This window comes from Mytilus californianus, unplaced genomic scaffold, assembly GCF_021869535.1.
Source record: "Mytilus californianus isolate M0D057914Y unplaced genomic scaffold, xbMytCali1.0.p SCAF_5, whole genome shotgun sequence".
NCBI classification, from domain to species: Eukaryota; Metazoa; Mollusca; class Bivalvia; order Mytilida; family Mytilidae; genus Mytilus; species Mytilus californianus.
This window is the reverse complement of record NW_026262701.1, coordinates 10961001-11105179: the sequence shown is the minus strand read 5'-3', so window position 1 is coordinate 11105179 and position 144179 is coordinate 10961001. Positions and strand designations below refer to the sequence as shown.

Genomic DNA, 144179 nt, shown 5'->3' with positions numbered 1-144179 from the left:
AAGTTTAATAAATATAAATACAAATGACTAGTATCACACTCTTATCTTTCGTCTGAGTTTACAAATATATTAAAGGTGTTGTTGAAAAGTAAATGAAACAATAATTTAAATGTTCCAACATTTTTAGACAATGTTTGTTGTGTGTTTAGTTACGTCAATGGTGGTGGGTCAAATATTGGAAGGAAAAAAGTTTCGGGAGCGCGAAATATTTTTTTTAAACGAACAGAAAAATGGGACTGGATCCTGTAATGAACAACTAGAGGATTAGGAACTGGTTATTCTTCAGGAGAACCTGATTTTACCCTGCTTTTGATGGGGCTCGTGTTGATCGTTCTTAAGTATTCAATGAAGTGTTTTGTAAACTGTAAGCTATTTGTCGTTTATTCTTTTCTTTTGGCCATAGTGTTGCCAGATTTCTACGACTTCAAATTTTTTTATTTCCCCCTGGTCTCATCTTTCTTATTTTTTTTGTTTTATACTTGACCTGGTTTAAAAATGAGAGGCGAAAGATACCACATGGACATTCAATAGTTAAAGTTAAATCAAATTCAATTGAATTATAGTCATGACTTGTATCACTTACCATGCCATGCGTCTGCCTTCGAATTATTTTTTCCTAATCAAATGTATGATTTTATAATGTCTTAGTTTATACAGGAATTCAAGGAATCAACATTCAGCATCTGACTTAAGACGAAAAATCGATTCACTTGAGAGTGTGAGAATACACGGAGGAAGTAACATCTAGTTCTACGAAAATGCAGAATTTATTAAATTGAATTTAAATTTTTTGAATCGACTTTTTATGTTAAAAAAATTATGGGTACACATTTATTGTCATCGGATAGAACCATATGAATTTCATCTGTTTGAAGTTCGGCTATCAAAGTTTTTTCCCCAAACATGCATTGGAAAATGCGTCCTCTATAGTTTTGCTTTTGACTTTTAAAAGGTAATCTGTTGTGATCATTGAAACGTCCGTTGTATTCTTTGATTCAATTTTTAAATTTCTAGATCCTAAATTATTTATAATTTTTGAAATGTTCTACAAAATGAGAATTACTATATGCTTTTTACACATTTTTACATATTCAATATTTAATCTAGGAAGCAATGTATATATAATACAGTTGTAGGTGGTTTTGTATTTCTCATTTAACGTCCATGTGTGATAGCGATAATTTGTGTAAATTGTGCATCTTTATTTGAAATTATTTAAAAGGATTAGTTTTCTTAAATCTGATATCTTTGGACTTTCACAGACAAACTGATCGGTCATGAAATGTCATTATATTGTTATACTTATTATCGTTTTATCTAAATCATTTTATTTGCAATATTTGTCCGTCAAAGTGATTTTATTAACATATTACGATTTTTCTTTATAAAGCTTTTTGTGTTATAAGTAACAATTAAGTGTCAGTATATTTTCACAAAGTCGGAAATTTGTTTCAAGATAATTCTATTTGTAAATAATAGATAAAGTCACAGCTTTGTATAGTTCTTAAGTTTTCTTATGTAAAGAATAAATAATCCTTTAGTCATTTCAATTCGCGCTATTAAGCCTTAAACTAAAACGACAGATTTTTGTAATATTCTTTTGTTAATCTTTCAAGTGCTAATTGTATTATTTCATTGTCATTCGGTAATCTCGTTTCTATTATTGTAACCATGTAAACTCTTGATTTAAATATGTTTTCCGAAGTTCTTACTTCAGTGAGAGTCGGGCATTCGTACTGACAACATCAGCTCATTTGTAAAAGTACATGTATTCCATCCTGAATCAATAAATTGTTAACTACTGCATAGGACTTGTGTCTAATTCTACAAGTGGAGTTCAAGCGAGTATTCACAGTCAAGTGACTAGGTCCTAGTCATTGTCTATCGTTGGCATCGCCAACGTCTGCAACCGGTCGTGGGTTGCAGCTCGTTATCATCATCAATCTAGTAGCCAGTCTCCCGGTTACATTTATGGTGGAGGAAACCCAGAGGCGTGTCGACTTTTTAGTTCGACACACGGTACCAGTATCTCAAGCAGCAAGTGACAGTTAGATCGCTAGTTCCCATCATCTCAGTTTATTCAGCGATGGAATATAGTTTTCGACCTCAATGGAGAACGTGGACATTTTATTCCTGTCAAAATCTAATGTGTGTCAGATGTGGATTACAACATCATCGTTTTGGGACATGTTCAGCAATAGATAAGCAATGCTTCAAATGCAACAAATTCGGACATTATTCAAGGCAATGTTGGAGTAAATCAAGTAAATCTTCAAACTGTTTACAGCTCGTCCAGGAAAAGACAAATCGTAAAAAGCAACGTGATAGTAAAAGACTGAACGAATATTTTGAAAGAAAAAATGTAATGCGTGTGTTGCCATTCTCTGGCATAAGATCTACAGCTTTTCAAAATTGCTAAGACGTTTCTGTCATACTTCGTTCCGAACTTAAGTCTGTAAAAAGTCAACTGCGTGAATGTAAAGTCGCACACAGAAAGGATATCACAAAATTACAAGATCAACTAACAGAGTCCGAGCGTGAAAACACAAGCTTAAAGAAGCAAAAAGAAGACTCAGCAATTCAAGATTCAAAATCTATCCAAGAATATTCAGACAAAATTTCTCAACTTGAATCCAAACTCAGTGATAGTGAAAATTTTGTTAACGTAAATTAATAACTAATCTTAACAAGCAAACTCAGTCGTGGATAATAGAACAGGAAGAAAAACACAAAACCGAGAACGACAGACTCATTTGGCGTAGTGATGAACTTTATAAAACTATTCAAATATTGTCGGATGAAAATAATCGATTAAAATTAATGCAGCAACAGACAAACGATCAATCAGCAAATAGCAACAAACATTTTCGAGAAAACAGACATTACCGTAGAAGATAGTTTTTTTAACCTCAAAGCGGGGACGCTTTGGATTTCAAAGGGGAGGGAATCTGTGATAGCGATAATTTGTGTAAATTGTGCATCTTTATTTGAAATTATTTAAAAGGATTAGTTTTCTTAAATCTGATATCTTTGGACTTTCACAGACAAACTGATCGGTCATGAAATGTCATTATATTGTTATACTTATTATCGTTTTATCTAAATCATTTTATTTGCAATATTTGTCCGTCAAAGTGATTTTATTAACATATTACGATTTTTCTTTATAAAGCTTTTTGTGTTATAAGTAACAATTAAGTGTCAGTATATTTTCACAAAGTCGGAAATTTGTTTCAAGATAATTCTATTTGTAAATAATAGATAAAGTCACAGCTTTGTATAGTTCTTAAGTTTTCTTATGTAAAGAATAAATAATCCTTTAGTCATTTCAATTAGCGCTATTAAGCCTTAAACTAAAACGACAGATTTTTGTAATATTCTTTTGTTAATCTTTCAAGTGCTAATTGTATTATTTCATTGTCATTCGGTAATCTCGTTTCTATTATTGTAACCATGTAAACTCTTGATTTAAATATGTTTTCCGAAGTTCTTACTTCAGTGAGAGTCGGGCATTCGTACTGACAACATCAGCTCATTTGTAAAAGTACATGTATTCCATCCTGAATCAATAAATTGTTAACTACTGCATAGGACTTGTGTCTAATTCTACAAGTGGAGTTCAAGCGAGTATTCACAGTCAAGTGACTAGGTCCTAGTCATTGTCTATCGTTGGCATCGCCAACGTCTGCAACCGGTCGTGGGTTGCAGCTCGTTATCATCATCAATCTAGTAGCCAGTCTCCCGGTTACACATGCTGCGTCATGTTTTGTCATGTTTTGTTTGAAAAAGATGACTGAGACCATTCAGATAGTGATTGATTGCTTTTCTCACTGTTAATTTATTTTTGTATATTTTATTATTGAAAACACTTGTTTGTCATTTCTTTTTTTTTTCTTTTGGTCATGGCGTTGTGTCTTCTTTGAATTTCAGTTTTTGATCGTCATCTTAGTTTCTTCCCTTTTTTTGCGAATTTCCTAATAATTAAATAAAGCTGACCTGTTACTGAATATAACTGTATTTGCAAAATTTCGCTATAAATCGATTTATCAAAAAACATGTGCCTTATCAAACCAGAAACTAAATGGACAACTCTTGGAGATGTATGGACACTTCTGTATGCATAGTGTTACATGTATCGGAGAGCTTGTAATATACACAAATAGAAATAATGATAATTTACCTACAAAATGTAGTTATCGTGTGTTCAATTACAAAAAAAAAACATTTTTCAAAATTGCCTTCATTTAAATTATATTTCCCCATCGTTTCAAAACAGAAGAAGTTTTTAATTTTTTTTAACTAAAACAGAAAAAAAAATTAAAAAATGATAAATCTTTCATTAGTATCACAGGAGTTGTCTTTCTTGGCTGCTTCAATCCATGTGCAACGCACGATTAAGCTACTCAAAGTAATCTGGTTTTAGTTCTGAAATGACACAATGATGACGTTCTCACACAACAGTGTGTTCTATGCTGGTTCTTGTTCTCGTTGGTCGCTTGAGCTCCCAAGAATTGACCAACGAACGAAAAGCAAAGAACGGTAACAGATTGAAGTTGGTTCCGACAAAAATGATAAAGGAAACTTTTTAAATGAAGATATTTAATTTAAATATCATTGTAAATACGTCGACGGAAAAAAGATGAATTTCGAAAACAAACACTCGATAGTGACATTGGGCTTAATGTTATTTGACCTTTAACGGAACTGTATTTCACTCTGGTTTAATGCAGATGAGACATACATGTGATTTGTTTCTATGTTAGTCTTTCAAAGAAGAAGTTAACCATTGACATATTTCCAAAACGATATCATTTGGGTTTAGGCTCAAATTAAATAACATATTTTAAAGTACTTAGTGTTTAAATGGGAGATTACTGTTTCTTATTGTTTGTATTTTCCGAATCCAGCTGAGCTAAAAGTTATTAGTTATTTCTAAAAATAAAAAAATCTACCTTAATCAAATGGCTGAAATTTCAAGCAGACTTAAGCCCTAACATACTGATTTCATCTTATGAAGAAAAATAATTTGCTTAATGTCTGAAAAATATTCCTTTTCAACAAAATTTTGAAAAATGAATAATAAAGGGACCAATGACTTGGAAAGCGATAATTCATTTTAATCAAACACAGACTGGCATTTCAATTTAGTAAGAAACAAATTCACGAGTTTCCGATAGTTGAAGTTACATTAGACACGATTAGAGCTTTTAGTTCAGCAGTAAATAAACCGGTATAGGACATACAATACCGCTTAACGTATCATTTACATAAATGTCCGTTCAACAAATCCGATTGGTTAAAATTTCATGCTATTGTAACATCAACGAATGAAGTAAAATTTCGTGATCAATATAGTGGAGATTCTAGTTTCCAGTTATACACAAAATTGGTTTGACAGTGATCAAAACTGCATTTATTTTACACAGAAATATCTAATTAAATCACGATATAATAGTCTCGGATTGTGAATTATTGGTAAAAAGTTTCTCAAATTCAAAACAATTTAAGGAATTAACTATTGCATGCCGTCTTTTTTTAATAAAAGGTAAGTTAACTTTTAATTTTGAACAAAATATCACATTCAATTTGAACTAGGTTAGTACTGAATGACTGCTCTATGTTATTCAGCCCAATATGGATTATTTCAATAAAAGCGAAATTAATCATAACCAGCACATTAAACTATCATAAATTGTACATTGCTTAATGCAGTATATAGACGTGTAAAAATGATATCTACTACCATTGTATGCTTATATAACGGTCTTTAACTATATTTGATCATACAATGTAGATATAACGTATGTAGCTATGCCGGTCTTGTATACTGTTACATCATACAGATATAAAAGTTATGGTGTGTTGTACAAATATATCGGTCTTACCATATATGATGACATGATAACAGTACATAAATATATAACGGTCTTGATATATCTTGATGAATAATAACTTCAAACGGTCTTATTGTACTTTGTAAAACTTTTATACAAAAATTATTACATTACTGAAGGTTGGTTTGAAGGATTTTATTAATATGTAAACTCGGCCGACTCACTCACAAACTGAATAAGTCCGAAGGATGTGATTGAAAAACCAAGTTAACACATTTAAAACTAAATAAAGATAACCTTTAAAAATATTATTATTTATCATTTCAGTAAAATGCAATGAACTTTACGTCTTAAATCACAAAAGTATAACAGACTCCAAGGTTAATTAAAAAAGTTCTATAACTCAAATTTAAAAGATGTGGTATGATTGCCAATGAGACAACTATCCACCAAAGTTCATATGAAGTGGATGTAAGTAATTACAACTGTATAGGCAACCGTACCGCCTTCAACAATGAGAAAACCCATACCGTATAGTCAACTGTAAAAGGCCCCGACATGAAAAATATGAAACAATTCAATTGAAAAAACTAACGGCCTAATTTATAACAAAACAATTTACGAGAAAGAAATATGAAAGACATGAACCAACGGCAACCCCTGAACTACATGCTCCTGACTTGAAACAGGCAAGAAAATACTAAAAAAAAACTATTTCGACAGTGTACGAATTGATATTCATGACGTCACGAACCGGGTTTATACATGTATACACTCTTTGGTTGCCATGGTGTTTGGCAATGAAATAAGACTTATTTCTACCATATGTTGGAATTATACAAATATTGTTATCGTGGCATGCAGAAATAAGCATCATGGCTTATTTTGTAAAAACCGGTATAAGTCATTAATATGCATACAAAACGTGTTCTTGGACTAACCTTCGTTCACTCAATGCTCATTTGGTTTGATTGATATTTGGTTACTTAACGTCCAGTGTCAAATATTTCATGCATGTTCATGATCAGGGCAAGAACAAATTAACAATAAATACAATAAGTAGTGCAGAAAGCGTAGTACTATCTTTACACGAGACATCGGATTTATCGTCCCCATTCTGACCGGATGCGACTGCGTACTTGTACATTCCTCATAGCCAAACGGACGCCCCACTTTGGCAAGGGTTTTACCTCCGGTCGGTAGAAGACCGAAGCAACCATATTTCTATTACCCAGTCACCCTTGGGGCTTCGATCATATGAAACCCCAATTTCGTTTCTTTGACGATCCTTTTGAAAGCCAAAATCTAAAACGTTAAAAACCAAAAGGACCACATTAAAAGAGCCCAAACTGTTTCAGATCAAATGACTTTGGGGATTTCAACCGAAGCGCTTTAGCGCACGAACATTATTTTATGAACTGGAAACTATATCATTTCAACCATGCCCATCCGGAAGCACTAAATAAGACATCACATGATAATTGCCTGCCAATCGTATTTATTTATGGAATCCTTAACAGTTAACAGTTTGTTAGAATAGTTTGCTCTTACTCAGACAGAAAGTTGCAAGCAACGATTACCGTCATAACTTAAAAGCAGAACAAATCTGGAAAGGACAAGAAAAGAACGAATAACAAAGACAGAAAATCACTGAAATGCTTCGTTATATCTTAAAAGATTGTATCTTATCTATTGCTTAACCTTTTTCTAAATTGAAAAATATCTACATTCGGATATATGTAAGCTAAATGAAATACAAATATATAACATAACAATCTGATTAAATACAGATCCTGTGTTCACGATACCCTCTTTTTGCTGTAAAGACCTTTCGGGATCCTCGAATTGTGTCGTAATGATACACACCTTCACAAGTTTGAAGGCAGAAATTTCATCGGCTGATGTCATAATAGAAAGTACTGTAGAACAGAGTGTTGTCAGATCCTTATAAGCGTAGCGTGGACACAGGATCTGTTTTTCGATCAGCTTGCGAAAATTAGAAATTGACACCAAAAGATACCAATCTCATTACTTATTTCCTAAACCATAAATGCTGGGGTTATGAGTATAAATGGACGAAAAAGATCTGAACATAGAAGTTCTAGTTATTTATCTCCGTCTCAACATGCATAGAAATAGAAATATAACTTACCCCTTTTTTAACTTGAAAAGAGCGCAAAGTTTAAATTGAATTAAAATCATATCATATGAATGTTAATTTTTCTCAAAAAGTTATTTAAGTTAAAATATTGTATCGAATTGAGGTGAATTACCTGAAAGTTATCAAATTTACCTAAACGTGTATACATATCTCCATGGCTTGCTCATTTCAATAAAGGTTTAGCATATCAAACAACCCCTGAAACGCAAGCTGAAAAGATTTCTGTCAATTTCCTGTAGAGCTTTGTGTGTTGTATTGATGATTATGTAGAATCACACTGCTTCTAAAAGTCAACATTAGTTTAGTTGATTGTTTTAGTTAAGAGAAATCCAATGGAGTTCAGTACTTTCGCCAGCTTACTTAATAATATTCAGATGTTTCACTGTGAATCTTCGTGTAAATCTTGTTTCTATAAAATAGTGTGTCCTCGACAATATTGTTTTTGTAATGCATGCTCGAATATGAAATAAGAATTAGCATCCATTAAAAAACCTCTAAATGTCATCTAGAACTATGACCGACAGTTTTATTTAAAGCTGAAACAAATCAATCTATATATTCTTATTTTTCGTGTGAACAAACTCCGTTTACATTTGAAATACACAAGTGTGAATCATATATGATAATTTGGGATTTCCACAAAGATGTATGCGTCATACACAAGAAATTACCAGGTATAATGTTATCTAATTTGATTGTTACATATTTTAATTCAAAATTAAGTCAGTTTTTATCTTGGCAATTGTACCAGGTCTATTATAGAAAACTTACGGTCATACATCTTGTCGATACTAGTATTTTACCATTGCTCAATGTCATGTTTTTTTCTCAAATTGTTTTTTACGTCTTTACACTTAATCCAATGTATGTGTACTGATTGATATTTGTGTCTTGGACACATGATTTATGTATTAGCTGTAAGGAGCACTGCTAGTACTCTTAGATTGGTACTTTTGTGTGTATTTAGTTCTTTTGTTGGTTTGTGGTTTGTGTCGATCTGATGATTCTTGCCTTTTCAACTGATTTTTTCTGTTTGTTCTTACGTTGATCATTGTATATGTGCCTGTCCAAAGTCAGGAACCTATAATTCAGTGGTTATTATTGGTTGCTGTCTAACAAATGTTTCGATTATTGTGTTGTATATTAATCAGGCCGTGAGTTTGTTCGTTTCTGTTTGAGTTGTCTCATTGAGTCATGTCGGGAAATTCTATAGCTTACTAAACGGTATAGATTTACTCATGTTGAAATCGTACGGTGACCTTTAGTTGCCTACATCTGCGTCAATTGGTCTCTGGAAGATAGTGTTCTCGGTGGCAATCAAACCACATCTTTTTTTATATTTATGTTGTAAAATCATAAGTCTTACGTTCAAGTTATCAACTTTTAGTAGAATGCAAGAAAATAAAAGCAAGAATTTACCAACATATGTCTTTATCATTTGTCCACGTGTAAAAGATCATTTACATTTTCTGAACATACTGATTTTGACGTCTTTTGGTTTTTATTACTTTATTTATGTTCATGAACGACGAATCAACCTTTATTTTAATTCGTCAACGCTATTGTTTTCTTGTAGTTCTCATTATGGTACAAATGTTATTTTGGAGATGACATTATGATGTTGCATCTTTTGTTTACGTAAGACATAAAACCGACAGACCACTAATGATATTTGATGCCGAGTCATAAAACCGCCAGACCACTAATGATATTTGATGCCGAGTCATAAAAACGCCGGCCCACTAATGATATTTGATGCCGAGTCTAATCCAAGCAATGATTATTATTTGCGTTACGTTTTCTCAAGGATAGTCCCGTTTCCTGATTCACTGAGATCAAAGCGGCTATCTTATCATTAAAACAGTAATGTTATCTTCAAATCATCACATATAATTATTTAAAACACGTTTTATTTTTGAAATGTGTTACGATCACGAATGTGGAATTCCTTTATGAATTATATTGGTGTTAACCATGAAAAAGTTGTATATTGTCTTCTGTTTCTGCTTTAATAATCATAACAAATTTTTATAATAAAAAAAATGCTTACTGAAATCTATTTGATCACGAAGAGCATGCCAAAGATACCACCACCGGGCTTAAATTGTGTGTCTTTAAAAGAAAACACGCGTTATTATGCTTAGAAACATCACGAAACTATTAAAACAAAGTCGTACGAAATATGTTTTTTTGAAAATCCGTTATTTTCCAATAAGGTATATAACAACACGTTTTCAAGTATAAATTATAAATTCTACTAAATTCTCATAAATCATAATATTTTTACGATGAAAAGTTTTGCAATGTGTATATACTTTTAAAATTTAACATACAATTTTTGAATAATTACTTAGGACGAGCGAATCTTGCATTTGGCGGTAATGCAAATGGTACTGAATTGCCAGAACACTTTTATAATTGATTCACGTTTGTAATGTATTGTAAAATGTATATTGCTAGCAGCAAATTACCCAATTTAAGAAATTAGTCAGTAAACAAAAAATAAGACGAATTTATGTGATGACAACACCTTTGCTTATTCGTCCTTTTTCAAATCAAATACGATATCGTGTTAAGATACATTTCGAGTTTGTGTGTTGTCTTTATTTATCAGTTTAAGTAATTTATTAATGGAACTTACAGTTCAGTTTGATTATTTTTATTCCTAAAAAGTATTGACAAACAATAAATTGGCCAGGATTGGTCAAAGAATAGCAAACCAAGCTTCAGTGTTTATGCAATATTTGCCACTGGACATAAAGTGAGAGTAAGAATAGCTATATACATAAATTTTAATATGATGTAAACATATAGATTTTTTGTGCAACTAGTAGCCTGCAAATTATTTTAAACTTCTAGAAAACCGTAAGAAAATATTTTCTCTTGTTGAAAAGTTATGATATATATCTTGAACATTGCAACTATTCCAATTGTCTGATTTTTGTCTTCGAATATACTCAAATGAAAGTGATATATCTTTAAAAAAATAAAGAAATGATTAAACCTTTCATGAAATAATTGATTAGTTGTCCTGCAATAATTTATCGGTATACAACACATGCAAACGTGTAGGATGTTTATAATACTGGAGACGATATTCCAAGTCGTTCACAGGATATTCTAGAATGAAAATTAAGGTGACCAAATAGGAATTACGAAAAATAGTAGCTTTTTATGATACAAAACAGAATTTCCAAGAAGACATTCGACTAACCCGAATAACTCAGTCCCTCCCATAATCGATCTGTAATACTTGCGATGTGATGAATCGTGTCTTTATAGGTTAAAACTAGAGGAGTACCGAAGCGTCTGTGGTATTATGGAAATCAAAATATCACAAATTTATAACACTATAAAGACCGAGACTATTCAAAATCTTTCAATACGTTCCAACATTCTTCTGCAGAAGAGATAAGTCAGGGACCAAGTCCATCATGTAAACATCAATAATGCTCGATACATTTTGTATCTTATACGAAAGTGTGCATTTCTATAACTGAGTTGAAATAAATGTTATTAATTTCCTGTAAAGCTAATGTTTTATCGGCAATCAGTTGAACGCATGAAACTTCACAAGTCTCAAGAACAATTTGATCGGAAATAATTAAAGCAATAAATAATTGATAGACTTCATATTAAAGAAATCAGCCTACAAACGGATCCTTTAAACGAGTTGTAGTATCTTGAAGTTATTTTAATGTTATTTTTCTTTCACTTTCCTGCATTAGTATATATTGTGTATTTCTAAGAATTTATTCATTTGCATATTACAATAGTGAAAAGCGATCGACTATTTGATTAATTAAAAAAATTGAAAAAAACCAAATTGTTACACAAATGTATGAAACATTAAATAGTAATATAATTGTTTAATATTCAAATATTGGATTTTTATCCCTCGTAGGTTATATTGACGGAATTAAAATTAAACGTAAAGATTTATTTCTTTCGCTTACGGACAACTGTTCTTCAACTTTCTAATTGTATCCATCTGATTCATTAGTACGTAGCTGTCGTATCAGCTCATTTGTCACCGATTCAATTTTTAAATAAGTTTTGGATTATCAAATATTTTGTCCTCAAGCATCAACGAGAAGACATTTATTGTCAAAACTCGGCGGACCAACAACACTTGATAACTCACACTTATTTTTGCCGTATGTTCTGTTAACCATACGTTGTGAGTGGAATGTTAGTCGAGTTGTAAGTAAAGGTATGATTATCTTTAAGATTTCATGGCCTGCGGTAAGCCATAAAGGCTGGGGATGGAATAAACTCTGGATGTCTTATTTGCACTTAAAGATCAGTGCTAAAGGACAATTATCCGCAATTTTGTTTGAGCGATATTGAAGATGACAACAAGGGAAATTTTTTGGGATGTATAATATTTAATGGAGCATACTAAAACAGATGTTATACAATTAAACTTAAATTGACCAGCTCCAGAAACATAATTAAGTTCACTTCAAAATAGGTTAGTGTTAAAGGAACCTTCCCTTCTCGTATTATCTCGCGAGATTTTGTTTTCTATGATCTTTCACATAGAACAAATCTTCACGGTTCCTCTATTTTGTTTTATTGAAGTTAAGTGCACGTCTCTTCTGCATAATAATTAAAAAAAAACAGTTTTTAGTACGTGAAAACCTATAATAACGAGGTCAAAATGTTATAAAAGAAACGAAAAGAAAAATTTGAGTCTTAGACTAGATTATGTCTTAAATTTGAAAACCCCTTATTTAAAAAAACATTGCATCAATAGTTTATTGATATAACTGCATGCTTGGTGTGTGATGCTAAACGTTTAATTCGGAATATTATCTTGTAAACTGTAAGAAAAGTATTATTTTGTATTTTGAGAATTTACCATACCAGTTGATTAAGAAAGTCTTACTATACTGAATTGCTATCTCATTCGTGAAACGATTTCTTCCATTTGGTGTTTGATTATGTCTATAAAGTGTTATGAATTAGTTGTCTATCACAAAATATGATATTTTGGTAGAGTTCTGAATTATTTTTCGGTGTGTTTGATTATTGCCTACCATTAATCAGATCTACACAATTTATTGGACATTTTGTTCTATAATATCTAAGATTGAAGACAGTATGTATAAATCAATGCTTATAAGAATTTATGAAATATTGAAAGGAAATGTTACCATAATGGAATTCGGATTTTACAACGGGTCCGTCTTTCTCGTTTGAATCCCATATGATTAAATGTAATTCACAATAAAACTTTCATCTTTTAAATCTGCTGTTAAAGATATAAATGTTTTGTTTTCCAAAACAAACAAAAATACAGATATGATATAGAATAAATTGAAAATATGGATTGTATACTGAACAAACTTAGTATGTTAAACGGAAGCAAAAACTGAAAAGACTATGAAAGATCAGAAAGAATAATGGGAGTTTACAGGCCTTCCCTAAATACATGTTGTAAAGTGAAGACTATGTCAGATTATAACATGAATTGGAAACTAAAACCAAAGAACAGTTATAGATTTGTGTTTCTTTGCGACTTGCTTTTCTTGACAAATGAAATTTTCGATTATATAAAAACTTTCATGTATGAATATTACGTTATGCCTGGTTATGGTAAAAATAAATAACAGCAACAGCATTTCCATTTACATATAAAATTTGAGGAGAAAAAAATACCAATCTGATGTAGATTGTGGAAAACTGAATAACTGAATTAAAATCTCGCTTAGATCAGTAGCTGACAAATTGGTTTATCAATATTAAAACAATTCACACAACAAAAAAAAAAAAAAGGAAAAACCACCAAAAACGTGTATCCACATAAATGTTCCTCTCTAATTATAAAATAGTTATCAACAAAATATTTGTTTTTTTTGTTGTTTTTATGTCTTTTGTGACAAATTGTTGAATTTTTTTTCAACTTGAAGAAAGCATAGGCGTCAAATCCGACAATAACACATTGTGTAACAATCTATTCATGCAAAATATGATTATTAAATAAGATTAATATATCATTTTAAAATTACAAGAATAAAAATCACCCCCAAAATCAGTTTTTTAATATTTTGTTGTCAGCCTTGAATCTAAAATTGAAAGAAATTGTAAATACATATGTAGCTCTCTAGAATGTTTATAAACATTTAAATTGTGCTTTATTTGGTAAAATGCTCATTTCTCGAGTGTTTATTGGTCAATTCTATCCGAAATTAAGTTATCATTGCATGTTTAAGTTTAGGCATTATATCTTCTTTGGGAGATCGTCAAGCGCTTTGATTAGTTCCATGAATCAATATCCTAGATTTTTCCCAAGTGGCCCTTTAACTTGACAAAGTAGTTCTTCGTTACAGTTCTTTTTTTCTGTGATTGTTAAGCTGGACAATTTGGTGATCATTAGAATGGTGGAATCTGTTTCAATGCTTTTCCTATAATCTTTCAGCAAAATAACCACAAAGTCATCAATTTCTAACGTTCCAGGTCGATATTCAATTAAATGTTGCACTCTTTATACAAAACAATTAAGATCTATATTTCTGATATACTCGTTAGGTCGGTAAAGGCTCCGTGTGGGTTAAGTTCAAATAGTTTTGCAATAAAATACAACTTAAAATAAGCATTCACAACATGACACAAATTCCAATGATAATGCGCGATTCTCGAAAGGGAGAAAAATATAATTTCATGTTTACGGCAATGGTATATATTAATACATGTGATGATCTTCAAATATTGAAATTTAATTTCGAATGCATGCACAACTTATACAATTCTTCATTTTGCTGAAACAGAAACTTCTTAAACCTTCACTCGATCAACATCAACAAAATTGCTTTGTATCGAATTGTTCAAATATTGATATATATAATAATGCATTACTATTATATATCCTTTTGAATTTTTGAACCAACTATTACATGTATGGTATCGAAAGAATATGTGAGTTACGCTTATTTCGATGTTTAAAGTTGTTTTCATAAAACATGAAGAAAAAAAAAACAAAAAACAAAAAAAACGTCGATGCTCCTCTGATTATCTTCCATTGTGACAACATTTCGAATTGGAAAATTTAGCATTAAATATATTATTGAAAAAGTTTTCCGCCGATTTTTTTTTCTTCATTATATTCTAATTTGTACCTGTCTTAAGAAATTTTCAACCATAGTTCAGCAACTATAAAGTTGATGCATTATAAGCTTAATTTTTAGTTGGACCTCATCATTTCCGATTTTGATTCAATTTGAAATCTTGGGAAAATCTGTGACATTTATTGTTATAATTCACAACAGGTTTATTTTATAAAAAAAATTAAAATAAAAGCACTACACATATTGTTCATACGATATTGAATTACATTATCCATTTAATTGCCGGCTTGTGGCTTCACATTGCGCCAAGGCACACGTTGTTGAAAATGTACAAGTGTTGTCTTTGTTAACCCAAAAACACTGTCTATTTTCAGTTTCGAGTAAGGTAGAAAATTACCTAAGGATAATATTATTTTTGTCTATTTTGACTTTAATGCTAAAAAATGATTGGTTCCGTAAGGTTCGCGACTATATTTAGACATCTGACAAATTAAAAAAGTTAGATATCAACTTAAAACATAATTCATATTGATCCTGCTATTGTCCCGATTAATATATTCAATCAAAGCTGTTAGACATTGTTTTACCAAGATTACGGCAATTATTGGCTACGATAAAAACTTAATCATTGATTTCAAAGAGAAGAATCAATTGTGCTTTAGCTCTTGGGTGTATAAATATGACAATTTTCCTTTATCTGTCTAAGCGACGATAGCCGTGATAGCATAGGCGTCGGTCATGGATAATAAAACGATAAGTGTTAAAGAAACCGAGTTGGAATCTAACACCCGTCATGTTTTTTTATATTCTGTTCTAATGCTGTGTTGTTGCACCACTGTCACAGGTTAAGGGAGGGTTGGCGCGCCTGCAAACGTGTTTTACCCAGCCACATTCTGTATGTGTCTGTCCCAAGTCAAAAGCCTGTAATTCAGTGGTGGTTGTGTGTTGCTGTATATCATGTATGTTTATCGTTTATCATTTTATACATAAATCAGGCCGTTAGATATCTCGTTTGAATATTTTTACATTTGTAATTTCGGGGCCTTTTACATCTTGCTATGCGGTATAGGTTTTGCTCATTGTTGAAGGCTGTATGGTGACCTGTAGTTGCTAACCTTCTACGCCAATTGGTATCTGGTGGAGAGTTGTCTTGTTGGCAATCATTTCACATCTTCTTATTTCTATAATTACACTTTTAGTATCAACGTCGGTGGTTGATTATCCTTTCCGAATGCACTTCTTTTCAGAATTTCTCTTCTGCGTAATATATACACTTAGAATTAATCTCAATTCTACATAAAAATGTCGTAACGTGTCAAAGGGGTCAGAAACATTTGTTTGACAACTTTATTTCAACATTCAGTATCATTAAGTGCAATGCAGGTGTCTCTCTTTGTATTCTGTCTATTAAAACTATGAAAATAGTATCAAATTAATTGATCTACATTGAAGTTCTGTTTCCAATGAAATTTTATCACGCATCCAATCAATTTCTTTTGATTAAACTTTATAGAAAAAAACTTATAATTTGAGCATGATATTTCACATGGGAAATCCAATACTTTGGACAAACTTAATGTGCATTCATAGATTATATCATATTTCAGTGTTCATTAAAGTGTCTTTTAAGTGTTGAGGAACTCGTTTCTTGCTAGAGTAGCTAATATAAACTTGCTATTTGAAACGTAGTTATCCACAAACTGGTTACTTGGTGTGTGCTGGTATAAAATTACACTACAGCGCCAATGAACGTAGTTATCCCCAAACTGGTTACTTGGTGTGTGTGCTGGTATAAAATTACACTACAGCGCCAATGAACGTAGTTATCCACAAACTGGTTACTTGGTGTGTGCTGGTATAAAATTACACTACAGCGCCAATGAATATAGTAAGGTTTTCATAATTGTTATGATTGACTCGTTTTGAAGCACCAGTCTAGTTTTCCTACAAAAGCACCTTCCACAAAATGAAAGTTTATAAACAGTGATGTTACATGCAATGCATATATCCCTACTTTCGAGACTATTCTAACACAGAAGCAGACGATAACAAAACGACCAAAACAGATGTGTTCGTTACGTTTCCTTTATCTTTGGCGTTGTTATAGTTTCTGATTGCATCCTTCGTATCTTCGCCCCTTTTTATATTTTTACTGGAAAAATGGAATTTGTTGATTTTTTTAATGTGCTACTACAGGTTGCTTTCTCTTCAATAAAGTCGACTATTATCGCCATGGAAACTTATGTATCAGCCGTATCAAACAGTTCATTTGTACACACCATTGATATATATATATAGTCGGCAGGGTTTAAGAACATTTGTTGTTCGACCTGTTAGTCAAATGCGTTTTGTTAAAATATACTTTTTCACTTTTTTGCTCTTTTGGAAAATGTTGTTTGTGCTGTATTTATACCCCTCTAACAAGAAAGTTGTTTTGCATGCACACGTATAAAAATTGCGGTTTTTATCCAACGCAATCATAGGTTTGAACGTTGTTTTCAATTTAGACTTGTATATATTTTTTCGTTTGGACTTGTATTATATTTGCCTTCGGGTTTATATGATCCGTTCATCCTATTTTGACTCCTCAAAATTCAAGAGTCTATCCTACATTGAGGTAAACTATATGGCCTTCCAAATACCGTTTCGATTTCTAACATCACTGAAGAGACATTAGTTGTCGAAATCCGGATATGGTGTACACAAACCTTTGCACCTTTTGTTTGCGGTATACCATCTATTCCGCAAGTTTATTGTTTTCTCTTTAGTATTAAATTTATAATTAAGATCCATTTATTACATCGGTGATCCGTTTATTTGGCAATCGCCAATGGCAGTCAGCAGGGTTTACTGAGAACATTTGTTGTTCGACCTGTTAGTCAAATGCGTTTTGTTAAAATATACTTTTTCACTTTTTTGCTCTTTTGGAAAATGTTGTTTGTGCTGTATTTATACCCCTCTAACAAGAAAGTTGTTTTGCATGCACACGTATAAAAATTGCGGTTTTTATCCAACGCAATCATAGGTTTGAACGTTGTTTTCAATTTAGACTTGTATATATTTTTTCGTTTGGACTTGTATTATATTTGCCTTCGGGTTTATATGATCCGTTCATCCTATTTTGACTCCTCAAAATTCAAGAGTCTTTCCTACATTGAGGTAAATTATATGGCCTTCCAAATACCGTTTCGATTTCTAACATCACTGAAGAGACATTAATTGTCGAAATCCGGATATGGTGTACCTTTGCACCTTTTGTTTGCGGTATACCATCTTTTCCGCAAGTTTATATATATATTATATTGAGAGAATATATATCGTTTTCCAGAAGAAACTATCAATCATACTTTTAAGAATAAACACAGTTTGACATTCAAGGAAATGGATATATTTTTTATAATGTCACACTGAACAGAAGCTGTAAAAGTGCAAATGTTAACTGTAATGCAATATTTATCGCTCGCTTCATAGTAATTTGTTAGTAGTGACACTTTCAAGACTGAAAGCTTCTATTCAGTTTATTCAAAACGTATTTATATTGTACATTAAAAGCGACATTTTAATTGAAGGAGTTGATATGAATGATTCGGACAGATTTAAACACGTTCCAGGAAATACCTTTTCCTATTAGAATTATGAAACAAAATCGGTAGAAGGAGACATTAATCCGAAATCAATCTTCCTCACTGTGCTGATTATAACTAACAAATTAAGGAACCGTTGTTAGCGTGTCTCTAGGAGAAGACATCAATTTGCATTTTCTCAAATTTGCGTTTCATTAGTTCGAATCTATATTGTCAAAGCTAATCTGGAGCCACTACATTGGAAGGTCAGAGACCAACTTCATAAATAACTGGACGAGTTATTATATTGTCATATTTCTTTATACGAATACTTGTATTTCCACTATTTGTGATAATAACTTGCAGGCAGGCTTCTTATTGAAATATACATTTAACGAGAGAGAGAGAGAGAGAGAGAGAGAGAGAGAGAGATGTTTTTTAAAATGTACTTTCATTCTTAACTTCGGAAAATTGACTGAAAGTGCTTTATGGAGATTTTTGCCTACTTAACATCATAGATTACTTGTCGCAAGCAACTGACGCCATGATAAATATGCAAATTTCTATATTCTGGCTAAGACAGCTAAATAAAAAAACAAAAGATGACATTTACGAAAAGTGAGTACTAAAAGGTAAGGCTTTGAGCAATATAAATCCTGCAGATTTATAGCAAGTGTTCCGGAAGGATAAGCCTATCCTGCCGATTTAGGTAAACTTGTGTTGCTCCTTCAGGTTGCTGTCTAATTTACATTTTCCACTTTCCCCCTTTAATACAAGAATCTAATCATTATAAACTTCAATGTACAAGCTACCTACATGACATACAGCCATATTGGTTATTTTAAAGCTGAAAGCCAGAAAAGCGCACTTGGAATCAGGTTTTCATTAACTTATTTTAGATAACAAATATAATGTAAATTTTAAAGATCAAATTACATTAAACTTTTATTGTCGGGCAATTTATAGAATTTCAAGCTGAAATGTGATCACACATATCAGTTTCAGTGTGATACTGTGGTAATTGATTATGATAGGTACTATGTCGTTGTTTTATTAGTTGCCATTGAAATATGATTACACATTGCATTAAAGGTCTCGTAGACCGGAAGTTTGTTTGACTTGCTAATTGAACACGTGTTTATGTTTTGTTTAAATAGTCTATCAATGTATTGCATTGGTTACTCATTGGAATGCAGCTCAGGATAAAAATACTCTGCTTCCAGCGACATAAACTAATATTTTTTCTGTAATACGAATAGAAAATTCATTGGTTGTGATTGTTATTCAGAAAAGACGCGTTTCTAAATAGATGCTAGTATATTGTTTCAAGTGTTTATGTCAGTTTAGTCTGAACAGACTATGAATTGGTTGAAATTTCATTATATTTCAGTGTTTAATGCAGCTCAAAATATATTAATCATTTTCAATTACCTCACCCATGTTATATAATTCTAAAGCGTACATCTAGTAGCTGTTTATCTCGGAACGTGAAAACAAAATTTATTTTCGTTTGGTTCTTGTCATTAGCTTGCATATGAAAGTGTCATACCAACCATTCGATTAAAATCATGGTGACCCTTGTTATACTTTTCTGACTACCTTCTTAACAGGTGCAAGGTTGCTATATGGATTTATTAAATAGGACTCATTTTGATAGGCTTTCAACTCTTTTAAGTCTTTATTGAAAATGTATGCATGCAAGTAGAAAATTATCTGAAGATTTTATTACATGGATGCATTTATAATCTGAGAATACTAGATTTAATGCATATTTCAAATGCACTTAAAATCAATATATGTTAAGTTAACTTACAAAAATGTACAGAAAATGAGGATGAGTAATAACATTAATTTACTTGACATTCAAATACCAATATCTTCAAAAGAATTAAAGGGATTTTAAATTAGACTTGCACTTCAATTCGAGGTCTTCGTTTTGTTTTATAAATGGATTAAAAAAATATATTAAAGAAGGTCAAATACTTGTGAGGAGATATAAGTTTCCTTATAAAAAAATTAAATTTGAACTGATTTCATTTTGTAATGTGTACAATATTTTTATGTTTTGAATTAAGGGCTCCATGTAAGAATCATAATACGGTCTGAAGATAAATATACATTTTTGTATCTAATAGATATAAGAAGATGTGGTACAATGTATGAGTGCCAATGAGACAACTCTCCATCCAAGTCAAAATTTATAAAAGTAAACCATTATAGGTCAAAGTACGGTCTTCAACACGGAGACTTGGCTCACACCGAACAGCAAGCTATAAAGGGCCCCAAAAATTTCTAGTGTAAAACCATTCAAATGGGAAAACCAACGGTCTAATCTATATAAGAAACGAGAAACACATAAACAAACGACAACTACTGAACATCAGATTCCTGACAGAACAGGTGCAACATGTTTCAAGTTAACTTTTACTAAATAAAGGCAACAGTAGCATACCAATGTTTAAAAGTCATAAATCGTTTAAGCGAAAACAAATCCGGGTTACAGACTAAAACCGAGGGAAACACATCAACTATAAGAGAAAAACAACGGAACAACAGAAACACTGAACTGCAAAAAAAAAAAAACAAAAACAAAAACAAAAACAAAAAGCAAAGGCCAACATATATAGAAACGGGCTATTTGATAACAACTGCCATATTCCTAAACTAAACAATATATTTTTTTTTGCTCGGGCTTACTGGCATTAATGGTAACAATAAAAAATATATCCTGACTTTGCATGTACATTAGGGCGAAAAAGTGTTAAACATTGGCATCTGAAACTGGGATGCATGAAAAAATCATCAAAAAGAAACAAATTGTAGGACATATAGTAAACTATTTGCATATGTCTGTTAATTCAATTCCAATAAACAAAGTCAATTTCAAACTCTAATCATCATTATTTATATACTTAAAAGGTATACATCTTAATTTTTTCCATTTTGTAATATTCGTGTTTTTCAAACGACATCCAAGACATTGCAATCACATTGCAATCAGATGATACTTCAAATTTACCCCCCCTCCTTTTTCCCCAAATGAAAAGGGAAAACCTGTTATGGAAGAAAAGGTAAACCAACGTGGAAGGAAAATAGCTTTAACCTTGGACTAGTATTAACCGATTCTGAAAGATAAAAAAATATAATCCAAATCAACTGTTATGACAAAGTTTTATTAAAAATTGATACGCATTGATACTAATATAAAAAAAAAACCAACAAATAAAGGTCATTTTATTATCACATATATTATACATGTGAACCATGATTCTGTGTTGATTGTTTATCAAGGTCACAATTGGTAAACTTTGCCACAAAATCCAAAAATTAATAAGTCGCCAAAGTTTACCGAATGGGATGATTTTTTTTCTCTCGATTATACGTTAGATTCGTAATTTATGTAAACAACTTGCACAGAGGACTTAGTTTGTATAATATGCATGCATTGATTCAATAATTTCAATAACTTTATATTCACCTGAAACTTGAATATCGTTTTGTATATCTTAAATCTTACAAAACCTCCATTAGAAGACCAGAATCAATGTAAACATACGAAAGAAATTTAATAAAACCTTTCTAATCAAGAAAACACATTGTTGTGCAACTTATTTTGAAAAAGAAAATTATTGTATTAACAAAGAAGATAATTCATTTTGCAGTTTTCTCACATTCTACAAATGTATCCAATTATTTTGATGGAGATTTATATGTAAACCAATATTCAAATAAGGGAAAAAGAATAAAGAAAGAAAACACTAAATAATGAATTTACACCCGACAGCAAATTAATATGAGTTGGGTAAACTCATGAGCAGATAATCATTTTTGTTCATTGATCTATATTATTCAATTTTCATAACACAGAATGAAATTCCGCACCAAGATAAAATAAAAAAAAAAAAAAAAAAAAAAACACCTACCGTCTGTTGGGGTGTATAGTGCGCAACCCCTTTATGGTCCAAGAAACGTGAGAAAAAAAGTAGGTATGTTGAATTGAAAAGATAATAATAAATTACATTTCATAACGTAAAGATTTGTGTTTTTGACAAAGTTGATTAACGTTTGAAATATTTGACAAAAGCATATCAGCACTGTTTGCAAGTCTAAATGTATCAGTCTTTTCTAAATAATTGGCAGCGTAGCGTGATTATGTTTCTTGCATAAGGTTTCATTACAATAAGTTTCCATTCATTTCCGGTAAAAAAAAGAAGATAAAAACGGTTTATATGTGTAATATATTTGAAAATAATCCTCCTATATTTACCGGTAAGAATATCACGTGACACAGGCTTAGATGAAAAATCATCAAAGGACATTAGACGAATCTATGGACACTGAAATATTAATGCAATACTATAACAATATATGAATGAATGCAATTTATTTCTTATTAACTACAAATTACATGGTTACATAGAATATATATTTGTATATAAATGTACAATTACATTTAATTTTAAATCACAACTGAACAATACATATATGAGACAGACTAACTAGAAAGCATTATATTTGCACGCATTTGGTATTTAAAATTTATTACGTTTGCGCACAGCTTTTTATTTGCGCGCATTCAGTTTACAGGTAACACAGGTAAAGATAATTCATAATAAATCTGACTATAGCTAATATTAATTTTGAACATATTCTATTTGTAAATTTAAATTATATATTTTTCTTATTGAATTCTAAGAAATATACAGTGATCATGAGAAATCCCTTAATAGCTTAAGACATACATGTAACTTAATTGCGAATATTTCAGAGTGAATAGCATTCTGTTTCATAATTTTACAGAATAACGATTTAATAAATAATTTAAGTCAGTTTGTAAAGTTGCGTCACGGCACATACATGGAGTTTAAGTTGTCAGAAACAAATAAAACGGACTTATCCTGATCGAAAGACGAAAATTATAGTTAAATAAGTAAATAAATATAATCTACCTGTATTTACCTGTAAAAGAATGCGCGCAAATATAATCAAAAGCTGCGCACAAACGTAATGATTTTTGCGCGAAAATGTAATGCACCGCTCTTCACATTTATAATTTTGATGAATTAGTTACCCCAAATAATTCAGTCGTTATATTCCACTGATCTACGATTACTTCATTTACGCCTGAATGCATAGATAGGATCGCAAGTAGGAGAGATCGATTACGGGGAGGGACTGAATTATTCGGGTTAACAATTAGGTAGAATTCGTCTTTAGAATCACTGTAGAATATTTCCGCCTTACATGTTGATAATTTAGCTTTAAATGAACTTTTATACAGATATGCAAAAAAAAAAATATATAAAACTTAATAACAAAAGTAATCTTCGTATGAAAAAACTGTGTTAGGAGATAACTTATCTTACTTTGATTCCAAAAATATATAGTCTGTAGTTATTTTCGTCGAAATAAGGCAGATGATCAGCCACTTCCGGTTTAAAAAAGGTCATTTCTTGTGTCAACTGACAGCTAACCTTTCACTGATTGCATAAGTAGATGGTTTCCACAGGTTTACACAAAGTCGCTTCCGGTTGATCTTTTTAAGTCATGTGTCGTCCAGCTTAACGCAAAAGACCTTATGGCTTAATTATGTACCAGTTTAAAGTTAAATCAAAGGTCAAAATCAAGAACCCCACATTAACATTTGACCTTGACCTCAATTGCAAGGTCAAACGTCATGGATCTCAAATAAAAAGACCCAAGGCCTATGATATGTACGGCTCAGAAGTTATCTTAGCAAACAGCTTATTTTGAATATTTAAGGGGAGAAAACTCACTAAAAAATTCACTAGAGTATTTGACCCAAATGAATTGGGGTTTCAATCATGTCGCAACTAACAATTTGACAAAAACCTTTTCGATAACTTTTACGGTTTTTGAGGAAATGTGATAGCAAGCAAAGTTCAAAATTTAGAACACAACCTTGAGTCTTGACATTATCATCAATTTCCTGCTGAAGGACCACGGAATTCATATAAAATACTCTAGGTATCTATGACTTATGGTTTATGAGTTACACTAACATACCTTTTATGAAAAAAACGGACCGCTTCAGTTAGAATTTAACAGATCACCGTGAGGAAGTAACGAAAATTTTGAATACATTTTTAGCGATATCTTTTATGGTTTATGAGGGAAAGCGAGAAAAAACGATAAACAGTATACGAGGAGATAACTTCCATATGGAAAAGTGTTTGGTTGAACATGGCGAGTTTCGAAGCGCAATAACTGTTTTCATATATCAAAAATCTTATTTGCATGTTCAAAACAAAAGCGACATTTCAGAAACGAAATGGCGGAAAAAAAGAAATTAATCAAAACCAAATCAAACAGTCTTTTAAGAAAGTTGGATGACCTAATAATGAAAAAAAAAATGATTTAAAAAATATGACACGACTAGGACCAAAATCTTCAGCGAAGAGTCGACATGTAGTTGCCTTTTCTTATTCTATTGTGTTGTTTGGTTTCTGTTTTATTAATGTATATCTAAACGGAAATAGCTTTTAATGCGTCCGAAGATGTTTTCTTGATTTAAAGGCCTTCATCTGGGACGCTCAAATCTAAACTTTGAAAGACAGGGATGTATAAATACGTTAAAACGTTAGGAAATACATGACCAAAAGGAACATAAAAAGGAATAGCCAAATTCATCTAAGGCCAACTTGTATGCGAGAGTTGGAACCTTAGTTTTTTTATAAACACCTACTTTGTTCTAAACATTAGCAATAATTCTATAGAAAAGTCATGAGACAGTGAAAAGATGATATCAAATATCTACTATTGCAATTACACAGGAATACTTCATTCACATGAATTCCACGTGAATTTAAATTCATGATAATCTCACGTGAAATTCACTTGAATTTCACCTCAAACGAGCTTATACGTACAACTCATGTGAAATCAGTTTATGTGAGTTTCACGCGAATCTCATGTGAAACTCATGTGAATTTTGAACAGATATATCATGTTTTGGAGGGGTATTTGCGAAAAATACCAGTCAAGGAACGGTGAAATTTCCCAAGCCGCTAGGCGAGGGAAATTTGGTCCCAAGACTGGTATTTTTCGAAAATACCCCTCCATAACATGATATATCTGTTTAATTACACCTTATGTAAGAATCCTGGGTTTTGATTGGTTGATAGCCAGTGTATTTTTCACCAATTTACTGTTATCAAATGAATATCGTTCATTTTTTAACGCCGCCGGGGTATATGCAAAAAGGATATGCCTGTTTTACCGTCTCTGCCATGGTATTTGCCAAATAATTACACCGAATAGATTTTGATTGAAACTGTCTGTACATGTGAAGGGAAATCGTAGTACCGCGGAAATTATACATGTACTTATATGCGTTAGTGCTTTCTTTTTGTAACGTCATGGTATCTATATGTGTAAACGGCATTGTTATTCCATCATTAAATCGTTCATTTGTATAGACATTTTTCCCCTCTTTATATGTATATTTCTGGCAGTTTTCGGTTTAACTTAATCAATAGTGCTTAACCATGTTGTTGGGACAAAGTGAGAAAGGTTCCGAATAATTTTGGCGGGAACAGGCTCGCGAGGGTAAAAAAGGAATATCCAAAATTGCAAATACCACGGCAGAGAGGGGAATTTGAGGCAAATTCACCGGCAGTGGTGAAAAAACAGGCAAATTCGTTTGAAATGAGGAAAAAATGTTAGAATATGCGTAAAATACACTGGCTAACAACCAATCAAAATCCGGCATTCTTATATAAGGTGTAATTACACGTGAAATTCACGCAAATTTTAAAAATAAAGTTATTCAAATAACATCTAAATTTTCAAATTTAATTAAAATCATGAAAAATACCATTTTTTTTTTGTAAATTCATGTGAAAAATTTGACGTGAGATTTATGTGAATCTCAGTTCACGTGAAATTCATATGAAAATTATCACGTGAGTTTCGTGTATAAGCTCGTTTGAGGTGAAATTTTTGACGTGAATTTCACGTGAGCAAAATTTGCATGTGTATTGTATATAAACCGATAACTTTATAAACTAACGGATGATTAAGGTGTGTTTCAAGTATTACCTGTTGAGAGAAGAAACCAGAAAGTTAAAACTAATCACTTATTACACATTTTCTGAATCGTCGAGTGTTAATAATATTGTTTTCTTTCGAATGCTTTCTCCATTTATAGGTTGTCCCCGTTTAACCTCAACTAAATATCCCTAGGTACTTGTTTATAAGTATTTGTTTGTACTAAGTTCACTTTGTGGCTGGTTATCAAACTTTAACCTGAATTGCCCTTATGTATCATCTAATTGGTAACATTGTTCAAAGTTCTTTCATCTTCTGGGAATTTGTTGTTAATAATTTCCACCTACAATGTAATTAGCATTTGCTATTTGAAATAAACCGACTTAATTAACAGTTTCCATTGACCGGAAGCTCTTAGTCGCCATTGATTTGAATATCTGTCTTTTTATAGCTATTGACGACACACAGAAACTAAAGTATGAATGGCATATTCCGTTCAGTACAAAATAGATTTGGATGTAAGAATACAATTTTTTGTTACGATAATACACCAATCAAATCTCTTACTTCTGTATTGCAAAATATATCTTTAAATTAAAATTAGATATTGAGAAAGTTTTTTTCTTCAACTTTTAATGGGATTCAATAGGTTTATGCTAGACTAGCTTCCCTCTACAAATTGGTTAATATGTCTTTGACAATACAGGTATTAAGATATCTTTGACAATGCGGGTATTAAGATGTCTTTGATAATACAGGTATTAAGATGTCTTTTACAATACAGATATTAAGATGTCTTTGACAATACAGGTATTAAGATGTCTTTGACAATACAGGTATTAAGATGTCTTTGGCAATACAGGTATGAAGATGTCTTTAACAATACAGGTATCAAGAAGTCTTTAACAATACAGGTATTAAGATATCTTTGACAATACAGTACAGGTATTAAGATGTCTTTGACAATACATGTATTTAGATATCTTTGACAATACAGGTATTAAGATATCTTTGACAATACAGGTATTAATTAAGATATCTTTGACAATACAGGTATTAAGATGTCTTTGATAATACAGGTATTAAGATGTCTTTGACAATACATGTATTAAGATGTCTTTGGCAATACAGGTATGAAGATGTCTTTAACAATACAGGTATTAAGATATCTTTGACAATACAGGTATCAAGATGTCTTTGACAATACAGATATTAAGATGTCTTTGACAATACAGGTATTAAGATGATATCTTTAACAATACAGGTATTAAGATATCGTTGACAATACAGGTACTAAGATGTCTTTGACAATACAGGTATTAAGATGTCTTTATCAATACAGGTATTAAGATGTCTTTGACAATACAGGTATTAAGATGTCTTTATCAATACAGGTATTAAGATGTCTTTGACAGTACAGTATTAAGATGTCTTTGACAATACAGGTATTAAGAAAAAGGCATAAACCGATTATAAGGAGAATGATTTATTGAGTTATAGGTTGTAAAAGTATACTGCATCATGTAAGGAAGAAAATACATAACAGAAAACTTGGACTAATATATATAATAAATCAATGAAACAGCACCAAGCCAATGACACAGAAAACCTCTATTTATCAACAAACTGTCTCGGAAAACATGTCTGTACCAAGTCAGGAATATGACAGTTGTTTTTTACTCGTTCCGTTGGTTGATAACGTTTCGGTTGCTGTTTCGTTGTCATATATTTCACATTTAATTTTAGATGAAAACCATAAAAGGAAATGAAATGAATTTTTGGACACTGAAATATTAATGAAATACTATATATATGTGTGCAATGACCTTCCATTTTAAAGCGTATGTGAACAATATATATGACCACAGACTTATCAGGAGAGGTGGCCCGCACATTTATAATTCTGATGAATCTGCACAATGTCGCTACATGTTAATAGTTACTCGGGCTCATTAATTGTTGGAATGTATATATATATATATAATTGGACTAGAAGTACACTCGTGTGGATAAATTGAATATTATAAACTGGTCAAACCTTTAACTCAATAAAACACAAAAAAGCTGTTTTTTATTGTGGAAGTATGTAATAGATTTTGACAAAGAGTTGTTTTTCACGAGCAGATTTTATAAAACTATTATTTATGTAGCAGATAAGTTTGGGAATTGACCTTCAGATCTTTCTCTCTAGTTATATAGACTTATTTATAAAGATATAACTATACTGTTGTTATCTAATCATTCTGTATAAAGTAATATTTAGGAAGAATATCAATTAATTTTTTCTATAAATTTTATGTATGGAAATTATGTACAAACTTACTTTGGGAATAGCACACTATATTGTCTTTCCGCGCCGTTCATGAAGTTGCTTTTAAAAATCTATACTGAAATACAATCGCGGGTACTAGGATGTATGACTACATGCTTTCTGTATTATTAAGTTTGGAACTTTGAGCTGAAAAACAACCAGCATACAAAACAATTGTTTCTTTGCTAATCTCATCTTAACTGGAAGGTCTTGAACAATGAAATGAAGAGCTCTTGTTCTTTGATTTATTGTTTTTGGTGGTCCCTTTGATATCTCCTCCCACTATTTGTCTAACCCATTATTAACCCTTCTGTCACCTTTACACAACTCTGTATGACATTGTTGCCCTTCTGTCACCTTTACACAACTCTATATGACATTGTTGCCCTTCTGTCACTTTAACATAACTCTATATGCCATTGTTGCCCTTCTGTCACTTTTACACAACTCTATATGACATTGTTGCCCTTCTGTCACCTTTACACAACTCTTTATGACATTGTTGCCCTTCTGTCACCTTTACACAACTCTATATGACATTGTTGCCCTTCTGTCACCTTTACACAACTCTATATGACATTGTTGCCCTTCTGTCACCTTTACACAACTCTTTATGACATTGTTGCTCTTCTGTCACCTTTACACAACTCTATATGACATTGTTGCCCTTCTGTCACCTTTACACAACTCTATATGACATTGTTGCCCTTCTGTCACCTTTACACAACTCTATATGACATTGTTGCCCTTCTGTCACCTTTACACAACTCTATATGACATTGTTGCCCTTCTGTCACCTTTACACAACTCTATATGACATTGTTGCCCTTCTGTCACCTTTACACAACTCTATATGACATTGTTGAATCCAATACAGATGATAAAAGCTCCTTTAACTTTAACTTAATTCTATGATCTTTCTAGAGTGCAATATAAGAGTATTTCCAATGGTATATTTACACGCGATATATTATATAACCATCATATGCTTCGTCTCTTCGCTACATTATAATTACAGTAACCACCACAGCCCATTTATAAATTGCAATACTTCCTCTGAATCTTCGGAGCATTACAAATCTGGGCAGGTATTTAATTTCAACTGACGTTTTACTAATCATACGCAACCTTTCAACACTTTTTGACAATAGTCATTGAAATAGAAATGCTGAATGATATAACAGAGAACTATTGCTATCAATTCAAATTATTTGAGATTAGAAGATGAAAATAGATCGAAGCTTTTATACACGATTTAATTGCCACGAATAATGGAAGAGACAGCAATCGAAAAATGTTATCAAATTGAAATATCATATGAGTATATGCATACGTTACTTTTTGAATGACGATTTGATCTCTTAAAATCTTATAACTCTTTGCGATAACGAAATTTCAGAATGCCTGATTTTTTCGTATAGTAATGTTTTGTGGAGGTCGTGACTTGAAGTAGTATATATATATATTGTTTAAAGGAAATGTGTGACAATAACATCATTGATATAGATACTCTCAAATATTTAAAACCTGAAGATTCTAAACCTGGGCGATTCTACCTGCTCCCTAAAATTCATAAACCTGGTAACCCAGGAAGACCAATCGTCTCAGCTAATGGTCATCCCACCGAAAAAATATCCGAATTCGTTGATTACTATCTTCGACCACATGTAGAAAACTTGCCATCTTTTATAAAAGATTCTACAGATTACCTACTAAAAATGCAGGATTTAAACCCTCTACCTGCCAATACTACTCTTGTCACAATGGATGTCACCTCCCTCTATACGAATATTCCCCATGCGGATGGCATTGAAGCATGTAGAGAAGTTTGGGACTCTCGATCTCTTAAAATTCCACCTACTGAATGCTTAGTAGAAATGCTTACTATGGTCTTGAAAAAGAACAACTTCACATTCCAAGGAGAACACTATTTACAGACAAATGGCACTGCTATGGGTACAAAAATGGCTCCATCTTATGCCAATATATTCATGGGTAAAGTTGAAAAGCAACTGCTGGAGTGCTCCATCGAAAAACCGCTTTCCTGGTATCGATTCATTGATGATGTTGACATGAAATGGGACAAGGGAGACCAAGAATTACAAAATTTTATAACAAATGCTAACAATCAACACCCTACCATCAAATTCACCCATGAAACATCTAATTCCACCATAAACTTCCTTGATACATCTAGCACCCTCTCTGTAGGTATAATAAACACAGATATATACTCTAAACCTACAGATACTCATCAATACTTGTCGCCTGAAAGTTGCCATCCTCCACACTGCACGAAGAGCATTCCATACAGCCAAGCTCTCAGAATAAGGCGAATCTGCTCCTCTGAAGACACTGCAAAACAACGTCTGGGGCAGCTCAAAGGACATTCGAAAAGAAGGGGATATAAACACAAAAACATCCAAAATAGTTTTCGAAAAGCGGAATCCATCCCCAGAAGCAGTCTGCTAACTTACAAAGAAAAACAGAAAAGTAAAAGAATCCCATGTGTGCTCACCTACCATCCATGCCTGAGAAATAGTTTCAACACCATTCGTGATCATTGGACAACAATCGAGAAACATTCTAAGTTATCCAAAATCTTTCCTGAGCCTCCCATGATTGCCTTCAAACAACCTAACAGCCTGAGAAATATACTTGTCCGTGCTGACCTTTCCAAACCTAACCATACTGTAGGTAATTGCCAGCCTTGTGGGGATAAGCGCTGCAAATGCTGCAACCAATTGCAGCATTCATCAACATTTCACAGTAAGACCACAGAAAAGACATACAAGATCTTCTGCAATGTCAACTGCAAAAGCTCAAACGTGATTTACGTTCTTGAGTGTCCTATATGTGGTCTCCAATATGTTGGTGAATCTATGCAGCCATTTCACAAACGCCTTAATGGCCACAGGAGTGACCTCACAAAAAAACCGTATATTCCTGTCAGCCAACACTTCAGGTTACCAGATCACAATCTGAAAGATTTTGATCACATGAAGATCCTTGTGATCGAACAGGATTGTACATGGCAAAATAGGCAAAGAGAGAATCGGGAGAAGTTTTGGATAAAAACACTGGGTGTCCTCCATCCAGATGGAATCAATAGAAAGAAATAATTAAATTTACAGTCTGATGTTTATATTATGATATTCAGGATTTTGGATTAAAATCAATCGACCAAAACTTACCTGTATTATTACTGATCTATGTTTACACCTTATACATTATATATCAGTATTGTTAAAACTTTTAACACTGAGGAAGGCCATTTGTTGAGCCGAAATATTTGCAATTATTGTATAATTTATATCATCTGTTCAGTTTTTCCATCTTTGTGCGATGATATTCAACACTTTTTAGTGTTTTGTTTTCCATCTATTTATCGGTATTGTTACACAATCTTTTAGACTCATATATATATATATATATATATATAATGACTGAATAATAGCCAACGATAAATCTTACGGGGCGATGGATCATATAAATATGATACAGTACACTACAAAATATGATATATAACCAGTCTAAAAATTTCATCTTGTGTTAATTTACGTTTTTTGATTGAGTTAAGCCTTCCAATTGATATTTTATAGTGTGTTTTTCTATGTTGTGATGTTATACTATTGTTTCCGAAAAGGGAGAAGGTTTGGTACCATTAAAACGTTTAATCCCGCTGCAAATGTTTGCACCTGTCCTAAGTCAGGAATCTGATTACAGTAGTTGTCGTCTGTTTATGTAGTTCATACGTGTTTCTCGTTTCTCGTTTTTATATAGATTAGACCGTTGGTTTTCCGTTTGAATGGTTTTACACTAGTAATTTTTTGGGGCCCTTTACAGCTTGCTGTTCGGTGTGAGCCAATGCTCCGTGTTGAAGGCTATACCTTGACCTATAATGGTTTACTTTTACAAATTGTAACTTGGATGGAGAGTTGTCTCATTGGCACTCATACCACATCTTCTTATATCTATAAAAGGGTACAACATCACCAAAAAATGACAATCAACGAAGAAATGTAACTATAAATATTTCGGATAACAGATATCCTTCATCAGTATGAGCACGATGTAAAATGAATCAGACCAATCTATTCTGATTATTAAACTATAGCAATCTTGAATTCTATACAATAAAAAAAGTGAAACAGTTTCACCCGAACATCATATGTAGAGACGCTAATATTTTTTTAAAATTTCCCCAAAACAACTCAAAGACATGCCTAAAATGAAAATAGTAATTAGAGATATGAACTGGCACAACTCTAAAATTCCAAAATGACGTCAGTTAAGATGTTACAACAACTGCGTGTAAATACATTCCCCCCAAAAAAACAGCACTGATCGATATAAGCTGGTAAAATATGTCAAACAGAGGCTGCGTATTTATCATCCCAAATAAATAGCAGTTTTATAATGAAAAGAAAAAATAATAGTAAATTTGGGCTAAGGTTAAATAATTGGACGTGGATACGTACTTGTACATCCCTACCAAATGAAAAGAACCCTGGTATTTAAACTAGTAAAATTCCAAAAAACCCAAAAGAATCCTTAAAACTGTAAGAGTCAAGTAAGGAAGCCGGAATAACTGGAAACAAATGATGTCAGGAAAATGAGTGATGGTAGGGAAAATGAGTGACTCATTCTATGTTTTTTCATTTATGCCCTCTGGGGAAACTGTCCTTAGCTTTCTTATCCAAAGCCTTTCCCGAGATATATATATATATATATATATATATATATATATCTATCTTAACTGAATAGATCATTGTTTGACATGTGTGTGTATTATGCTAGTACATGTATAACAGAGTTAAGAGCTTTCTCTACCCTGGCCATTATTATAGTACGTTCTCCTATGTACACTTCTAAAGTGCCTGAAAATGTTCCAAGTCAAAAACCTCGTCAGTGATTGTCTCCGCACTTTATTTTGCTTTTTTTTTTAAAACTCTTTTGAGTCGAGCGTCACTGATGACTCTTTTGTAGACCAAACGCGCGTCTTGCTTTCATTATTTTAATCCTGGTATCTATGATGAATGTATTTATTTGTCCTTTAAGTTTTGTTTATTCATAGGGAATTTGATGTTCTGGTAGATCTTTTATAGTCTGTTAAATATATTCACAGCTAAAATAGACTCGGGGTGATGTAGAGTATGAAATATCATCGAATATTAAGATTTTATGGCTCTCGTAATTACTTTTAAAAATGTTAAGATTGTATTAGTTTTAAATTATTAATTCTGTTATATAGAAAAAAAGATAGAATAAATTACCATAAAATATAAACAGTATAACAGACCACAACAAACACCGACTCTTCTGGGAAAACATACATACAAACAAAGACAAACAACACCAACCACCGACTCCTCTGTGAAAACAGACATACAAACAAAGATAAACAACACCAACCACCGACTCCTCTGTGAAAACAGACAAACAAACAAATACAAACAACACCAACCACCGACTCCTCTGTGAAAACAGACAAACAAACAAAGACAAACAACACCAACCACCGACTCCTCTGTGAAAACAGACAAACAAACAAAGACAAACAACACCAACCACCAACTCCTCTGTGAAAACAGACAAACAAACAAAGACAAACAACACCAACCACCGACTCCTCTGTGAAAACAGACAAACAAAGACAAACAACACCAACCACCGACTCCTCTGTGAAAACAGACAAACAAACAAAGACAAACAACACCAACCACCAACTCCTCTGTGAAAACAGACAAACAAAGAAAGACAAACAACACCAACCACCAACTCCTCTGTGAAAACAGACATACAAACAAAGACAAACAACACCAACCACCAACTCCTCTGTGAAAACAGACAAACAAACAAAGACAAACAACACCAACCACCGACTCCTCTGTGAAAACAGACAAACAAACAAAGACAAAAAACACCAACCACCGCCTCCTCTGTGAAAACAGACAAACAAACAAGGACAAACAACACCAACCACTGACTCCTGTAAAAACGGACAAACAAACAAAGACAAACAACACCAACCACTGACTCCTCTGTGAAAACAGACAAACAAAGACAAACAACACCAACCACCGACTCCTCTGTGAAAACAGACAAACAAACAAATACAAACAACACCAACCACCGACTCCTCTGTGAAAACAGACAAACAAACAATGACAAACAACACCAACCACCAACTCCTCTGTGAAAACAGACAAACAAACAAACAAAGACAACACCAACCACCAACTCCTCTGTGAAAACAGACAAACAAACAAAGACAAACAACACCAACCACCGACTCCTCAGTGAAAACAGACAAACAAAGACAAACAACACCAACCACCGACTCCTCTGTGAAAACAGACAAACAAACAAAGACAAACAACACCAACCACCGACTCCTCAGTGAAAACAGACAAACAAAGACAAACAACACCAACCACCGACTCCTCTGTGAAAACAGACAAACAAACAAAGACAAACAACACCAACCACCGACTCCTCAGTGAAAACAGACAAACAAACAAACAAAGACAACACCAACCACCAACTCCTCTGTGAAAACAGACAAACAAAGACAAACTACACCAACCACCGACTCCTCTGTGAAAACAGACAAACAAACAAAGACAAACAACACCAACCACCGACTCCTCAGTGAAAACAGACAAACAAAGACAAACAACACCAACCACCGACTCCTCTGTGAAAACAGACAAACAAACAAAGACAAACAACACCAACCACCGACTCCTCTGTGAAAACAGACAAACAAACAAAGACAAACAACACCAACCACCGACTCCTCTGTGAAAACAGACAAACAAAGACAAACTACACCAACCACCGACTCCTCTGTGAAAACAGACAAACAAACAAAGAAAAACAACACCAACCACCGACTCCTCTGTGAAAACAGACAAACAAAGACAAACAACACCAACCACCGACTCCTCTGTGAAAACAGACAGACAAACAAAGACAAACAACACCAACCACCGACTCCTCTGTGAAAACAGACAAACAAACAAAGATAAACAACACCAACCACCAACTCCTCTGTGAAAACAGACAAACAAAGACAAACTACACCAACCACCGACTCCTCTGTGAAAACAGACAAACAAACAAAGACAAACAACACCAACCACCGACTCCTCAGTAAAAACAGACAAACAAAGACAAACAACACCAACCACCGACTCCTCTGTGAAAACAGACAAACAAACAAAGACAAACAGCACCAACCACCGACTCCTCTGTGAAAACAGACAAACAAACAAACAAAGACAACACCAACCACCGACTCCTCTGTGAAAACAGACAAACAAAGACAAACTACACCAACCACCGACTCCTCTGTGAAAACAGACAAACAAACAAAGACAAACAACACCAACCACTGACTCCTCTGTGAAAACAGACAAACAAAGACAAACAACACCAACCACCAACTCCTCTGTGAAAACAGACAAACAAAGAAAGACAAACAACACCAACCACCAACTCCTCTGTGAAAACAGACATACAAACAAAGACAAACAACACCAACCACCAACTCCTCTGTGAAAACAGACAAACAAACAAAGACAAACAACACCAACCACCGACTCCTCTGTGAAAACAGACAAACAAACAAAGACAAACAACACAAACCACCGCCTCCTCTGTGAAAACAGACAAACAAACAAGGACAAACTACACCAACCACCGACTCCTCTGTAAAAACGGACAAACAAACAAAGACAAACAACACCAACCACTGACTCCTCTGTGAAAACAGACAAACAAAGACAAACAACACCAACCACCGACTCCTCTGTGAAAACGGACAAACAAACAAATACAAACAACACCAACCACCGACTCCTCTGTGAAAACAGACAAACAAACAAAGACAAACAACACCAACCACCAACTCCTCTGTGAAAACAGACAAACAAACAAAGACAAACACCAACCACCGACTCCTCTGTGAAAACAGACAAACAAACAAAGACAAACAACACCAACCACCGACTCCTCTGTGAAAACAGACAAACAAACAAAGACAAACAACACCAACCACCGACTCCTCTGTGAAAACAGACAAACAAACAAAGACAAACAACACCAACCACCGACTCCTCTGTGAAAACAGACGAACAAACAAAGACAAACAACAGGAACCACCGACCCCTCTGTGAAAACTCAATCCCTCACTAACCTGGGAAAGCTTCCTCGGTGTACCGGGCCCGATTGGGTGGTGTTACATCTTAAGTCTATCCAAATTTTTTTTGCAAAGAATTCCGCTTAAGCCGGTGTTAGGGGCCGTCTTAAACTTGCAGTGAGATGAGAGTTTTTTTTGCTCCGTGTTGAGGTCTCGCTGTGACTTTGAGATGAAGAACAGCAATAAAAATGCTGTTCCTTTGCTTTTTGTATGTTTTTTTGTTGTGCATTTACTTATTTTGTGTCATGGATGGATACCCCATATCCTTTGTTTTTCTATTAAAGAACGATATGAGAACAAACAACAAAAACAGATCGGCATTAATCACATAAAACAAAAAAAAAAACATCAAAAAAAAAACCAAACAAACAAAAAACGCAAGATACCGATCTAAGAGTATTCGCTGTTACTGAAAGCTATTTCAAAGCCAATTGCAGTCATGTTATCCTAGACTACATATGTATGTTATTTCATCTTATTTCAATTTACATCTAAAATAGGCACATGATAAACCAGTTAACGGAAATTTCTAAATGAATTGGAATGTATTATAGACATCTTCCTCGATGTACGGGTGTTCTAAATGTTTGGTCGCTGATTCGGCTGAGTCTACTCAGTCTCCTGATGAAACAATCTGATATAGGAACCTCTCGGTAATATGTTATTGATATACAGTAACTAATCATCAATTAACAGGGCGGTTTCTTACTGACTGAAATATAATATAAAAAGAAAGTGGTGTATACTAGTTATGTGAAGTTGAACTTGGTCGTGAATGAAAATAAAATCATATTTGTTTTTCGTTCATTGTTTTATACTAAATCAGGCCGTTAAATTTCTCGTTTTTATTGTTTTACATTTGTCATTTCGGGGCCTTTTATAGCTGACTATGCGGTATATGTTTTGCTCATTGTTGAAGGCCGTACGGTGACCTATAGTTGTTAATTTCTAAGTCATTTGGTCTCTGGTTGAGAGTTATCTCATTGGCAATCTTCTTATTTTAATATCATGGTCTGTTAGTATAGAGAAAACCGAATGAAAAATGCTAATAATGAGCCATTCCACGATCTCTCAAAACAGCAAAACATTTAAAATTTAAAAACTAGACAATATGTCTTTTGAACATTAAAATAGTATCGGATTAAAGGAATATATAGTCAAATCAAAGGAACTCTCATTTGTCTGAAGATTTTGATCCTATTGATTGACGCTAATATCTTCTATATTCCCCAAGCAAACTTATAAACCAGAAAAGAAATGAAATCCCTATTGGATGAAAGGAATGTTTTAGTCAAACCAAAGCCCAGAACTCTCATTCGTCTCAAGATTGCATTCCTAAAAGAGATTGACGATGATGCGTGAGCGTGTGTCTATGTAATGTTAAACTGAGGAAGAAAATGACATGATATATTTCTGTTTTTTTGAAATCTAATTTCAATAATTCTTGAGTCGACAATATTTCATAAAAAATATTTCATAATCATATAAGTTTGACACCGTCTTTTGATAACTGTCATTGATAATGAAGGACCATGTTAGATTGGAAATCACATCATTTCAATTCTGGAAAAAAAACTCTTTTGATTTTCCTTTTAAAAGTAATCTGTCTAAAAGGTAACATGTCAGCATGACTTTGGCATTTGAAGGAGTACATTTGTTCTTCTCTAGATTTTTTCAATTTTCGAATTTTATTTCTTCAATTAAGTCAATCTTTGAAATTGTTGCGTGATAAAACTGTTCACTGCTCTGCTCATAAGTAACAGGAAATTCTGTCTATATTTTTTTTTTTCAATTTTCTATACAAGTCAAATAGAACTTTCTTAGAATTATTCAAACCAATCAGGAGACATAAGTTTCTTTTTATTTATTTACCATTTTATCTATTTACCATATGTGATGTCTGGCTACAAATTACCGTTTGATTGACATGTACGAAAAAGACATTTTCAAATTACAGAAACTATCTAAAATGCTTCAGAAAGACTACTCAATTTTGCAATTCAAGCCTTATAATCTACAAATGGTCTTGATGTTAGTCTTTTTCATTCTCGTAATATTTTACAAAATGCAAAATTGATGACTGGACGAAATATGTTGAATATTGTTACATACAGCACACATCGATATGTTAAGGACGATATAAAGAAAGAAGATACCAAGGTATCAAACCAGAAGTCGAACACACCATTTATGACTAAAAGAAAAAAAAAACCCGAACAAACAGTAAAATGTTGTTCTCAACTCAAAACAAATTGATTAATATGAACACCACCAAAACAGTCAGTCCTTTTAGCCAGAATTAAAATAGTAATGCATTGATTCAATAGGATCAGTCACGTGGAGTAGAATTTATCAAACGATGTCTAAAATATGTGGTGCCTAAATATGAAGACAACACATCACTCGGAAGTGTTGAGGTTAAGAACAAAATAGTGGTCTTTTTTTTAAATAACAAAGGAATTAATTGCGATAACAAGTTTCGGTAGTAAATGTTGAATTTAATCATACTTTGTCCGGACTCTAACGATTGAGAGATTTGTATATGATATGGACAGCTTATCTGTCATTAATGACAATGCATGATGACTTCTATACATCATTCAAAGGTTGAAAAAGCAGATTGTTACCCCGAGAAAACATGGTCAACCGAGGGGAAGCCAATGATGACAATGTCTTTTTGAGGGGAAATAATCTGCTCGATCACATTCTCAGCTATGCGTTATTTAATTTATCATACTGAATGTTTTGTTACTACTATCTATTATTCAAATTCAAAGTAATAAACTATAACGTCTTGTGCATAACAACCATACATATTTGATAAAGCGCACAATTGATAAGCGTCTGCCTGAAGGGTAATAGAGTATTTGCTATGGGATAGAGTAAATCATCTAAAAGCTAGCATTTTGACATGAAGTATAATAAACACTTTTATTCAGTATAATCGTGTAGAATACTTAAATAAAACGCTCAGGAAATCCAGATTTGTTTTATAAATGACACGAACGTTCGACTGTTACATCGCCCGGGATCCTGGTTCAGCATAGGCTTTTCATTTCCATGATATCAAATACAATATCTTGAAGTAAGAAAGTATTCAATATTTGCTGATCGAAATAGGGCATCAAAAACAGTTTAAAGTTTTACAAAATCTCAAGAAGAAATGTTAAGAAAATGAATAAAATTGATAACCATACAACCAATTCAGCTTTCGTACTAAGTTGCCAAGCGAAATTCAATATATAGTCTGAATACATATATTTCTCCAACATAAGATCCAGTTTTTATAACATACAATTCATGAAAACTATCCGATCTATCGATAGAAGATAATTAATTACACGTGTATGACCATCATTGTAGTCTATGTATGCTATATGAATGTTATTGACAAAAATGCAAAATATGTATTGTTGCCTTAATAAGGCATAGTAAAAAGGGTCACTGAAGGTCAATAAAAACATCAATTGAATCATTTACAAACGTCAGGACATAATTATCGTCCTTTATAATTGTCTAGACTGTATAAAAACATTTTTTGATTTTTCATTTAGCTTTAAGATAGGAAATATAATGCAATGTAATTTTAGAGATATAGATTTTTCCATGTCTATGTTTTATTCATGGTAATGGAAGCAATCTGCAGAAGATACGCGAAGGACACCAACTAGCCAGTGGTGTTTTTCTTAGCTTTTTGTGAATGGACTTGCTTGAAATTAATTGTTCACAACACAATAGTATGTCACATGATCCTGTGTTCCCATTTGGACTGACTTGTTTGGTCCATTCTTATGAAAGAGTTTCGACAACTTTTAAACCCCATTGCCACAAAGGATGCCTGTAGTTGAATCAAATATTTTGGATATATATTTATATATCAAAAAAATATATACTATATACAGTGTTATACCAACAAATTTAGAAAAAAAAACAGATCGATAAATGCAGCGCTTTAAGAATCTTTAATAACGTCACAGTGACGACACTCATACATCATTAATGTCAACCCAAAGTTATTATATACCGTGATTTGATATTTTACTCATTTGTCATTGACTGCCCTTGCAACCGAACAGCAGGACGGGCATTTGAAGCATAGTTCAAAAACTGAAAGCAACGATTCACCTCTAATTGACATTCTGTCGCTAAATTCATATTACACTTTTGGGATATACTATATCAGAACTATGTATATTGTTAATTATTCTATCAATATATTTTCTATTATTAAATTATAAAACGATTTTTTTTTAATAAAAAGGAATATAACACTATATAAATGTTATGCGTCCGAGGTGCTCTTCTGGATTTACCTTTAACAGGAACGCTCAAACCCGAATATTTTGAAAGCCAAGGTTGATAAGAACCAGAGACATATAATACATGTATTATATGTCTCTGTAAGAACCGAAACAGGTTTAGAGTTTTATGACCAAAAAAGGACATGAAAATATTAGCCAAATAAATCTAAGGTCAACTTTTCCTGAGGTAGTTGTAAAAATATACATTTAACATATTGACATTTGTAAATTTATATTGAAGGATCGTGCTTAGCTGACGTCCATCGACATTACAATCTAAATTTTCTATTTTTAGTAACATAAAGAGAATAGAAAGTTTGAGTACACACATGTAGATAACGTAGTTTAAAATGAAAGGTAAGTTAAAATCCTTGTACAATGTATATATACTCTTTAAGCATCAAATTAAATGTTGAAAATAAAACTGCAAGTGACTTGCTTGGTCGTAATATTATTTTTGATACTCTGATTTGCGTAGCTCTATACACATTGACATTATAATTTACTTAACTTCCAGGTTTACATAGTGAAATAAAACTATATGACTTGTTAGTTCTACACGGCAAAATAGATTTTATAAGCTAGAAAGTAGAAATTCTTATTTTAAAGAAATATCTACTGAGGTTTTATTTTTGACTCTAAACTATATTGCAGTATACATATTTCTCTGATAAAAATAACACGTCATAAATTTTATGCGTTCGAAGCGCTATTCTGGATTTCCCTTTATCGGGAACTGTCAAAGCCCAATATTTGAAGTCAAGAATGTATAATACCAAAAAGGACCTGAAAATAAAGGCCAAATCCATTTAAGGTAAACGTTCCCCAAGGGAGATGACACCTTTGTTTCTTGATAATTTCTAATTTTGAAAACGGACAATTTAAAAAAGGTTTGTTATAAGTCATGTCAGTACCGAAGCACTGACTTCTGAGCTGATTGTTTTTGATGAATATAGACGAGGAATATGAATATGTATATACTAACAACAGCCAATAACTTCCTCCCTACACTTATTCAGTAGCTATTGGTTATGATAATATTCGACATATTCTTTGTTGAATTAAGCAAACTACTTGTATTCAGTCAATACTGTTAAAACACACAGAATATTTAAATGTTCCCTATATGTAAATATATAATTCTGCAGTTAATTATATACAATCCTCTTCTTTCTAATATGTTATAAATAATTCTTTTAAACATCGCTTCTATTATTTTTTTAAATTCACTAATTCAATTGAATAATGCAGGGGGTATTGTGATGGAATATATGCGTGTACACGTTTCCTTCTTATGAGTCATTAAATTAAGGTTTATACTATTCGATGTATTTGTTCTTTTGTGTCTAAATGCTGATTTTTCAGAATAAAATATTTACTTCCGCATCATTAAACTAATGCAAATAAAATTATATAATAATTTAAAAGATAAAGAGAAGATAGGTAGAGTGCAATAAAAAAAATATAATTTCAATTTAAACAAAGAAAATAACAAAAAAGACAAAGAACAATAACAAAACACTATACAAACAGAACAATAACAAAACACTACACAGGCAGAACAATAACAAAACACTACACAGACAGAACACTAAAGATAACACTTAAGTAACTCTACCCCACCGTAAACCGGGAAAAAAATATAGATTCAATCACTGCATCAAGTGTGTTACGATATTTCTCCACTCGAGACAGTTACATTTTAATATTTAAACCGCGAGGCTTGCCGAGCTTTTTAAATGAATAAAATTTAGCTTTTAAGAGTGGAGAAATATCGTAATACACGAGTTATAGTCGTGGAATCTGTTTCTCTAATGATTTTTAGACAATATCTAAACAAAGTGTATCCTTCCTTTTCAAAGATTTGCAGAAAGTTGCATTTTCTATATGTGATGTCATCAGGCATGGTCGCCTTTTTTCATGACATCACAATAGGAAATTCAGAAGAAACCAAGGAAATGTGACGTCATAATTAAATTTCGACAAATCATTTGCCAAGAACAAAGTTTTCTCTAGAGATGAGAAATATTTTTCTCACACCGATCGAGAAATGTGAAAAAAAGCATGAAAATGAGAGAACTCAGGTTCTCCGGAAGGACAAATAGTCACTAGTCCTGGTCCTGTAGTGGCATCTGTCGTGTACTCATTGTAATTAAAATATGGTTATAATTATTAACTTTTACAATATCCTTTTTCCTACCATTAATCAAACTTTGCATCTTTTAAAATTATGTGGTTACATATCATTAAAAGGCTGTAAACGTGTTTTTTTAACTTATTTCAAATCACATGTCATAACTGGAATTTGCTTCCGTTTAATAATTGATATTTGATAGTGTTTCATCAACCATGCTTGCTCTGATGTTCATTTTCCCGTATCAGTAACACGAAGTATTGTTAAATCACAACAACATGAAAAAAAAAAAACAAAAAACAAAGGGAAAAAAGGGATTGGGGTGATGATATTTGGAGTAAAAATTAATTATCTCTTGATGTCTTAAAGACCGTGTTTTATGTACAAACTTGTTTGATATATATTCCTGTTTAACTACAATGCATAAATATTATTTTCTTAAAAAGAGGCAAGGGTACATGTAAGTACCGATTATCAGGATTAGCCTTCCGGGGCACATGAGATCACCCCGGTTTTGGTGGGGTTCGTGTTTGTCAGTCTTTAGTTTTCTATGTTGTGTTTTGTATACTGTTGTTTGTCTATTGGTCTTTTGTTTTTAGCCATGGCATTGTCAGTTTATTTTCGACATATGAGTTTGAATGTCCCTTAGTATCTTTCGCCTCTCTTTTAGCATGTTTCCAAAAGTATTTGTATATTTGGTGGATGAATACAAGTAAGTGTTTAAATGTCAATCTTGGAATTGAACAGTCAGTGTTTTTGATTTTTTATCAAATCTTATATGAAACTATGAGTGTTTTTTAAAATATGTTTTATAACACATGTTTCCCTCCTTATGACATTTAAAAACTTATCAGCAGACAATTGAACTACTAACGTTGAACTCGAAGATTTTGTAGTAATATCATATAGTTCTAGCAAGTTTTGTGACATTTAAAAACAAAAGAAAGAAATATTCGAATTGAAAATTGTGATTATCTATAATTACAATTTGTGAGCCCAAATTACAAATCTTAATTCTGTTCACGTCTTTTAATTCGACAGCTAAAATTATTACGCCAGAGCTGAAAAGTTAATTGCTGAAATTTTACCATTTGAACATTCACATGGTTCAAATATTGTTGTTAACATGCTACCACGAATTGCAAATTGGAAGCAATGATAAACAAGCACGAATAATTAAAGATCGACATGTGCTGATGGAGACATCTTGGGAAAATCAAACAAGGTTATTTTTTTTGTTTCGTAACTATATTATAGTACATTAGAGAACCAAAGGACGTAGATAAAGTCGGTTAAACGATGAGACAGCAACCAAACAACACAAGAGGCATCTATATATAAAGATTAACAAATGGTCGTCAATAATAGACGAATGACACAGAGCAAGCTCTAAATAGCTCGAAATCTAGACAAGTTGTGAAGGAATTCAACAGACTACTGAATACGAATAGTGTTGTTTGGAATAAAGACAATTATTTTATTTCTGCAAGAACTCATACAACCGTAAATTGGCATTTTATAAGAGGGTAAAATATATAATGTCTAAACTCATACAGACAGAGTGTAAACGTTTGAGGGCACAATATGAAAGTAGTATACAATTGTCTGTTCACTTATATAAACAAGTACAAAAAAGGCAGACAGTATTAACTAGACTCGTCAACTTAGTAAGCTTCTTCTGTTGTAGATAACGTCAATTGATGTCAACTTAGTAAGCTTCTTCTGTTGTAGATAACGTCAATTGATGTCAACTTAGTAAGCTTCTTCTGTTGTAGATAACGTCAATTGATGTCAACTTAGTAAGCTTCTTCTGTTGTAGATAACGTCAATTGATGTCAACTTAGTAAGCTTCTTCTGTTGTAGATAACGTCAATTGATCTTAGTAAGCTTCTTCTGTTGTAGATAACGTCAATTGATCTTAGTAAGCTTCTTCTGTTGTAGATAACGTCAATTGATCTTAGTAAGCTTTCTGTTGTAGATAACGTCAATTGATCTTAGTAAGCTTCTTCTGTTGTAGATAACGTCAATTGATTACACAATCAAGTGCAATTGATTTGTGTGTTGTGTTATTTCATTCATCCTTAAACTTTAAAATTTACCAGGCTTCTCAAATAAAAAAACAAAACAAAACAAAAGTTAATAAATTTTAATGTATTTAGGACACAATTGATATCAAGATATAGTCAATTAAGTATATATTAGATACAAACAGTCAGAAGTCATGTTAGTAAAGCATCTTAATTGCCAAGATATCAAAATATAAAAACGAATATAAGCCAATGCATTTTTAAAATTAAAATTACACTCTAAATCTATGATGGTGATGGATTGGTGTCCAACGTCCAGTATAGCAAATATTTCATGCATTGCACGACAAGAACATGGTTATGTAATATGATTATTAAACCTACTTTGTACAAGAACGACACGTTGAGCTGGAATTTTAACGTGCTAGTTAACAATGAAATAGTCCACGGGAAGACATATCACTCTACCTGGAAACATTATTCTGACTCCGAGCCGTTCAGGCTGAATCTCTGCTTTTAGGGTCAAGTGTTAAGCGGAGATCAGCAAATATCAATGTTTAAGCCTTTGATATGACCCGTCGGTGATCGAACTCACGACCTTCCACGATAACACCGAAGCGGTTCAATTAATCAATATTCTTAGTAATAAATGCATAACAAATTTTAGCAAACGCAGCCTAAGGCGCTATACACAGCGGGTGACTATGAAAAATATTCTCAACGAAAGTATTGAATGCGTCGAAAACGGAAACAATGAAATATATATGAACCATCTGGATCTTAGAAAAAAGCTCGCCAATTAAAATGTCAGATATTTGGAATATCGTTTACCTACTGAACATGTACAAAGAGTGGTCGACATTTAAGGTTTAAAATTTAAAGACCTGATTTAAAAGAAACTGATATCAGTCTGCATAATCAAGATTTCTGGATATGCTTTACTGGCACTGCAACAACTCGACATTAGGCTAATACTCAGTGATACAAAATAAGAAGATATGGTATGATTAAAATTAGACGACTTTCCACCAGAGACCAAATATTTGACGTAAAGGTTAGCAACTATATATAGGTTGCCTTTGACAATGAACAAAACCCATATTGTAAAGCAAGCTGTAATAGGCCTATAACTGGTTGTGTGGCAGATTAGGATCCATTAGATTTCATGGTTGCCACTACATTTTTTATTATCATTTGTTAATATTTTTAAATAAAATTGAGAATGGATATGGGGAATATGTCAAAGAGACAACAACCAACATTGGCTAGAGGTATAGGGGGAGGGTTGAGATCTCACAAAATATGTTTAACCCCGCCGTAATTTTGCACCTGTCCCAAGTCAGGAGCCTCTGGCCTTTATAGTCTTGTATGTTTTTTTAATTTTAGTTCATTTATATCTTTTGGAGTTTAGTATGACGTCCATTTTCACTGAACTAGTACACATTTTTATTTAGGGGCCAGTTGAAGCCCGCCTCCGGGTGCGGGAATTTCTCGCTGTGTTGAAGACCCATTGGTGGCCTTCGGCTGTTTTCTGCTCTTTGGTCGGGTTGTTGTTTCTTTTCCATATTCCCCATTTCCATTCTCAATTTTATTGTATACGTTGATATTATTTGTTATTTATAATCGAAACATATTTTGCAGTTGTTTACTTGTTTTTTAAAAAGTTTGCATCAAACAGTTATCGACCTATTCAACCAAAATGTATTGATTTGTACATAAAAACTATATATATAGAATTACTTGAATAGATGTGTGGTTCAGACTACAAATTGCTTTATAAATTTTTGGTTTGGTACTCAAAATTACCATAAAACTATCAAACTTTTATAGTTTCGAGATATTTTAAGCGCTTGGGTCATTAGTTCATAAATATAACATGTCATTTTAAGATTCGCAAAGTATATACGTATATCTGTATTTAGTCAAAACTGAAAGATTTTTTGAAAATACTCCTGGTCACGAACTCCCTATTGTGAAAAAGGTCAGCGGAAATTGGCCGTACCTGATTTATTAAAATTTGTAGAATACAGTGGAACGAATATATATATATAGAATATATTATATCTCATAGAAAAAGTATACATGTCACAAAGTTTAACACTGTTTCTCGTGAAAAAGCAATTCAATTCAACGAACAGCAAAAGGAATGTTAATGGTGTAATAACTGGCACGGTGTCATTACATATGTGTTGTTTTGCTGGAATTCACGTTATGTCATGCCAACAAATAAATAAAGTATGAACCCATCAACATAACTAGTGACGAACTAAGGTGCTTTAAAAATATCAGCCTTTCCCATTCCGCAAGTGACGCCCGACGTGTTACTCCTATCACAGTCCGCTGATAACAGTTATGAAAAATTACAATAACGAATTGATAAATGTATTTTGCCTAATTCGAATATGTATATAGTACATCGGTACATGCAAATTCTCTCACCCTTAAAGACATTACCCAATCTACTCTGAAAGTTGTTTCAAGAATAAAAATAGAAATGATCATTACCGATGATAACAACAGAACTTCTAAAAAATAGAATATCACAAAAGACAAGACAGATAACTAATGCAAAAGCAATAAATAAGATTGTAAACACAATTTCTGACATCAATTTTCAGATATTGCATGTCCACATTATGTCCTTGGAAATCCTTTACATTCTGAACAAAAGTGTCCAATCAGCGCATTATAACAAACGGACGATATTTACAATAATTAAGTATTGATAAAAATCGTTGTCGAACTTACCTACTATGAGGACAAGCTCCTGAAATCCTTTAGTTGGGATCTTGATCTGTAACATAAGAAATTAGTCGTATTCTCACCTGTATAGATTTCAGAATCACTACTGTCTAAAAACTAAGTTAAATTATGATTATTGCGTCCCTTTTGTATTCTCTTAGAGTCAGTATTGATGGTTACCAGACATGAATGTAGAACTGATATAGGTCTTATATCAGACTATGTTTTTATTTGTTTTTATAATTTAACCGGTATATAAATCAACGTTCACTTCATAGAACAAAAAAATCGGAAAACAATAAATTAAAAATAAAAAGCATAACTAAAGGCTCTAAAGAACCTGTGTTGCTCACCTGCATCTTCAACAATGGCTACTTTTTTGTAAAAATCATCACGAAAGGGCAAAATCTTCATTAAGGAGTCGACTGACAATTTCAATCATTTGACTTATTTGTAGATCTTGTCCTGCTGATCATTTTTCCTCTTTAACGTTTCTATTTATCTATTATAGTTTTTTTATGATATTAGGCAAAAACGCAAAAAATTGGTAAACATCGTCATTAAAGAGCAATAACTCCAATAAGGAGTCGTCTGACGATTTCAGCCATGTTAACTTGACGTATTGCTAATCATTTTTCCTAATAAAAGTTTCTTTGTAATTATTATGGTTTTCATAATTATGAGCAAAAATGAAAAAAAAAATAGTAAAAGTTGACATTTAAGGGCAATAACTCCTATCAAAAGTTGTCTGACAATTTTGACGCAATAGACAGCAGGTAGATCTTAACATTCTGAACATTTCTGCCTCTGTCAGATTTTCTCTATTCACAGCGGTTTTGAAACTGATAGACAAAACTTGCAGTTTACCCCTATCTTCTATTTTAATCCATGTTTGTCATCTTGGTTGGCAAGCGGAGTCATCGGACACATTTTAAAAACTAGATACTCGAATAATGATTTTGGCCAAGTTTGATTAAATTTGGCCCCGTAGTTTCTTAGAAGAGGATTTTTGTCTTAGTTGACGACGACGTACGACGATCGACGGACGACGATGACGGACGCCAAGTGACGAGAAAAGCTAAAAATGGACAGTTTGAATTTGCAAACAGGAAGACTTAATCGTGATTTGGTTAAACGGGTTCCAATATCTAATTATATAATTGTGTACTGGTGTTTGTTTTAATATTGTCATATTTCTTATTGCCATGTGTTGTCTGTTTTTCTACGGTATTTGTTATTTTATGTTTTTTTGTTCGAAATTTGATTTTTGATTTCGCCCTTGGTACACATATACAAACATATTTATGCCACCAACAGATACTAATTTGACTCCGTTTCCTAATTGTACCGTCTTTTATGTTTCCTTGTTAGAGTAAGGGGTACATTGTAATCGTAGTGGCATCTTGATTGTGCAGGTTTTTAATATGTTTTCTTTGTTCGTTGTTGTCTGTTTTTTGTTTTACTTATCGGAGTCGAAAGTTGGTAGTTGGTGGGGTACTGTCCAAGACTGTTTTAGTAATTCCTCTTCATGTATTGTGTATTGACTTAATTCCTGTTCTCAAAGAAATATTACAGACCTCTTAAAAAGTAGAAATCAGAAATGGTAGACAAATACGATATTATATAAAGTACGTATAATACACGTGTTTCTAGAACAACTTTCATCAGAAAATATAAGAATGTATGAAAATATAAAACTTAAATCGACCTGAAAAAAACTTGCTTAGTTTTAGTCCAAATACATAATTTATACATTGTGTCAAAAGTATTTCTGGAAAACATGAACACTGTTTATAAAACCAATGATTAACGGGCCTTGAAATAAATATAGTAATACTCTGTCCTTGGATCACAGCAACAAGCCTACGCTTCATCGAAGACAGTAATTCCAAAACGTCTGCAATTCATCAATTTTGGTAGAATACTTGGTAGATTTAATCAATTATTTTAAATTTCCTAAGCATAAAGAGAATGATTGTTTTAAACCAAGTAAGTAAATTAACTCAATCTGCAATTCAAATATCTAATCGCACTCTTTATTCCTTCGTGTGCCACTGCACAATAACAACAGATGGATACAAACTGCTCAATCAAATTGATTAATGGTAAAATGTTGACGATTTAGAGATGTTCATGAACGGAACATCGCTTGTTATTGTATCTATCAAGTTTTTTATCAAGTGTGGACAATGTTTGTAACATGAATCTTTCTGGCCACTTAAAGTAAAAGCAAACTTTTTTAAAATGTATTTGCTACACATTTTTGGACAAAAAGGAAAAAATCACATCGCATCCTTTACTCCAGTCACAGTATCTGTTTCTTCTTAAAGCATTAAACCAAAGCATCCTTTATTCCAGTCACAGTATTTGTTTCTTTTTAAAGCATTAAGGATGTACTTAGGTCAGGTTTAGGAATTTTTGTCAGATGTTCGGACTCCTTGTTTTTTTTCCTACGAATATAGGGTAAAATATTTTGCCCCATAACACCCGTTTTTCTTTTCACATAAGACTTCAATAGCTCATAAAAGGTCATTTACTAAAATCTAAGCAGATTCTAGATTTCGTTTCTTTCAATTTGAGACCCAAATTATACCGATGCAAATATCAGGTAAAAGTCTGAGTCAGATTTTTTCCCGCCATTTTTTAAAAATTAAAAATCTCGAAAAGAAGCTCCATAACTTATCAATATTTCTAGCTTATTTTGTTCCTTAACTAATGCTCTTCTGACTTTAAGTATCAATTTTAAATTCTAGATTTTTTTAATTTCATCTAAGTACATCCTTAAATCAAAGCATCCTTTATTCCAGTCACTTTATTTGTTTCTTTTCAATGCATTAAATCAAAGCATCCTTTATTCCAGTCATAGTATTTGTTTCTTTTTAAAGCATTAAATCAAAGCATCTTTTATTCCAGTCATAGTATTTATTTCTTTTTAAAGCATTAAATCAAAGCATCCTTTACTCCAGCCACAGTATTTATTTCTGTTTAATGCATTAAATCAATGCATCCTTTATTCCAGTCACAGTATTTGTTTCTTTTTAATGCATTAAATCAAAGCATCCTTTATTACAGTCACAGTATTTGTTTCTTTTTAAAGCATTAAATCAAAGCATCCTTTATTCCAGTCACAGTATTTGTTTCTTTTTAAAGCATTAAATCAAATGATTGCTCGTGAATTTTGTTTCACAATTTTAAAAGTCGTTCAGTTTAATTGAATACAAGTTCTTATTGACGAGTAGCAATTTCATTAGCTGATTTTCCTTATACAAAGCTGAGTCGAGATTATAGGTCCATTTTGGTTTTATAGGTCGGATTCTCATGAATTTATAAATCTTGGTTTCGTGTAATTATGCAAGCTGGTTATTTAGGTACACATGCATTTACAATTCATCTTGTTTCAAAAGGAGAATATTGCTTTTTTCAAATAATCGATGTTTATTACTCTGGAACTTTTATAGTCTGCAGCCAAGTAATTATTGTCTCAAGAATTAACATTTCAGTTACATGTAGATATTGTGTTTTTTTTTCTAATTAGATTTAAATTTGTTTTGACATTCTATTGAATTCCACAATATTGCCTCGAGAACGTTCTTAAGTTAGTAATTTCGAAGTATACAAACGTTTATCTATTTTTGTTAAAATAATTACTACTATATACTAAATATAGATCATTGTCATTTTTAGTTTCCTATTTTGAAGATCCGCATATGTACTAAGGGAGCTTCCATTTGATTTTTATGGGGGGGGGGGGGCTAGGATGAAAAATGTTGTCCTACATTTTTTTTAGTTGTAATCTCTGTCCCCTTTTTTATTTTTCACTCTATTCGGTCCTGCCTTTTTTTTATTAGTTTATCCTGACTTTTTTTACATAAATTTTCATCTTGCCTTTTTTTTTGCCAAGTTGCTCATCCTGCCTTTTTTTCACTCAAAACTCCTGTCCTGACTTTTTTTCAAATTTCATCCTAGCATCCCCCCCATAAAATTCAAATGATAGCTCCCTTAGTCACTTTGAGATGTATCTGTTTGATTCGTAATTTCAACTATATCTACATAATACTTCTTAACTTCAATATGTTGGAGATTACAAGAAGGCACATGCTGGGGGAAATTAAAAATCTGAACATATTTACAATAAATTTCAAAAAACATTTTTTACTTTATTTTTTTTTGTATATAAATAAAACATTTATTTATTCAAGCAATATATTTGGGATTTTGCAGCAAGACTTAAATGCATCTTAGTCTGGGCTACTGGCTACCTTGTTTGGTAAGGAATGAAAATAAATGGTAATTTGTGGGAGAGAATGGCTGTATAAATTTATGTTCTTTTATGGTAGTACTATTAATATGTTATGTAAGGTACATACATTACCTCATGCTACAATTTGTATCTAAGCATTATTCAATAAAACTTGAAGAACTTAAACTTTATGACAAAAGAGTTTTATATGAAACATAGATATCTACAGATACGAATTTCAGATTTGAAAAGTAATGCTTATATTAGATTTACAGTAATACCATGCAAAATGCAGCATCTCTCCTTTAATAGTCTCGTGGAAACACATCAGCTAAGGGATAACAGTTGTAGATCATTAAAACAGTTTAAATGATAAGAATGATTAAAGAAGTAGAAAGCGGATGTCTGTAGCGTATCTTAATTTATTTCTCGGGTCTTGTTTCTGCCCTAAATGCGATAGGTTACCCCTTGCTGCTATCAGTTTTCCTTAGAAGACCCCCTCTTAGAAATATATATCTCCCACTTGAATAATAAAGAAGACTTTTAGTAATACAATATATTACAGACAGACAAGGGTACCTCATGAATTGTTATTAAAAGGCTAACTAGCAGAGACAACTAAACCTAATTTAGTATGTATTTCTGTACAATAAAAACTTCAATCGTATAGCTAGATGAACTTGTATAAGTTTAAGGTTGTCGATGGTCATCTATTCCCAATCGAATGTCTTTCCATGTTGTCTCGACATAATTGTTGCAAGAAAAATCAGTAGTAAAGAAATGCATATCATCAAGACAACTTGCACTATTACAGTTTGTCGATTTTTGAAGTAACGTTTTTGACACATGTATAATTATGTATCCTTGATTTGACTAAACCTACTACATAAATCATGACTAGAACGCAGAAAAAAACCAGTTTATTTGGTAAACTGTCAATCTCGTTGTCCATTAATCAGTTGTAGTATGATTACACTATAGTCTAAGTGAATCTAATGTAGTAAGTTATAGAATTGTAACTATTTGTTTAACGCCTACATATTAATTAAAAGTTATGGACACGGTACTAATTAATTGACAAAAAGGCATGAAATACACCGATAAGTCGATAGTAGTTGCTAGTGTCCTGAAATATTTTTTTTATTGTTTTTTGTGTGGTACATATTAAAGTCATTATTTTAACATTCCTACGAATTCACTGCTTTTAAACTTATGTTCTCGTGTGTACCTACTAGAGGTTATTCGAGAAGTACGTGGTGTGTGCACAGTAAGCGTGCCATACGTTTAATGTGTGTAAAAAACAGCAATGTCCAGGGTAAACAAACCATAGTTGCGTGTGTACCTACTAGAGGTTATTCGAGAAGTACGTGATGTGTGCACAGTAAGCGTGCCATACGTTTAATGTGTGTACAAAACAGCAATGTCCAGGGTAAACCAACCATAGTTGCGGAGAGACGAACAATATCGATCGCATACCAATAGACCCAATGCATTTCGTCATTTTGAAGTGTTTCGCGGAAGGTAATCAGGCATATAAAATCGCTTTTTGAGTACTTGTATACGAAACGGGAGTGTTTGTTGTAAATCAACGATAGTTGTGTAGTACTAGTAATTGACAATCTCAATCACATATCAATAGATCGAATGCACTTTGCCATTTTTGAAATTACCAAGACAAGCCTAAAACAACAACAATTATAGTCCTTTATACTGTTCTGTATAGCACTAAGTACGTACTCTCATGGCTCTTGTTCATTGTAGTAGTGAGAATTTGTTATGTCGATCAACATATCTTAAAAGTCACACAGTTATAAATTGTCCTTAGACTGCATTTACTTCACATTTACTGGAAATGTTATTTTAATCTCATTTGTATTTATGTATCACATACAATTATTTTTAATACATTTGGCCTTCACATTGCATCTAGAACTTCTAGAAATATCAAATTGTCCTTTAAACTGTTCTGTATATCAAAACAAATGTTTTTTTCTTCATTTAAATGTTATCAAGCAAGGGAGACTTTCAAAAAGTTACATTGCTCCAAAAGTATCTTCTCCCTCGTGTTATGCTTAATTGGCATGCGTCATCTCCTGGATTGCGCGGGAAAATGTTGACATCTCCATTCAATCATTTAGATTCTTTTGTCTTTTGACTTCTATTACAAGAAGTGTTACTTTTTGACTCATGAAATCATGAAATACTTGATATGCATTAAACTGATGTACAATACAAAATTTAAATCAGCATAAAAGATTCAACTGATCCATTTTTTTTTATTATTCTACACTGATTAATAATTCACGTGTATTCAAAAGTTTAGTTTTTTTCTCGAATATAGTTATAGAACATTTAACGCTTACACATTGTGGGAAATTATACATTTTTGACATTTTTCATTTAGATATATTTCACATCCTTCACTCTTAGCAAAGGAAGGAAATTTCAACCAGTTTATCAAATTTAAAAACAACAAAGCTGTTATTACAAAAAGAGTAAAATGCAATAATAAAATATTGCAGCTTTATAAGCAGATAGGAAATTGAAAACAACAAAAATAGAAAAGATCAAAGCAGATTTTTTTTAAATGCGGTTTGATTAAAAACTGTGACTTAATTTGAAACAAAAGTATTTTAATTATTTATTTTTTGTTCAAAGGCAGTTTCGAGAAGTAGGTTATCCACATCTTTCCGATGAGTGCTGTAAAGGGTTTTACAGAAATGATGCACCAATATTAAGCCCACGATATGACATATAAAGATAAATAAGATACCTGTTTATTACATGAATAACCATAAAAATATCATTATTAAAAGACCGAAGGAACTGGTAATTCAAAACAAACTGAAATTACTTTATCTGTACATTCGGCTACATAGATGCCCGTTCACCCAATAAATGGTTTGATATTTGGTGACTATTCTAATCGAACATTAAATAATGAATAACACAGATACAGTTAAATCTACTTCCTATCATTTCTTACATCTAGAAATTGACAATTAGGATCGGCTGAGAACAAAACTCTACGACAAAACAGACGTTTTCAGCTTTCCAATTGTGAACTTTCCATTATTTTGTAACAACATTCCAGGAGCGCACGGCATATGGATTATATATCTCCTAGTAGATACGATATTCCATAGATTGCACTCACTTTCATATTCCCATGAAATGGGGTCGCTGCTTACAAAGGAAACTATTGAACAAGGTTTCCTAGTGGTAATGTTGAAGTCATCTCTTCGAAAGTTTTATAGGCTCCACCATGAGTTGTTTGACCGTTATGGAACATTCCAAGTGTTGTAGTCATTCTTTCGTCGTCTTTTTTCTCGATTGTGACATCTCCGAATGACACAAAATTTACACTTACCATGTTCAACACGACGTTTGTCATATGTGGAACAGAATATGCTTACCCTTCCAGAGCTTCTGAGATCATCTAAAGTATTTTTTGAAAGAGATTCGTGTTGCTTTTGCTTTATTTTTCAGTGTTTTACTTAGTGCCTTTTAAGTTTGGTGGGGGTATGTGTTTCTCAGTCTTAGTTTTGAATGCAGCTTTGTCGTTTTTCGATTTTTGCCATGATTTTGTTGGCCTCTTTCCATCAAAACAAAACATAACATAAATGTTACAAAACAAGTCAATTGACACAATATCAACAAGCAACGTTAATCGTAAAATGGTGGCAAACTTTTATTTTAGAAAAGCTATGACATATCAGGCATTTTTTTTATACCATCGTTTGATCATATGCTCACTTACGCATCCTAAACCTGTATGGGTGACTAGCTGGCTTAAAAATATAAAATATTAATCGAATAGACTATGCATTTGAATTAATTCAAGTTTACATAATCTTATTGACAAATGATGTAACAGTGTATATCGTAAAATGTGACTGACGATTGTATTGTCGTAAAATGTGACGATGGTATTGTCGTAAAATATGACGATTGTATTGTTTTGAAGTAAAATGTAAAATAAGCTTTTAGATTTTTTTTCAATACTAACAGTGTCTCTATGCAGTCACCAAAGGCCGTCATACAGCCATAAATAAGTAGATATAATGTGTTTGCGTTATTTAGAGTAACCAGTGACATTGAACAATCGGCAGTAAATTCTAAACTATATTGTAAAATTTCGTTATTTATCCTGCAATCAGCCAACTATTGTAGAAATAACAGGTACACAAATAAATTTTTGCTTTATTTGTACTTGTACAAATAAAGTCTCCTGTTACCCCTCTTCCATGTTGAGCAAGCAGTAATGTGGATATTTCTTTTTGCGTACCAGTTCATTTTTGGGTCCTCTTCACGGTCCGCGTTTAAACTATGTCGATATCTTTGAAAAATTAGAGACAATGATTTAGATTTTAACAACTAAAGTTTCAAGTGTTGGGTGTTAATTTCAGGATAAAAACAATATATGTACGTTGTCGGAAAATATATAATTTATTTGTACTCGCTGCGAAACAGGAGAAAAGCTCGGCGAGCCTCGCTTTTCGTCCTGTTTCTAAAGCTCATACAAATAAATTTTATATTTTCCGACAATGTACATATATTGTATATATATCAAGTTCACGGCAAAACAATATGTCCAAGTCAAAAAGCTTAAATCCAATCCTAGTTTACTTTTTTCATTAATAATTGTTATAAAATAACATATCTATACAACTTAAAAAGAATTGAACTCGAATCTTTGGGCCGCGATCTCATCAAAATATAAACATGAATCTAATTACAAGTTACGAATAATACAAATATAGCAGACCCTTTTATTTATGAAAATTTTAATCATACACTATATAGCTGTTTATTATTATAGCCAACATTTCTGGGTGTTAAAAACGCTATGGGAAAACTATTAACACAAATGTTAACCTTCCAAAAAAGAACTTAAACAGTTAAACAGACGCTATTGGTTGAAGTTCCAATAGTACGTTCTCTGTAAGGACGCTATTGGTTGAAGTTCCAATCGTACGTTCTCTGAACGGACGCTCTTGGTTGAAGTTCCAATAGTACATTCTCTGTAAGGACGCTATTGGTTGAAGTTCCAATCGTACGTTCTCTGAAAGGACGCTCTTGGTTGAAGTTCCAAGAGTACGTTCTCTGTAAGGACGCTATTGGTTGAGTTCCAGGAAAACTTTCTGATAAATATTCTGTATGAAAACAGATAACAATAAAAAGAGAGTTATCCTATGAATTAATTGTTATTATTTCCTTAAAGTATGGCAAATGAAGAGAACCTTAGGCTTTAAATGTTTTGTGTTAAATTAGTTTAACTTGCGTTTTGCCATGCGAACATAAATTGTACGGATCAACCTATTTTTGTTCTACTGGTTGAACTTGTCACTTGAACACGCTTCTTTTCCGTAAATGTACGAAGCTAGACTAAATAAGTTAAAGAAAAACTATCAACAAAATCAAGTTATATGCTGACACTTTAAACTATCCATTAATTTTTTTCAACCTGAGATAGGACTTTTAGATTGTTATAAAAACACAGAAACCATATATCTGTATGAAAAGTTTCAGTGAAAATGTTTACATGTAGAATAGTGCGATTGCATTTTGACGTTAAAAATTGGAAGCAGGGATTATATCGTATTTACACAAGTTACTTTAACAAACGCAATACAAATCTTTTATCTGCGATCATTCCCTAAAAAACGGAAAAAAAAAAACAACACACACACAAAAAAAAAACAACAAAATCACACACACAAAGAAGATATACCATAGACCCGGCAATCAAGACTTTGTCCTGGGTCAGGATGACACCAATTTGATGTTCAGTTTAGTTCTGCGATTTCCCAATCCTCATCTTTTTTTTTTATTGACCGTTTGAACAATAAAAGGACTGACACGGGAGAGTTAATATTTGTTTTGTCCTTGAACCTTTATCCATTGTTCTGTTAATAAATCAGCACTAGAAACAACAATGATTGAGTGTATAATCTTGATAACAAAAGACAATAATTGATTGTCCAAGGATTAATTGTGATAGGTTTTTAAAGTGACAAGATGTGATCAATACTTCTACATTTTAATATAATTTTCTCCTCGTTACGATATCAGCCGTCTACACACAATCTGATCAGAATGATACATTGATCGTATTAGCCAATAGACGGACACTCGCGGTATATAGAATATAATCAGCAACTTATTTTTTATAACAGAAGCCATTTTCATTGCAAGGCTTGCAGTTAATTTCGAAATGGCGAGACATGAAAAAAAAGTTTTCGATTCCTTTCACCTCCTGCCTGATAAAATTAAGAATCAAAATCATGCTTCATCAAATTGCTGCCTTTCTTCTGAAAATGCCTGTACCAAGTCAGGAATATTACTGTTGTTTTCCTTTCGTTCCGTTGGTTGACATAGTCTAACGTTTGATTTGTAAGGTTTTATGAACAACCCCCTTGTGAATTTACCTTTTAATTTATTTAAAACTTTCTTTTGGGTATGTGTCAATACAAAACTTAATTAGGTAAATGAAAATGTAAGAATATGACCAATAGAAAGCCATTTAAGGTAATTATTCTTGAGTACTAGTATATACTGGAGATAAAAGTTTCATTCAATTATTACTCATACATATAACATCAATATCTCTGAAATATCGACAATTCAACTTTGAAGAAAAAAGTCATTTCATTTGTAAATGATTTTTTCTATGACCTATATGAGGGAAAGCTGAAGTATTGAAAAACGAAAACAAATTACTTTACTTGAATGTATTTCATAGATGACATATTCCTAATTAAGTTAACATTTTTGCAGTTGAGAGATATCGATATATGATGTGTCTTTGATTCACATTTCAGTTGGGCGTCTTTATTGAAGATTATACGTTTAGTCTGCAGTATAAGTGATTGCAAAGTTTGTAATATATATGTACAGGGTTAAACTAGTTCACCGGTGTCCGTTGTGGAAGGATTAATATACTTTTAGCATTAAACAAAGTTGTTAAACGTTTGCACTAAATGTTGCTACATGGTTTTCATTCCAATGATTAAATACTACATTGAGTCATATTACGAGTTAAAATGTTCTGCCATCCTAAATAATACTTACACATTAACCTATATATTTGCTCATTAAGGCGTTACATGATTACGTGAAGTCATAAAATAAAAAAAAGAAATCACAAATTGTTTCACCATTCCCCTTTTTGGTTTTTGGCCTGATTATATGAACACAAGCTCAATCGTCATGTGAATGATTTTAAACTCTATGATTCTCGTTGTTTTCATACAGAAACATACGAATTTGGATAGCAGATTGTTTTCGAAGATATGTGGTTATTATGTAATAATTTGATGGTTGCAAATATCTATTTACTTGCACCACTGACGCATCGTCACTTAACAACTCAATTTACTATCACGAAGTCGCCAATTGAAGTCCACAAATCTTCAAACACAGCAGAGTTATCTTCTCTTGTTGGTAGACTCTTAAAACTAAATTTCCAGATACCGACACTCATCTTAAACATTACATTCACATTTCAGTATTTACTATTTCTCGTCTTTTGTGCTTGAAACCAAATATTGATACTTGTTTCCGTATGTATCAATGAATGGTCGAAGAGAAATAAAACCCACAACAAAGTTAAAATTTCAAGATACCGAACCTTATTTAATGCCCCATATAACATTTATCATATCAAGTTAACTTCCATTCATTTCCCCAAAAAAGGTGATGCTCTTAAAAATTCATTACAAACTGTACGAAAGAAAAGAACATTGTTTGGTATTTGTTAATTTGTTAATAGTTTTGCTAGTAAAATATTTATTACATACAAATCAAATCAAACAAGGCATCGAAATTTCAATATAGGTGTCAATAAATGTTACCGGATAATGTCTTCGTCATATGAATGGAACATTTGGTTTGTTGCCGCATATTAATACAGGAAAGTTAAACACTAAAGAGTTCTGAATTAGACAACCTTTTAATAACAGGAGTTCATTAAGGCAACAATAGTTTACCGATGTTCAAATCTCATAAATTGATTTAGAAGACAAATCTAGGCAACAACAAAAAAAGGTTATCGCATGAACTCCAAAAGGAGCGAGACCCGTAGTGTCGATATGTTATGCTTCTCCCGTTATATATGAATAACCAATCATGGCAAAGTGTACACATGGGGGAAATTAAAGATATGACGACTTTCCAGGTATCTAAAGATAAAACATGTCGCTAGGGAGTTGAGACATAGACATTTTAAATCGGTCAACATTATCGTATTGGTAAGTGTCGATACCAGTCGTTCTTCCTCAAAACTCTGTTGGAAATTTCTTTTTTTAAAGATCAAATCCCTGTTAATGATGTCCGTTTAGTGTGAACATGATGGACATGCACTAGCGTAAAACAGTTCTTCATGTGACAATCAGTTAACAAGGGCAATTGAAAATAATTGTTAGTTGGATTGGTTCAAATGTTCGCAATGGGCGACGAAATCTATTATCTGAAACAAATAATATTCATGTTGATAGACTCCAATAACAGAATAATTGCAACACTGTTCTCATAAAGTCAATACTCTCATATTAAAGAAAACGACGTGTTCTACTGTTCGGACTACGGAAACATTATATTCATTAAACAATTGAACCGCCAAAACAAGACATCAAGATATATTAGTAAATGATATGTCAAGTCAACCGTTTATAAGTGATAGTCTATCGATCTAAAAGTAGTCTGTTCTTGTTAGAAACGCCACTTAAAGCTTAGTCGAAGACCATTCTGACATCAATTTAATTTTTCTTTTTCGGTCAATAAACAAACTGTTTGGTTGTCCACTTTGCGGTAATTCCTTTAATCATCGGTGTGTTATTAGCAGAAGCTTCGTCTTTCAGGAGTACTTTAACTGTAAGCAATATTGTCAAGAACATATTTTTCTAGTTGTAATCCAGAGTCGAAATGACATTTCTCATTTTTTTTTAATTAACCAACATGTCTAGTCTATAAAATCATTAGTAAAACCAACGAACAATTTACCAAAAACGTTAATAGCATGTTTAAAAAGGCGCACTTATAAATGGTTTAAGCTATAAGATAATAATAAAATTTGAAAGGTAGCGCTTTTCTCATATTATTTTAATTAACCAACATATCCAGTCTATAAAATCGTTCAAAAATCAACGAACACTTTACCAAAACGTTAATTAGATTTTTTAAAAGGCGCACTTATAAAAGGTTTAAGCTATAAGATAATAATACAATGTGAACGGTAGCGTTATGATTAGAATTATATAATGAGTCTAAGATACGCTCGTCTTTTGTTATGATATTGTCAAGACATATTCCTATGTACTATGCCAAGTCTGGTTTTATTGGAGAACGTCATGGAAACAAAGAATGGTTCTGTAAGTGATGATGACATTTGTTATCTTTAGATGATTTTTAATGCATTTGTTTAAATTATGACAATTAATAACGGTGTGCGTTATACGTCAATTGGACAACAACACAACAACAAAAAAACCCTCATCAGATAACTAGGTCAACGTACGATATCTATCAATAAAATATGCGAACTTTTGTTTTACCTCGAGTCTAACAACAAGTTGTGGATAAATATGAAAGTTTCTGTCAAAGATCTGTCATCAACACCAAATTCCCCAAATGGCGAAACACATTAAGATATAACAAAACAATAAATCGATAAGAGGACATCATTGTCGTCATCGGCAGAAATTTCAACTCAAAGACAAAAAGACTTGTGTTTCTCAAGCATTCTCTCCATGCGTATAGTCGTTTAAAGAGAAAATATATTCTCTCTTGAGAAATTCTCTGTAAAAATTAAAACCCAATCGTGTCTTTCATTCTGTCAATTTCATCAAGTGGGCTATCCAGTTCGCAATTTTTGACGTTTATTCATCAAAGTATTTCACTTATTTTACTTCAATGCTGCAAGCCAGAATAATTTTAATTAACTTTGTTACAGCATTTGATTTAATACACTATAACTGATGGCCCGTTTACAACAATACATCATATTAATCGGTTATTGAACTCGTTTTCTCAAAACTAAACTGACTGAGACAGATATTACGTTGGATTAACAATCCTTATGCAAGATAGATCAACACATATACATCAGGTTTTTTTTCCATATATATGAACGCAAATTTGAAGATCTAACATTGTTGGGCTAAATTTGAGACGAATAATATATATATATGGTATTAGTACTGTATAACCACGTCTTGTCCGATGGAGAATGTCTGTCATAAAGTTGTCACATGTTTAGACGTGTATATAGTATATATATATATGTAGGACTCGGAGGTGCGATGGGGACGCTGAAGTGCGATGGTCACGCTGAAGTGCGATGGTCTACGCCGAAGTGCGATGGTCCTTTCGCTGAAGTGCGATGGTTTTGCAATTACGTTTGGACAATGTAACGTTTTCAAATACAACGTTATTAAATTAAATGGTTCCGTGTTGAAGACCATACTTTGACCTAAAATGCTTTACTTTTACAAATTGTGACTTTGATGGTGAGTTGTCTCATTGACACTCATACCACATCTCATATCTACATAGGCAGGAGAATAAGAGTTTGTAAATGAAGGTTTCATACGTACTAAGGAAAGGAAACAGAATGAAACGAACGATTCGAATCCCGAACAGTTTTGGGCATTAGAGGTGGGAGTTACAAACATATGTCAAACTAAGTCAGACAACAAACCATAGGGGAAAAGGCGACTAAAAGATGATTGTGGTCTGTAGATGGGCTAACCAGTGTTTGCGGAAGCATGTACATGTATAATGCATACCAAAAACGTTTTGTTAGACAAATAAAATGTTTTGATCTTAATATTATTTTTTACTTTTCTTCAATTATGCATCACACAATTTTGTGTGGACAACTTAATAATAGAATAAAATTAATTATTAGCAATGTTTTCGTGATATCAAGTAGCTATAATTTTGTTTTATTCTTGAAATGAAACCTGCTTTGTAAGAAAACACGCAATTTTAATAATTCTATTGTATAAAAAAAGAAGATGTGGTATGATTGCCAATGATACCTGCTCTCCACAAGAGACCAAAATGACACAGAAATTAACAACTATAGGTCACCGTACGGCCTTCAACAATGAGCAAAGCCCATATCGCATAGTCTGCTATAAAGGGCCCTAAAATGGCAATGTAAAACAAATCAAACGTGAAATTAACGGCCTTATTTATGTACAAAAAATGAACGAAAACAAATATGTAACACATTCAAACGACAAACACTGAATTACAGGCTCCTGACTTGGGACAGGCACATAGATACAGAATGTGGCGGGGTTAAACATGTTAGCGGGATCCCAACCCTCCCCTAAACTGGGACAGTGGTGTAACAGTACAACATAAGAACAAACTATAAAAATCAGTTGAAAAAGGCTTAACTCATCAGATGGACAAAAATACAAGTGGACACGGACGGGTACTTGTACATCCCAACAACAAAAAGACACTAGGTACAGATCTAAAGTACTTGCAGTAAACTGTGTTTATATACTGTATTTATCTTCTGCAATTGGTTAGGCCAAAATAAACTGGAATGGTCCAAACGTGGTGTACTTTTCAATTTCTGATACTTAGTAGAGAAGCAGCTAATTTTCAAGCTTTTCTTTACAGAAAAAGCGTCACGTTTCACTATATATGAATCAAGCATAAATGTACTTGGTTGTTTTCATTTCTTAAAAACCTTTTATGATATCAGTTAAATAGATAAATGAGAGTTGTGATCAATTTCTGTGCTATGACATGACAAAAACAAGTTACTAGTACATTTGACAAAATTAAATGTGTCCTGCTTAGTTAGTACTGTAGACGTCTCGGTGTGTCCATCGGACGTCAGCGTACCCACCAACGCACTTCAGCGTATGTAACAACAAGTTGGCGTCACAATGTCACCATCGCACTTCAGCGTGTTAACCAACGCACTTCAGCGTGAACCATCGCACTTCAGCGTGACCATCGCGGTTCTGAGTACCATCGCGGTCCCGAGACCTACATATATATATATAAAGTGCCTAGAAAATCAACCTAACGATGGTATAGTAGATCGAATTCTTAGACCCCTCTAACAAGAAATTTGTTTTGCATGCACACGTATAAAAATTGCGGTTTTTATCCAACGCAATCATAGGTTTGAATGTTGTTTTCAATTTAGACTTGTACATGCATGTATATATATAGTACATATAATTCGTCTCAAATTTAGCCCAACAATGTTAGATCTTCAAATTTGCGTTAGCAAATTTTTGTTCTTCCCTCAGCGGGATTTGAACCTTGCTTTTGTGACATCGTGTCAACACCAACTGCACCGTATCCAGCGCCCTAGACCACTCGACCACCTAGGCTACATAAAAATATCGCTTTCGGTGGTCGATGTAATGCCTTTCCTCGTCGGCTTTATTTAGGGTTGTAACACAGTACATGATGTATAGTGGCAAGTACATGGTGTACCTTTCAGATCAGCTATTTTGTCTGTCGTAAAGGATGATAATTTTAATTACCATGCCGCCACATCAAATTTTAATTTTATTATACACGTCTAATATATATATATAAATTAATAATAAAAAAAAAGATCCATTTTGTTACATCTTGTGATCCGTTTATTTGGCAATCGCCAATGGCAGTCAGCAGGGTTTAAGAACATCCGTTTTTCGACTTGTTAGTCAAAAGTTTAAATATACTTCTTCACTTTTTGGTCTTTTGGAAAATGTTGTTTGTGCTGTATTTAGACCCCTCTACCAAGAAATTTGTTTTGCATACACACGTATAAAAATTGCGGTTTTTATCCAACGCAATCATAGGCTTGAATGTTGTTTTCAATTTAGACATATATATATGTTAGATAAACAGTTTACCAAAAGATAATTGAAGTTTCTTTCTAACTAATTACTAGTCATTTAGAAAAAATAGAATAAGTCTATGAAAAAGTCTTTCTCAGAAATATGTAGGTCGGATGCGCATGAATCGCTTTATACTAACCCAACGATACGTAGACACTGGAAAATGTTATTTTTTTTTAGGATTGTACGACTTCCGAATGGGTCCATTAATGAACACAGATGCTAAACACGATGCCTTGTAGTACTCTTATTATAGAATAAGGAGAGGTGGTATGACGTTGTTTGAATGCTTGTAAGACAACCTCCCAACAGGGTTCAAATAACGTGGATTTGCGCAATAATAAGCTACGATACGCCCTTAAACAATTAGCAAACCCATACCGTGTAGTCAGCTATAAAATGCACTGACATGACAAAAATGTGAAACAATTTAAACAACAACAAAAAAAAACAACTGCCTGAGTTATGACAAAACAATAAAGATTGATTAGAACAGCAAGACGCACAGAAACAACTAGCATAAAGACTAATTAGACAAAATACAGATCTAACAGTACTCGCAGTTACTGGAAGTTAGTTTAAAGCCAATAGCAACTATAAATAATTCATGTTCTCCCAGACTAAAGTATCAAACAGTACACATCCAACGGATTTTGTAAAAATACGCCATAAATTGTCTGAGTGAATCATTAGCTTGTGTAATGCCGAAATATCAGTGCATAATATCAACAGGATGTAGGACCATAATTTTTCATAAATGTAAAGGAATTCATATTCAGTTATGTTTTAATTTATCAAAAACAAAATTAATGTTAGTACTCACAAAAAACAAAATTAATGTTAGTTCTGACAAAAAACAAAATTAATGTTAGTACTGACAAAAAACAAAATTAATGTTATTACTGACAAAAAAACAAAATTAATGTTAGTACTGACAAAAAAAACAATATTAAACAATCTTTCTACAATGCTGAAATGATATCCTTTATTGTTGTCAATATAATGGAATTTTATGCGACTGTCCTACAAGTGAGAGGTTTAGCTAGCTACAAAACCAGGTTTAATTCACCATTTTCTACACAAGGAAATGCCTGTACCAAGTCAGGAATATGACAGTTGTTTTCCATTTATTTGATGTGTTTGAGCTTTTGATTTTGCCATTTGATAAGGGACTTTCCGTTTTGAAGTTTGGAGTTCGATATTTTTGTTATTTTACTTTTTAAGAATATGTTTATTCAATAGATTATTATGTTTGAATGGATTGTATTTAAATTTACGTGCCCTATAATCCACCTTAATATACAAAATAAGATGTGATGTCCCGTCTTTTTTAAGAATTCTACAGGAACATTCAAACTTCAAAACCAAATAAATTTATCTATCAAAATATAAAGTAAAAGCTTTATGTAATTAATGGTCACGACATCCTTTAATAATTGACAACGGTTGCATTCATTGAAATCCAAAACGACACATCAAACACTGGTATAACGAACGAAGAAATATAAACACCGTAAGAAGGGGTCAAAGGAACATCATCGTCAAAACAAAGACGAAAATTAAAAATAGGGAACGAAAAATCTTCAGTTTTGCTGTAAATTTGTGTTTTGAATTTCCTGTGTGAAGCTGAAATATCCAAATAAAGAAAAGTAAGATTATTAATTGTTGCTAATAGAAGCTTTATTTAAAGTAATTTCCTTGAGAAAATTTCCGCTGTATCATTACATGTATTTTTTATCTGCTGGATGAGAAGACTTGCAGTTTTCAAGATCAGCATGTTTTTTTTTAATAAAGGATTTCACCGTTCTCTGATCTTTTGTTTACCTCTGTATCAGGTTTATTTGAGTATATTCAACACCAGCATTTTTTTCGAAAATTGTATTGTTATAAACTAGGCCTTTCGTTTTCTCGTTTGAATGTTTAAACATTTTATCAAGTCGGGAACTTTTATAGATGGCTATACAGTATGGGTTTTTCTCATTGTTGAATGCCGTATATATGGTGACATATAATTGCTTATGCCATAAATCTTTGTCATTTGAACACTGATAGATAGTTGTCTCATTGGCAATCATTCCACATCTCAAGAAGTAATTATATATATATTTTTTTATACTACGCAAACTAAAACGATTTGCTTATGAGTTCTGTTTCTGTCTTCTGTCACTGTATACAAAGCCATCTTTATCAGCTAATACATCGGAAATGTGTTGGTGCTCACATTTATGACACATTCTGTTTTTCCTATTGAGTGAAGTTATTGTATCTTGTATGTAGTTTCTGTGCGACTTTTTGTTCTTAACTATTAAAACATGTACGGTAATGGCAATGGTCCTAGGACTTCTGCCATGATTTGTTTTAATGATTATAGATGTATTTTATTATAGTAAGTTAATAAACAACAAATTCGTTCTGAAACTATTTCATTTCATTATATTCTTTTTTTTCATTAAAAACAATAAGCCATTATAAATATTTTAAACAACGACCAGATGATCAGATAAAACACCGTAAGTAGCAGTGACTAATAAACTATTCATAATATGTAACGCTTAACTTGGTCTTTGAAAGAAAGAAGGTAAGAAAAAGAATAGAAAAATAAAATGTAAAAATAATACAACGCAGGCAAGTAACCTTCAATAAATTGTAGCGTGTGTAAATTTGCAAATCTGAATTCGTATTTGTTCGTCTTACTTAATTAAGGATGTTCGCTACTCTGTTTAAAAAAATAACAAGCTTTTTAAAAGACTGTTATAAATTGATAGCATATATTAAATGGAACTAAAAGCGCAGAAAAAATTGAAGGGTCCGAGTCCTTGTTTTCGAGATAATAGTCAATGAAAATTTGGCGGAAAATGATTCTCTCTAGATTTTTCTTACATTTAACATTGGCACATTTTGTTTTTCAAAAACTATGAAAAAAATATAACAAGAATTTTTCAAATATGGCTTATTAAACTATATGTAATAAAATTATGGAAAGAAAAGTAGGGTTTAGTGTGCAATATATTTATAGGCACTTCATGGATAAAACCAGAGGATTCCGAATATCTGACAAAAAGACAAAACCAAGAGGAGCGATCATCCTTAATTCAGTTAAAGCTTATTTTTAAACAATGGCCGAATAAGCTTGATATATGGCTTGAGAGCCGGTTCATCGTTAAATACGACAGCTGGTGACCGTGATAACAATGTCATAAGATGTTATATCTCTATGCTATAAACGAACAAATAATCCTCAAGCGCATAAAATGGACATTCTTTTGATAATATAGATTAATTTTTGTCCACTGTGAGGGACCCAGATGTATTTTTCTTGCGGAAGATTGAGCTAAGAAACGTTTCTGTGAGAATATCTATTATAGTTGACCGGATTTTGAAATGTATCAGTGACAATGCAATTTACAACGAATATGTAAACTAAAGATTCTTATCATCTTTATTCATGTTTGTGCAATAAATCGTGACTATCTGAATTGTATATAGTCAATAAAGAACGAATTATCAATATCAAATATCTGTATAGAACAGAAACAGTATACACTAGCTGATGTATTTCATTCATTTCTTGTTTTGTTATTTTTTTTATTTCATCCTTTTTTCATGTAAATAAATTGAAACTTTGAATGATTTATAGCATGAATAAAAGATAGAGTGACATATCAATTTTTATTGATCAGTAATTTACAGATGGAAGCTTTCATACAAATTTTGAATAGACAAATATATGACTCTTTTGCATTTCTGTAAGAAAAATATGATCTAGTACGTAAGGCGGAAATTTAAATATTGAGTCAATTTACTGCGAAGCGTAACAAAAGCAGAATAAAGAATAAGAACGAGTTCATAATCTAGTATGAGATTTGAATGGGAAAGCAACAAAGCAACTGCATATACATAACAAAACCGTGACTATTCGAAAAAAAAACATACAATGTAGCACAAATATACGTGTACTTATAAACAATGAACAAGACTAGACACAAAGACATGTGCACGTGTTTGAAATGATCAATCCTGTCAGAAATGTCAAATTAATGATTATATCACAGACATCCATAGAAACTCTTTTATTAAATGGGACTTGAATAATGTTAAGGTCCAAAAAACATCTGTACCAAAGATGCCGTCAACAAAGTGTTTGTTTAACATGTCCAAGTTGTGAATGTTCTCCAAAAACCGAATTTTGTAGATCTGGGATGAAATGCGTCGCAAGTTAAAATGAATGGTTTCGACATATCAGGATACAACCAACCCGGACAGTCCTCAAAGCCTGTTTAGAATTTCAAACGAAATCTGACATCTATCGGTCCAGATATATTCTCTGTCTTTCTCGGTGTAAAAGATTATTTAAGGGACCTTAGAATAGTCCTAAACAAAACAACTATAGTAATTTATAGACCTATAAACCGTCTTACATCGTATTGATTTTTAGCAGCTGGATAATTTTTAACAATTTTAATTTTAGAGTCATCTACCTTGACACCGTCCTTTGAATTAATATGACCTCGGTGGTTCAAATCCTCAACACAAAAATTTCTCTTCGTAAACTAGTAAATCCTAACGTTTGTCAAACTGTTGCAAATGCTCTTCAAATTTGTCTTGCTACAAATTATAATGTTATCAATTTATGCAAATACATATTTCTAATGCAAACCTCTTCTAAGGTTACAATACAAAGATTCATAAGTTACTTTAGGCTCTTTATGTTCTTAAAACCAGCTGAACTGGGGTATACATGTACCAACATCGATTTAAACATCGTTCTATCACTTCAGTAAATATATGTTATATTAAAATTTTGTCTTTAATTTTAATATAACAAATATATTTATATTTATATTTTATGAACCAAACTAATGGTTTCGCAATAAAACACTTAGCATATGATTCTACTGGAGATTTACAATTAATTTAGCAGATGTATTATAGCTAATCGAAACTGGGAAACGCGCAACGCGCTAATAAATAATACTTAAAATGAATAAGATTTCATCAAAAATTAAATAGAGAAAAGATAAGCAATGAAAAAAAAGATGCACAAGAAAAATGAGTTATCAAAAAATCAGGGTACAGAGTCCGAAATATATTAAAAAAGAAATGAGCAATGCGCGGCGCATACCTTTCTAGCGGTTATAAAATATAACATATTGTCAAATCCAAAGTCAACGGGTTGTATGTCTGTATGTTTATTCAGTTTTGGCTGCTGGATTCCAATTATTGTCACATTAACCTTTTATGTGATTGGGTTTCTCACCCAATTTTGTCGATATAACGGAACTATAAACAACTGGCATACAAGTGGGAGGTTTAAATAACTACAAAACCAGGTTTAACCCACCATTTTGTTCGGAAAACGCCTGTACCAAGTCAGAAATATGGTAGTAGTTTTTCACTTATTCCGTTCATTGATAGCGTTTGATTTTGTCAGTTTTTATGGACTTCCCTTTTTTTGCCTTGGAGTTCGGTATTTTTGTTATAACTTTTTGTAAGGATATATCGAGGAAGCGTGGTAGACGTCCATTAATAACATGTTTATATATAATATCTATCTAAACACAATAATATACTTAACCATGTCAAATTCTGTATGTTTAACAAATGAAGTGCAATCTCCTATATAAAAATAAGGAGATGTGGTATGATTGCCAATGAGACAACTATCCAGCAAAGATCAAATGAAGTGGATGTAAGCAATTATAGGCAACCGTACGACCTTCAACAATGAGAAAAACCCATACCGTATAGTCGGCTACAGAAGGCCCCGACATGAAAAATGTGAAACAATTCAATTGAGAAAACTAAGTCTACATTGCTCTATGAAACTTATTTTAGCATGAAGGTGTTAAGAGAATATATCTTCAGGTCTGAGAACTGAAGGTCATACTGTTACTTCTTAAGAATCTCATATTAATAAATGAAAGTAAAAAAAAAATCTATTAATTTTCCAATAAAATAATTTAATTAATAATTTTCACGGCACATTTCATCATAATTTAATTTCATTTTCTGCTTTACAAATATCTAAGCAATATTCCCATGCCATGAGCCAGAGGTTTACGGTTGAATCGAAGCAATAATTTAGCCCTAACTGCCAGTAATTCCAGATTTCTTTAATTTTCTATATCAATTTGATTTACGAAGACGTATTAATTGTTTTTCAACATAATTGAATATCATCATGAATTTTAATTAAATTTCGTCTTCCCTTAGCCATAAAAGCGGATTTTCGCTCCTGGAATAGTAAATTCCCACAAAAGTAGCGAACAATATTACCAGAGCGGATGTGAATTTGGGATTTCCATAATCTTTGCATCAATCGAGTATAAAATTAGATATCGCCTTGGAAAACTTGTTTTCTGCTTGGTTAAATCTATATTGTAAGACAAATATAACAGTCTTGTAGCGATAAAATCCTATACATTGAAATGACAAATAGCTTTAACAATGTTCTTTAATTAAAGAAGGTTGTTTATGTGCAATGTCGTATAAGCGATAATTACTAAATAAAAAAAAAGAAGATCTGGTTTAGAACTCAGTTCATTCTTTGTAAATGCACTTTTAAATCAATTACATTTTGAAATTTAAAGTTATCTATCAACAACGTCTATAAATTGATTGATTTTTCGTGTTTAGCGCCACTTTCAACACTATTGGCTATTTCGTGGCGGTCAGTTTTTATTGGTGGAGGAAGTCTGGAGTGTACCACCGACCTAACAATCCTAGTAAATTTAGACCGGAGTCGAACGCCACTTAGGGGGTGGAGGGGGGGGGTTCGAACTTATAAACTCAGTGTTGACAGGCTAGTGATACAGTAGATTACTCGGCCACCGAGGCCATTCTCTATAAATCGGAGAATGCATTAATTGATGTCATAAAGGTGCAAATAAATAATTTTTTTTTGTGAAAACATGTTCCTTTGTTAATTTCACATTTTCTGAATTTAAAAGACCTGTTGCTTTACCTTGAACAGCAATTGTTTCACGTCACAGTTGTAATATTTTTTCCTAACCTGCATTTAAATCGTCTTAACATGTGAAATAGATACTACTGTATATTCTACTTTTATTTTAACATGAATAATAGACGGTTTACGCACATCAGAAAGAAACCTTGAACTCAACTTTAAACAATATAATAAAAGGTCTTTTCCGTAATTTCCTTCGTGCAAATTAAATTTATCTGATATTTAGAGAATTTATCAGTATATTTTTGTCATGTGCCATGGATTCTGAGAATTCTTGACGATACACAGCTACATTTTGTAGAAGCATATTTTAGTGGTGTTTAAAGACGACGAGGTTTTTTTTAACGACTTTGACTACCCATGAGGGTCTTGCACGGTCGGGATGTTTAAAACGTTGACAGAAGCACATTTTATAAAAAGCATTTTACCAAAGCACATTTTCTATGAAAGGCTTAAAATCGTCATAATGATATTCACCTCGCTACCCCCGGCTGTATTTTTTTTTAACCATTTGGACAATAACACAACCACTTTCCACGGACCTTGAATCCGCACCTGGCAGTCAGAATTTTACAGAACTTTTATAACTAGCCAATCAAAAGATAAATATTTCTGGGTATAACATGAAATAAAGAATGTCAAAATATAGAAAGCAAATTTAATTACCGTTCAAAAGATGTGTTTTCCGTTATACAGGCCTTAAGAAAAGGTTGCGTCTCTAATTGTTAAATTTATCCTTGCATAGTTATGATTGACATTTCTTCCCTATTCTAAAACCATTTATTTAAAGTTGCATGTGTTACATTATATATGTTTTATTCAATCCTAATTTCACAGGCACTTGTCTCTGAAAAAATACTCTATTTGTTCTGAGAAAAGTGCGTGTGCTCAATTTTCAGACATAAAAACATATGCTACGGCGTCGGATATTCTTTTTAAATATATGTACTAGCTATGTTTATCATTTTCTAGCGTTGGGGTTTGGTATTGGAAGTAGTTTTGCTCTATTGATTTGTGATGTATTGCTTTTATTGTTAAACGATCGACAAACAAAAATAAACATCGCAAAATATATCAGGAGTTAACGATTACCAAGTCTCAAATTGTGAATGAATTCATACCGAAAGGTCTGACGTCAGCATTAACGTCTGTATAAATGAATATACAGCAATGATGCTTTTCTGAAAATTCATGACCTTAAAAAAACTGTTACAACACATTTTCATATACTTAATGGATTTACAATCACCCAAAGGAACAGTAAAACACAAAGTCAGAGTAAAGTTATGCATATAAAATCGATGAAGACTGAGATTATCAACGACACGTTAGTCTGAGAACACCATCTATAGTGTTGCTTGATCTCTACATAATAAAGCATCTCATTTGACCGTCAAGTCCCTACAGACTAGCCACAGTCAAGTGATATGATTAAATAAAAATCCAAACCATTATCACACAACTATATACTATCAGCATAACCACATCACGATATATGAATAAAACTGATGTAAATATTTTACCTTGTGCGTCATATCTTTATCTTTTTGAAACACAAATGCAATGATGATTGATAAAGTTAACTATATATTGTGAAGTGATAATGGAAAACCTTGGCTCTTTTGTGAACCAATAATTCATGTAGCTTTGGATGACAATTTTAATCAAATATTGTATTTATTGCTGTGATTATATTGTGAACAAAACAACATAACATAAATTAACCATTTTATGTTCTGAAACAAATGTTTTCATTTGTATTACGTTAAAGAAATCATCGTCATGATGAGAATAACCTGTAACAATTGATCATGGTACTGGACCATTGACAAAGGATGTTCGTAAAGACTTTTTCTCACATTTTCAACTTTTCCTTGCTATTTTTAAAAACTTTTCTGACTTTTTCCTGGGTAACGTATTACACAGATTTGCTTTTATTTGTCAAAATAATTAACACATATCACAATTACAATATGGCACAACAAGACTTAAAAAATTGGCGTTCGCTGCTTCTCTAAACACACAGCATTCAAAAGTAAGAGCAAAGACGGGTTAGCTCGGAATGTGTGAGGGTAGGGTTACTTGCCTTTTTGCGGACCGTCCCCATGTGGACTACTAATAATCCACTACAACTTAGCGGTTAATATTAGTTGCAATAACATTGAATTATTGTTGATCCAACTTATTTCTTTTGGAAAGAAAAAAACCCAAAAGAATGCGCAGTAAAACATCTTGTAAGATAATATTTGTTCAATAATACAAATTTCCGATGGAAAGTCGTTAAGTTCAATATTCATAAAAACCAGAATTCCACGATTAAGAAACATTTAGAGATTAGATTGAAAACAATTGGGATATAGTGTGAAAATTTGTCAGACAAATACTAAGGAATAAACCAAGACATAGAAACATTTACTGTACTCAAGATGTTCTGTGTTTTCTGAAATTACACCTTTGCAAATACAATTAGTCCCAGTATATTACACTCTCTGTTCAATGTTTGCTTTCATAGGAATTTATTAGCATTTCCTGTGGCTGAAATGAAAATTAAGATTTGAAATTGACATAGAACTCATTTTATCGTTTTATAAAAATCAACTATTTGCACATATTGAACGAAGCAGAAATGTCATTAAGTTGATCAGTTCATATGATATATCGAGTACGTCATCAAATGGCGTCCATCTAAGCTGCCTAGTGTCAACTTTACTCATAGAATTCTATTGTAAATGTAGTTCGAGTTTTATAGAATAATCGAAATATACCTATAGAATCTGATTATCTACAGTAGACAATATCATACTGCCTTCTAACGGTAAGTCCAGAGCCACATATATACATATATGTTATATCAACTTTTATCCTGAGTATGAAGGATATCACAAAAATGATCTATGAAAGTACTCCATCTGGTAAGCTGCACTTGGTAATTTTTTTCTTGTGTTAAAAGTTGCTCATAACATTCGAATTTCTTCATTGGTGATAATGTTTCGATTATAATTACATGTATTCTTTATAGTTGAATAATATCAATCATCACCAGAAATTCAAACAAAATTGTATAGAACAAAGTCAAAATATCTCCTATTATTACATTGGTTGCAATGAATTATATTGATTTCCCAGTGAAATAAAAACCGATAATTTCAAATGTGAAATAAACGTCGTTATTTCACTCCTCTGACTATAGGCGTTGTCAGGACGTCGATAACGTCGGATCAACACAAATTGTAAATGCGTAGAAAAAGATATAGTTCCTTACATTTTCTACTTAAATTTCTTAAAAAAGCCATTTGCCAATGTAATAAAAAGAATAACTAATCAAAGAATTCAAATATCGAAAAATATTCAACTCGTGACCAAACAACACCGATAATTAACTCATGCGCTACGCGCCTTCGTGAATAAAGTGGTGTTCGGTCACTCGTTGAATATTTTTCTCTATTTGAATTCTTCGATTAGTTATTCTATAATTAAATTTTTATGCCAAACTTCATCACTTCCATCACGGAAGACATTAAATCTACGTCATGTACGTCTTGAACTGCACTATCAAGTATAAAAAAAATACTCATGAAAAATCTCCGTTTGGGACAGACAATGTTTCTTGAACGGCATTATATCTCATGCCGATTAGAGATGTTTGGCAATACATTAAAGTAAACAAAAAGATGAACGCAGGACGACGCATATCGATCACTCGCGGGATAGGCCTAGCTGGCAAAAAAAACCCCTTATATGTAACACATGGTAATACAAAAATGTGTGAATTAGTTGGCAATACAAAAACATGTGTAACACATGGCAACACGAAAAGTATATGTCACACATGGCAACATAAAAAATATATGTAACACATAGCAACACAAAAAGTATATGTAACCCATGGCAACACGAACGTATCTGTCTCACATGGCAACATAAAAAGTATATGTTACTCAAGGCAACAAGAAAAGTATTTGTAACTCATGGCAACATAAAACAATGGCAATAACTGATGGCAAAACAAAAACTATGTGTAACACATGGCAAAAAAAAATAATAAAGTATTACATGGCAACACAAAAATTATGTGTAACACACGGGAACACGAAAGGTACTTGTCACACATGGCAACATAACATGTATATGTAACACATAGCAAAACAAACAGTATATGTAACATATGGCAACACAAATATTTTATGTAACACATGGCAACGATAAAAGTACATGTAACACATGGCAAAATAAAATGTGTACGTAATTCATGGTAACACAAAATGTATATGTAAATCACCATAACACAAAAATACATGTAACACGTAGTAAATCAAAATGTATATGTAACACATGGCAACACAAAAATATATTTAACCCATGGCAAAACAAAATATATATGTAACACATGGCAACACAAAAATATATTTAACACATGGCAAAACAAAATGTGTATGTAACACTTGGCAAAACAAAATGTGTATGTAACACATGGCAAAACAAAATGTGTATGTAACACATTGCAAAACAAAATGTGTATGTAACACATTGCAAAACAAAATATATATGTAATACATGTAAACACACGGCATGGCGATTAGAGATGATTGACAATACGAAACCTCAAAATTTAAAATGATGAAAAAATTAAATTAGAGAAACGAGGGACGCAGGACGATGCATAGCGATCACTCGTGGGTTTAGCTAGAAAAACAAAACGTATATGTAACACATAGTAATACAAAAATATGTGCAACACATGGCAAAACAAAAAGTATAATATGTAATATATGAAAACACAAAAAGAATATGTAACTCATGGCAAACCAAAAAAGTATGTAATACATAGCAGCACAAAAAGTGTATGTAGCACATGGCAACATACAAAATATATGTAGTACATGGAAAAACAAAAAATATGTAACATATGTCACTCAATAAGTGTACATGTAACACATGTCAACTCAATAAGTGTACATGTAACACATGTCAACTCAATAAGTGTACATGTAACACATATCAACTCAATAAGTGTACATGTAACACTTGACAAAACAAAAATTAGCCTATGACATGCTTGGCAACACTAATGGTGTATATATCAAGGTGCAGGATTCTTATTATGTGCTGTGTCTTTATAATGAACGGTATTAATTTGTATGGAAAAATTGGCATTAGTTGAGTACTGCAATACGCATTTGGTACTGCATGTATATCAATAGTCAAAATGTATTCTCAAATTAACGGAGTTTACTCATCAAATTGTATATTTTTTTTACCAAAATTCATTTTTCATATATCATCATTCCAATTAGTAAGATGTGGAGAAAATAAGATAAAGAAAACACTTCAAACCGAATGATTTCTGAAGCATAAAGAATGGGAATTAATATATCGGAATGTTATCAGGAGTAACATGAATTTTAATAATTAAATGTGATAATGGCATGAACAGCTGTCAATTGGTACAATATCCAAAACTTTCTTTACAGCTTCATGTGAATACGTTAGAAAAATAATAGTTTATCTATACAATTCAATATTCCTGAACAATATATATGTACGTTTTGGAAAGGATAAAAGAACGTATTGTTCAACAAATTCAATTTCTTGCCGTCATTAAAATCATATAAATATTGTATTCAATATTGATGGAATCTATTATATCCAAATTTTACACGAGTTTTATTATATAAAGTCATTATCAGTGATGAATCTGTAAAACTGTATATATTTTTGTAGAAAAGGTATCAAAGGGGAGACAATTACGTCAACTGATAAATTAAACTAAATATTTGTATTGCATATTAAGTCGTGCGAGTCAAATTGTGTACTCTCTTATGAATACTTTATGAATTGCATACAGATAGTAAGTTTGTCAAAACCTCCAGGAATATTCTTATCAAAATTAGCTTCGCGTGACGAGGAACATGCAGGTTTAATTGCTATTTGTTTATCATGATTATGTATTTGGACAATTGTAGTTTGAATAAAGTGATCATTCGATATGTGATATGATTGCCAATAAGACAACTTTCAACCAGAGTCTAAATGACGTGGATGTAAGTAAGCAGTTATTGGTTCCCGTACGTACAGCCTTTGGCAATGAGCAAAACCCATACCGTATAGTTAGCTATAAAAGGCTCCGACATGAAAAATGTGAAACAATTCAAACGAGAATAGTTTATATACATGAAATCCATAAAAACAACGAACCTTAATGGACGTACTATGTAATACAAAATGACCACAAGCTTGTTACTAATTGTGGCATTTTATTCAAATCACTGTAACAGTGTAAAAAGTAGAACTGATTGATCGTTGTCTGTTGGATGATCGGATGCAGTTTAAGTACTGTAATATAATTTGGGAAAGGAAATGACATTCAAAACTGAAATCTGCTGAAAGAATGTAGAATCGATCGGTAAGTAAAATAAGCATTCTATACGGCTATAAATCACTTGAAGTAGTTGCTATCAATAAGTTGGAATTTAAGAATATGAGCTTGTTAGTAAGAGGAAATACTATATCAAGATTTCCTTATTCTATCTATTAGATATATTTACACATCGTATATGGAACAGTGAAATAATTTTTTTCATCAATAACAACTCTTTTCTTTTTATATTTCAGATGTGGTGGAAAGAGACTTAGCAAGTGTATGTGATTATTTGATTTAAAAATTGTCTTTACCAAAAAGTCTTAAAGAGCAAACGAAAGTCTTGAATTAGATAATAGTTACAGAACTGGAATAAGAAACAATCAAAATGGGTGATACGTATTCAATCGTTTTCATATCGTCAATTGTTTCATTTGCTGTCAGTGTTGTGTCAAATTATACAGTGGACACTCAACTTTCGGTAAGCATTGTCAATATTTCCCAAATGCCTGGACACTCCATAACTGATTCGGAAAATATCGACCATTCCGATGTTGTCACAAAATTTCTTGAACTGGTAGAACAGTATGAACAAAATAAGTACAACTGTACAACTGGTACTAATTTTACTCTTGGAGATGGAGTAATAAAACAATACGGAAAAAAGCGTTTTAAAGCACAGGCTCTCGTTGCAGTAAATAGAGCAAACTTTCTAACTCGTATTTGGAAAGATGCAGATCAGAATATTTTGTCATCGGAAAACTTTTTCTTTTCGGCTGTCAGGTCTATGTTAGAAGGGGATCCCGAATTATTTGCTGCTGGGAATTGTTACGATAAACAGGAATTTAAAAACTACAGATTATTTTGTCCTTATTCGCATAGAACAGAAGACGGGAGACTTAATGTGAAGGATTTATCTGTGGAATATGATTATCTTGGAAATGATTCAGAATGGTTTTATTCAGCGAGAGTAAAAGCGAGCAAGTTGGAAAACTTTAACTACACAATAGGTGAGTATTTCAATTTGTACAGGCACATTTTCCGATTTTCTTACATTAAAAAATATTCTTTCTATAGGACTAGAAAATTAATTTCTATATAGCCTTGTACTATCTGTAATGTTATATAGTTGGGTCCTTAATGCTCTTTAATTTCGTACTTTCTTTTGCTCTTTTAACTTTTTTTTTACTCGAGATTCACTGATGAGTCTCTTGTAGACGAAACGCGAGTCTGGCGTACAATTTTCTTTTTATCATGATATGTATCTATGAGAGTTTATCATCAATTAATCTTGTTTTTAATGGAGCTGTTGAAGTCATTACTTAAACATTTTGGACGCCTACATGACTAAGTTGACCTAATGGAAAGCTTAGGTTACAGATGACAACGAATTTTGTTTATTTGTCTAAGCCGAACAACTCTCGTTCTCCTTTTCACAATTTCGAATGCGACTTATAACTGGTATGTAAACCTGCCACTAGTGGAACAAGAACTTCCTACTCTTCCAGAGAACCTGATATCATACCAGTTTATTTTCTAGTTTTGTGGAGTTGAAATTGCTTAATCTTCTATTTGGGGACAGTTTTGTTTTTAGTCTTTCTTTCATTGGCCATGGTTTTGTCTGTTTTTCCTCTTACTTGTTCTAATTGTAAGACTAGAAGAAACTAGATATTTAGATTGTAACATCTTATTTGACTTCTTATCTTGTGGTGTATTTTAATCTGTTTAAATCATTGTCATGTTTGCCTAAAGGTTTGGTTCAAACTTTTGTTATGTAGCTCTTCATTTAATTGAACGCAGAACATTTTGTATGTGGCATATGAAACATTTAATTGGTTTGTTGCAGTTTATTCACTGTAAATAAGCTACTTTAGTGTATTTATTGAATGATAGCTTGATGTTTAACGCCTCATTTCCGCTGATCGGATACATCGAGGCAAGTGTGACTATTTCTAAAATACAGATCTTAACTATTGACTTATTTTCAATGTTCTATTTTGATGCCCTTTACGTTATGGACTACCGTTCCTCTTATATCTAAAACATATCCTCATTTTATTTCATCCTGACAAAATGTACATGCTTTAAAATAATTACATCGATTATAACAAATGTAACGGTCAAAGTAAGATAAATGCACGATATCGGAGTTTCTTTCAGTGAAGCATGGTTAATCTAGCCTTTCAAATTATTAAGGCTAACTTTTTTGTTATCTAAATCGGTCGAATACTCGAAAAAAGGCAAAGTAAACAACTGAATATTATTATTTTATCAATGTCTTAGACGAAAAGAATACGTCTACATTCAAACTAATACTACAACCATACTCAAAAGAGGCACCGGTTACTGAAAACTAGCGTGACATAAGCAATCTGATTATAGATAAATCATGCCTGCTCCCACTTTAGTATCGGTTTCTGTAATTCCAGTAAGATTTCATATAGAATGGCAATGAACAGATCAGAAGAAACTACGAATTGCTCAAACTCAAAGTAAATATTCATCAGAAGTCAGTACATATTAGATAAATAAATGAAATGTTTTATTCGTGTTTTAAATTAGGCTTATAAGTGATTCAGTATTTAAAGAAAACCCGTTATCTAAATAGAACAATAACAAATGATTGATTGATTGTTGGTTGCTTAACGTTAAAACTGCCACTGGAAAATAAGGGTAAATTGGATAGGGACAGAAATTTAGCATTTCATCAGGCCACCTATGGATCCCTCAAAGAGTTGTTGCAAGAGTTCTGAGCGTGTAGAGAGCATGGCACTCTCTCAACACGAAGCATCGGATTTAACGTCCCCATTCTGATCGGACGTGACTGCGTACTTGTACATCCCGCACAGCCAAACGGACGCCCCACTGTGGCAAAGGTTTACTGCCGGTCGGAAGAAGACCTGTAGTGACATAATTCCATTCCCCAGTCACCATTGAGGTTGATAATAAATGAACAATAATGGTAAAAGTAATAAGCATAAGTGATAAGCCGAAGGCGTGAGGACTTTACAATGTAGGTATGAACGTTCGTAGGTAAAATATTCAAATATTAGATGTAGCAGAAAATGACCAATTGTCCGAATATCCAAACACTTGTGAAATTGTTCATGAAAAAAGATATAAGTTCATGACAATAAACAAAAAGAAAGGAAGTAACTCTTGACAAAATGTCTTGCATTGATCAATGATTTTTGTGTAAAATTTGCAAAATAAATCATAGCTTGATTTGTTTTATTACCACACAGAATATAAGCTTTAAATAGGATGTCCAGATGTGTGTTCTTTTATATATAAGTCACTAGTTATGGCTTAGATCATAAGATAATATATCAAACAAATTGTTTACAGAATACATTAGAATATTATTTAAACAAAACAAACATTAGGCAAAGCAATAAACCATAATCAATTTATCTTTGATCACATCAAGCAACATAATATAGTGTAATCACGATTAAAGATAATTTTCTGTTGTAAAAGAGTTCTGAGAAAAAACTTAATGAAGTAAATATGAAACAAAGAAATTCCAACCAAGGTAAAGCTTCGATATTGTTAAAAGGCGTATAATTATTATTTCAAGGTGACCTTTGATGACTTATCACTATTGAAATGAAGAACAGTTCAAACAGTTTTATTTTCACAACATAGGCATTAGATATAGAAAACCACGAGCAAATACAAACATAAGAGAAATTGATATGGTTAGGAAATCTGTGTGAACATTTGGTAATTATAAATTAAAAGAAGTCATAATTACGAGTGCTAGGCATTCTCAAATAAGAAACACAAAGGTCGAATTCAAGTTGTGTATCAGAAAAAAATCTGACTTCATAAAATTAAAGCAAATTTAAATGTTTTATTCCAATTATGTTGTGTTTTGATGAGGATTTACCTCTTTGTTAGATCGTTCATTGAAATATCATAAAATTTATATAGTTTTCATAGAAACAAACACAAAAAGTTATAAAGAAAATTAGCTAAGTCTGCAAATTCATCACAACAAATAAACCTTAAAACAACTAAACCAGCTTGAGAATTTTAATGTATTTTGATTGGATGGATACTTGACAACAACACGGGAATCAAAATGAATAATTTTAAAAGTGACTGTATAAATGCACAATTCGATCGAAACAAAGTGAATTTCAAAATTTAAAAGAATTAAAAGAAGTCGAAATGTTAAAGATCAACTAAAGAAAAAACAGTCAACCAATCCAAATTAAAGATTTGCAAGACAAGAAAAACAATAGGCGTGCATATTCACAAGAGTTTTTCTTAGACAACAGAAAAAGCTTTTATCTACATTTAAAATGAAGTACATGAAATTATGTGCATTTACTAATTTTGTTCGAAAAAGAATATTTGCCAATGGAAGTTAAACACCAATCTATCGTCGTCTGAAAGAACGGACAAAAAAGATATAGAGATTTGGTTTTAATAAAACGAACTTGATAATTTATTGATAAGGTAGTTTTTTGGTCAAAGGGAAACTACGGCGATCGTGTGTTAAACATGATATGCTTGGCATTTGAAGTACCTGGTACTATTCCCGATTTTTGTTATTGTTGTATGATAATTGTTTGCATTGTTTAAAGTTTTTTTGTGTCCTATAATTCCTTATTTTGTGTCCATTTAAATCTCGTGTTTCTTTTGTTTAACCATTTCAGTTGTCCGTCTAACATAGTAACATATTTTTTCAAAAATAAATCATTTCATTTACTTCCAAACTTCCTGTTTTTCTCTTTACAACATTTAAGGAAACTATAACATTGCATTAAACGACCGTTATTGAACATCCATGTTAGTTATCAGACATATTACCCTGGATAAACGTTCAAATAAAATGAATGAGTTTCCGGTTGACATTTCTTTTGAATGTTTATAGATGACATGTTGGTCTTATTAACAACATAAAATGTATCTATTTGCATTTGAAACAGTCTGAGTAAAAATTAATTATTCTATGAAAAGATTTCGGATATCAATAACACGACCCATTTATTCCAAATAAGAACAAGAACGTAAATTTCTGGATGAGGAAGCAGTAATAACACTAGCAATTCATGATGTAACCAATGCGTTGGAAAATGTTATTTCTTTTAATATCTTTTGACTGTGGGGGTTGGAATAATAAGCTTATACGGAAAGAACATTTTTATTTGATATTTATCTTTTGTGCTTATACATTGATGTCCCGGAAAAAGACAAGTAATAAAATGATAATGCTGAGAAGTTATGTCATCATAGGCGTAGGTGATCATTTGTTTAGTTTGAACCATAGAATTATTTAAATATTCAAATTTTTGAAAAGTCTGCTGATCTTTTAATTCCCTATCCAGTAAATGACAGTATTAAGTTATTAAGCTATAAAAAGCCGTTTTGGAATTTTATTTTCTTGCCTAGACGTCATTTAGAAGATTTTGTGATTCCATCATATAGGCAAAGATAATCATAATAAATTTATTGTTATAGCTCATTCTAAATTTGTAATTTCCCTCTAAAGTCTGATACATGTGGTCATAATAAATAGAAAAGTAATTTTAGACAGTATTTCCTTTTATTATTGTTTCCTGGTGGATCAACATAGATTATTTTCATATTTAGTTTTGCCAGCTTTTCAACTATTGTACTATGCATTTGATTTTCAAATATGTTGCCTCGATCATCACTGAAGAGATATCAAATGTCAAAATCCCAGCTGATGCTGTAAAATTGGTACCTTTAATGTTAACTTCATCTGGGTCGATACCTCTGCCGATCAACTTTTATTTTCGATCGTATCATTAGCCAAGTAGCCAGAACTTTCAAGTATGTATATAGTTTTATTGAAATTTGCCGTTCTAAAATTTTGGAAATCTTTTTTAAATCAAGAAGAGTAAGTAAACCTAGTTGATTGCGAGCCAATAGGGAATCAATTTAGCAAAAGATCTTGAAACACATGTGTTATGTAAGAATTATACGTTCCGGCGCAAAACAAGTATAAAGTGTTATTTTTATTTACTAATACTGTGTTGTAACCTCAGTTGAATTCTCCGTTTTTAAATTTGGAAATTGCTAAGAAACTAAGGTTCCATCATCTTAGGCAAAGTTGACTTTGGACGAATTAAGCTATTCCTTTTATGTTTTTGGGTCATAAAGCTCCTTAGGTTTACAATTATATATTTATATATACGTCATTGACTTTCAAAAGTTTGGCTCTGAACGTTCCCGATGGAGGATAATCAAGAAAGCGATTCGGACACAACAAATGTAAAGTGTTATTTTCATTCATTGAGAATTGGCGTTCTTAATTCTAAGGATCAGACAGCTGACTTTCATTACCTTTGAGCATTGACTATAACAAAAAAAAAAAACACATCTGCAAAATAGAGGCGAAAGATACCACATGAACATTTAAACTCAAAGTCGAAAATAAACTGACAACGCCATGACAAAAAACGAAAAAATACCAAAAGACAAATAACAGTATACAAAACACAACATATGCAACTAGTAGAGACGACCGAAACATAGGGTACAAAATTAAGACAAAAGTTGTTTATAAATTAGTGTATTTTCAGATTTGCTATATGAATTAACAGGATATTTGATCTTGTATGTTTTCGTGACAATAAAGGCTTCTAACCCAGAAAAATGCGTGCATCATTGATAAAATTTCAATAAAATGTGTAAATTTGATTGTAGAATTTTCATGAGATTGATTGTAATGCATGAATTTATGCTGAATCCATTTCCAGCAAGTCACTTTAGATCGAATATCGTACATTTCAAATATAATGCACTGTAACGTACTGTTAAAATATCAGCGACAGGAATATAAGATACATTCAGAGCTCAATAAAGCTCATCAGTCTTTCTAGATTTTTACTAGTTTATATTATACACTACAAACATACTTAAATAAGTAGTAGTTTACATTGTTATTATACATGTTGAATATATTTCTTGAAAAACACAACAGTTCTACCGAATTGTTGATCTTTAGAACTAATTTCAACAACCATTTAAAAACGAAAAGTATTTCGCAAGTGTACTTATATTATGTGATGTATTATGGACATGAGGAGCAGTTACCCGCCAATTTTGAATCTATCCATCTGGTGAAAGAAACGAAAGCTTTAACGACACATTTTGTAAATGACCATTAATCTTTTGTCATTGTATTGTTAAGATAGTTTCGTTTTTCTTTACCACAAAAAGCCTAGTAATAACCTTACGGAATTTTCGAACATTTTGTAGATATGAAAATTGTTTTATACATATTGATCGATAGACAATTGTTATATATTTCTGTTGCGTAAGTGGACTCTATGGAGGATATTTAATATTTGGTTTTAAGGCGGTACTTCTGTATTTTTGCATTGACATAGTTTAAATTCTCTTTATATTTCCATTTATTTTAATATGAATGTAATCATGTAAGTTGATTGTTTTATGAATTTGGCCAAAATATACATATTATTCCATTCTTTTATTTGAAACAATCAATTGGGGTATTCATAAACTTCTAATACCATTTCGTGCTTGTATCATAGTAATGTTTTGTATTTTCGTTAATAATCTTATTTCAAATCAACAATTTTTTGAACAGCCTGTTGTTGATATGTCTTTAATATACTTTGTGAAATTCAGTTACTAAATGTATGGACTTAGAGCTCTTTAGAGCTTGACATATAGTAAAAATACTTGTGACTGTTAAAGAAGATATTTCAACCTAGATGTTTTGGTATTTGCCTTTATTGGGTTGTTGTCTCATTGACGAATCAACAACATGTTTCAATCATTTTCATTAAATTCATTTCTATGGAATCTAACATGTTTAATTTTGTGAAAGTTGATTTTAAGCTTTGACATGCAAATTAATATATTGCATATAGTTGTATCCTTATAAAATCTTTGAATTGAATTAGTTCTTTGTACTTTGATGTTACTTGTATTAGTACTTATATATTGAAAAAAAATTATTATGTATAAAAAGAATACTGAATTCTTTTTGATTAGATATTCAACAATATTTATTTATGTACTTTATTTAGATTGATAAAGAATTTATATGTAATTATGCGACATTTGCACAAATGATTAGCATACATGTAATAAGTAGTATACATTATGTCTTGTTGCAGATTTATCCAAAGTACTGTAACTTATAAAAGCTTTTTATTGAATTTAAATTCGACTGCAAAAGGCTTATTTGCATAGATCATTTAATAATGGTTGAATAATTCTCTATTTTTATAACTACTCCTATATTTTCCTGATATTGGATTTTGACTAAAGATATTGTGAATTGACTATTTGCTTATAAGTGACCTCAGATACAGTGCTAATCTTCGGAAATGTTTTTTTTGGCCAGGTTGCATGAAGTGCACATCTTGTTAATTTTTTATTCATCTTTGGTTAATGTCGGGTGGGTAAAATAATGTATATACCGGTTTTGTGTTATCAACTCTGTCTTCAACTTTCAACCGAAAGCAACCAAATTTTCAAGAATGTGTGCGTAAACAGTGAAAAATGTGCCACATTTTATCTATACATTTAACGAAGTTTTGCAGATTTCCACATGACGGAACAAAGTCAGTTTCAGCAGTATTAACTACAAAAACTTTGTATATATAAACGATAAATATCTAAAAACAAATCCTTAAATACCTGAACATAAACATAAAAAAAAGTGATCAAAGTATATTTTACCTTAGATAGTAACATACACATTTTACAGGGTCAAATTTTAATTATATGAACACTCTCCCTCAACCTTGTTGTCGCTATCAGTTGGAATAAACCAAAATTTACGAATGATAATTCTTATGGCCTTTTTGACTATTATTCCTTTAGGAATCTTACAGTTCAAACTTTTAAAAATTAAATCTGCTAGCTTATTTTATTTAAAACCAAAATCATTCGTTCTACATGGCAATGTCATGGCATATATTTTACGTTATTTCTCACGATAGTGTCTGACACTATTTCAGATTAGAAGTCCTAGAATTTAATGTCAAATAGACATATCTTAAGATATGATGATCGATGATGACCACTTCACTTTGACTAATATTTGTTCACACGCACAAGTTTAACATATTGATACATATATGCAGTTTATCCTCATTTATAAAATTACTGTCACATTTGACCGTAAATATTGATTTCAATTTTGAATCATTTCAGTTAACAGGGAAAATTATGAACAGAACCCCAAAGTCGTATTATTAGGTAATATTTCTCATTAATAGTTCATTTTTCAATCTGTGAGCTAAGCACGAAGGGAGATTGTCAAATGATTGGCAAACATAACTTAACCTTTCCATGCTTTGTGTGAATGCTTTCTAATATCATAGATAAGTGTTTATTTTTACTTTTATCAATTGAGTCTGAAGTAATAAATGTTCCCAAAGGATTAGAATTCACATGCAAAAGTATTGCATATTTTGTTCATTTCAAACCATTTCAAAGAGTGTGATTTTTGTCAATCTCCAGTTACATTCTAATAAATAGTATTGCGTTCGTATATGAAAAGGTTAAAAAAATTAAACAAAATCAAATTTTATTTGACTTTTATACAGATTTATAAATTGTATCTAGTAATTAAAAAAATACATTCAAACGATTTAAATCACAAATACAGATGTTTATATTTTCTAGTATGATTTCTCCTGCAGGATAAGGATGTTTATGTTTTTAAGTATGATTCCTCCTGCAGGATAAGGATGTTTATATTTTCCAGTATGATTCCTCCTGCAGGATAAGGATGTTTATATTTTCTAGTATGATTCCTCCTGCAGGATAAGGACGTTTATATTTTCTAGTATGATTCCTCCTGCAGGATAAGGATGTTTATGTTTTCTAGTATTTTTATCTCCTGCATGATAAGGATGTTTATGTTTTTAAGTATGATTCCTCCTGCAGGATAAGGATGTTTATGTTTTTAAGTATGATTCCTCCTGCAGGATAAGGATGTTTATATTTTCTAGTATGATTCCTCCTGCAGGATAAGGATGTTTATATTTTCTAGTATTTTTATCTCCTGTAGGACTTAAATAAAATTAGTATTTGTTCACCTGTCAAGCTTTTAAAGGTAATTAAGTTATAAGAGCTGACAAATTAAGGAATTCTAAAATTATCTATCTATCTATCTCTATAGTGGGATTTTATACTAGAAAGTTCCGTTTGTTTTTTCGGAATTGAAATTCAGTACAGATGTGTTATTGCTCACGATCGTGTGTTCCTGTACTGTTTATGGCTTTGGTGTTTTGTCTCTTCTCTGAAGTAATTTAACCAACAATAGATTGTAAGCCTGCATGATTTCATATCAGCAGGTGTAGAACTTTCAATAACTGTGAGCATTATTTCATACGGTAAAGTTAATTAGAGTTTTCTTTGTATGCTCGTTGTTGTTATCTATTCCAGTATTATTACAAGCCAAGTGCTTTACTTGTACTGGTTTTACTTGTATGTGTTTTATATACCATTTGATAGCCCACTGATCCCTAGAAATAATGATAAACAAATCCACCAAGAATATTACAGTTGGCAATCGTGTCAAGCTCAGCTCTTTTACATTTCAGACATAAATACGTTCACTAGTGCCATGATATACAACATTTCAGAATAAAGAATAAAAAATTGTTGGATTGAGCATTAGTTGTTATCTTTATTCTGAACATGTTTTGCCGAAATAGATAAAAAAAATCCTTCAGTAAATGATATATATCATTATATGTAAGTGCTTTAAAGTAGCCTTGGTTTTATAAAAGTGTGTTGTCGAACATTTCAAGTCCTATAAAATCATAATAGTTCAAGGTTCTTAAAATTGTATTTTAGACTTTAACTCCAAAAGTATGGTTTACCTGGCCTGTAAAAAAGAACAGAATTCAATACATTGAACATTGGTCTATTTGCATGTAGTAGTATTATATTGAGATTTAATATGGTAATCAAATTGAATTTATGAATATTATTTGCAATTTTGTAGCATTTCCTTTGGATATTGAATGTTGATGATATTACAATTACGTAAGATGCGTTATCACGTTTTTAGGTAATGATTTGTTTCCGTGAGAACCTGTCACCATTTTATACATCTTTATTAAAGTGAGAGTCAGTTTGTATTGACTATGCATGTATATTTAGACAGTTCAGAGAGTTTTCATCTTGTAATTTGCAGATTTTATTGTCTGGTACACATTACCTTGATTAAGTGATTTGTCACCATAACTAGAAAGAGTTATCACATCCATGGAAGTACAGTACATTTTAATCAGTTTTATTTTTTTATTTTTCATTATGTGACATAAACGTGTTTTTTTTTGTCGTTACTATTAAAAGTAAACGTCCATATGTATTTCGGCATTATCTTATTTCGAATACAATTTGCTAAGACGAATGTAAAACTAATTTAATGCACAAAGAGTTGTCTCATTGGCAATCATATGACATCTTCTTATTTTCATATTTTTGAATATTATGGTAAATTTATATAAGCTTGATATGACTTAATATGTTAAGATACTCAAAATAAATGCTTTTGACATCACATAAGTATAAAAAAAATGAACAAAATGTTTCCGGGATGATTATTTGATTTGTACAAATGTATCTTTCCTGTGGAAATATATGTTGTCTTAACTCAGAAATATACGAATCCTTTACCAATCTTGATACATATCAGATCCGATGTTTCCAACACGTGTATACGACGGCACAACCCTGGGTTATGTTCACAAACGTTTCGAACAATCATCCATACACCACAGATATATGTATGTTATATCGGCATTCTACAGTCTATGTTCCACATGTCAAACTCGAAATCGTCAGGAATCTAGACAAGCTATGAACAAATCCCACAATAGTAAATGAAAATGAAGTTATAGATCTTCCATTGACAAATTATTCCGTAAATTGAAGAAAAAAAACATTTAGATTACTGGTAATTGCGTACCAAAGCATGTATATAGTTCCTGATACTTGTGCTATGCTCAATGTTAATGACCTTCTGATAAAAAGTATGCTTCCTTATCGGATGTTGTACTTCTAAATAGATTTCATAATCCATCTGTCCAAAAATCGTTATTAATAGTATTGTTTTAATTGATACCATTGCAACATTGCTTCAGCATTGACATGATATATAATTCTACATTGCAAGAAATAACATACATGATATATATTTTTATAAATGGGGAGTAGAGCCCTATTACTGTTCACATAGACGGACATAGATTTTAAATGTTGTACATAACTACTATTGCATATAAGATTTTACGATGAGACCTCTTGAAACCTGTTAGGAGTGTTGTTTTTGAATTTTGTTTTTTTTAGTGTCAGTATCTAACAAATACGATAACTGCAGCTACATTATCTAGCTTCCTGCACAAGCGAGCACATTTTGTCCCTGTTTTCCCAATTAAAATTTGATTTTCCATTTTTTACTTTGTTCAAATTAGCAGTCATCCTGTTGCACTGTATATGTTGTTATTGTGTATTTTAATTTTACGGCATATGGTCTGGATAGGAAATTAGTTGGTTTAAACGCTCGTAAAACTGTTTTAACGGCGCAAAATTTAAGCTATTTGGATAGGCTTGATATTTGCCGTTGTTGTTTGTCTTTGGTTGTGTCTGTTTTTCCGGAAGATTCGGGGTGTTGGTGGTTGATGTGATCTATTGTACTCTGTGGTATTTAGGCGATTCATATTATCCCTTTTTATGTATTATCTAACTCTAACGTGTAGTTTTGAATAATTTCATATACTTAACGATAATGGTTAAGTTTCCCTTGTATTACTGCTATCTTATTGAATTTTTACTAAAAAGGGGCATTTTATAAGTGTACGAAATGGTACCAACTTAACTTTTTTTTATACATTTTTACATATATAAACACTATACATTACAATAAGAACACAACACTGATACTTATAACTTGAAGTACAACTTGGAAGGTATGAAAAGGTAATTTTTGTGACCCCTTGAATTCGAAAATAAAACAGTATTATAGTATTTTAAATCTATCAAATAGCATCCTTATATTTTGATAAATTATTAGTTCTTCAGAAAAATAAAATCTGTTTTTTTTTTAAATTTTATCTTAAATATTTGCATTTTAGTTGTACAAACTGCATAACCTGCCAACATAGCCTCACTGACTCTTTAATATTTAGATTTTAGCCGCGGCCTTACCCCAAACAGACATTTTGCTTCCAATGTCTTATATAAAGACTTTAACGTGGCTTAGATACGTTTGTGTAAAGCCTTGTCTTGTATCTATTAATTTAATATAAGTCACAAAACTATATCTTGATATCGTAAACTTATATATTTTTTATGCAAAGTGAATTAAATTTTGTCTTTTAATTCCTTTGAGTCCCAGATGTGATTTTCAAGCACTTTTGGTCCTCTAGTTTTGATATCTAAAGGATATGTTCATATTAAACCCTGTTTAGGTAAAAAGACAATATGATACTTTTAAAAGATAAAAAAATCTGATAACAACAGGTAACATGTTTGATGTATTTTTTATTACTTGATAAAGGTAGAGTACCATTATCTTAAGTCCTTACACAATGTTACACTTTAGTCGTAAAAAAATTGTTCCTTTCGAATACTTTTCTAGATTCCCTACCAAGAGCGCAATAGAGAGGTTAAGAATATGGACACACAACAAAAATGTTGTTTTGCATTTTTTTTACGTTATTTGTTAGCTTATTAAGAAAATTTAGATTAAACAGCGGTGGCACTGGACTTGCTTTGTAGTTTTACACTGAAACATTCATCGAGGACTTTATCTAATCAATCATTTTATTCTTGTAACAAAGCAACGTGGCTTTGTATGTAAAGCGTGTTAATTAAAACGGAAATCTCAATTCAGTGAATTCCTAAAGAAAATAATTTGATGTAAATCAAGAAATTAGCGTTTATTGTGTAAACAAGAATGTATATTGATGGTTCTGGCAGGTTAATACTCCCTACAATTTGTTTTAATTCTTTGTGTGAGGATACCAACCGTTAAAGTTCGCAGCTAGACGCGGGAGGCTTCGGTTTATCTTTTGTATTGTAAAGCAAATGTAGGTACAGTTGTATATCTTGTAAAACAAAATGATGATTTGTTTGATATCATGATAAAATCAAAGCTTTAGACAAAAAAAAAAAAAAAGAAAGAAAGAAAAGCAATGCCGACTGAAAACGTCTAGAAAACTTTTGTATAGAAATCATATGTTAATTATTGGATTAATTAGTTTTGGAGTGTAAACAATCTTTTGGATATTCTCTTGAAATTTGAATAACGTTCTTTTGATGGTCCTTTCAATTATGAAAGAGAGGCGAAATATACCAAAGGGATAGTCAAACTCATAAATCAAATATAAAAAACTGACAACGCCATGGCAAGAAAAAAGAAATAGACCACACACAACAAAGAACACTAAAGACTGATCAACACGAACCCCACCAATAACTTTGGGGATCTCAGGTGCTCCGGAAGAGTAAGCAGACTATTGAATTAAATGATCATTTGAAAAATCTGATCGCAGATTTGTTTGCTGCAACTCATATAAAGGTAATTAAAAAAAGGTGAATATGAAAGAAATACATGTACCTACTGGAACAGTGATAAGATGATTAAAGCTGTAATTTTTCTCCTTGACAACATCAATGTACGTTGCAGCAATAAAGTTTATCTACAGGTTGTAGGTATTCCTATGAGCACCAATTGCCCTTCATAGTAGACTTGTTCGTGTATTGTAAAGAGTCATAGAATATGGCCAAACTCGGTAGAGATTCGTCTAAAACCTTTTAGACTTCAATGATTGCAATCTATATACAATTGCTGAATTATTAATTCAGGGATTTAGTTAAGGATGTACACCTCTGAGGAGCCAAAAATTTCTAGAATTAAACTTTTTTTCTAAACCTGATTTTTTGGGTTTATATGACTGTAAGAAATTAATTGATGAAGAAAAAACCATATGGCGGTGCACTTCTCTTTTTTGCTACAGCCATTTGAAAGTACCAATTTTTCAACATTTTTTACCCATTTTTGGGCTATTATCATGAAGAAAAAAACACAGTTTCACAATTAATTTTTTTTTCATACTTCCACTAAATATGAAGTGGACGAATCTGAATAAATATCACTTACAAAAACTATAAGTTGGTGTTAATATTAGAAAGTTTTATAAAATTTTATTGCTCTTTTCGTGTCAAATTGATCATGCTGTCAATTTTGTAAATTTGTGATTTTTCTCTTTTGTTTAGAACAAAAAGCATATTATTTCAACTTCTTTGTTATAAATGATTGAAAAAATTGATATGGGATGTACATATTTTTGGTAAAACCATTTCTTTGTACCCTCAACCATTTTCTCAACATTTTGGCTGATGACCCTGACCGGATTGGTTATAAAATTTGAAAATTTTATTACTCAAAAACCACTTATTGTAAGTACATAATTTTTCACAGAGTTTAGTCTGATTATAATGTTTTTTAAATTCATTGATATTTTCCACTTGTATCACATGTTTTGGAAATAATTCCCGAACGAGATTTCAACCAGACTGAAACATCCGAAGAATACATCCTTAACATGGAGGGCTTAAAACTTTTATTAAATTTTCAGATAGGATTTGGTTTTGAAGTTTGGCTGTACTTGTTAAATTGTTATTACAAACTGGATATCTCATCATATTTATTATGGTAATGTTTTTTTATAAAGCTCCTACATGTAAACACCGAAATAAGATCTCTGAATGTTGTTTTTATCGGTTCTAGATTTTGTGTTTTATAAATTAAAACATGACTAGATATTTAGTGCTTTACAGTTATGAAAACTTATGGTCACATCTTGTCGATATTATGTACCTATATTGTGCATTGTACAATGTCATGCCTTTTCAAACTGTTTATGACGTCGTAGCATTAAATCTGTTTTATTTATTAGTTATTATTGGCTTTAAACAAGTTTTCAGTAACTGCGAGTACGGTGACCTATAGTTGCTTGCATCCACGTTATTTCGTGGATAGTTGTCCCAACGGCGATCATATCACATCTCCTTATTTCATATAGCGACAGCAGATAGAAAATATATTTTTATCGTTGTCTTTTTTCGCGACATTAATTGTTATAATACTGATTATTGTTCATCACATCATTATACGAATTAGATTTCTAAGAAATCTTTCCAAGGTGGTTCTGATTATATAAATCTTTTTAATAACATTGTTTATCTTTCAATTCCGGTGTAGTTAGCTCGTAGACAAATGAATTGTTTTATTTACTCTTACTTTCAATCCCCAATAGATTGTTATGTTACAATGTGTAATAACTAATATAAATTGGACATCGAGGTCTTAACATCTACGTTGACCGTGTCATCATTTTTTGTCTATCCCATAGCAAACCTGAAGATTACAGACACTTATAACAATGATAAATGGAAAGATAACGATGTATATTCTGACTGTCTGCTTCAATTTAAACCGAATTAGTATTTGATTGATCTCCCTAGAGATCAACACTGATTCCCTGTATAGTCACGGATTTTACAGCTCGTCAGATATACTATACATTTTAGTATTGATGCTTGTAAGAGTAGTTAAAGAACACTCGCTCAATTTATATAGTACGATATAATAATAATGGGGACATCTTAAGTTTAAATATATTTTCAAGATGTTATTGCTGACTCAAAACGAGTTTGCCTGCATAAAGAAACTTCCAAATACAAATAACTAATTTTATTCATCAAATGTGTGTCAAAAGGGCAAACAACTTTGAATATAACCATAACAAAACTTCTTTTAGGCTAAATGGAAAAAAAAAAAAAAAAAAAAAAAAAAAAAACAAATACCATAGCAGGAAGTTAGATTATGATGTATTTTGATGTGAAATTTACAACACCAAAAATTAATAGAATTATTATTTTGTTTTATAAGAATAACTGAAGGACAACAATAAAAGCAAACGTTCAATGCGATTATTTCAGATTTGCTTGCCAAAATAAAAAATGTCTAATGTAATACTCAAATCAGAGCTAATTTTACCTTGAAATATGACAAAGAAACTAACCTGTCATTGTCTTATATGTTGGTTTGTTTGTTTATGTACTTTTAAAATCTTTTTGTTGTTGGGTTACTGACTCATTGACGAATACCCAGTACATTCTTTCATTCACGGGATGACAATTTAAAATATAAACATGGCTTTTCAAATAACCTTAGGCTAAGTTTGTCCTATGTTCTATGTTCAATTGGAAAGTAATGTTGTTGGTTTTTATGAATTGTATATGATTTTCGCTGACGTAAACAAACAATTTTCTGTGCATGCATGTAAATTCTGGTAATGTGATTTTCAATCTCACGTTCATTTTTGTTTTAGATTCACACTGTTTATTTCAGATTGAAGCTTAGACATTCCATGTTATTCTTCTTTATATCAATACAAATATATTTTTTTCTATTCATTACAAGATATTAAGCAAAAATATCGAAAATTAAGATTTATTTTAAATCTATCAAAGGAGTATAGAAACGAATAACAATAATAATGAAACAAACAAATCTTGCTTAAGAATCATGTAAGACAAGATTTATTTTAAGTTTTTATTGGCCTGATGTAGCTATCATTTATTGCAAGTTCTAATATATCGGTGCTATGTGTCATTTTTCTCAGTTGTTTTTGTGGTTTGTGTCAATCTGATGAGTAGAAACTTTTTAAAATGATTTTAACAGTTTTTCGTTTGTATTGCCGTTGTCCATTGTCCTAGGTAAGGGGATCATTGAGTTTAACACCGCCATATACTTTATGTGCTTGTCACAAGTCAGGAGCCTGTAGGTCAGTGGCTGTAGTTGGTTGATATCTGTCATATTTGTTTTTCGTTTATTGTATTGTCATAACTAAGGTCGTTGGTTTTCTGTTTTGATTTGTTTTACATTTAATCATGTTAACGCCTTTTATTTCTGACTATACGATATGGATTTAACTCATTGTTGAAGGCCGTACGGTGACCTATTGATGTCTACATCTACGTCATGTGGTTTCTGATGGATAGTTGAATCATTGGCAATCAAACCAAATCTTCTTATTTTGATAAGCATCTTACCGATACTACACGAAGCATACTTTTATCAATGTTATTGTTTAAAAGTGCTAATGTTAGAAAAATATCATAAACTATAATCATATCTGTTTATTATTCTGTCAAAATTGTCATCTTGTTAATTAACTTCGCTGCCAATGACAAGCAAACTATTGTTTAACACGCACAATATTTTCATTGTATAAAAACTTAAAAATGACCTTGCAGTGGACATGTACAAAAAAAAGAGATGGAAGGTTATTATCAAAATTTGCATACATACATATTGTGAATAGACTTGATTATAAGCGTAGATTTGAAATATAAAGGTTGGATAATCTGAAAAAATGATAATGGGGATATGAAACGAAAAAGGAAAGTATGCTAGATACACCTACTGGAAATGTGAAGATATGATTGAAGCTTTAAATTTTCTCCTGGACAACATATATGTACGTTTCGGCGATAGAGTGTATCGACAAGTAGTAGGTATTCCTATGGGCACTAACTGCGCCCCTTTAATAGCAGATTTATTCCTGTATTGCTATGAATCTCAGTTTATGACCAAACTCAGTAAAGACACGTCATTGTTACATTTGGTTGATACATTCAACAATACCTTCCGTTATCTAGATGATATTTTTTCGTTCTCTAAATATACTACCGAAATTTACCCAATAGAACTTACTTTAACTAAATCTAACATAAACAGCAGTAGTTGTCCTTTTCTGGATTTGGACATTTCAATCTCTAAAGGAAAACTCCATACGAAAATTTACGACAAAAGAGACGATTTTTCATTCCCTATTGTTAATTTTCCTTTTTTAGACGGCGATGTTCCTTTGGCTCCATCATACGGTGTATAGATATCCCAACTCGTTCGTTATGCCCGTGTGTGTAGTGATGTCATAGATTTTAACGAACGTAATCAATGCATCACTGGTAAATTATTAAATCAAGGATTTCGTTACCATAAATTACGCAAAACTTTTGCTAAGTTCTTTCATAGATATAAAGATTTGATTAGTAAATTTGGCTGTACTTGTAGAAAACTGATTAAAAACGATATTTCACATCCCAAATTTTACGGTAATATTGTACTTAAAGCGCGGAAATCACTATGTGATCCGTGTAAACTCATCGAACCTTTAAACAAACTTATTAGTAAAGGTTATCTTACCAATGAGGATTTGATCTTTGAATATAGTTTACATTGGCACTAATATCGATTTTGTCATCAGCAAATTTAAACATAACTAAATTTGTATTTTTTTCAAGTGGGATGTATAAAGACACACCCACGTTCGTTTGGATCTATAAAGAGGTTAAACTCCTAACTATCCTACTGCCTGTCGATACATTTATTTTTGGCATTGCACTAGTCATGTCTTCTTTGACTGTTGATTTTAGTCTCTGATGCATGATTTTTTATTAATAATTGTTTTGGCTTTTAACTAGCTGTCAGTAACTGCGAGTACTCTCAAATCGTACTTTCTTGTTTATTTGACCTGTTGATACTAATTGTATTGCTTTTTTGTTATTTAATGTTATTCAGGGTTATATCTGGTCTATATACCAGCTTTGATAAGTGTTTGGTATAACTATAAATTTTCACTTCGTACTATGAACATCAAAATTATTTATTTTGTAAAAATACTTCCTTTCTCTATTGGTACTGTACACGTATACCTAACAACAAAATTGTTTTCATTTACCTGTGTTTAAAGTTATTGCAAATGGCTGATAGTTTTGTTCGAGCATATTGTTTTTCTTTAATTGTTAAACATTTCTTACCGATATAACATGTTACTTTTATTATTCTTCCCTTAGTTTATTTATTTTGTATTTACATTGTGTCATAGGTCAAATTTATTTGTTCAGTGTATGTTAAATGGTGTTAATATGTCCTTTGATTGAGTTAAGCTATTTCAGTTAATATTTTATAGTGTGTCTTTCTATGTTGTGATGTTACACTATTGTTTCAGAAAAAGGGTGAAGGTTTGGTACCATTAAAACGTTTAAACCTGCTGCATTTGTTTGCACCTGTCCTAAGTCAGGAATCTGATGTTCAGTAGTTGTCGTTTGTTGATGTGGTTCATAAGTGTTTCTCGTTTCTCGTTTTTTATATAGATTAGACCGTTGGTTTTCCCGTTTGAATGGTTTTACACTAGTAATTTTTGGGGGCCCTTTATAGCTTACTGTTCGGTGTGAGCCAAGGCTCCGTGTTGAAGACCGTACTGTGACCTATAATGGTTTACTTTTATAAATTTTGACTTGGATGGAGAGTTGTCTCATTGGCACTCATACCACATCTTCTTATATCTATATATGACACCATTTTGTTTTTCTTTAATAATAGTTCGGTCTACATGTTGTTTGATTCGAACATTAAAACAATTTGCATCCATTAATATAAATCTTACCAAGAAATAACAGTACAATAATTTGAATACAATATATGTTGCAGGGTATATACAGCCTCGTTATAACCAATCTCACCACGATGAACGCATAATTGACCGAGTAATATCAGTTACATATGAACATGGCCACTGGAGCAAACCATATTTTGATTGTGGAGGCGGAAATATCTGGATGATGACGTATACAGTACCATTTTTTGGTTATAAAAATGGATCTTTTAAATTTAAGTGAGTACCACTAATTAATATGAAAGTCTATACACCTTTATTGCAAATGTAATTATGACTTTTTTGTCTACCTTTGTCAAAAACTTAAAAGCATAATGGCCAGTATGGTACCGGCTACTTATGCTGAATGTAGTTACCGGCTATATATATATTTTCTTTACATTTTAGAATCGAAGATTGAATTGTGTATTAATGATAATAAAAAAACATTGCCGGAAGTTTATAGTAGTTTTGTGCATGCTTTCGTGTTTTCTTAAACAGTTAAACAGAGTTTTTAAGATAACAAAATGATGATATCGTCTTTTAATGTTCACCCTGATTTCGTTTAGACGTTTTCGAAGTAGTATTTTACAATTTTGTAAGTGAACACTTGCTGTTTGGGTACTTTGACCTATAATTGTTTACTCTGTACACATTGTGACTTTGGTAGAGAGTTGTCTCATTGGCACTCATACCACATCTTCTTATTTCTACATATCTCTTTTATGTTGTCTAATAAATGTATTTGGTTTTACGAGTTTAAAATATTGGGAATTAAATAAACTATTTGTTTAAAAGAACAGAAACTTTTGGATAGATAAAAAACCCGGTTCAATAACATATTCCTGAAGAATTTTAAACAAAAGTAGAATTGAATGTTGACGAACAGATATATTGCTTCTTCATTAAAATATTTAACGCATTTAGTAAAAGAATGCAATCTGGACTAAGTAATATCCCTTTTATGCAAATACAGTTTTATTCTTTAAGGTGATTTCGAAAAGAAAAGTTAACTTATTAGATTTACGATCTAGTGCTCGACTTTTATTAAATTGTTCTGACTAGAAGTAAACCGTCTGAACGATTTTTGTTGAGAATTTAATATCGGTATGACCTTTTGTTAAAGACTATCTAAATATACACAGTCTAAATAGAATCTGATATTAAATTTGTATAACCGTGGACGCTGTTGGAGATAAAGACTTCAATAACTGCCAAAGGAATTGAATAAAAGAGATATTTGTTCATCGTGTGGCCTAGTACAATAAATTTAGCAGATTTGTTTGTTTGGATAAATTCAGAAATGTTACAAGACAATATCTCACTTTAAAAACCCTTTAATTTCTTTGTTTTTAATTAAATCAAAAGTATCAGCAGGGTTTATATAAATTTTGGTCTTATTTTGTGTACTGAGATGCCTCCTTTATACCATATTCTAAGATATTTTATTAAAATGGAACGGAAGGATTGGAAACAATTTACCGATGAAATGTACAGTTTTTATAGTTGATTTCTTTGTCATGTTGGAATAGATGATAATTTAGACATACCTCTGAGGATCAAGATATTTAAAAACCGTTACAGGAGGAATGCAATAGTCTATTGCGTATTAAATTGGTGTTCTGGACCAAACATTATTGGATTACTAGTATTTTCTTTGGGGATACTACACTTAAAATACAACAACGCAAAATTCTTTTTACGCACACACGCTCGTCATAGATTTAGGTAAAGGATCATCATATTAGCTTAAACAGTAAGAGGTAATAGAAGAGTAACTTGTCAAACTTTTAATTTCAAATCTACAACTTTATATTATTTTGACAAAATTATAAACACCTTTAAAGGGTAGAAGGTTAAAATGATGTAGCGGTAATCAAAATCATTAGTAAATGAAAGACAGAAAACTTCACTGCAAAAGTAAAAATATAAATAAACAAATAACCGCCATCATAATACTGCCCAGAAATCTGAAGATTGAGCAAAACAAACCCCACCAAAATATTGAAGTGAACTCTGTAAAAGAATGCATTTCATATTCCAATGATGACCTCCGTAGTTTTACTCAAGACATGTGAATGAAAGACGATACGTCGCATGCAATGAGTAGAGTATGGTAATATGGCGAAGAGAAGTTAAACATTGACTTGATTCAACAAAGGGTAAACATAACGCTTTACCCTTCGAAATACATATTCTAAAACAAAATGTTTTAAACATCTTAAAACAAAAATGAATAAACGTAATATGTGCTGCGATAACTTGTACCCCAAGCTCCAACATTTGCCATGAATAAATGCAACTTTAGGGCAATGAAAAGATGTCTGAATAGCAGAACAAAAAAGAAGATAAATGTTAATGTTCGAATCATAAATTTTAAGCAATTAATATCATTCAGTGACGACGGTCTACCAACAGTAAAATATATTAATTTAAAGAACGCGAGGTGTCAAGTTCACTGCGTTTTTACTCTATAATAATAGTTAAAATCATAATGTCGTTTATCTCACACAGCGTCTGTGTCTTTTAATATGCATTGCTAGAATTCTATCCTGAAACGTGTCTGTTCGTCATAGCAATTATAGTCTGACATGTCATAGAGAAGTTTTCATCACATATCATCCAAATTTCTTTTAACGATTTCACATTATATTCTATTCTCTAACAAGCAAATTGATTTTTTAATACTTGACTCTATTCAATACGTGCTTTGTTTCTATTAAATTAGCATGGCCAGATAAACAAATTGGTGCACGGCTATGATTTTAATCCGACACATATTCTTTGATGGTGTGAGATATTTTATATAATTGGCATGGTGAAATTGATCATGATTTCAGAATGTGTTGATCTTTGAAGCAATATAAATAAATACTTGACGATGCGTTGACAATTGTTGCATCAAATTTATAGCTATTATTTGATTAGTGTCAACCTAATTGATAAAACATTATTTTGCTCTTATATCATCATAGTTCGTAATGATTAGACAGTAACTGTTATACTATTTGTGTTGATTTGATATGCACAATTATTGGTCCGTTATTAAATTTATTGTTAATAAACATTATAGTGATTTCGGTTAGTTTTCTTTCCAATAAGCTTGTAATTCGCCAGAAAAATAGATTTCAACAATTTAACACTATGTAAAATAGTTTGCTGTTGTTGATTGATTTAATAATAAAACAATACACAAAAAATGATACCAGGAATGATCAAAAGTATCATTTTGGAGGGTACACCAAACTGTTTCAACCACCAAGCCCGACTCCTCCTCCAAAACAAATTGACTTACAAATACATACAAACAGCAACAAACAACAAACAGTAAAGGCACCTTTGTGGTTGGGTAAAACCAGATTTGCGTGCACACAAACACCCCTGTCGTCTTGGTGAGTTGACTTTCCAATAATATATTTTGTAATCCGTTCTTACAAACAAATTGGAAAACACTTACCGTTACTTTGACATGTTTTTGTCCTATATAATCAAGAACTCTCTAATTGTACTGTGAAAATTTACCTAAGAGAACTTACTTTACATAAATCTAATATTCAAAGCAATATTTGTTTATATCTAGATTTGGATATTTTAGTTTTACAGCGGAAAATCAAAACAAAAATTTCCAACAAAAGAGACATTTTTTTTTGTTTCACATTGTTAATTTTCCTTTTATTTAGGACAGCGATGTTCCTCAGGGCCCTTTTAATGGTGTTCATATTTCCTAACTTGTTTGCTATGCTGTTGTCTGTAGTGACGTTATCGATATTGATGAACGTAATGTCTGTATGATTAGTAAATTATTAAGTCATGTATTTTATTACCATAAGTTACTTAAAATTTTGCTAAATTCTTACATAGACACTAAGATTTGGTTTTGAACTTTGGCTGTCTTATAAAATTGGGTTATCACATCCTCATTTTTACGGTTAGGTTGTTTATCAAATCCGTAGATTTAGATACGATCGATATTAACTCATTAATCCTTTGAATACACGTAATCTAATAGGTTATCAATTCAACACCATATAAAAATAAGGATATGTGGTATGAAAGCCAAAATCTTTGTTTTATACCATCATAGTAAGATTATTGAATATTGTTTTTATCGGTACTAACATTGACTTTGTTTTTGATAAATTAAAATATTACTAAATATTACTAAATATGTTTTGTTGTACAGTTATGAAAACTGATAGTCCTATATCCTGTCAATATTGAATATGTTTACTTTGGCATTGACCAAGGTCATGCTTTTTTCACATTCTTTATTCTGGCAGAATATGAATAAATAATAAATGAACATAAAACTTTATTAATTTCGTTCGTTTGAAGCACTATTCTGGATTTACCATCCCCAGGAATGATCAAACGCAAACACTTGAAAGACCTAAACACGTGAAGAGCTATAAAACCAAAACCTGTGAGGAGTCTTAGATCGTGTCTTATTTGTGTTTGTGCATCGTGAATTTCCAACTAAATTTTACAGTTTGTTCTACAACACTGTCCCGTGTAAGTGGGAGGGTTGAGCGCTCATAGAAATATTTCACCCCTCTACATTCTAAATGTGCCTGTTTTAAGTGAGGAGCCTGTAATTTATTGATTGTCTTTAGTTGCTGTCTGCCATATTTGGTTTTCGTTTATTGTTTTGTCATAAATCAGACCGATGGTTTTATCGTCTGAGTTGTTTCATATTTGGCATTTTATAGCGGACTATAATGCATGGGGTTCTCTCTATTTTGAAGGCTGTATGACCTACACTTGCCTAAATCTGCTTCATTTACACTCATGTTGGATAGATGTCTCACTGGCAATTCAACCACGACGCTTTATTTTATAATATGTTTTTGATATGTTAGGAATCATTATGCTCATTAATATGATTTCCTGTCAAACACACATCAACTAGATAAAGTTAACCTTGCATTTTGTTTTACGACAATAAATCCTATTCTTTCGGATGAATTTATTGTCAACTGATATCTTTTCACTCCTGTATTGAAATTACTAGTTATCAAATGATGTATTTTGCATGGTTTCATTGCCAAGCCCTGTGAATTGTTTTGTCTCACTCTGATAAACGCTAAATTTCTATGCAGACTCATGTTTAGAATAAGATCATTAAACTATTGTGCCTTATCAAACTTATTTGTTGATGCCACATCTACTTAGTAGTGGGACATTATGTTTTCTGGTCTGGTTTATGCATTCGTCCATCCATCCCATGTCCGTCTGTTTTTACGTTCGTCTCTTCCGTATCAGGTTAGCGTTTTTTTGTAGTTGTAGTTTACAATGAAGTTAAAACTAATCTAATAAAATCATATGCCAAATACAGTTTTTACCCAATATCATTTTTCAATGAAATTTGAAATGTTATAGTGTGAAACCTGTACCTTCCCGAGTTAATGTTTTTGGGTAGAATTGTTAACCATGAAGTTTTGTCACATGACCTTGGACATTATGTACAATATGATGTGTAGTTTCTTTTCAATTAAATGCAAAATTATGGTTTTGAACCATATTTCACGGTTCATTGAATACGGGAAAGAATTGTTCAAGCGAGGCATGGTGTCCCATGGACAAATATTCTTGTGTCTAACTATTTTTATTTTACTGCTTGTTTGGTACGACGCTAGTGTACTGATACTCCGAAGTTCCAGTTAATTAGTGTTAAATGCTGTGGAGTTTACGTCAACACTAGAAAACAAATGTTGACCTGAAACGATCATTTCGATCTCAACAGCTCCTTAAACACTGAACAATAAATTATTAAGTCATTGTTAGTCTTTCAGTCAATATTACTTTAAGACAAACGACGAGGTTTCTGTCTTGGGACATGCACAATAACTTGTGACTGCGTTTATCTAACTATATTTTTAAAGCTGAGTCCTATCCATTTAGTTTTTCAACAGAACTACAAGAAGTACATAACACATACAATAAAATCAGTACAGAGAAGGCAAAGGTGTCAACGGTATCAATGATAGGTTCACTTATTAGACCTTAACAATATCACTGCTGGTAGACTGCTAGCCTATAAGGTATCTCCTACCCAGTTAGTCATTGTTTAGGTATTTTTCCTGATTTAATATATTTATTTTAAATTAGTTCTTTTTACGGGAAACAGTTAGTTTAAAAACAAAAAAATAGAAGTACACTCCTTAAGGAAAGTTGACCGTAGAAAATCGTCATCGTTTAGTGATACAGTCCGTCACGTATATACTTCTCATCAAATGTTTTAACCATTAGTTTTGAAATTACCGGATGAAGGTTAATGATTGTTCAGACATATGTATTGGACACAGTTTAACTCGAGTTGAATATTATCTCCTTCAGAATTATGCAGTATATACTAGAATGTATTGTTTTAAAAAAAGTTATATCGAATAAGTGTGTGTTGGTTGAAATATCTTCTAGCAACAACAATTTATTGTTAATTGTATAATACCGATATAAACTGTTATGGTTTATCCCTTTTGTCGATAGCAGAAATAGGAAAAAACAAAACCCAACACAAAACACTAAAAGGTTTCAAACCTTTAACAAGCTCTTTATTTTTACCTTCAAACCTGATAATCATTTGATAAAACTAATGCTTGGAATTTGCTTTGAAGCAGTACAAAATAGGAAATCACACGTGATTAATTAACCGATTAGAACGCCATTATAGCCAAGGTGTTCTTATCATTCCGGTTTTAAAGTTATTGTTTCTAAACATTTGAGTGATTTGGCTTTGTTTTCATTCCAATTTGTTATGACACAGATGAGTGTGCCGAGAATGATCGCCCTAACCATTAAAAAAATGTGTTTTGTAAATGTTTACACAATGTACTGATTTGTAGCAAATATTTTCTATTAATAATATAATGTTATTCACAGCATACATGCACATCTTAACGTACAGTTCTATATCATATTTATATTCTCAGTCCAGGATAATCATTTATCAAACAATTTTAATTCATTTGATAAATGGAAAAATGGTTTTACATATGATTCTGTCTCCGAAAAAAGCAATGAAGATACGCACACCCATGGAGGTATTATAAAAGACCAACAAGGAAAAAGACAACGCCATGACAAAAAAAAAAAGGAAAAATAACAAGCAGTAAAAGCAGACCACAAAAAACCGTTTCACTGGTGGCACCCGTTGTGCTGCATATAACAGTTAATAATCCAGTGATATGTCGTATTCGAGGAAACGAGGATGGGATTGTGGTTTCGATAAATGGAACGAATCCGTGGTCTTCTGTGGTTCACTTATTCGATAACGCTAAACCAACATGGTGGCTTCTGTAAATCATTTGAAACGATTACGTCAGCTTTAACATTAAGTTCAACAATTCCACGAAGACAAGAGCCTTCTATTAAAGAAATAATGATATGAAACACAAGCTCTGGAATATTGTTTCAACTGAGACAAACATTCCATATGTTGCTAGAATATAGCTACATAGAAATAAAAACATCGCGATTGAAAATTTGAGATTATTTTTGTTGTTTATAAAGTTAAGTATACGTAATCTACCTATTTTCACCGTCAATTTTTTATAAAGATCAAAATTTGAAAACATTTCTAAATAATCTGTGGTATTCTTGATTTCAAGTTAAACGGATGCAATCAACAGTCACCACACTTCAAATTATACAGTGACAGGACATAATTATCTATGTAGCAAAGCGCGAAGTTGACGTAAATGCTAGCTTTTTCATCCTCCTCTGAATAAAGGAAATATGGTGGGCGAGAAAAGGAGCACATATGCTGCCAATAGAAATTCCGGCTGTCTCCTGTAAACATGTTCACACAAATATGTTTTCAATATAAAGAAAAATTCAGCATCATGCCAGTCTTTACTTTTGTTTTTAATCAGAAATGTTTTGTTTTTAATTATGAATAAACGCGGAGTTTGGGTAAATGACAATGAGAAAGCAACCAAACGACAAAAGAAGTCAAAAGACTTCTAGATTCAACATTTAGTCCAAAACAAAACAGAAGTGACTATACTATACAATACGTCAAGCTCCCAGTAGTTCGATGCTTATCTTACAATTGCAAAATGGAACAGTGTTGCTTGCAGACAAATTAAAATGAACTCTTGTTGTCAACTAATATATAATTTAATGATAAATTGTGGATGCACAGGGCGGGTAATGCATGCATTACAGTAGACGCTTACCCTGTCCACGCACTCGTTCTTGCTCCTTTTTGGAGTTCTCAGTTTGTTTTATTAGTTTTACATTGGTTTGTATCTTCTTACCACTTTATGAGATTTGAACCTTGGTAAAGTATTACTGTTAGTGTTACCTGAATATATGATCACAAGACTTTAATCAATTTTAAGCTCACAATTTTTTCACAAACTTAAACTGTAAATGGTTTGAAAACTTTGTTTAAAATCTCTAATTGTATCTAGAACACATACACTATTTTTTCTTTTTGGACTCGAAAGAAAAATTCCCTGATCAAGTTGACAAATTTGTTAACCACTTCTGAGAAGCTTATATATTGCCTGTTCCTGAAAAGCCCAGTATAAATGATAAAATTACACAATATTGAGTCTTTAAGAAGGGGTTTATATTGAAAATTAAGATTTTTCGCATAAATGTGATTTTTAACAAGAAAAGCTCATCCTATGAAAGTGAAAATCAAAATTTTAACATATAAGTTGTACGGACAATGTATTATCGATTTTTACATGTGATGGTAGTATTTGAATAAAAAAAGCGTTATTTCTTATTTCTGAAAGTAAATCAATATCTTCTCATATGTCGATGGTAGTCTGCATCAGTGTATATATCACTTTCATGCTTTATATTTTGAATTATAGTCCTGTATAGTTATTCATTTAATTACAAGCACTGCATGATTCGAAGATTACTTTTATTGAATTGAAATATCATTTTCCTGTCAAAAATATTAATATTGCTGCAATATTGGCTTCCGTATTTATTGATAAAATGCATCCACAGATCAACTTCTCGGAGCTCGATAATGAAAAACAATTGTCAAATTTATCTTACAGTACTTTATTTGATTAGCGGAAAATAGCTTCTCCTGTTTTATTATAAGTGAAACCATTATGGCTACATGTTAAAGTAATTTGTCAAACACAAAATGTGATGGATTCATAAATTAATTTATAAGAACCACTGAATTACATATTCAGTTAATAATCAAATAAACGTGTCTCTTTCAAAAACCAATATTCGAGTTAGACACAATACTAACAACAACCCAAACCTTCAAAAAACTTTCCATGAAATTACCTTTACCACTTAATTGTATCTAGCATTTTAAATTTGGGTGATTTGCTATTTTCTTTCGGTTAAACCCAATTGAAACAGTTCTCAAAATTTGGTCTAAACAAACTATATTAACCGACTAAGACTATTGAGTCATTTTTTCAATTGCCATCAAGGTCTTTCTAACCATTTTTAGAAACATAAATGTTTGTATGGAGCATAGTTAAGTATATCGCATCATTAATAGTCTCACGAGAAAACACATTATAATGAAGCGTCAAGTTCCTTCCTATTAGGTGCCAATTACGTTTCTGTGGTCACGGGCAACAATAAAAAGCAAATACTTTTCACAATAAGATATAGATATACATTAGAATTGTAAGCTCAGATGTTAGCAAATTTATATCATAATGTAAATCAAAATATTTTGTTATCAAAACTTCAGTATATAGATATCATGTATATAAAGATTTTTATAGTCGAAGTACAGAAAAAGAACTTGTATTTAATTTTGTTTTTTAGTTTCCCTTCACCAATTTACTTTCAAGCTAGTTTTGTTTGTAACGATATTCACCAATAGCAGCAACATAATAGTCGTCGTCATCATAATTCTTGACTGCAAACTTCCGATAGATTAACATGATTTGAATATTTTTATGACTATTTTGTGCAAATTTTGGATTCATTATATGGTTGACTTTTCTACAGAAACCGTTTTGATGTATCGATTTCTATGATTATAGACTGTTTTCTTTGACCCCTTTGAAGCAGTTTCCATAAATAGATTTGAATGGTGCACACTTATTGCTCTTAGCGACCGTGAAACTTTTCTTGAATAGACAGATATGTACAAATAAGACACCTACACAGGAATTAAATAACTCGTTCAAATGACAGTATTCATCATTAAATATTGATGTTGATTTTTGCAAGGGTAACCTTCATTAATTGCTTTTATATTTTGTAGAGGAACGAGTGGGATCGACATTGACTTACAAAAGGTTGATATCGACCAGTGTCCAAATATACCAGGGAATACCGAACGGAACGTTTTCGCTGGTTCAGCTAAATGTAAACAGGGGACAACTAAGGTAGATATGATTCTTTGCTTTTGATTTATATCATTTGAGTTTTGTCCCCTGGATCTTTTAACACACCAACACCTCTATACCTATCCCATTTACAAATAATATGGCTCATTCTACCTCATATCATGGCACTTTTTTATTATTGCTCAAAATTTTGTTTATTTTATTAGCCCCTCTATTTGCTTAATGTCCTCATATAATCCTTAAATTGCTGTCATGTGTTTACAATGATACTTTATGGCATATATTGATAGAAATTGTTGACAAATTTCCATGTTTGTTCTGTATGCATTCAGGTACTTAAATGTAATAAATTTGAGTTTTCAAGCTTCAAACCAAGAAGCAAATATTAAAAAACTGAACGTGATAATATACTCCAGTTCAAACTATCATAAGTTAGGTAATCACAAACAAACATAGGAATACAATCTGTTGGAACCATATAAGTACATGAACCAAGCATGAAGTCGATGAGTGGATAGGGTAGCCTAAAATATAAACTGAAAATGTTCTGTACAAAAGTTGAAAACCAAAATTGACCTTTGTGAAAATAGAAAAAAAAGTTGTAAAATATTCGAATCATGTCAAATGTATACAGTAGTAGTGTACATGTTATGTATAACTTAGAACTGAGTGTAAAGTTATTGGAAGTAAAAATATAATATGATATTATACTATAATGTAAAGGAGAATGGGTTATGTTGTATTGCTTCGTAGACAATCATGAAATGGAGAACGATAGGAGTAGGAAGTTTCAAATGAAAAAGGGATGGAAGCAATGAGTAGGTGTTGATTATAATGGCTTGGATGGAAACAATGAGTAGGTGTTAATTATAATGGCTTGGATGAAAGCAATGAGTATGTGTTGATTATAATGGCTTCGGTCGCTTTTTTGAACTGGTCGTATGCTTATGTCCATTCTTTTAAATCGTTTTCTCTTTTTTCTCTCTTTCATGTTTCCGAATGTCAATCAAGTGAACAGCATTAATGAGTTCTTAAAAAAAAACACCTTACTATTTCGGAATATTATTTTTTTGAAATTATGTCAATAGTATGATATAAAAGAGGGACGAAAGATACCAGAGGGACAGTCAAACTCATAGATCGAAAACAAACTGACAACGCCGTGGCCAAAAATAAAAAGACAAACAGACAAATAAAAGTACAGATGACACAACATAGAAAACTAAAGACTAAGCAACACGAACCCCACCAAAAACTGGGGGTGATCTCAGCTGCTCCGGAAGGGTAAGCAGATCCTGCTCCACATGTCTCTCTCAGTAATTGGCTAAATAGTACTTCTCTTCCTACTGCTACTTTTACAAATTGTAAAACAAAACAAAACAAGACAAACCCTTAAAAGCCCCAAATAAGATATGCCTCTTGACACTCCTTTTGTAATGGTCAACTAACTCGTGACGACAGTCTTAAAGTGTATGCTGAATCCATGTAGTCTGAATATCACTTTAAATGTGTAGTCTCCGAGAAAGCAATTTCATGTAGAATTATATGCAAATACTATTACTGTGGATTCATTATCATTCGTGGGGTGCCAATTTTCGTAGATTTCGTGGTTTCAGACAAACAACAAATTTAAATGTTCAACGAATTACACATTTTCTATAAGGTTGTATGCAGACATTGCAAAACCACAAAATCAAATATCCACGTTTTTCTCAATCCACGAAAATTGGTACCCACGAAAATAAATGAATCCACAGTGTAATAGTCACTTTGCGTTTCAAACTGTATATATGCAACTAAAATTATAAGTTTCTGTACCTTCTGTTGTAGTGTGTTCCGATAGAGGGTCTCGGATTTCGCAGAGGATCTTATAAGTGTGTTTGTAAGGACGGTTATTACTTTCCAGATATCTTCGCTAATCCGAGATACTACAATGGTTCTGAAATAGAAGCAGAATTTGCGAAGAAAGAGAGGGTGAGTAGTCCTGGAATAAGATTTAAATACGTTTGGTATACAAGTAATAAATTCCGAAAACATTTATAGAAATATATATATATATATATACAAGTCTAAATTGTAAACAACGTTCAAACCTATGATTTTTCATTATTAAAACAAATCGCTTTTAAAGTAAATCAATCCACTCCCTTATTGTATAACATCTATTGCACTCTAACTGATCTGAAATTCATATATATGCACACTTCTAAAAATGATTGAATATGAATTTCAGATCAGTTAAAGTGCAATAGATGTTATACAATAAGGGAGTGGATTGATTTACTTTAAAAGCGATTTATTTTAATAATGAAAAACAATTAGAAGCTTCTATTAGTAAAGGGTTAATTTATTTTCTTTTTGGAGTACAAGATTATCTTCAGTATTTTACTTTAGTTAGATTAGAAAATGACAATGCTGGTAGCTCTTATGTTTTATACAATTCATAGCACTTTCCACTTTAATAAACTTTTAAGGACTCAAACATTTAAATGCTATTTACTCAGAAAATGTAGAACGGAAAAAAATTGAAAAAGTAACTGGTGCAGCAATTGACACCTTGCGAAACAACAGTAAGTTTTATTGTCCATTATATATAATATATTCAAGTGTCCTTCTTTTCCAAAACCTCTACATTTACTGATGAAATAATGTCAACACGACTACTTAAATAGAGGGAACTTTTGAATATCGACTACATCTGTATATTAAAAACGAAAATCATTTAAGTAATACAAGTATAAAACATGACATTATATATAGTTTCATCAATATTGTTTAATTTTGTTATGTGATGGACTTGAACTTCAATGAAATCAGTTATGTATATGTTAGTATTCTCGCAATCAGATTTGATCTCAGATATTTTTTCCACTCTCTTGTCCCCTTTTTGTACTATCCACTTTACATCTATGTTTTGTTATGAACATGCTTGTCTCAGAAGAATGCATTTAGCGCATAAAAAAACTATGCCTGCTATTTATATTCCGTCCGACTAGATGTATGTTGTACTGAAAATATAGTATGTAAGAAAACAGAGGTGTGATGAAGTGAACAATTAAAGGAGAACATTTTTTCAATAAGTATTTTAACGGTGTGAATCTAACCGTAAAAGTATCTTTATTCAGTAAATATATAAAATCAATTATATTGTGAGTTATTTTTAACCTTTAATAATTGCAGGGAGAGCTTACTAGGTATGATACTTTTGTATGTGAACCATGTGCTGTCGGATGTGACACGTGTGAAGACGGAAGTCCATGTATTCTGTCACTTGATTGGTTGACTAGAAGTCTGTTACTTGGAATATCATGTATCGTTATGTGCTGTATCCCACTTTTGATTTGGTTTTCAGTGCAATATAGAGATGTCAAGGTTAGTTACAATGAATACTGATCAAGCTGCTCTTATAAAATAAAATGTGTTCAAGAAATGTTGTTGATACCGTTTTAGAATACTGTGATTTTTCCCAAAATGCTAAAAATATTAAAAACAAACGGATATATATCTCTTTACATCTTCACGTTTAAAACACATTAATGTGTGTAAAATTGTACGTTTATTCGTCATTAAGGTGGTACCCAACACCTTGACTAATATTAATTTGGCTCGTTTAATTTTCATAAAATTTTGACAAAATGTTTACTTTGACCCTTTGACAAAAATATAAAAATTTCAAAAAATTTGAACCAACCACTTTATCAGAAAATTTTCGTTGGTTATATAGCAGTTTGACAAACACTAATTTTGATCATTGAGAAGCTTAATATTTCCTTAACAATACAACGTAATTAAAACGTATAGCTGATTTTTACAGAGTTATCTCCCTGTAGTGTTAGGTACCACCTTAAGTCTTAAAGAAACTGAAGGTAGAAAATAAATTGTATTTTATCTAGACACTCGATTTGAAAAGTATTGAAATGAACAAGTGTAAATGGATTTTATGATTTCGAAATGTCAGAATTGACAACACTAAAATTTCAAAACTTTTAGGGAGCGTAAACACGACGAACCAACAAGTCTTGCATGTATGAACCGGCACTGTAATGTTTCATGATATTAGTACGTAAAATCAAATTAATTTACATAATCCGAATCTGATCCAGAAAAGTAATCCCATGTCGTAATTTCCTCCAGCGTCTTATTATGACAAGACATATTCCAACTTATATCAGTAATCATATAGTGCTTATTAAGAAATATATTACACCTAGAACTAATTTACATTCAGACAGTACCGAGCGATGTTTGTCTATAGATTAAGCCTAGACATAGTTTACCGTCAGATGGTACCGAGCGATCTTTGTCTATAGATTAAGCCTAGACATAATTTACCGTCAGATGGTACCGAGCGATGTTTGTCTATAGATTAAGCCTAGACCTAATTTACCGTCGGATGGTACCGAGCAATGTTTGTCTATCCTCAGCCTCTTCGACTTCGTTTACGATTTTTTGATTCGAACGCCTCTGAAGAGCCTTATGTAGACGAAAAGTCCGTCTGGCGAAATAAATCAAAAGCCTGGTATCTTTGATAGGATTTAACAACCAATTGGTCGATGTCACTACTGGTGATCGATTCGTTTCCTAACTAGCCAGGTAGTCGGCGCTTCTGAAATTTTCGGTAAATTCACTGCTTATAAATGTTAACATTATTTGAAACACTAAGGATGCATATATGGTCATAATCAGATTTAGCCCAACTTTTTTCTCGTCGATTTTGCAATAACTGTTGTGTTTCGACAGCCCCTGATAGGGCTTATGTAGACAAATTACTCATATTGCATATCAAATTTTGAGTCTGGTGTTTTTGAAGAATCTGTTTTGAAAGATTTCTCCTTAATCACATTCTACGTATAGCCTGTCATCAGAGAGTCTTTTTCTTCCGTATCAAGTATGATACTAACTCTAAATCCCAACGGATATTGATATACAAGCATCATATAAATCAACATCATTCATCTCTCCTGTAAATCTATATGATTGTGACATTATTTTACAGTGATCTACTATAAATTCAAGTTTGCGATTCCTCATGATTTAATAATATAAATTGTGAAAAAATTCTTTGCACATTTTTGGAAAATATGTTGATTACTATCTTTCAATGACAGAGTCAAAACATCTGTTCGAGATGTACAATACAATATATATACAAGATTACATACGAAGGGCTAAATTTATATTTTAACGACCTACAATTGAAATTATGTTCACCCTGCTATCTTTAAAAGCGCAATAAGATTTCTTCTCTTTCTTCTTTTATATGCTTGATTAATTCTCTCTGTTTGTGTCACACTTGACTGTGACATAAATGAGATTTGATTTGAACGTTAAGCCACAAATTATATAATTCGTTTTTTTCTGTTCTAAACGTAACTTTAAATGACAGATTAGATTTCTGTTTTGACATTTTAAATGGATATTTGATATTAATAGATTAAAAGAAGTGGAGATTACGTAACGTGTTTTGTTTCTAAAGAAAGCAATGTTTTATTTCAACAAAAGCCTGATATGTTTTCTGAGAAAGCTGTCATTTGGGATAATTCTCACATGCTTTGGCTTAAATTCATGCCATTTTATTATGACACGATATTAGAAACTATTACTTTCATTTTATACAACTTTCGTTGATTAATTTTGAAGTGTTTCTTAAGCGTCGAAAAATCTTCTTTCTTTAACGAAGTGACTCTTTAAATTGAAAAAAAAATAAAGGGATAAGTTTTGACGTTTCAATAATGTTCCCCGAGGGAAACATGTTTTTGCAATTTGTAGCTTCAATTTGAATTTGTCAAATCTATTCAATGTTCATAGTAGATTTCTATCAATGAAGATGAAGATGAAGGCAGCTTCATAAGTTGTAATTAAAATTTAAACTAGCTAAGAGGAATAAAAATCAAAATGCTTTATTTGCAGATAAGGTTTAGGGAGAAAGGATTGAAAATCTTCATTAATAACTTCCGCTTGGAAAGTTGAAATAAACAACAATTGCTTTGTTAGAATATTTTCTTTTATGCAACGACATCTTGATACTGCAAGTCTTTGAAAAATCAATGTATAGGTTGAACGTTATAAAAAAACTTGAATATTACGAATAATGTTTTCATAAAAAGAGAGAGAGAAAGTGTGTGTGCTTTAAAATTAAAAAAACATGAAGGGTAAAGCACACCGTCCCAGCTTGGAAAAATTTAAAAGAATAAATGCATTTATAAGTTTTTTCTATTATTACTTGATAAGGCGAATTTAGCATTTAATAATGCGAATTTAGCATAAATTACAGCATGATCTGATTTTTATTATTTGATATTTTTTGTCATTTTAGGAACATACCATTATTATGCATTTATTGAAAAGGATAGATACACACGTTGAAATGAAATGCCGTATAAAATTGTATATTTTCATGTGATAATGTGAGGCATACTCAAGTATTTTAAGCAATAATATTTCAGTCGTCACGAAGCATACTCTTTTGGACCCATATAAACAATAAATCCTTTGAAAGAAATCATTAGTCTATATTTGAAAATAGCATTTTAAAATTAAAACTTGTTATGGTTTAAAACCAAATGTATAGTCATGTTATCTTTTTCTGACTTTAAGTATATCTTGTTTTAATGAGTGAAAACTATGTGATTGTGTTATTTTGCTATTGTCACTTTTTGTATTCTTGTCTTTCATTTTTGCTTATGTGCTTTGTCTAAAAAGTGTCTATATGCCTTTTTGTTTTTCTTTGTTGACATAGTTGTTTGTTTTTATAGTGATAAAGATTATAAAACAATGTTGACTGCTGTACCCCAATTTTTGACATTTTTACCTATTACGTATGTTTGTTTTGCTCACACGTTGTTGTCAATATCATGGAATTCTATACGACTGTCATACAAGTGAGAGGTTTCGCTAGCTATAAAACCAGATTTAATCCACCATTTTCTGCATAAGGAAACGCCTGTACCATGACGAGTATATGACAGTTAGTTTCCATTAGTCTATATTTGAAAATAGCATTTTAAAATTAAAACTTGTTATGGTTTAAAACCAAATGTATAGTCATGTTATCTTTTTCTGACTTTAAGTATATCTTGTTTTAATGAGTGAAAACTATGTGATTGTGTTATTTTGCTATTGTCACTTTTTGTATTCTTGTCTTTCATTTTTGCTTATGTGCTTTGTCTAAAAAGTGTCTATATGCCTTTTTGTTTTTCTTTGTTGACATAGTTGTTTGTTTTTATAGTGATACAGATTATAAAACAATGTTGACTGCTGTACCCCAATTTTTGACATTTTTACCTATTACGTATGTTTGTTTTGCTCACACGTTGTTGTCAATATCATGGAATTCTATACGACTGTCATACAAGTGAAAGGTTTCGCTAGCTATAAAACCAGATTTAATCCACCATTTTCTGCATAAGGAAACGCCTGTACCATGACGAGTATATGACAGTTAGTTTCCATTAGTTCGATGTGTTTGAGCTTTTGATTTTGCCATTTGATAAGGGACTTTTGGAATTTTCCTTGGAGTTCTTTATTTTTCTTTTGATGATACAGATTTAACACTTCACTTAAACGAATAACAATTTTTTCCCAAATTTAAATGCAGTGGATTTGTTGAATAGTTGTATCTGAAATTACATTTATAAGGAATATTACGTTGGCAAATATGTACGGGTAATTTCACTAATAACTCATAATGTAATTATCTGTAATTTGAATTTTACGGATTTCTAAAGGTTTCCAAATGATTTTAGTATAATAGGGGAAAAACATTTAAAAGTTATTTAATCCTTTTAAAATGCACTAAGGTTTTAGTAGAATTAGAAACCAGGGCCAATAAATATTTTAATTGTTGACTGATGAATAAAATATTGAAAGTGCATTTTTAAATCTAGTTAATTTGGTTCATTCAATAAATTGTTATATGGTAGAAAAATAGTACTTTCCTGATTTATTATCTGAATATGACTTCCTTTAGAAGAAAAAATATTCAAATTTAATCAAGATATTTGATTTGTTCAATTGATAACAATTTTTTTCTATGTTATTGATGTGTATTTTAGGAGATATATGGCATATCTATAGAATCGTCTGTGCTATTTTTCTTGCCAATTTGTTCCTTTATTGCTATGAGACTGGCTTCATACAATATAGTAGCTTCTCTAGAAGAATGAAAACAAACTGGCAATTTCCTATAACTTTTCATTCCGTTATAAAGATGTTACTCTCACTAAATAATAAGTTTGGTAACAATGTTTATCACATATATCTATCCCATTGAAATTTAAACAAAGGATACTACAAATACAGTTAAGTTTGCTTCATAGCTTGAATAAAATTTGCTGTTGACTGAGAACTTAATATCACAAAAAAAGGTGATTAGAATATTCTAATTGTGAACGTTTTTCTATGTATCAAAACTGTAGCGAGAACGTCAAATATTATTATCTCCCAGTAGATATGATATTCTAGGCCTCCCGTGTCCTATCACAATTTCCCTGATTATTGAAAAAGTGCTTTTAAGGAAGCTTATAAACTTATAATTTTTAATGGTAATGTTCAAGGAATTTTCACGTTGAGAGTTTAACAGACACCACCGTCATGTTTGGGTGACGACTGCTATAAATTAGTGTCACAGATGACCATGAATATAGTCATCTTGTCATACCCACGATTCCTGATAATTACTGAATGTTACATATCATTTTCATATCAAGTTGTATTACCTGTGGTGAGCAACATCATGGAAACTGGTGAAACTAAACATATTTATTCGCATTTTCCTTACTTGCTGCAGGTTTTAGAAAGAAATTAATTTTGTTTTTGAACAATTTCTTAATCCATGATATGATACAGTTATCATCATGATTAAAAAATAATTATTGTCAATTGTGTCTAATGTTAACATTTGCATATACTTCACTTATCTTAAAAATACTTTTTAAATATTTTGTTTGAGAACCCGAAGCAATACTTTATTAACTCTAAAGTATATTTGTTTAATCAGTTCAGGATACAACAGATACAGATAAGTCTGCCTCATATCTTGATTAAAATCTAGTGTCGGTTGAAACAAACCAGATGATATTAGCTTCCCAATTGTGAACTTTTCATTTCTATGTAGCAACATTCCAGCAGCGCCTGCATATGAAGTATATATCTCCAAGTTAATATGATATCCAAGAGCATGTATTTCCTATAATGATTTCCTCGATAGAGGGTTGCTGCTTAAACGGAAGCGTTTAAGCCAAGTGTTGGATTTGAAAGCATCCCTTCATTTTTTTACGTACCCCCTCACGAAATGATGAACCATTTTGGAATATTTGTTTCACAGATGACGACAGATATGTTCCAGTATGTCGTTACCATAATTCCGTAATTTTTTCCTCGAATGTAGCAAACCGCATTAGACATTTGATGGTTTTTTGGTTTCTTGCCATGACATTGATTGTTTGTTTTCGACTTGTGAGTTTGATAATCCCTTTAGTATCTTCCGCCTCTCTTTTCTAATGCACACTCAAGTTCGGTGTACTTTCATTTGCTAAAATGTGATAAGTTGCAGTTTGAATTCATCTCTACGAACTGAGGTAATAGAAATTCATGTTATGTCTTTGGTAGTGTAAGTAGCAACAAACAGATTTGCATTATTGTACCTCGTCAACATCATTACAATATGTGTTAACGCATGTTTATTATAATTATAGGTAATGAAAGCAGCGAGTCCAGTATTATTACGTTTGATTGTCCTGGGTGCATTTTTCTTATATTGTCCAGTAAGTATATGTATTACTTATTCAAGTATGAATGAAACACAACAAAAGTAAATGTTCCAAAACGAAATTTAAAAAAATATAAAACGATAAGTGTTATGTGCAATAGACGACTTTCGAGTTCGTGCACTTTCCCGTAAATTTCCTACGTCACAATGCTTATGTTAATACGTCACAGTAGGAACCGATGGTTCGATGACGTCGTTTACGATGATTGACCTCAGGTCAACCGGCGTAACTCATTCAAAAAAATAAAACCAACTCCAGATTGTTGTATGAAACAGATAACCAACAACACCTAAGGAAAAGAAATTTAGGAAGTAATTCTCCTGTAAGATATAGTAGAAGTAACTAGAAATGTAGTCAACGGACAAAATCGTAGTTTGTTAATGGTCTTTAACAATAACGACAGATTTTAAACATCGGTACATGTACCCAAGAGAAGTAATGAGTATGAAATAGGATTTTTATTTTAAACTACAGTATTCATATTTTCAAATGCCTGCATATTTTTTTAGAAGATTTTGTTTGGTTATTTGAAACTAATTTTTTCATATATTTGTTTTCAGTTGATTACTGGATATTTTGAAGCGAGTGTTCTGACATGTATATTACGGTGCTGGTTTAGGGAAATTGGTTTCTCTATATCATATGGTGCTCTATTGTTGAAAACATGGAGGTAAGAATATTAATCGTAAAATTGTTCCTCATTTTTTGTCATAACCGAATGACAGTCTTTACTCTAATCTAGATATGAAACTTATTCTAAAAACACATTTGTATTACTTACCACTGCTGGTGAACAATGATACCATCTGCTTTGTATTCATAGCTCGTGTACTTAAATGATTCAAATTATCAGTTATGATTTTAACTTTTTGTTGAAAAAGTAACATATCAAAAATTAAAAATGAAGTATTAAACTCTATAAACTAAGATTTAAACTCTTTCATCCAAAGTTGTTTTTCGAGGAATTAGACTGTACTCATTTGGCTCCTTTAGGTTAGATGCTTTTAAATATAGTCAACATTACCATTACTCTGCCGATGTTCAAATCCCATTAAAGTTTAATATATTTGGTTTCAAAATGTGTTCCCGAAGGTTTTCATTAAAGCATCGTATTAAAGTGTCGTTTGCATATAAATCATCAACATACATTGTTTTTATCCTTATTTAGGTTCCATAGGAATATTCACACATTGACAAACTCCTGACATATATGTTTGACAATTTTATTTTCATTTGGTAAATTTTCTTCGTTTTCTGTTTCACTTTGTAGACTCATGTCTCTTATAGATCTCTGAGTTTTGTTTCTCTTTTAGTATCTTCAGTCCCTTTTTATTTACAGTATTCACAATAAAAAGATGTTTATACCATATGAACTTTGTTTAACTTGAAAGCAAATTTTCTAATTGAAATAACTGGATTGCGTATTCTATAAATTAGACACAAACATACTAGATTTCGTCATCAGATAAGCATTTTCCGGAATTTCAGAGGTTAAATGAAAGAAATTACTATATTTCTGTCTTATAGAATAGGGAATGTAAACGTGAAATGTGTCAAAGAGACAACAACCCGACTAAAGAGCAGAAAACAGCACAAGGTCACCAATTGTTCATCAAAGAAGAGAGAAAGTCTAGCACCAGTAGGCAGAATTCAGCTGAACCCTAACAATAATTTTTACGAATTAAGCGAAATGGACGCCACACTTAACTTCGAAACCTACAAATGAACCAAAATGTTAAAAACATCCTAGACTTACAGAGGCTGGAGGTTCATGACTTGGGACAGACGCAAAACATGCGGCGGGTTTAAACATGTTTTGTGAAATCTCAACCTTCCCCTATATCTCTAGCCAATATGGAATAAACAAACACACAGCAAAATGCACAGTACAACTTAGTTCAAAAGAAGAAACTAAGCAAAATGACAATGATTAACATAATTTAACAATAGACTACTAACTGTTAACTGACATGCCAATTCCAGACTTCAATTAAACTGATAGAAAGATTATGTCAACCACAGTTCCTATCTTCGGAGGTTTAGTAACAGGTCAAATGTTTTTAATCTCCGATTACATGGTGTATCTTACAATAAACGAAAATTTGCGCTAGACGACTAAACCTTGTTAAAATCTGCCTTTTTACTGGTTATCTTTACCAGCTTATTCATTTAGTTTTTATTCCTTTACAGGACAATAAAACAAATATGTCTTGAAGCCAATTTGTTTAAAAAAATAGCAGTTTATCCTATTAAAAAGTCTTATGTGTTTTGACGCTATTCTGTTAATCTAATTAGTAGTTCGTTGAAATGCTGATAATGGACACCGTTTCAGGAAATAAGATGAAGTACTTTAACGATGCTGACAATAAGAAAATTCAAAGTAATAAATATCATTGACTTAGCTAAACTGATAATAAAGGTCTAGATATATGAGGTAATAACTTCTTTTTATAACTTGACTTTTAACCTTTTCTCTCAATAAGAAGTTAGACAGATAAATAATCAGTGTCACTTTACTTCCAAATCTGTTATATTTGTTTCTTCATTACGTAAAGAGAATTTGTCTTTCGATAAATTGGTAATGTCCATCAAATCGTAACAGTAAAGCGATGCTGACATTTTATAGTAATTTTATCACCAGTCAAACTGTTAATGAACATTTTATACATTTCACATTAGTCTGTATTGATTTCAGAGTAAAATAGTTCGGATGAAATTACAGAATACATATTTCCCCAGATATACACTAGTAATATAATGCATTTAAGTTGGTTATGATCATCTTTAATCACTGGACACCACTACTTGTGTTCAATGACTATAATGTCGAATCTCGGGAACATCATCTGTGAAAGCAAATCAACAAGAGGTAGAATATTAGTAAAAGTAACCACACATTGCTTTCTTGTGTTGATCACAAAGATAAGGTTTGCAATTACGTGTAATTGAACAAAATACTGTAAATTCGAATAACCATTTCATTACCAATAGTTTAGTTAAGTTGCCAACTTTGATCTGAGAAATGTATCAAGAATATACAATATTAACCTTGCCGATAAACACAATTGTTTCCCTCATTAGTGCAATTATAGGGTGATTTGTATCAGTGTATAATTTTCCAAGACGGATGGACAGTCATGATTTATGGTTTCTGATTGCGGCCAAGGTTTTGAACGTCACAAAGGAAATACTTTTCCATAATACAGCAAAAATTACTGTACAAATACCAATTGCAAAGCTATTAGCTATAGATAGTTGAGGCGTTCATGTTGTCTGTAAGTTTGTTATATCTGGTTGAATCTATAACTACAACATTGGAAGGTCAATCATTGTTTTTATTCTTTATTCTTCCGATTTGATATGAACGAACTGTTTAGGCATTTCAAAAGACCCATCCTCCGAAAAAAGGGTATAAATCAAATGAAATAAAAATCTAATTTTGCTTTACAAAGCTGTAGACAGAATTACCTTGAAGGAAAGAGGGCTTTGTAAACGAATGAAAAAAATAAATAAAGCTAGCAAAAATAACGGTGAAACATATGAAACAAAAAATACTGATCAAAGATATCCGGCTAATAATGTGTAACGCCTTACACGCAATCCATATTCACTAGATTCATCAGTGGCGCTCGAATAAAAACTGATGGAGAACCAACTCCAATAGGTTTCGAAAATGACACGTCTTCATCAATGGACAAGTGTTACTACAATATTTCAAACTCTTAATCGCCCTGAATATATAATAGCATTGAATAAATCAACAGCTACAGAGAACATACAAAAATATCTTTTTTCAACACGAAACCCATTCATTGACATTCAAACTAACATATAACAAAACGAAAAATAACCAAAACGAGGTTCCTGACTTAGGATAAGTATATGAACATGTGACAGTACTAAACTAGATAATGAGATCACAACCCTCCCTTATTATGCTCAACAAATATAATAACAAAAGATCTATATCAAATACTATCTTCATAATAATTTGTCGATCTCTAGTTTTCGTTATAGTGTTTTATGGACTTGTTCGTCTTTTCGCAGTATTTCGTGTTTTATGGATTTGTCCGTCTTTTCGTATACGTAGTCTTTCGTGTTTTATGGACTTGTATGTCTTTTCGTAGTCTTTCGTGTTTTATGGACTTGTTCGTCTTTTCGTAGTCTTTCGTGTTTTATGGACTTGTTTGTCTTTTCGTAGTCTTTCGTGTTACATGGACTTGTTTGTCTTTTCGTAGTCTTTCGTGTTTTATTGACTTTTTCGTCTTTTCGTAGTCTTACTTGTTTTGACATTGTAGTCGTCAGTTTGACTTCGTCTTATGAGTTTGACTGCCCCATTTGTGTATCTTCTGCCCGTTTAGAAAATAATTTAGATGACAAAAATGATCGAAAAAAGAAGGCAAAACTAAGCATCTCTTAGATTTTTTTACATTTCTTTTTTCAGAATGGCATTGATAAATCCGATGTTTATTTTAGGAGAAGAAGTCCATGCTCTTCACGCCTTCAATACCTTTATAATACTCTTTTTTTGTCAGTTGGTGGCATTTTGCAAGACATATTTTCTTTCCCTATCCGTATGATCTCGGTTTGCAATGACAGTCTGAATTTCCCACCCGTAATGCTGTTCAATCAATTTTGGAGAGCCTGTCATTTTGTTCTCGTCTTGAAAATGCATCAAAATGTTATCCACAGGACGTTAAGAAAACTATTGTCACCAATGTGTTTAAATTCAGTACCAACTATAATAAAATAGCTTATCATATAAATACTTTTTTTCTTTATTTATTCATTTCAGTATGTTTTGTTATGGTTCTTTTTTTTATTCTTAAGGATTTCAGTTGTATTTCGAGTGCGATCTGCACAGCGTGTGAAAATATCAGATACAGATTTGATCAAAAGACTTCTACTGATAATATTTGTTTTTGCTGCATTCTTAACAGCCAGAACCATAGCAGGACCACCACAAGTTGTAGAAGGTATGATCATATGTATCGAGACCAGCTAAATTAAGTCAAAAATTGGAAATACATGTCATTATGCATTTCATTTATTTTTGCAAAAGATGACTGAAATTATAATGTACCATAAAGAAGATATGGTGGAATTTTTCTAAAATTTCCTCGTAACCCTTTCAAAATCTAATGAATTTAGCGTCTTATAAAACTTGCATTTTTGTCTATGAAATAGATTAAAATTGTTTTCACGGTGTTATTTCATGAAGAATTTGAATAGGAATAACATACAAAATATTTTTGTATGTATTGTTGTCGTTCAGGGAATATCGTTTCTATAAAATTGACGTCATCAAAAAACAAACATTCACACTCAGCGTATATTGTATCACTCTGTTTCATCTGTTAAAAATAAATTATGACAGCTCTGCTGAATGTTGAATAACTTAATCGTCGTTTAAACTTCTATTTCCAGGCAATATTTGCAATATTGTAAATACTGTCACGTACTATTATAATAATAACTTGAATTCATAATAACAAATAAACAAGAAAAAGCATTTCCTTAAAATTTCCATTCAAAGTTGTTAATTAACTATTTTGTATGTAACACTATATCAAATAAGAATCAGGAGAATTGTACCTGTGTTCAAATCTTATTCATTCATTAAAAACATACAAATCTCGGTAAAATAACCTTAGGAAATCGCATGAACTCATTAAGGAGCGGGACTGGGAGCGTCAACACTGTAAACGTTCCCTGTTACGCATGTATTACCATCCATATGAATCCATATACAACCAATTTCAGACAGTAGGGAATTGGACGCATTCGGGAAATTTATTGCATTTTTCAGGAGTCTACAGTAAAACTGAGAAATCATACATTTGTATGGCCCAGACATGGAATCTTTATCTGTGATTCTCTACTACGTATTTTAGTTAAAGCTCTGTTTAAAATGAAGATGTATTCGATCTTTCAATTGAGCATTTGGGAATAGGGGTACGTGTAGGTGTTGATATTATTACAAAACAGGAGAAATTGAGAATTGAGATTTTTGATATAGTGTTACATATAACATAGAATTTTTAGGAAATCATATCTGATTGACATTACTTGTTGCGTTTACCTCAGCAGAATACTTTTATAGGCAATAACTGTAACATAAGTAGTAGTAAGAACATCAGCGGGTACATATATACTCACCATATACTTCTGCAATAATGCCTTTGGAAAAAAATCCTACTTTTCTATGAATGGAATACACATTTCCTTCAAAAATAATATTTAACAAGTAGCAGGTGGTAAAAGAAAGGCGAAAAATACCAAAGGGACATTCAAACTCATAAGTAGACAATAAACTGACAACGCCATGGCTAAAAAAAAAGGAAAGACCAACAGACAAACAACAGTACACAAAACACAACAAAGAAAAAAAAACAACACGAACCCTACCAAAAAAATGGGTGTGATCTCAGGTTCTCCGAAAAGGTAAGCAGATCATTCGACTGGAATGTGTACCAGCAATTATGATAACAAAGGAACGAAAGCATTGATTGTTGTAATTGAAATTTTTAAGAAGACAAGTAGCTTATATAATAAAATTCAATGATTGAATAAATACTTTGTCTAAATGATTATATATGATGTGATGCATAAGTAGATAGAATATGACAATTTCATTTGGAGTTGTTCTCGTTTGCATTATCCTTGCAGAAAATTTGTAATGCCAATTTTTATATAGCTTTCTATACGGCTTGGGTTTTACCCATTGGTGGAGGCCATTGCCATACGATGGTCTTTAGTTGCTTACATCCACGTCTTATGGTTTCTTTATACCACATCTCATTATTTCTATAATTTTAAAGCGATCAATAAATTGATTTGTTTGGAATAATATAGATATAACCCGGAATGGTATATATATAAAAGTCTAATGTTGTTTTGCGATGCAAAGGATAACTATTCAGTAATTATTCTTTAATTTACCATAAATGTATATGACAAAGAGCGAGCACGGTACAACACAAAACATTTAATTTAAAGTCGTTTATTTTTTATTTCAACGTTAACATATAATTCAAAACATGCTGATAGGCCATGCAATTAAACAAAATCAGAAGGAAGCTTGATTCTCAACAAAAGAAATTAAATGAAAATAAGATTGTGAAGGACAATAATTGATATGTTTATTAAATGCTGGACAGCTAATTGACGTATGAGGACACGCTTGCCCTTTAAATATTTTTTTCATTTGCAGAAGTTTTACCAATACATATGTAAATGCAGCTCATTCGATTTGTCTTTTCATAAGAACTGTAAGATTTTGATCATTAATCTTCTGCTTAGTTTGTGATAGCTAACTGAGTTTTGTTAATAAAATTACCATAAAACCAGTAAATTCCATTTCCAAACAATGATACGTAAGAAAGAATTTGTATTGTTATTTCGGTTAATAGACCGAAATTATATTTCAAGGTTTTAACCCTATATCGTATATGGCTATTTAGAATAATTTGTTTATCAGTATTGAAATAGGATCAGTAATAAAGCGACTACTTTATATCATAAAGATATTCGATTATTTGATCATTTCTATGTAACTACATGTCTATGGTTTCAGAAGTCGTGATATAAAAATCGTATGAACATGTTGATGGTTACCATGCATTACATTTGCCGTGAGACATTTTAGATAGTAAAAAACTGCACAATTCTATAAACTACGTTACTGTACTTTTCCTTATACGGTTATGTCAATAGAAGCAAATGCTCGTTCATTACAGACACATAGATTTTTCGAAAACTTTTGTAAAATACTTTTGGGTTCATGGAAATTTCAAATCTAAATATAAAAACAGGGGGTCACCGACCTTGGAGAAATCCACAAAACACAAATTGTCCAATCAAATTCAATATAATTATCTTCCCTTGATTTTAAAAGGATTTTTTTTTGAAAATGTAAAATACACTTAACGACACTTAATTTTTTGATAGCTTAATCTTTAAATTTCAAGTCATAAATATTTCTGTTGTATGTTAAATGATACTTGATATGTTTAAAAAAAAAAAAAAAAAAAGAATATTTGCAACATGCGATGAAGGGCTGCTCAGAAAAAGACATACAATCTACCTTAAATGAGATTCATGTACTTTTGTAGGCAAACATTACAATGAGTTGAAGGCCTTCCAGTGTTCGGCAGATTGGTGGGACCATTCGGCTGCTATTGGTGAGCTCATTATTTATATAAAGATAAATATACAAATGTGCACTGGTACCGTTTAATTCAATTTCCTCTGTTATATGAAACATTAGCTTTTTCCCGGGCAGTTTAATCAAACATCTGAATACCAGAGCCAACAGGAACATAAGACACATAAAACAATAAAGCAATTGATCTGTAAATCCATCTAAAAATAGATATACTTTAACTACTGGTGTTTACAAAAATAAACTGTTGGATAATAGCTTTACGACTGAATTATTAACTTACTTCAACGAGTGTCGCTTATGCCAATTGGTTTGTTAACAAAATTTCATCTTCATGTATGAAATTGCATTATGTCCTTCAGCAACAAACACAATCTTTGAACGCAAATTTTATTCAGTTAAGGTGTATGACCCTTCTGTATGTCTGTGTCTTACAAAATTTTCAAATTGCTGCAATTACAGCATAAAATTGAAGGGATAAATGAGTCAACATAGATCTTAAATTAATTTACGGGCTTTAAAAAACATAACCGGCAACACATTGTTCATTATTATGTGAACTATTTAAATCAAATGCGAAATTACGTTTTCGACTCTGATTTCACAGTTCGCAGAACATAGAAATAAGTGTTAGTGCGAGCGGGTCATTGGTTATATGCACACACATTATTATTCCTTCATAAGGCCTATGGAAGTCAAATATTTGAACTAAAATATAATTTATCTGATTGATTAAATTGCTGAATTATGGTTATTACTTATTTGTATTGGTTGTTCGGGCGGACTTTTTTTGTTCGCATGTGTTTAATGTATGAAGATATTATACAACAAGATCAACTATTTATTGTTTCAGCTGAACTATTGTTCCTGATATGGGGAATAAGACTATGTATTGTAGTCAGAAAGGCTCCATCTGAATTCAACGAAAGCAGATTTATCAGTTGGGCTATTTATAACGAGACGCTATTATCATTATTTCTGAATGTATCAATGTAAGTGAGATCTATGAAGTTAAAAATTCCATCGTCTTATCCAAAAAACCTTGCTTAATACTATTATATGTTAAAATCTCGTCTTTTCATGGACTTTTGATAACACTAGTACATGTACTATTGTGTAATAACGCTTTAATGCAACATTGATCCATAAGTCTATGGCATTATTGATAATACAACAATACCCATTATCAAGCATAGATAAAAATGAAGACTAAGTAATCCGTGTACAAAATTATGGTACATAGCAAATAAAAAATATCAATTTGTTCACATAAATGATGATCTATTTGTATTTCTATCTTTTGTAACTCATAAATCTTATCCCACTCAAAAGGGATTGGCAATAATATGTTCTTATGGTTATCATATAAATGCTGATAATGAAATATAACATAAAGGAACGTCTATGCATCGCAGATTTACTTTATTTTTTATTTTTAAGGTAATCCTATGAAAATCACTGTTGATTCGCGTAATAAAAATCATCGTATTTGTATCCAATAACTTTATAAATCAAATTGTTGTTTCAATGCAAATGTTTGTACGAGTATATATAATCTCGAAAGAAATTTTAATCGTGTAGGTCCTGTGTAAATATTTCGTTTTGCCACTGATAAGTCTTATGTACACGAAACACGAGTCTTCCGTACAGAATTATAAGTATCTTTGATAAGGTTTTCAAACACCACAAAATAATTTTAAGTCTGAAACGATCATGATGATCTTAACATCATCTGCATAGTCAATTCAATACTGTTTAGGAAATTTTCAGATGATTCAGTTTATTGTTGATGTGTACAGGTAAATAACAATTACTTCACAGTCTGAATATAAAATGAACAGATCTTAATTGTCTGCAAGCGTATTGTCTTAAAAGTGTTGAATTAACCACAGTGGATAAGTCTGAAAATTGGTTGAAATATAAATAAGAAGATGTGGTATGACTGCCAATGAGACAACTGTCCATCCAAGTCACAATGAATAAAAGTTAACAATTATTGGTCAAAGTACGACCTTCAACACAGAATCTTGGCTCACACAGAACAGCAAGCTATAAAGGGCCCCAAAATGACTAGTGTAAAACAATTCAAACAGGAAAACCAACGGTTTAATATATATAAAAAACGAGAAATGAGAAACACTTATGAACCACACCAACAAACGACAACCAATGAACAATAGGGTCCTGACTTAGGACAGGTGCATAAAAATGTAGCGGGTGTAAACGTTTTAACGGGCGCCGACCTTCACCCTAACCTGAGACAGTAGTGTAACATTTCAACATAAAAAGACACACTATAAAATATCAATTGAAATGACTCAACTCGATCAAAAAGACAACCTTGATTTATGAACTATAGTGTCGAATATTTTCAGAAGCAAGTTAACCACGTCCAATAATTACTAACATTATGAATTTTTTAAAAGTCCTAAATGAATCATAACAGGATTTGTATGGTATAATTCAGAATTCCTTGTGCACGACAAATGCTGCTTGAAAAAAAGTCTAGAGGAACATTTGAAATCAAACATTTTGAAAGAAATTGATAATAACAAACTAAACGGTAGAGCAAAAATACATAAAAAGGATAACAGTAACCGCCAAACATACTGGACATGGCACAGCAAGATTAACTTGTGACAAGCACGAAAGGTGGAGAGGGCTAACCAGTTCTACGTGCGCTCAATCCTGCTAGTACATCTAAGTAGACCGTATGTCGAAAAACTGAAGCGAACTCTTAAAAACCTTCAAAGTACAGATACCAATGGGGTGATTAATATGATCACCAAAAGGACTTAAACAGAAGTCAGATTTGCCTGAGGTGTAGAATCTTAAGTCTAAGTACAGTTAGATTAGTTTAAGCACAATGATATACATTTTTGCATGGAAGTTTACAATACATAATGTATTATTTAAATAATGTTTATTCCTGAAAACTAGGGTAGTTTCTATCGCAGTATGATTCCAATTACATTACATATATAACTTCCTAAGCACAACTATTGTGAGATATTCATGTTCATGGACTAATTGTCGATCCCCTATAGTGTATCGCCAAAATAGTGGGAATTCACTTTCTGGTTTAAAACTCTTTATCCCTTGTTGTTATAAATAAAATGGGGTACAGTCGTAAAATATATAGCAGATTATTTAAAAAGATTAAAAATAAATTAAAATATAACATTTGTTTTCATTATATTTCAGGATATTTTTACAGCATCCCTTTCCATCGAACCCTGATTTGGTTTATTTAGTAATATTCATTCACACACAGCTAACAACGACAGTTACACTTGCCTTCTTATTTGGAAGCAAAGTAAGTATGCAAAATAAAATAATGTAAAACTTTTGCAATGGTCGGATCCAAGGTCGAGTATTAGTGAAGGGCTTTTTATGTTAATCAAGATAAAGTAATCAAATGTTTGATTTTTGCTTTAATTTGATTTGACTTACATCAAAAAATCGAGGTCTTTTCGTCGTTTTTCGTTTATTGTTCTGCCATTCCGTTGCCATTTGTTTCCACGTACGAGTTTTGAATGTCCCCTGGGTATCTTCGGCCTCTTTTTCAAAATTTTGTTTTTTTTCATGTCCTTGTTTAGAATAAACGACAAAAAGACAATGATTTTCCTCCATAGATGTAAACTCATTGTAGATACCAGGATCAAAATGTTGTACTCCAGAATCGCGATTCGTCTACACAAGGTTATAGTATATAGTTTTGTTCGGATTTTTTGTTTGTCTTGTGTTTTATTTTCCTTTGGCATTGTGTTATCCTTTATCGAATAATGAATGTTTTATTTTCTATTTGTATCTTATTGGTTTTGCAACTTTAGCATTTCTTTAAATGCTAGATTGTTCTGATGCTGTTTTAAGATAATATATTAAAGACATATATTTGCTTGCAGTAGTTAAAGAGAACATTATACTATTGTTTCAGAAAAGGGAGAAGGTTTGGTACCATTAAAACGTTTAATCCCGCTGCAAATGTTTGCACCTGTCCTAAGTCAGGAATCTGATTACAGTAGTTGTCGTCTGTTTATTTAGTTCATACGTGTTTCTCGTTTCTCGTTTTAATATAGATTAGACCGTTGGTTTTTCCGTTTGAATGGTTTTACACTAGTAATTTTTTTTTGGGGCCCTTTATAGCTTGCTGTTCGGTGTGAGCCAATGCTCCGTGTTGAAGGCCGTACATTGACCTATAATGGTTTACTTTTATAAATTGTAAATTGGATGGAGAGTTGTCTCATTGGCACTCATACCACATCTTCTATATCTATGAAGATTGTACGATAAACAATAGTTGCTTGCATCTACGTCATTTGGTCTCTGGTGGATATTTGTTAGTTGTCTAATTGGAAATTATACCACATTTATTTATTTTACATGAAATCCATTTATTATTGCAAAGTTGTACTTTGAGGTGTTAACAGTTTTTCCTCTATAGTTTCATTTAATCGCTTGTTGTCATACACTGTTATCTGTATTAATATCTTTAAAATTTCTTTTATTCTCCCTTTAACTACCTTTTGTTTATTATTTATTGATAATTGTTTTAAAATACAAAAAAAGCATGAAATTATATGTGCTTAACAATGTTCTCTTTGTTTAATGAAAGTATTACAGATATTAACAAAGTTTTTGTTTTTTATTTAAACAGTAAATAAATCATAGATACCAGGTTAAAATTGACGCGCGTTTCGTTTACAAAAGATTCATCAGTAACTCGAGAATAAAAAAAGTTAAAAAGGCAAAATAAAGTAAGTTGAAGAGCATTGAGGACCAATTACAGCTAAGTTAATCTATGACTAGGGTAGAAAATCCTTAGTATCTCGAAAATTCAAAGTTCTGTAAACATTTAAAACTACCCAAATCTCGCTAATTTTGATGTTTTGCATAATTCATATATTACATACTAAAATTTAGTGAAAAAAGACAAAAAAAAGTAAATTTCATTGGTCTGATCAGTGCATGTTGATAAACGTTATCGTAAAGGTGAAAGGCCTATAAACATCATCAAAAACATAAAACCATCATTAATCGAACAATGAGAATACCATGATTTTATTATCGAGACATTAACCTTTTTATTAAAATAGGTTAATTTAAAGAAAGGTCAAATTTTTATCATGAAGAATCGTCAATTCATATTTGATCAAATTCAAATAGTTTTTAAAATAATATAATCGAAACCATGAGTGAAAAAGTTATCTTGCAAAGCTCAATCTGAAATACTTTGTTTTATGAACATTTCAAGAGAGGGACGAAAGATACCATAGGAACAGTCAAACTCATAGATCGAAAACAAACTGACAACGCTATGGCCAAAAATTGTAGTATATCCCTCAGATATTCTGTTAAATTAAATTTGAAAATAAGTATGACAAATACTTTGCAGGTCAGATATTTGTTAACTTGTGAAAATAAAAATAATTAACATAAAGACTTAGAAAATTAAAATAGGTTAATTTAAAGAAAGGTCAAATTTTTATCATGAAGAATCGTCAATTCATATTTGATCAAATTCAAATAGTTTTTAAAATAAATTAATCGAAACCATGTGTGAAAAAGTCATCTTGCAAAGCTCAATCTGAAATACTTTGTTTTATGAACATTTTAAGAGAGGGACGAAAGATACCAGAGGAACAGTCAAACTCATAGATCTAAAACAAACTGACAACGCTATGGCCAAAAATTGTAGTATATCCCTCAGATATTCTGTTAAATTAAATTTGAAAATAAGTATGACAAATACTTTGCAGGTCAGATATTTGTTAACTTTTGAAAATAAAAATAAATAACATAAAGACTTAGAAAATAAGTTCAATATGTTGACCCAAATGCATTCCCAGGTCGGGCTTAATTTACATTGTCCATTTATATTAAAAAAAAAAAGACGTTATTATTATCATCACATTCTCATCTGGTTAAAATCCGTTCATGGTGGTGGAGTGGTTTTCTCTAATAGATGCTCAATAAAAAGGAATTGAAATGGGTATATAGAAGTTGGAAACAATCAGTTTGATGTGTCCTGGTCGTCACCAAATGACGGACAATGATTAAACTGTAAAGCTTACTTGAATGAAAAATGATTACCAGTTTTCTCGACAAGACATAAATAATTTGCACCCAATTTTCATCATATATATATATATATAAATATAGCTGCATTTTGAATGACATAAGTAGCAGGTATACTTTAATCCTATAAAAATATATACTGTAAGACAGAATAATTTAAATATTAAATACATTTTTAAACTGCTGTTATAATACGTTCATTTCATGTTCATATAAAAAAAATCCATTTCATGTAATGTATGCTACTGAGACATTCAGGTAAAAATTTTGGATAAGACAAAATATTGTGCACGTGTTAAAAGTCCATGTATGAACATGCAGTGAAGTAATGAAATGGCGATGAAATTGAACACGACACAATTGCATGTGAGAAGAGTATTCATGGATAATGTACACACATAATTACATTTCTAGTGCAGTTTTAATTGGTTGTTTCCTAACTTATTTAACACGGCCTTTAATGTGGTTATATGATCATTACCTTACACAACAAATCAGAGGTATTACTAATGCGAAAAACCCCAACAATTTGCTATTTTCGCTCTGTTATGCGCATTACCGTGACCAATTATGATGTACAAAAACATACGATTTGATTCACGAACAGCATTGATGACTATATCAGACATTAGATGAAAAATAAACGACAACTGTGCCATTAAAAATTATAGGATAAGACTGTGATGTCTACTTAATGATGTCGTTAACGGTTATTTCCTCCCAGATTTGCTTTTCGTCTATTTATGTTGCTATTCTTTGCAGGAAATTTTTAAATGAAGATAAAAGTCAACATTTGTAGCTTGAATCATTTAGTCTGTTGCGATCTTAAAACAGGCAAATTCTTGGGCTCAATAGTGTTACTTGATTGCAAAGAAGGAAATGTCTTTCTAATGCCAATCGACTACTGCTGAATGCAATTTTATATAATCATATTTGAAAAGACTTCATTTCAATATTTATATAAAATAAGAAGATGTGGTATGATTGCCAATGTGACAACTCTCTACCAGAGAATAAATGACGAAGGATAAAACAACTATTGGTCATCGTACGTCCATCAACAATGAGAAAAACCCACACCACATAGCAAGATATTGGTCACCCCGAAAAGAAAATTAAAACGAGAAAACCAACAGCCTGATTAATGTACATAATAACGAAAAATAAATATGATATATACAGCAACAAAACACGACCACTGCATTACAAAATGCCTGACTTGGGACTGGATTTACAGAATGTGGCGGGGTTTTACAAGTTTGCGGGTGCCCAATCCTTACCTGACCTGGTACAGGTATGTAACTACACAACATAAGAACACGCTTAAACATTCATCAGTTGAAAATGGCTTAACTCATCAGAACGATACAAAGCATAAAAGCAACTACCAAAAACAATACAAACACAAAGTGCAGATCTGAGAGAAATTGTATTTTTGTAGTATTGTTTCCTTATGTTTCAATTGAATATTGTTAAAATTGATATATATCAAGACATAATGTATCAATACATTTATATGTTTGAAGACTGTATGTTGCCTTCGTGATGTTTTTTGGTTATTTTTTTGTCGTTGTGTGGTTGTCTACTTGATTTATATTTCATATCTTCTTTTATTTATGTGCACTGGAATGACTAACGATGCGTTCTGGTGTAATTTGCAGTGTTTTGGTTTTTTTTGTCATCCCTTTTTTATATATATAAGTGCAGTGAAAAGGGAAATGTTCAATTTTAGTGGAAATCAAATGTTGGCACCAATACAATAAGTGTATAATTTTAAACAAAGGCAACAGTAATATTCCGTTGTTCAATAGTCATAATTCGATAAGCAAAAACAAATCCGGATAAAATTGACACGATATGCTGCAATAATTATACTTCACTTGAATAATACATGCCCTTATTGGTTACAAGAACATATACTTGTTATAATCTACCGAATTCTAAAATGAAATATATTCAAAATTAAGCTGGATCTGTACTTGGCTTTTGTGTGATTTTTTAAAGAAAGGAATGATTGTTCGAGCTTTGTATATTTAACGCGTTTTGATGCATATTCATGACAATACTTATAAACGAGCCGGGATGTCTAAATACAAATACGTATAATACACTTGGTTTCATCTAATTTTTGTGAATAATTTCAGTAAGATACGATTGGCATTAGTTTTAACCCCTCTTTAAATCTGGCAGAAACTGTCAGGAGAATCGTTTTCGAACAGTTTCCAGAAAACTTTTTCCGACACGTTTAGAAAAGTTTCTGACAGAAATGTTTTGGACAGTTTTACCTTAAAACAGATTCCGACAGTTCTATCTTAGAACAAACTCTGACAGTTTGATCTGTAGAATAATTGTAGAACAGATCATTCTCAGATTTCTGAGTTAGGTCAGTTTAGAATTGATCGCAACTGTAGATATAATCTTCAGACTTTCTACCTTTTGTGGTATTCAATTGACATTTAACCGTGAAACTTTGATTCATACGAGGATTTGATTGGTTATGTTTCTTCAAATTAAAACGAAAATATTCAAGTGAAGTTTAACGCTATTTTTTATTTGTACTGGGATTTGTTTGCTTACATTATTTCAAATTTGAATAAATAATCAAGTGGTATTTAACATTTACTTATTTCCTAAATTTGTACGGGGAATTGTTTGATTCATTTCTTGTAAATTTAGATAGATCGTTGAATTCAGTGCAATGTCCCTCGACAAAAGAAATCATTTCCAGAGAACTGTCAGTTGCCTTCAAACTAATCAATGATTAATTACAGATGTAGAACTTTCCACGAACAAAACAATCGACTTTAAATGAAATATATTCCGTTGATTATCTGTTTAAAATTATTGTTTTTGCTGATAATGATAAAATTCTATAAGTAAAGTAATTGAATAAGAATGTTGATTGTAACGAGTCGTTTATGTTATGTTTAAGGCGCTGCAATCCACGAAGGGAAACATTATATTTAATACCTATTGCAATATAAAACTATGAATGGAAACAGGGAATGCGTCAAAAAAACAACAACCCGACCAAAGAGCAGAAAACAGCCTAAGGCCAGCAATGGGTCTTCAACGCAGCGAGAAAATCCCGCATCCGGAGGCGGGCTTCAGCTGGTCCCTAAACAATAATGTATACTAGTTCAGCGAAAATGGACGTCACACTAAAATCCAAAACATATAAATGAACCAAAATAAAAAAAAAACATACAAGAAAAACAAATGCCAGAGGTTCCTGACTTGGGACAGGATCAAAAATGTAGCGGAGATAAACATGTTTTATGAGATAACCCCCCCCCCCCCCCCCCCCCCCCCCCCCCACACACACACCTCTAGCCAATGTGGAATAAACAAACACACAGCAATATGACATTTCTATCATGCATTTATAAATGCATTTTTTTCACATATGTTCCTAAAAATCATATTCTAAAAGTTATGAAATGATAACACCTTTATCTCTTGTTTTTATCATTCTGGGGTGCTCAAATGCTCAATTTAATGATATTGTTTCAGTCAATGTATCAAATTATTTGTAATTTTCGTCCTCGACGTTTAAAATTGAACAACAGAGACACTGTTTCTAGAAATGAAAGATAAGTTTTCATTGCTAACCCTGTACATATTTACTTTACAGTTTTATTCTTGTTAGTGTACTTCTAAATAATTACATTGTACAGTCAGGTTAATTTCAAAATTTCTTGAAAAAGCCATTTTTTTCTCAAATTTTTTGTTTTATTTTAAAACCTTAAACGTTTTGTATTTTTGGTTTTGTAAATATTTGGTCTCGAGCATACCTGATGAGAGTTTTACCACAGCGAATGGTCGTGCGTACGGGAATCAGTATCCTTTATGTGCTGCTGTGATCAATCTCCGAGATTACTATTCACCAAATAACCAGTATATCAGTGCAAGAATTATCAAAATGAACAAACTATGTCCTTAGACGATATTAACTGTTCGATATCGGGCCCTTTGGTTTAATGCTCTAAAATATTATATATCTTTGTTTTTTTTATTTTTATGCCCCCGCCGTAGGCTACGGGGGAATTAAGTGTTAGCCTTGACCGTCCGTCCTTCCGTCTTGCCTTCCTTCCGTGTTTCCGTCTTTCCGTTTTCCGTCCTTCTGTCTGTCCGTCCGTCCGTCCGTCCCATTTGCGTTTGTTTGAAGCTTGAGCGGGGGCATTCGTGTCCTCAGACACATTCTTCTTTTTGTTTTTCTTGCATGAATAGTGTAGGTTATTTTCGAAATAAGTGTCTTACGAATTTGACATCGTACTTATACTTTTAACGATTCAAAATTTTTACCTCTCGAAAAGTTATATACCAAAACACAAGATTTTGGTTAGTGAAGTATTTTTGTTTTTATTAATGCTTGCTGAAGTGTTTATTACATTTATACAAAAGTTGTGTGTTGTACTATTGATTTGAACGAATGATATACAACATATCATATTTCATTATTTTTGTTTCAGGCTTACCATATATACAGAAGAGGGAAAAATGATGAAAATTCACACACTACAATGATAAGTAAAGGTGGTTCAAAGAAGAGTAAATCACCGAATAATACATACAACACAAATTTATTAAATAATTCAAATAACATTAGCTATTCTGACAAAGTTGACGATGCAGAATGTGAAAGTTTATTAGAGAAAGATATCCAGGTACTTAACATATGTCTTTTATATACCCTACCTATAGGACCGATGTAAACCCATGATGTTTAAGAATATTCGTGTACCTCAGTGTTTTGTTATTTGTCTATGAAATGTTGTTTGGTTATGGTAACTTTCTTCAGTTTTTTCAACTTACTGCGCATTAATGCTATCTTAGTACATGTTTAGTCTTTTTAGCGCAAACATGGTTGCTACTGAAAACAAGCAAAATCAAGTATTTGATACAAAAATTTAAACACTATAATAAACAAGATTATGAACAAAATTATAAACAAACTCTTGTAAAGGCCCGAAGAATACCAACATCGGAATAAATGATACATCTTTAATAGTTTAACCAAACAATTACCCATTACCACACAAATTAGGACATTGGCAAGGAAATGCAATTATAAGATATTTAAAATGATGTAGTAGTCCAAATATGCCTTTTGCTGAAAAATGATAAATTAGTTATGGCTTTACAGAATTATGATTGATGATATTTACGGCCATTGAACACGGCTGCCGATGCTACTAAAAGTATAAAAGTAAAAACTATTGCACAAATTAGCTGAATTTTAATGTGAATAAATTAGCAAAGAACCAATAAATTCAGAAATTATGTCTTGATAAAAAGATGTAGTAGAGTGCAAATTCCTACTAACACTGAGTAGATTTTATATTTATGAAATTTTTTTTTAGAATTATGGTTGATGATTCCAACTGTCTGTCTGAAACTTTAAACTGTATAATGTAACAGAATAATAAATAATAAACAGGAAATTCAGTAAAAAACAAAAACCAAAACAAATCACACAAAAGATCAAGTGTTACATACAAACTGAATCAAACATATGCAAAAGAAAGCATTTTTAATTTTTTTTTGTGTACAATGTGTACAATCGATTCTGATTCATTCATGTCGACAAGAAATTGTTATATAATTTTTTTGAATTCAAATTTAAATTTTACATATTGTATGTAGTATAATGAAGATTTAGAATTAATTATAATGTGTACTTTTGAATTTACAGGAGGAATTCAGAAGACTGTATACTCAATTAGAATATTTAAAACAAAGGAATATGAAAATAGGAAACCGACATTTACAGCACAAGCTGTCGGCAATGACAGAAGCAGCACAAAAAGACACTCCAAATTCAGTACCAGCTTCTCCGGCCATTAACGGCAAGAGAGTGATAATAAATCTCGATATATTCAAGGAATCAACAGATTTATAGCTTTCCAATCAGTTGCCTTCGCTTTCACAAATTGTGAAGAATTTATGCCGAAATAAATAGGATGAATAAGCAATCATACCAAGCAGAAAGGTTTCGTTTTAACCAATGTAAAGTTTTGTTTTACTCTAATCAGAAGGGCGTTTAACTGTTGTATATTAAAAAGATGATGATGCAGTAACATACTTTCGGAAGATTCATATATATATATATATATAGATTCTACCACTGCATCGAGTGTGATACGATATTTATCCACTCGAGACAGTTAAATTTTCAAATTTAAAACGCGAGGCTCGCCGAGCGTTTTAAATATTTAAAATTTAACTGTCGAGAGTGGATAAATATCGTATTACACGAGATTTGTGGTGGAATCTGTTTCTCTAATGATTTTCAAACAATATGCAGGCAAACTTATTCCGTCTTTTCGAATGTTCTGTAAAAAGATGTGTTCTTTCTGTGTGACGTCATCAGGCATGGTCGGCTTTTTTCATGCCGTCACAATAGGAAATTCAGAGGAAAGCAAGTAAATTCGACGTCATAATCGGATTTTAACCAATGAAGAACTGAGATCAAACGAACCACACGTTGATTAATTTATTTTATACAATGGGTGAAGAAAGGGATAAATTGACGAAGAATTAGAGAAATATATATATATATATCTTCAAGATTAATTAGACCTGTAAATAAAACAGCTGAAAGATAAACTAGTGAATGAATATTGGTAAAAGTTATTGTGATGGAATCTGTTACGCTGTTATACAGTATTGCAATTCGGAGAAAACATGCTTAAGATGATGCATTTGTTTTTTGTGTAAAAGCTTGGTCCGGCTTAATATCAAAATAAAGCCACAAGGCAACCTTCGAATATGCCAAAGACAATTCCTGCATCTTAGGGTTTAAACATTTTCTAGCGCTATCCTTACAAGAATCAGTTTCAAGATGCAAATCTGGATACAAATAGTCTTTTTACTGACCGTTTAAAAAAAATTATTTCATCATTTTTTGTAAAAATATAATAGTACAATATTAGCACATGTAATCGTACAGCTAAAATTTATGTTCACCGGCATTCAGTTGTTTATTCCATGCATCAGAATAACAGATCATTCCAGTCACTGTATCGCTAATTGATATGGTTGTACGTTAAAGAAATACAGGAACCTTGCTTCCTATAACCAATAGTAAATTGAATGGTTTTTTTACTCTGACAATTATAGAAATCGACATATTTTCACTCACCTCTTTCAAATCTGTGATATTTATCCCTTTTTTGTGAACCCCTTGTCATCTTAACTAAAAACCCAGTTTATGTTTTATTATAATAATTTAAAGACTTAAACTATTCATGATGTTGTATTTCAAAAGCAGTATTTCCAGGTTCTCGAGCGTGGATTTTATTATTAATGCTAACCTTTTTTCCTGCAGCATTTCTCAAAATATGTGTATAAATGCCAGATAAATTTTGTATTGGCATGATTTTGAATATTGTGTTTTTATTAAAAGCTGTATTTAATGTGAACGGAATAAATCTTAACACCTTCGACTATAAATAAACAAACATACAATGAAATCTATTTTCATTGCACCTCTTTCTGCATATGGATGTTTCGATGTCTAATACAAAATACTAATGAGAAACAATCTTGTTGTTTGTATGTAAATGAAATTGACATATATGTGTTGTTGCTACAGTTTAAAAGCTTCATAAAGATAGATGAGAGTGTGTTTTGGTAAGTTTGTATGAATGAAAGAGGGTGGACAGATGTTAATATGTTTATTTGAATCAGCTGAATAACTGTATATAAAATAATTCAATCAAAATGAATATGCATTTGTTACTTACAAATATAATTTTCTTGTTAATAAATATTTTTAAAATTAAACATTATACTTTATGCTCTGTGAATTATTGAATGCGTTTTAATGAAACGTCCAGAGAATCTTTAGGTTTTAATGAAACGTCCAGAGAATCTTTAGGTTTTAATGAAATTGTATACCTTCTATTTTAGGTTCTGTTTCAAAAAAAGGGACGAAAGATACCAGAGGGACAGTCAAACTCATAGATCGAAAACAAACTGACAACGCCATGGCCAAAAAGAAAAAGACAAACAGACAAATAATAGTACAGATGACACAACATAGAAAACAAAAGACTAAGCAACACGGACCCCACCAAAAACTGGGGGTGATCTCAGGTGCTCCGGAAGGGTAAGCAGATCCTGCTCCACATGTGGCACCCGTCAAATGTTTGTATGGTTCCGTGCAGTCTCTCGATCCATCTTGTTATCTTAGTTTGACTGTTTTTCTTTTTTTTATCTTATTGAATGTTAATTTACAATTCGTGTAAGGTTCTTTCAAAAGTGGTAATTGTTTTTTGATTTATGGCAGTAGTCTCTACATTATTTCTCTTAACACTAAAATATATCTTTTTATAGGTAATGATTACAAATATTAATTTTCAATGCCATGACGTCAAACAGAACCTCCAATAAAAAATAAGGAGAGTCAATAGGGGGGTCAAGAGAAACATATCACAGACAAAAAAATATTTACTTACGACCACAGTAAATATGACAATTGCAGTTTCACCATTAAATTTCAGTCCATGTGGTGTAATTGTTGAGCCTTACGTCTTTTCATTTGGAGCAAAATCAAACCACTTCTTTTAAAACAGTTCATCACAATTGTTTTTATCATCTCAAAATGGTATTCTCCCAATGTATTAATTTATCTTTGTCTTTGCAAATGATGGATTTGAGCTTCCTTTTATGTTACGGTCAATATAAAGCTGTGTAGTCAGAACTTTTTCTCAGTGAGTTTTAAGAGTCCTCAGTTCGATTCTTTTTGCTTTTCGTTTGTTTGTGTGTTTTGTTGTAGTGCATCTTGTCGATCTGATGAATTAAGTTCTTTTCAACAGATTTGAAGTTTGTTCTTCTGTTGTGAATGAAATTGACGTTTTTTTAAGTTCGTGCATTCGAACCACTTTCTTGATTTGTCAGCACCAAAACGGTCAAACAACAAGAATGTGTCCATAGTTCACGGATGCCCCACTCGCACTATCATTGTCTATGTTCAGTGGACCGTCAAATTGGGGTCAAAACACTAATTGTGCATTAAAATTAGAAATATCATATCATAGGGAACATGTGTACTAAGTTTCAAGTTGATTGGACTTCAACTTCATCAAGAACTACCTTGAATAAAAACTTTAACCGGAAGCGGGACAGACGAACGGACGGACGAACGAACAGACGGACAAATGGACGAACGAACGGACACACAGACCGAAAAACACAATGCCTCTAGGTGGGGCATAAAACATATGAAAGCCAACGGTGGATAAATATTTGAATATTTGAGGAGCTATATGAGCAACAGGCTGATGTGCTGTTGAACCTTTGTCCCAGGTTAGAAGAAGGGTTAGGCGCATCACACGTATGTTCAATCCCCCACATTCAGTGCTTGTCCTAAGTGATGAGCTTGTAATCAGTTGTTAGTTGCTGTCTATTATACATGTATTTTGTTGATAGTTTTAGCAGAAATCAGGCCATTAGTTTTCTTTATTGAACAGCTTCATATTTTCTTATGAAAGGGCGTTTTATAGCTTATCAATCAGTATGCGTTTTGCTCACAGTCGAAGGTCGTACGGTGACCTATAAGTTTTTACATGCACGTCCTGTGTTCTCTATTGGATAGTTGACGAATTGGCTATTATAACATATTTCGTTTTTTCTTATTATCTTATCAATTATGTCTCAAAATTAAACTTTTGAAAGGACGTTACTTCAAAATAACAATCCTTTCCTTTAGTAAATCATAATAATAAGTGAGCTTCAATAATCACCTTGTTCCTTTTGAATGACGATAAAAAGCATTCATTAGAGGAATATACGTAAATGTTTTAAATTATGAAAATATATTATATAAAAAAATATATATGAAGACCGTACACAGTAGTGAAATTTCCGTTGAATGAGTATGATTCAGAAATGTATCCGTAGTTTACAAAATAAGTTCTATCCGATTTAATGTGCAAATATGAATACAATTTCACTGAATTCCAGAGACGAAGAAAATAATTTAATCAACATCGTAATTTACATTCGTGATTTTCTAGAAAGACGAATAGCGGAAGGTATCAAAAGATGGACGAAAGATACCAGAGGGACAGTCAAACTCATAGTTCGAAAACAAATTGACAACGCCATGGCTAAAAATAAAAAGACAAACAAACAACTAATAGTACAGATGACACAACATAGAAAACTAAAGACTAAGCAACACGAACCCCACCAAAAACTGGGGGTGATCTCAGGTGCTCCGGAAGGGTTGGCAGATCCTGCTCCACATGTGGCATCCGTCGTGTTGCTTATGTTATTAAAAATCCGGTAAAATAGTCTTATTCGGTAGGTCACATTCGTGAAAAGGGAAGGGTATTGCAGTTACAACATAAGGAACATATCCGATATCATCTGTGAAACGGTTATTCCATAACGGTTAACCAACTCGCGATGGCGTCCGTAAAATTTACGAAGGGATGATTTCAACTTCACCATTTTGAACTCTTGGTTTAATAGCTGCCTTGTGAGCAGCAATCCTCTATTAAGGAAATCATGATAAGAAATACAAGCCCTGGAATATCGTATCAATTGTGAGATATATACTCCGTATGCAGGCGCTGCTGGAATGTT

At 31.8% G+C, this 144179-nt stretch overlaps 1 protein-coding gene across 1 annotated transcript; it reads left to right on the top strand.

Moving 5' to 3' along the window:
- Positions 1 to 79050: 79050 nt before the first annotated feature.
- Positions 79051 to 141371, top strand: LOC127701460 (probable G-protein coupled receptor 158). The gene is made up of 13 exons (XM_052205328.1): positions 79051 to 79800; positions 99333 to 99516; positions 109487 to 109610; positions 111402 to 111545; positions 112752 to 112943; positions 119267 to 119335; positions 119902 to 120011; positions 124172 to 124317; positions 127456 to 127524; positions 128359 to 128497; positions 130710 to 130821; positions 138056 to 138250; positions 139279 to 141371. Exons 1-13 carry the CDS (start codon positions 79179 to 79181, stop codon positions 139483 to 139485), a joined length of 2313 nt encoding a protein of 770 aa, XP_052061288.1. The 5' UTR covers positions 79051 to 79178; the 3' UTR covers positions 139486 to 141371.
- Positions 141372 to 144179: the final 2808 nt, after the last annotated feature.

Coding starts and splice junctions, on each gene's coding strand:
- LOC127701460 (XM_052205328.1), top strand. CDS start 79,179: ATGGGTGATACGTATTCAATCGTTTTCATATCGTCAATTGTTTCATTT. Junction 99,517..109,486: donor AATGGATCTTTTAAATTTAA/GTGAGTACCACT, acceptor TATATTTTGTAG/AGGAACGAGTGGGATCGACA. Junction 112,944..119,266: donor TGCAATATAGAGATGTCAAG/GTTAGTTACAAT, acceptor TTATAATTATAG/GTAATGAAAGCAGCGAGTCC.